This window comes from Pelmatolapia mariae, linkage group LG15 (genome assembly GCF_036321145.2).
Source record: "Pelmatolapia mariae isolate MD_Pm_ZW linkage group LG15, Pm_UMD_F_2, whole genome shotgun sequence".
NCBI classification, from domain to species: Eukaryota; Metazoa; Chordata; class Actinopteri; order Cichliformes; family Cichlidae; genus Pelmatolapia; species Pelmatolapia mariae.
Genome location: NC_086240.1, coordinates 27,561,659 through 27,683,554, shown reverse-complemented (window position 1 = coordinate 27,683,554; position 121,896 = coordinate 27,561,659). Strand labels below are relative to the sequence as shown.

At 44.4% G+C, this 121,896-nt stretch overlaps 7 protein-coding genes and 2 non-coding genes across 13 annotated transcripts; 4 read left to right on the top strand and 5 right to left on the bottom strand.

Annotated features, from left to right (window-relative positions):
• Positions 1-3,682: 3,682 nt before the first annotated feature.
• klf11a (Kruppel like factor 11a) lies at positions 3,683-10,469 on the top strand. The gene is made up of 4 exons (XM_063494690.2): positions 3,683-3,784; positions 7,266-7,487; positions 7,719-8,523; positions 8,618-10,469. The coding sequence occupies exons 2-4, from the start codon at positions 7,299-7,301 to the stop codon at positions 8,911-8,913; spliced, it is 1,290 nt and encodes a 429-aa protein (XP_063350760.2). The 5' UTR covers positions 3,683-3,784; positions 7,266-7,298; the 3' UTR covers positions 8,914-10,469.
• A 14,113-nt stretch (positions 10,470-24,582) lies between these two features.
• LOC134643800 (ribonucleoside-diphosphate reductase subunit M2) lies at positions 24,583-28,359 on the top strand. Of its 3 annotated transcripts, none has more exons than XM_063496369.1 (11): positions 24,607-24,688; positions 25,515-25,653; positions 25,770-25,838; positions 26,205-26,351; positions 26,425-26,541; positions 26,625-26,758; positions 26,852-26,946; positions 27,036-27,169; positions 27,260-27,364; positions 27,448-27,561; positions 27,957-28,359. In XM_063496369.1, exons 2-11 carry the CDS (start codon positions 25,564-25,566, stop codon positions 28,107-28,109), a joined length of 1,158 nt encoding a protein of 385 aa, XP_063352439.1. In that variant the 5' UTR covers positions 24,607-24,688; positions 25,515-25,563; the 3' UTR covers positions 28,110-28,359. The 3 variants fall into 3 exon arrangements, with proteins under 3 accessions (XP_063352441.1, XP_063352439.1, XP_063352440.1); XM_063496370.1 differs by having other exon boundaries at positions 24,632-24,688; positions 25,597-25,653; XM_063496371.1 differs by lacking the exon at positions 25,515-25,653 and having other exon boundaries at positions 24,583-24,688; positions 27,957-28,357.
• Positions 27,746-27,881, top strand: LOC134643939 (small nucleolar RNA SNORD94). The gene has a single exon (XR_010096448.1). It is a non-coding gene; the product is annotated as a small nucleolar RNA SNORD94 (small nucleolar RNA).
• A 296-nt stretch (positions 28,360-28,655) lies between the features above and the next one.
• LOC134643803 (galectin-8-like) lies at positions 28,656-35,700 on the bottom strand. Its single transcript, XM_063496373.1, has 9 exons — positions 35,590-35,700; positions 31,429-31,517; positions 31,113-31,320; positions 30,869-30,991; positions 30,728-30,793; positions 30,294-30,320; positions 29,807-29,895; positions 29,054-29,219; positions 28,656-28,969 (listed from the first exon to the last, which is right to left on the bottom strand). Exons 1-9 carry the CDS (start codon positions 35,626-35,628, stop codon positions 28,820-28,822), a joined length of 957 nt encoding a protein of 318 aa, XP_063352443.1. The 5' UTR covers positions 35,629-35,700; the 3' UTR covers positions 28,656-28,819.
• Positions 35,701-37,086: 1,386 nt separating this feature from the next.
• LOC134643799 (ribonucleoside-diphosphate reductase subunit M2-like) lies at positions 37,087-40,817 on the bottom strand. The gene is made up of 10 exons (XM_063496368.1): positions 39,713-40,817; positions 39,528-39,596; positions 39,014-39,160; positions 38,824-38,940; positions 38,607-38,740; positions 38,419-38,513; positions 38,196-38,329; positions 38,001-38,105; positions 37,804-37,917; positions 37,087-37,408 (listed from the first exon to the last, which is right to left on the bottom strand). The coding sequence occupies exons 1-10, from the start codon at positions 39,800-39,802 to the stop codon at positions 37,256-37,258; spliced, it is 1,158 nt and encodes a 385-aa protein (XP_063352438.1). The 5' UTR covers positions 39,803-40,817; the 3' UTR covers positions 37,087-37,255.
• Positions 37,484-37,619, bottom strand: LOC134643940 (small nucleolar RNA SNORD94). The gene has a single exon (XR_010096449.1). It is a non-coding gene; the product is annotated as a small nucleolar RNA SNORD94 (small nucleolar RNA).
• A 9,347-nt stretch (positions 40,818-50,164) lies between the features above and the next one.
• Positions 50,165-66,382, bottom strand: zdhhc14 (zinc finger DHHC-type palmitoyltransferase 14). 2 transcript variants are annotated; one of them, XM_063496350.1, is made up of 9 exons: positions 65,498-66,382; positions 61,862-62,022; positions 60,151-60,294; positions 59,890-60,027; positions 58,110-58,158; positions 57,051-57,153; positions 56,866-56,975; positions 53,785-53,893; positions 50,165-53,267 (listed from the first exon to the last, which is right to left on the bottom strand). In XM_063496350.1, exons 1-9 carry the CDS (start codon positions 65,767-65,769, stop codon positions 52,824-52,826), a joined length of 1,530 nt encoding a protein of 509 aa, XP_063352420.1. In that variant the 5' UTR covers positions 65,770-66,382; the 3' UTR covers positions 50,165-52,823. The 2 variants fall into 2 exon arrangements, with proteins under 2 accessions (XP_063352420.1, XP_063352421.1); XM_063496351.1 differs by lacking the exon at positions 59,890-60,027.
• A 357-nt stretch (positions 66,383-66,739) lies between these two features.
• Positions 66,740-72,961, top strand: tmem242 (transmembrane protein 242). The gene is made up of 4 exons (XM_063496382.1): positions 66,740-66,856; positions 67,977-68,077; positions 71,362-71,499; positions 72,048-72,961. The coding sequence occupies exons 1-4, from the start codon at positions 66,781-66,783 to the stop codon at positions 72,153-72,155; spliced, it is 423 nt and encodes a 140-aa protein (XP_063352452.1). The 5' UTR covers positions 66,740-66,780; the 3' UTR covers positions 72,156-72,961.
• Positions 72,962-73,761: 800 nt separating this feature from the next.
• arid1b (AT-rich interactive domain 1B) lies at positions 73,762-107,987 on the bottom strand. 2 transcript variants are annotated; one of them, XM_063496309.1, is made up of 23 exons: positions 106,610-107,987; positions 99,463-99,654; positions 94,511-94,660; positions 92,488-92,601; positions 86,580-86,826; positions 86,413-86,496; positions 86,068-86,223; positions 85,653-85,992; positions 85,148-85,330; positions 84,549-84,703; positions 84,361-84,467; positions 82,354-82,494; positions 81,449-81,658; positions 81,059-81,278; positions 79,419-79,554; positions 78,883-79,058; positions 78,430-78,577; positions 77,871-77,987; positions 77,586-77,667; positions 76,742-77,483; positions 76,478-76,608; positions 75,750-76,395; positions 73,762-75,160 (listed from the first exon to the last, which is right to left on the bottom strand). In XM_063496309.1, the coding sequence occupies exons 1-23, from the start codon at positions 107,645-107,647 to the stop codon at positions 74,130-74,132; spliced, it is 6,546 nt and encodes a 2,181-aa protein (XP_063352379.1). In that variant the 5' UTR covers positions 107,648-107,987; the 3' UTR covers positions 73,762-74,129. The 2 variants fall into 2 exon arrangements, with proteins under 2 accessions (XP_063352379.1, XP_063352380.1); XM_063496310.1 differs by lacking the exon at positions 85,148-85,330 and having other exon boundaries at positions 73,763-75,160; positions 106,610-107,986.
• Positions 107,988-121,896: the final 13,909 nt, after the last annotated feature.

Genomic DNA, 121,896 nt, shown 5'->3' with positions numbered 1-121,896 from the left:
TACGACTTTGCTAAGCTGCAAACCCGCACCACTTGATGGATTGTCAGAGCATTAAGGCTATCGTAGGAAGGAGCCTCGCGGAGTGATACGTACTGTGCTACAACATAATATTACCGTATTATGTGTGTGTATAACCTCTTTTTAAGTTTTGTGGATATTATATATGGTTATGCTGAGGATATGTCGGCCAATTTCCACTGGAAATGCCTTTTGGTTAAACTGTCAGCAAGGAATTTGCATTTGCACTGTTAAATTTTTATATAACTTTAATGCACATAAAAAGCAGCTAAAATCTGCTCATGTCGTGAGTGTTTTTCACTTTTTAAGATTATGTTCACATGCATTTGTCATTTCAGCCACTAAAGCTTCAACTTTTCCACAAAACCCAAATTTTAATTTTTTTTCTCCAGAAATACACATGTGCGTCTAATCCTTTCTGTATTGACAGCAACATGTCAGTGATGTCAAGCTGTTTCTATCATGTCACCAGTAAAAAAAAAAAAATTTTTATGCTGAGGATATGTCGGCCAATTTCCACTGGAAATGCCTTTTGGTTAAACTGTCAGCAAGGAATTTGTATTTGCACTGTTAAATTTTTATATAACTTTAATGCACATAAAAAAACAGCTGCTTGTTTAAGTGAAAATACATTGATTTTTTTTTTTGCACTAATAAAGTTGTGGAGTTGTAAAGTATTTTGTCTAGTGTCAATTATATCGTCAGTTATATCGTTATCGCAAATTTTCACTCCAGAAGGTTCACATGTTCAGAGTTGCTTCTAGAAAAGATTTTATATATTAAAAAAAAACTTTACTCTCTTCACAGGTATGTGAAAACAGAGTACTTTACATTTCTGTTGTAAGAACATTATACTTGTATTCATGTTACTCTTTATTGTTGCAGAAAAGTCTTGTGTTTACAGGACATCACTTTAGAGATGAAATCCTAGAATTTTACTGCTCAGACGGTTTGTTAGTACAGTAACCTCGCAGCAGCCAGGTCATTAAAAATGACCAATGACATGGAGCATTTTTAATGTCAGTAAAAATGCTTTAAAACACTCCAACAGCACAAACACGGTCCTGCTACATGCCACCTGTCAGTAAAAGAAGCCACTTCCCTAATAATGCAAACTGAAGCCGATTGTGATATTTGTCTCTGACTTCTGATATGAAGATAAACTGTTGGTCTCCTTTGTCTTCAGTATATAAAACTGTGTCATCTGTATATAGTGATACCCTTTTTTTGCTTATTCCTCTCTTTTGCTTTCTCTTTATTCTGTAACTAAAGTTTAACAGCAGTTTTATGAAGAAGGAAATTACTTACAGAGACTAAACAGTTGGTGTATCAGGCTGTAAACATGTTTATTTCTGCTGTAAAATTTTAACATAGGACTGACTCACTTTAGTGAACCATGGTCACTAAAAATGCAAAGATTTATTACACGTGTGTGATGTCATGATTCAGACTCTCAGTGTTTCTATGAATTATAATCAGTAAAGTGAAAAAGTGTCCTTGAATACTTGAAAATCTCTGCACCTCTACCTCTGTACCTCCTCTCTTGAGTTTGGAGAGTTTTTAAATGTGAGGAGGTTTGAGGGTGCCGTCACCCTGAAGACAGGTTCTCCTTTGTGTCTCTAGACTTGGGCGGGATGTTTGAGGCCCTGTAAAGCGCTTAGGTTCAGGTGAGGTCCAGGTGAGTTTCCTGCTGCAGAGCTGGGACGTGGCTCAGTGAGTGCGCGCTGTGGTTTCTGCACTCTGACTTCATGCTGCAAACAGCTGAGCTCAGCCTCCTACTGCACAAGCCTGCGACTGTTTTCTGCCTGGAAACCGTTTTTTATGGACGGATCGCCCGCCTGTGTTTTTCTCCCCCCTCCTTCCCCCTTTTTTCTCTTTTTTTAACTTCACAACCTCACTGAACTTGGAGTTGAAAATGAACTCACATCACCCCGGCCTGCTGCCTCTGTCCCACTTTCATCTCTGCAGCTTCTCTGACATCCAGGATGTGTTTGAGCCGCCACCGCCGACCTGAAGGTGCTGTGAGGCAGCAGGTGAAGCTGAAGGTGCATCTTTGTCTGACTTAGACAGGATGTCATCACTTCCACCGCACGTGTCAGAACGATGACGACTGTGGTGATGATAATGATGCGGCTGCTTAAAGGGTTAACCTGCAGCGACAACAAAGGAGGGAGGAAGAGGAGGCAGTGGGTGCTGCCTTTTAGCCCCGCCCTGAAATTCTTTATTGGAGAGGCTGTTTACAACCTCGCCGCATAGGAGTCCCCGGGTTCATCAGCCCTGCGGGGAGGGGGCGAGGAGGAGGAGGGCTCACGAGAGCGAGGAGAGAAATGTTACAGGAAGAAGACAATAAGAGACGATGGCGAGGCCTCCAGAGCCGCCGCTTTGTTTCTTTGTCTCGTTTCTGTGAATTTAACGTGCACATGTCTGAGGCTCCGCGCGCACGTGAGGAAGAGGAGGGAGAGGAAGAAGACGACGAGATTGTGTAGTTTCAGCTCTGCAGTGAAGAGAAAGTGTTTACATGTCCCTGCTGCAGCATGAAACAGTGAGCACATCACAGCCACACCACACCAGCTTCACTAAAGAAGGAAAGCAGCTAAAATCTGCTCACGTCGTCAGTGTTTTTCACTTTTTAAGATTATGTTCACATGCATTTGTCATTTCAGCCACTAAAGCTTCAACTTTTCCACAAAACCCAAATTTTATTTTTTTTTCTCCAGAAATACACGTGTGTCTAATCCTTTCAGTATTGACAGCAACATGTCAGTGATGTCAAGCTGTTTCTATCATGTCACCAGTAAAATTATTTTTTTGTCTTAGCAGTGTGTCTCATTTGTGACATTAAATCATAAGAAAGCATTTTTAAAATCTATTTCTGTTTTACATGATCACGATTCAAAGAATATGTATGTATATACACAAATTAACTCCTAATAGAAAACATGTGAAAGTAAATGTGCCTGTCTTTGACAGAAAAGACCTCATTAAAAACACTCCAAAATAAGATTCTGAGTTTTCAGTTAAATATAGAATAGTGTAAATGCACCATAACTGTTGTACTGTAGGTAAATGAGTGTGAATAAACAGGTATTTCTTAATGATACTCCACATTTAGAGAGGCTGAGACAGTCAACACGCTCCACACTCAGTGTATTTACTAACGTTTTACCATGATTTTAACCGTAAACGTTTAAAAACATGCCGGTGACGCGGCGTTTCTGGTGTGGCCGTGTGTCTGCGGTGTGTTTTTGGCCCGTTTTCCCGGGTTTTCTCGGTTTTACCTGCTTTCACCTGTCCCTTTTTGTTCCTTTTTCACTCCATCTGCAGTTTACATGCCTGTCGCGCGCGTCCCCGCGGTCCCGCCTCGCGCCTCCCAACCTTTCCCCCAGTTCGAGCGCGCCGCCGGGTTCACCGGGTTTACTCTGACACCGCTGACTCCGCGGCCACGCCCCCCGACAGCCACGCACCCCGCCGCGGGCCAATCGCGTGACGCTCACGTAGCGATCACGCACCGCCTCGCCCGTGATTGGCCGCGGCCCGCTACACCTTTGACTTTGATTGGCTGCGTGTTACCACCCGCCAGACCGCTCTGAATTTCGTTTCTGTGTTTTTTGTTTTTTTTCCGGTGCTCTCAGCTGAAGCCAGTCTGCTGGCAGCGGCTCAGCGCTCCGACCGAACCTCCAGTCGCTGTTCACGGAGTTGCCGCCGACCCTTTCTCCGCTCCTCCGTCCGCTCTTCCTCCTCGTCAACTCAGCCTCGCTGCTGTCAGGTCAGTCGGCTCGTACTGACGGCTCGTTTCCAGAAACTTGGAATGTTAGAACTGCGCGGTACCGCCCGGGGTTCCAGAACCTCCGGGTCCGGGGACGGAGCGGTTCTGCAGCCCCAGTCGGGTTGTTTCGGCTCGGTTGGGCTCGGCTCGGCTGGGCTGTGTTGGCGCTGTCTGCTGGTTTATCTGAGGTCACAGTGAACCCAGTCACTCCTGTGTGTGCGCGCGCGCGTGAGCAGTACCAACAGTTGCATCCCTGCAGTGCATCGCTCACCGCTGCAGAAACTTTACAGATGTTTTCTTTGTTTTGGTACAGTTGATGCTTTCGGTTCCGTGTCGTCGATTAATCAGCAGGACAGGATTGACTGATTTGATTGATTTTGATGTTTTCGAGCGGCTCTCAGCGTCGTTGTGTTTCAATTTGTTTCTTTGCTAAAGGTGACAGTGAAGCCAGTAGTTTGAGTTTCACCTGGCATGTTCTCACTGTTCTCTAACACAGATTAATTGATTAATCAGATTTTACATTTTTTTTGTCCAAGTTTGTTTTTGCAAGTGTGTTTCAGTCTCTCGTATGCCAGTTTGTTGGTTTTCTTTATTAAACATGACATTAATTTGATTATTTTGATGTTAATCATACAAATTTTTCACTTCCTTTAATATTTTGGCTAAACAGTTAAATTGATTTTCATCCTCTTAATGTGACAGTAAATTAATTATTTTGACAATGATCAGATGATATTTTCTTTGGTTTGACTAAACAATTAATCCGTTAATTGTAAACCTGTTGAGCAAAATAATCTATTATTAATTTGATGGCTCTCATGAATTTAGATTCTTTGATCTGAGCTCACTGTAGTAATTAAAGATCAGTTTCACTGTCACTGACTCAATAAAATGTTAAATTCATTTTGATTTGTATTTGGCTCTAATAGGAGACGCCTGCTTCACTACTGCTGATTTAAAATAATCACGTTTTCATGAGTGCATGTTTTACCTGTTTAAACAGTGTAAAGCAAATATTTGCACCTGAAGCTGACATGTAAAATTCTGGGTGTTTTTGTTCTAAAAACCAGTTAAAGTTATTTTCCATAAAATAAATCCTAATGTGGCGTCTCTGATTTTCCTGCGATTTGACTGTGTGAATCAGATTCAGCCTCAGTTTCATCCCAGAAATCTGCACTGAACACAAAGAAAATGCAGAGGAAGAGAAACCTGACAACACACCAGGAATCAATCCGAGTCACGCAGAAAAAAAGATCTCAGAATTAAAAACAGAAAGTGTGTCTGGATCAATAAATGCATCCCAAGCTTCTCAATCAGGTGTGAGTGTGTCGGGGAACAGGTGTTATTAATCGTGGAGCTGAGCTCAGTTGATTATTAGCACATTAAAGGCAGCGAGCGGTGTTCATTTATGAGTAAACCTTGTTGTTTCTCTGTCAATAGGTGTGGTGTGTTTTTGTGATCGTGGGAAATCAGAGCGCGGGGTCTGTGTGTGTGTGTGTGTTGAAACGGATTGTTTTGTCCAACTATACTTCCTGTCAGGAGCTTCCTCTCTCTATCTCTCTCTCTCTCACACAGGGAGAGTTGGTTCATGTCAGTGTGGGAGGAGGAGTGGGCGGGGCTTGTTCATGTTGGGTTTTTTTTGTTTTTTTTTTCTCCTATTTTGTTAGCACCTCCCGCAATCTATTCTGGGTGCAGTGAGGTTCCCCGTCAGGCAGGGTGAGAGGTTGGGTGTACCCACTATATCCCCCCCCCCCCCCCCCCCCGCCTGCTGTCTCTGTTTACATCGTTGTCTCTCACCCCTCGCTCGCCCTCCTCCCCCTCTTCCTCCCTTCCTGTACGTGCTGCTGAGCAGATGCCAGCCAAGCAGCCAGGAGCCCTTTGTCCCCGAGTCACCTCCCATCTACAGTTCTCGCCCCTTTAATTTATTTATTTATTTATTTCCTGACGTGGTGGATGCGGCTCAGCCGGAGGCGGGAAAACTGTGACATCATTGGTAATTAGATGGGTGGTGTTCAGCTTATCCGCGGAGTAAGAGGGAGAAAGAAAGAAAAAGAAGCTGGGCTGTTAGGCAGACGCTCAACAGTTTATAGGATAGTGAGCACTAACAGTGCGTTTAAGTCATATGGGAGAAAGAAGAAGGTCCACTGCCTGCTTGCTGTCGCCCTCAATTAGATTCCAGAAGTTGCCTGTGTAGCTAAAGCCCAACTGAAACTTCAATGAGACCAGAAGAAGCAGCTGGTTGTGGCTGAACTACCCTCTGCCCATGTGTCTACCCATGCCCCTCTTTAGGTTTCCAGAAGCTGTCCAGTCAGATGAAAGTGGGCTTTGATTGGAGCATGACTGATATACCTGTGAAGCTGATATTGGCTATTTCCCAATATATCGTTATCAGAATGTATAACAGCCGAAAAATAAATTAAAGTAAGGAAGACACGGGAGAAACGATTACTTGTCCACGAGAGGACACTCTGCAACTTCCCTGTTGGCAACATATGTTTGGAAACTCCCACCAAATTCAGTCTTTAAGTCTGATGTTATTAGCCATTTCCAGGTCCAAACTTTGCTTCAGGTCCCAAAGTCAAATGAACACTGTGGCATAAATGAGAGTTAAAAACTGTCTAAATTCTTTCATGTTCAATAAAATGGTCAGTGTGGTTGCTTTACCAGGTGTAACAATTACATTTAACATCCAGGCATCCATGAAAACAGAATTTATGAAGTTTAACGGAGTTCGAAGTTAGCAGGGAGTTAGCTCGCTAGTTTCCATCTTTAAAAGTTGCTACAGATGAATAGTGGTAATAAAAACCCAGAGAGGCCGACAGTGATTACTGACCATTTTTGGGCCTTGTTCATATTAAATCGAACAAGATACAAAGCGTTAAAATATGTTAAAAAGACAACAGCCTTAATAAACACACAGTAGTTTGAACCCGGAAACAGGGTTCATACGTCATCACTTAACAACCGAATAGCAACCAGCTATTGATCCGAGCGGAGGTGGGCGGAGTGTAATCAAGTGATCCTTGACTTGTGATAATAAAATAAGGTTACTTTTACTCCATCATCATAATATTGCTGCAGAGACTCATAAATAACAACATAACAAATGTCTGGGAAGTTTGTTCATGTTTCCAGTGTTTTAAATTGTTACTTTTATATTTTGAATCAGGTTTAAACACACATTTGGGTCAGGCTCTAGCTTTTAGGGTAGGGTGTAGCTGAATGTGCCAAAAACTGCAGTACCTCTAACATCCAGCAGCGGCTCCAGCAGCATTCAAAACAAAAAATGGGGGGCAGAGAGAGAGGGAAGACATGCGGCAAAGGGCCAGGGTTCGAACTCGAACCCGGGCCCCCCGCTTTCCGGGCCACCAGCGCTTCTGAGCTGATTTTTGCTTTAAAATCACAGAAAGTAATCCGATTAAAGTGACGAGAAACGCTAAAGTCTTTTAAAACTGACCTTTGACCTCTCGACTGTTCTCAGGTCAGCCGTGTGGACAGACAGACAGCAGCAGCCATGGAGCAGAAGTCGTACGTCGAGTACCACGACCTGGAGGCTGCCGAAGCGCTCGTCAGCATGAGCTTCTGGGGTCAAAGGTCGCACAAGCCCCGCCCACTGACGCCCACCTCTGACTCCTGTGACTCTATCCAACTCCACTCGGAGGGCACAGATACACCAAAAGACCTGATCGCCCTCTCCTCGCTGGTAAGAACCAATAAAGTCAGAACGTTAGAAAATGTTAAATGCACACACACATGACTAAATGACCTCATCAGACACATCGTTACCATATTTATAAAAATGTAACACAAAAAATTCTTTCTAGGTTTTTCATTATTTAGTTAACTACTTAATTTGTTTTAAGTAATTTTCTTCTGTGAATGAATTCAAAGCACATTTGGGATCTGTCTGTCTAACACCTGCTTTCTCTCTCAGTGTATAACTCCGCCTCAAAGTCCAAGCTTCGCCGAGGCCTCCGCTACCCCCATCCTCACCATCGCCTCCAAACCGCACTTACCCTCCCCCGCCCTTCACAGCGACCCCCATGCCATCACTTCAGAGACCTCAGCACTTGCACCTCACTCAGAGTCGGCCTGTGTGGCTCCGCCCAGCAGAGCGATGGCCACCAGTGTCATCCGCCACACCGCTGACAGCCTCAGCCTTCCTCTGCCCAACACCGAGCTGTCAGAAACTTCCACGCAGCCTCCGCCACCACTTCTGCAGACGCTTCCAGAGGAGAAGGACGACCCTCCCCCAACTCCCGACACCCCCCCATCGCCTCCCGCCTCAGCTTCTCCGCCTCACTCGCTGTCTTCCTCACCGCTGCTCTGCCAGGTTTTCCCGGTGAACGGCCGAACGGGGATGATCTCCGCCTTCGTCCAGGCCCCAGTTCAGGTGCAGGGGCCGGGCGGGCCCAAGCCCATCCTTCCCCAGTCTCCCACTTCCAGCTTCGCCCAGCCGCTGCTGCTGGGCTCCGCCATGCCGCAAGGGACCGTGATGTTTGTGGTGCCACAGCCACCCGTGCCCCAGCCGCAACCAGGCCCGCAGACCGTCATGACCTTGGGCAACACCAAGCTCCTCCCACTCGCCCCAGCTCCTGTTTACATGCCGTCAGGAGCGAACAGCGGCACCTCGCAGGCAGACTTCTCTCGCAGACGGGACTACGTGTGCACCTTCCCTGGGTGCAAAAAGACCTACTTCAAGAGTTCACACCTCAAGGCTCACCTGCGCACACACACAGGTATGAGTCACCTCAGGGGAAGGAAAACCACAGACAGACACTCACCTGTCCTACAGACATGAGCTAACCACTCACCTGTCCTCTTGCTCCACAGGCGAGAAGCCGTTTAGCTGTCACTGGGAGGGCTGTGACAAGCGGTTCGCCCGCTCCGATGAGCTTTCCCGCCATCGCCGCACGCACACTGGTGAGAAGAAGTTTGTCTGCAGCGTGTGCGAACGGCGGTTCATGCGCAGCGACCATCTGACCAAACACGCCCGACGGCACATGACTACCAAGAGGGCATCATCGTGGCCCGGCGAAACCCGAGACCTCAGCAAAGGCGCCTTGCCAAAGGGTCAGAACAGAGGACCGGCGCTTCCTGTTGGCATGCTGGTTCCTGCTGCCAACTAACTAACAGACTAGTGTCACTCACAGGGCCATCTCAGGAGCCCCGGGGGGAGGGGCCAAACACCGACCAGACTCTTAAAGAGTGACTGTGACTGGTTGTTTCAATCAGCTCCGCCCACCACATCAGGACGATGTTTTGTACTCGGCTACGTTTACACGACCTCAGAACAGGGTCAGACACACCTGGACTCGTTTTACAGGGACCTGTCCTGCTCACTTCCTGCTCTGAAGGGTAGCTTAGCATGAATGGCAGTTCAAAATAAGCCTCAGTTATCTGAAACCCGCCTTCCATTCATGATCTCTAAAAAAAGCCACCATGGCTCAGTTCTTACTGGCTTCTCATTGGCCAGGGTCTGGAAGCCTGCTGAGGGGAGAACAGTAGATTTAGCTATATTAGTATATGGAAGTTCAGGAAACAGGCGCCATTGAGCGAGGGCGTTCTGTCCTTAACCGACCAATCAGCATGTGTTAGCAGAATGCTAACAGCTTCACTGTGAGAAAAATTAAAGAACCTTTATTACCAGGAAGTGATTGCTCTTCTATATAAGGAGATCTGTCACTAGCTGATGTCAGCTTGTCACAGAAGTGACAGGAAAAAAAAACAAAAAGACCCAAAAACCCTGTTGGTCCCATGTTTGATGTTTCAGCACATGTATGACGCAGACAGGAGAGCAGAGCAGGTCCCTTCAGGAGTTTAAGGCCGTCCTTCGAGTGGAGGAGGCGCTCAGATGAATCCAGTTCTTTTCTATGTTCATGCTGCCGAGAGTCAAACGATCTGAGTGCCGCCGTTTTCCCGTTACTTTTGTTAACGTAGACATAGCCGTCGTCAGCAGAAGACGGCAAGCTTTCTCCACCATTCTCAGGACATTTTGTTCCCACGATCCACAAATACACCGCCGCAGGAGGAGGAGGACCTGAAGGCACCAGGCTGCTACTCACTCACAGACACCCACACAAAGCCGATGTTGCACTGGAATATTTTTGAATCTCACTTGTTTTTGTACTCTCTCTCTCTCTCTCTCCCCCGCCGTGTACCATCACGGCTGCGTCTTTTTAGCAACTCGTTAGCGACCTGTTAGCGACTCGTGTACACTCTTATTGTTTGCCAAAGCCTCAGTATCATGCTTCTTAGCCCACTTCTGTTCTGACTGTAAATACTGTAAATATCTTGATATCTATATGAGTGTTATGTGTAATCCGATCTACATTTATTCACAGTACGAGATATTAATATTTTAAGAGTCTGTGGACAGTATTCATTACTGTGATACTACCTACTATCTTTGCTTTACACATTATTATTATTATTATTATCATTGTTAATATTATTATTATTATTATTATTATTATTTAATAAACATTTGTTGAGGAAAGTGCTGTTTTTGATAGCTTGATTTGGCCCATAGTGTAGCCAGTAAAAATACCTCATGTTATTAAATGTTATTCTTAATAATAATAGCTTATATTAAAATAATCCTTTTCTTTTTCTTTTGAACATTTGCCTGTACGCCACGGTGATGGTGAAGAAAAAGGCTTTTATAATAAAATGTTACCACGAGGCTGGCACCAGCTGGTTTTTTGCATTTGTCTGCAGTCATTGTTTCACTGAGAATTTCAAGGGGTGGAAAAACTTTACTCGTCAATATTTTTTGTGATTTTTGACTAAAAGTCTAATTTTGTACTTGGCGTCTGTGTTTTAAGCAAAACTAAAACGCTGCAGTGAAGCACATTGCTCCAGCCTGGCTCATGTTACTGATCCAACTCCACAGTAAACATGCAGCACATTTTAAATCCACGTGGATGCCCCGGGGGTATTTGGGGTTCAGTAACTTGCTCAGGGACACTTCAGATGGATGCAGTAGCTGAGGAACATCAGAGTGATTAGCATCTCGCTCTAAATCTTGAGCCAGTCTAAGCACCGTGATGTTTTTTGGAGGGGAACCCTCAGGTCGGGTGTAGCTTTTCAGTAAAGTCCCATACTAGATCTTTCTTTGCATGCAGGCCAGTGAGTGAATTCAGTGAATAATCAGCATCGTTGACCTCAGTATAAACTGATGTCTGATTCGTTGGTGTGTAAACTCCACCACAAGCTGCACTGACCTGTCTGTATGTAATCACCATACTTCAATCTGTTTTTCACCATGTTTAACATAATTCAGCAGCTGCACATCCTGTACAGATCCAATATCTGATTTTAAAAAATGTATTTTATGTTCACATAAAACATTTACATTTCCAGTTTAACACGTCACTTGCTCTGCAGTGCTTACCTTTAAAAATAACCTCTCATCTTGCTCAACTGTCCTCCTTTTCCCCATCTCGGAGTGAGGTTCTCATTCTTCTTCCTGCCTGTTGCACAGCAGCTGGGCCTTTAGCTCTCAGACATGCTGTGTGACAAACTGCACACTAACAGTCTGTGTTTGCTTACATTTGATGAACTGATTTAAAAGTTGGATTTTAAATTTCCTGCCACTTAAAAAGCTTTCCTCCCTCGCAAACAAACAAATGACCTCTAAATTCGACTTCTACACACACAAACATGTGATTTTATGATCTGACGTTAAGATCAATTAAAAGGTAAGTCTAATTTACTTATTTAAAATTATTTTCTTTTGCCAGTCGACAGCCATCTTTAAAATGGCCACCATCTTGAGTTTTAAAATGGCTGGTGGGCTTTAAAAACAAAACTGTACAATAAAGGAGTTGATGTGGCCTCAGAGCAGGAAGATCCTGGCTTTGAATGCACCAGCCGGGGTTCTCCCTGTTCCTTTGTGGGTTCTCTAGCTTCCTCACACATAGGGCTGCCACGATTAGTCGACTATAGTCACGATTACGTCGACAATCAAAATCGTCGACAACCAATTTAATAGTCGACGCGTCGTTTAAAGCTTTGTAAGATCCCAAAAGACGCAGGAATAAGTAGTAGGATTTAAGAGTGTAATAACGGACTGAAACAGAAGATGGCAGCACTGCCTGAAGAAGGATGCCAGCTGCCGTTAAACCCCAAAGAAGAAGCTGTGTCCCAGAATTCATAGCGCGGCCCTGCACAGTTTCCAACAATGGCGGCCGCTAGTTAGTTTTAATGTTACTCTTATTATTCTTTCTGGGTCACAAAATAAACGTTTAACATATTTTTAGGTGAGAATGTAGCTGTGTAAACCTCAAATATCTGTTCAGTTTATCAAGACACCACATATTTTCAAAAGCGCTCCGACGTTTTCGGAGACGTCTGTTACCCACCAGCTCGATAGCGAGCCGGGGGCAAGCCTCACTAGAGACGGTGAGAACACCGGACTCCCGGCAAATCGTTTTCAAACCCACCGCCGTCTTTCGCTACTCAGGTTAAACATGATATATAAGTCACTTAGATAACCTAAAAATGTTATTGTTTGGCTTTTTTCAGTATTTTATTAGTTATAGTTTTTACACAGCTGAATAAACGTCAAGCAGACAACTGATTATCTTCTGTGTGAGATGCTCGAGAATATACTCCGGTGTCCTGTTATATTTTAGATAGCAAGGAGCAGACGGCTGAGTTTATTAAACTTCACCGAAATAATCTGCAAATTTCATTAAAATTTAATAAACTATCAACTTGTCTTTATTTTTAGTTAGAACATACCTTAAACACTTCAAGCTGTAAGCTAATGATAGTTATATAAGAGCAGATGCGTGCTGGTGCAATAAGCTGTACCTTTTACGTCCAATGGATGCATGATCTGATTAGTCGACTAATCGCAAAAATAATCGGTGACTAGTCGACTATCAAAATAATCGTTTGTGGCAGCCCTAATCACACATGTGGTTAAGGTTAACTGGTAACTCTTGGCCAAAGGTGTGAATGTGAATGTGAATCTCTTCACTCTCTGACAGCTGGATGGATAGTCTCCATGTTAGCTGGCACATATGAGAGAGATAAGTGTATGTATTTATATCCCCCCATGAATAGTCTTCCTGTAATGCTCAGTTATCTGCTGAACTATTAAACATTTTAAACCTCATTAATACATGAAAATTAGCACCTGTTCTAGGCTAACTCTCGCTCGTGTAATGTTTCTGTTAAAATGGTAAGAAAATAAACGACATCAGCATGTTTTCACAAATTAAAGGAATATTTAATGTTTTAATATTAGATTAACAGAATAGAACAGTAAAGATTACTTATAAAAAATATATATATTTTAGGCTTGCTATAGCAAATTAAAATGTTATGTTATGTTTAAAATACTTTTTAAAAATAGTTTGGGCTCAAAAAATTAAAGCATTAATTGGTATTAAGGACATAACCAGGTTAGCGTTGCATAAAGCTAGCTAGTACTGGCTTCATCCACAGGTCAGAAATATCCAACTGTTTAAAACTGACTGTAGGGTAATTCAGTCGGCGCCCTACTGTAAACACCACACAAAGAAAACCCTCAAAGCAGGACCGAAAGAGAAGATTTGGTTGACTGTTTTTTATTTTTTAGTCTAAATGTGAAAACAAGTCGACCACCACAAAGTCAATGCTTTTGTATTTTTCCGGTATAAAGTTTGGAGCTCAGGAGAAAAACAAAGGAAAGGGACGGAAAAAAAAAAGACCATTGGAACTGCTCATCCCAAAATGCACTGCAAACCCCACCGAATGACCTCTGATAATTTTTTTGATTTCAGTAAAAACAAAATACAGTGTGTAATTTGTGTTACTTACAGTGTGTGAATGTGTGTGTGTATGGGTGGATGACTGGTTGGGTAAAGCGCTTTGGGGTCCTTAGGGACTAGTAAAGCGCTATACAAATACAGGCCATTTTTTGTGTGTAAAAGAACTGTATCTGGGGCTGCGTTTTGTTCCTGACTGCAGTGCCCGCTTTTTGACTTTGCTGTTAAACGTTTCCATGGAAACAGCACCCTCTACCAATCAGAGACATCACTTTTTGAGTTTAGGATTGTGGGTAGAGTAGTTCTTTTTCTCGACATCGTTAATAAGAGTGTTATTCTTCAAACATCGTAGCTGTCAATAAGACGCCTGTGGATGGCACATAACCAGAGTCCCTGTGGACATTTATAAAGATTACTGCTAATAAATAATAAACTGTTTAAACTAATACAGGTTCTTCTGTGTGAAGGTTAGCTAATGCTCACAATCCAATATCACATTACAAATGAAACATTTCATTCACATGCAAACATTCACGCTCACTTTTCTGATTGTTGTTCTTATACATTCAGACGAATGCATAAAAAATGAGCCTCACACATATCAAGTGAAACTCGTATGTTTTGTTGTTATTTTGTGTCTTTTTGGATCATTTTAAACGCCCACCGTGTTCAGTCAGCGGCATTCATAAATAAATCACAGCCAGTCCTCTTTATTTTCCTGATTTTAAGTCCTTCACTGGGCAAAATGGCGGCTTCGTTGCGCTGTGTGGAGATAAATGAGGTTAATTCTCCGGCCTCACAGTTTCGTTTCCTCCGTGTGTGAAGTTTCTGCTCCACGACAGCAGAGTTACACAACCTGAGCTCCGCGCTCTCTGCCCACACCACCAGGTAACAACCGCCATCCAATCACCACGTGGGGCTGAGGGGGTGTGACCAATGGGAGCGCACGACGTCATGACTTGGCCCGTGAGAGGGGGCGTGTCATCGGTGTGGAATGGTTTCCGCCCCTTTGTCTTACTGACCGACATTCGGCTGGAGCCAAAGTAACATATAAAGCAAAAATAGAAGAAAAAACAGTGGAGTCTGGTGTAGGCCGTGGGCGGGGAAACAGTGACGCCATGTGGTCGTGTGAGGTATTAAACGCACTACAGGAGAATAAAACAATATACAAACGATTATGACATAATCACAAGTATTACCCCTGAGAGCAGATATGTATGAGCCTAATCTGGCTCAGTTATGGCAAATGTCCAGTGGGCGCTGGAGAAAAGTAAACATAACATTAAAAACCTGAACAAAAACCATGTAAACCTTAACACATGGGGGGAATATTATTCAGCAGTAAAATACTGTGATCCACATCCGCAGAAGTTATTCGTCATTTACAGTCTTGCACCTCTTTACGTGATCCCATCCCCACCAAACTGTTCAAGCTGTATTTCAGTTTTATAAATGATTTATTAAATATCATCAGCTGATCTCTGCAGTCTGGCATTTTCCCTGTTTCTCTCAAATGTGCTGTAATCACATCACTACCCAAGAAAAAAAACTGAAATCCAATTCATATTAGCCATTGCGGGGGGGGATAAAATAAAAAGAGGTATGAATAAAAAAAAAGAAGAAAAAAAAAAAGAACGCTTGAACACTGCTACATAATGGACAGGTTTTTGATGGGGCTCCCGCACAAATGTAAAACAGAAGACGAAGAATCGCCAAATATGTTTCCAAGCCTTTGGCTTCACCTGCACAAGTGCCAAGGTAGGTCTCCCCGACAGAATTCGTTTCCCCTGCATCGGGGAAATTTGGACAGCGCTCGGCTGTCTACACTTTAACTACTACTGACATTTTGGAGATGTTAGCTCTTTATACAGTAAAGTTACAGTGGGATAGAAATAATATCAGGGTGATCCTCTCCACAATTTGTTCCCCCGCTCCAAATCACGGACAAACAGTATCCCACAGTTGTTTATGTTTTTGAACCCATTTTGCACAGAGAGGCATTTTTTGAAAAATGTATTGATAGCAATGTAGAAACAACTACACGTAAAATAATTACACCATGACGCTGCCTTTCTAAATGGAGGGACAGTAACTGCGTGTGTATATGTAAGCCTGTAAAAACCGCAGATAGTAAGAGTAACAGTATTTTGTCCCTATCCGCCATTGTAGAAATTCATCTCATGAAAACAATAACGTGGCGCACAGCGCGACGTGAAAAAGGGCACATACCTTTGAAGTTTTGTGAGGAACTCGTAAACGCAAAAACTGAGTTTTCGAAAATCTCCAACCTGACAGGAGTTTTAAAAAAATCTCTGTTTTCGGTGATTCGAAACGCTGCCTCAGTTTGTTTAGCAGCAGGTTTCACAATGCTGGGTCCCTGGCTTCATTAGTAGTAAAGATGCTTTACAACAGATGGCAGTAAAAAGTGAGGCACAGTGAAGATATAGGCATATCAAAAAGTTTGACTGCAGAATGATTTCAAAAGGTGGGTTCAGATGATTTATTTTACCCCCAAACAGATTAAAATCTACCCCAAATTTTCAATAAATGACACATTTAATATTTCAATTTGCAAAACAAAATAAGGGTATGGAGGGAGGAGACACTGGAGGGAGAGGGGTGAAGCCAAACACCCCTCTCCAGATGGAAATCTGACAACAAACCTTTGGAGCAGAACATTTCTGATGTGGCTTCTTGTTTTCATGTCTAATGACAAATATAAAAATGACTCTCAAATGCCTCAACACTGGCGTTTTTCTGCATCAAGTACAGAAAAAGATTTAAAGAATGCTGACCAGTCAGTGGTAGATGCTCCTGGATTGGGAGCTTTGGCTACTGCACACATGGCTTTCCTTCGTGATGAGGGAACTGATGTTGAGCTCCCACTTTAGGTACTGGGAAATAATGGCTCCTCATTTGGCAGGCAAGCGGGAAAATGGGATCTGGAAGGGCTGTTTTCAATCTGAAGTCCAGCATCATCTCCACTGTTTGGCAGCAGCTCCAGGTTGTTGTATTTCCCTCCTATAGCCAAACTCATCTCCAACTGAGAAGTGCCCAATGAGTGTGGTGTCATCTGCAAACTTTAAATTTTCCTGACTCAGTTGGTCAGTTTTCCTGATCTTTCCATGAATGGTCTGATGGTGTACCGCTATAAATTATGGGATGTAATAGCCTCTTCTGCCTCCATAAAGGATCCTTCAGTGTCTCCTCTACTAAAGGAGGTAATAAAGGAAACACTGAAGCTCCTTTCCTCAGTATTTAGAGGATTCAATCAGCTCTAATTATGGCTGCACAGACTTCAGGATCAGTCTCTGCATTTGACTTTCAAAGTTTGTTTCTTCTCTGTAATGTTTGAGCAAAATGTTCAGCTCTCATTTCAGGACAAACTTTGGATCACTGTGTTGTGTTTTTATTTGCTGGGGAAAAAACACATCATCTCGCCATTAAATTTCCATTCTACTATACATATGAAGGAAATGTACTGCTATGTGCTGACAGGGTTTAATGGATTTATTTGTTGTTGATGATACTAAACTGAATATTTTCATATTGATGACACTGAATTCAGCTGCTGGAACCTCTAACTGATATTTGATGGAAAAACATTCAGTATAGAAGAAAACTGGCAGACTAATCAATAATGAAAGTAATGTTTGGTAGCAGGTTTGACTGAGCTCAGAGACAGGATGGAAGAAGCTTCTCATTAACAGTAAATCACTGTGTGTACAGTTCTCTGTAAACTAAGCTGGAATAATTGGTGTGAAGCTTTTAACACTGCTGATCCTTTTTGAATTGACTGAATATTAATGGACTGAAGCTTCCAGCCACAGTGATTCATTGTGTGCCAGTGAATGCATCGTGTGTGCTGGGCTGCAGCTTCATGGCTCCATCTAGTGGACTGATAGTAGAAGTAGAGCAGCTGATGGCAGCTTCCTCTGCCTCGCACTGATGTCTGACTGCATTCAGCTGACATTGAGAGGAAGCAGAAAAGAAGCGGCTGATATTTGGACAACACACATGATGGAAAGCAGGACTTCAGTTGATGTGCACATGAATGATTTGTGTTTCCTCTGCAGGTGAACTTAGAAAGTGAGTGTGAGCTGATGTGAATGTGAATTCAGCAGCATGGATCAGTGTGAGCACAGAGAGGAGGGAGTTCCTACCTCTGAATCCACCCTGTGTGGGGAATATGAGAGCCAGGCCAAAGCTCAGAGGTGAGAGGACCATCTCTGACTGTCAGGACTCTTCTCCAGGTCACAGCTCAGCACTCACATCACTGCTCTATCAATATTCACAGGAACCTACCTGGACCTGGACCCAGCTGTGTGTCCTTAAACGGTGAAAGCCAACAACCCTCTACTGCAGAAAGAGGAGCTGTTGTTCTGAACTCACTGATAGCTGTCAGTTTTGAACATCTGATGTTGTTTCTAGTCTCTAACCAGCATCTCAAAGGAAGCCACTGAGCAAGGAATTCCTTTATTCTATTAAAATGTCTAACATGAGGGTCTTCAAAAAAGTCAAAGATCCTGAATTTTTATATTATTCTGAAGAACAATGGATTTCCTTTTTAGAGAGGAACAATACACCAGCTTTATCTGCATATACAATATTGTAAAGGTGGTCTGGAGAGGTAAAATAATTTCATACTCTTCATATAAAAAACTAAGACACTGAAACATGCACTTCAGGAGGTGAAGAAACTGGAGACCCTTCCTTAGGGATTAATAAAGTATTCTGATTCTGATTCAGCCACATGCCAACAGAAATAATTTGTAAACTCATTAAAAACACAGAATCTAAATAGACTCTTTTTTTTTAAATAGCAATAAAATGGAAAACTGTTCTGTTCTCTAATTTAAAAAATTAAACAATCAGAAAAATCGTCAACAGAAGATGCATCTGGACACATCACACAAGATCACAGGGTAATAAAAGTTTTAGACAATATTACTCAAAATTAAACACTCAAAAGGGAGGAAACCTGCAGGGGGTATTTTACAAGCCTGAACATTCCAACTAACAGGCAGATTTTCCAGTGCCAGTGCAGCTAGCTAAACGATGAGGAACCACTTACTACTAAAGAGACAGACAGCGAAAGTGGACAGTCTGTTTGACTTTATATTCTTGGTATACTCTTTGTATTCTTCTGCTATCTGTACCTGAGCAGTGGTAATGCGCACTCTTCGGTTTTAACGTAAAAGTGACGAGGGGCAGCACAAAAGTGATCCCCTTAAACTGATTTTTAGTTTTAGCATCCTTATTTTTCCCAGAATTATTGGCTCTGTAACTCGTTAACAGACAGAGATACATCTATGTCCATTTTTGATGTAAATTAGCCTTTATACATTTAGTGTTTCATTTCAACAGCTGTTTAGCCTCTCTCACAACTTTAGTCAACCTGTATTTCGACTCTTTGAAACTGTCACTGCTCCTACTCCAAGAGTGTTAGTAAGTCTGGAGATGTGGGACCTGATTCACCTGAGTTGCTGACCAGAGGGAAGCAGGTCAAACAGGTAGTGGGCAAGGTGCGAGGTGCCACCTGTGATGGCCCTGGTTTACCTGAGACAGGAGGATCTGGTGATGGCCTCCAGGGTTGGTAGTTGGCAGCCAATTATTTTTGGGGCAGTGACCCTCAGTGCAGCCTTCCTGTTCTTACTCGTAGCCCCTGAGTACCAAACACCAGGCTGGAGGAGAGCACGCTCTCCAGTGAGGAGTGGTAGCAGGCCAGCAGCAAATTCTGGTCCAGGTTATTCTTCCTCAGGACACGGAGGAAGTGCGGCCGCTCCTGGGCCCTCTTTACTAGGGCAATGGTGTTGTGGGTCCAGTTGAGATCAGCAAATATGTGGATGCCCAGAAACCTGAAGGTGGAGACAGATTCCGCCCATTCTCCATTGAGAGGGGAGTGAACCTGTCTGTGCCTCCTGAAGTCAATGATGAGTTCTTTTGTTTTAAGGACGTTAAGCTTCAGGTTATTTTCTGAGCACAAGTTCTCTACCTCCACCCTGTATGCACTCTCATCTCCATCAGAGGTAAGCCCAACCACATTGGTGTCATTGGCATACTTGACGATGACGTTGGTTGGGTGGGTAGGTGCACAGAAGGGGGCTGATCCTGTGGGGATCTGGTGCTGAGTGACACTGGTGTTGAGAGGTTGGGCCCAAGTTGGACTGATTGAGGTTGGTTTGTGAGGAAATCTTTCATCCAGGAACAGGTGGCAGGGGGGATCTGAAGGTGAAGGATCAGCAGGAATGGTAAGTTATTAGATTATCAAAGTGTCCCACATGGATCAATTGTTTGGCTCTTTGATTTCAGTCTGACTGAGTCATTCATAAAGTATTCTGTTCCAGCTGCTGGAGGACAACATCATCACTTTTGTAAAGAATGAGCGGAAGAAGATCCAGAAGGTTCTGAGTCCAGATTATCCAAAATGCTCAAAGAGACAGAGGAAGGATGAGGAGGTGCTGAAGATTAAGGATGAGGAGCAGAGGAGGTGCACGGAGTCATTCATGACAATCGCATTGTACTTCTTGAGGAGAATGAAGCAGGAGGAGCTGGGCGATCAACTGCAGAGCAGTAAGCAGATTTCGATAAAGATTACAGCGACTAGATGAATGGAGAATTTAATAATGTCTTAAAAGAATCAACATGTATTCAACCAGTCTTTCTTTAGGGGAAAGAAATTGTCATGTAAACTTTATAAAGCATTAACTGATATCCTGATTTTTTTATTCAGAACATGTTGCTGCAGTTTGTCAGTGAAGCTGCTGTCTCTGGGACTTAAGAGTCCTCACTGTAAACTGGAAAGTCTCAGGTTAGATCACACTGTTGGATTTGAGATCTGTTTGCCAAATAGACATTACATTTACTTTAGTAAGTAAATTGGGGGGTTTTAGTGCTTCGTAAGAACACAAAACAGACAAAGTGCTTTACAGTAGTATCAATAAAACCAAAGCAATGCCCCCAAAACAAAAGGGAGACACATACATCAAATAAAATGAACACAAAGCTATTCCACGTTTTTGAAACTAAAGTTTGAAAATTTGGCCAATCGCCCTTATTTTTTAGATGGGTAAATGCAGGAACTAGGGTGTAAGCTCGGAGCCATTCAGTAAGTGGGTGCCTCAACCCATATGGCCATAAAAGTAAGAATTCATATTTTAAATTGAAATCTAAACCTAACAGGTAGCCAGTGCAAAAGCTTTAGAAGCAGGGTAATGTGTGATTAATAAAAAAGAGTGAATTGTAAACCTTTGATCAGCATTTAGGGCAGATTGAAAAAGGCATTTAATAGATGCTTCAATCAAATCAGAAAACACTTCATAACAATAATCCAAATGTGAAGAGATAAAAGCATCAGGAATCTTCTATTCAGTTTATAAGCCCTATCCCATTTATATATGTTTCCCTTGGGACATATTTTTGAAAGGTATAATTTTTTTGTTATCACTGCTTTGCCGATGACATTCAACACTATATTCCAGTCAAAGAAAATGACAAAGGGTCATTTTAACCACTGCTTAAGTGATCTAAAACCTTTATATGTCTAAATGAGAATAAGACTGTGGTGGTTGTTTTTGGTTGCCCCAAACAGCTCAACAACTCTGCTTGCACTCTTGGCACTTTAGCTTTTCACACTCAATATTTGTAAATGTAATTAAGTAGGGTCATCTGCTTAAATGTATCTATCAGTATTAGGCTAATGAATGTGTGTGTGTGTTTCATTCGCTTTGTTTTTATCTTTTTAATGGTAAACTTGCTTAAATCAGTACCCTGTGACACTGTCACCACTCATTTTCTTTCCCATTACCTATGTTGGGTAAAAAAAATCAATTCATTTTATTTGAACTTTTTTTCTTGGAGTATTCATATTTCTTTATTTAATTAGTAAATTATTGGAAGCTAAGGGATTTATTGTGATAAGGGCAAAGAGTTAAAAAAACGCACAAACTCAGAAGTTCTAACAAAATATTTTAACACATTGTTTTTTCTCTTGTCCACTATTTTACTTTTCAGGTTGAGGAGCTGCAATCTTTCAGAGAGAAGCTGTGAAGTGCTTTCTTTAGCGCTCAGCTCCCAGTTCTCTAGTAACAACACCTTGCAGGATTCAGGAGTGAAGCAACTGTCTACAGGACTCAAGAGTTCATACTGTAGACTGGAAACTCTCAGGTCAGATCAAGATATACATTTGTTTATTCCTTCAGAAATTTAAAAAATAAGAATTGTAGCTACCAAATACAGGTTAATTTATGCGTTATGTTTTACTTCTATCTACATTACTTTAAACTGTCAAATTTCTTAACTGCTTAACTAAGCAAACTTTGGGAAGGGAATTTTTTAACCGTCACCGAAACAAGATTAAATATTGCAGAATCTACTTCTTCCTGTACCATGATTACATGTTAAAACCAGTGTTGTCTTATTTTTTTCTTATTAATTCTTCCGGCTGAGAAATTGTAGCCTCTCAGAGAGAAGCTGTGAAGCTCTGTCCTCAGCTCTCAGCTCCTTGTCCTAGTCTTAGAGAGTTGGAGTTGAGTCACAACGAACTGTGCGGTTCAGGAGTGAAGCACCTGAGGAGTCCCAAGTGTACAATTGTCAGGTCAGATCAAGTGATATTTTTGATTCTTTGAGAAAATAACCAATGAGAAAAGATGTTGTAAACATTATACCTTTTAAACATAATTTTCACTGTTAGCATGTTAGTATTGCTAAGTGTTCTCTAACAAGACTGAAGCATTTTCCTCTGTGAAAACACAGAATTTCATAATCTAATAAAATTTTTGGCAGCTTTGCTTTGATCTCATATTTTCACAATACTTTAAAAGTAACTATCAGTCTGTTCAGGCACATTGTGGGATGATGAAGCAATCAGATTATAGTATACAACATCACTGAAAATGTTCACTATCATGCATTTTTGCAAAAGCTGCAGTAAAAACTATGAAAACTGTTTTACTGGTAAATGATACATAAATAAATAGGGCAGCACGGTGGCACAGTGGTTAGCACAGCAAGAAGGTCCTGAGTTCAATTCCACCATAAGGCCTGGGGTCTTTCTGTGTGGAGTTTGCATGTTCTCCCCGTGTTTGCGTGGGTTCCCTCTGGGTACTCTGGGTGTCGGTCCAAAGACATGCAGTTTCTAAATTGCCCATAGGTGTGAATGTGAGTCAAACAATTTGTGGTAACTTGCTATTTTTAATTGAACAACAACAAAAATAACATTATGTTTTATCATCCTTTAACACTGAGATTTCTACTACAACACTTAATAAAAACACTGTATGTAAGTATCATATCTGTAATGCAATTATGTAGCATTATTTAATAAAACTTAATTATTTAATTTCCTTCTAGAACCACCTAGGCTCAATGTTCCCTCTAAGCTGCGCACGTGCGCAATTGCGCACTGTTAGCACGGTCTCTGCGCACAGAAAATCTGGGTTGCGCACAAAAAAAAAATCTAACCTGAATTGAAATTAAAATTAAAACTTTAACAATTCTGTTTTGCAGTGTTAGTCAGTAAGTGACTGGCTGCTCCCATATGGGATTAGAACGATGCCACCTTATCCCACGCGATTCACATTCGTATATACGCAGCTAATCAACGTCGTTGACAGGCTATGACATCGTCCTAATGTGCCGACACCGGTGTTTTAGCTGGCAAAGCTGCGTGGCTGATGTGGAGTGAAGCCACGTTAATGACAACGTGTACAACCATTGGAGATGTGAGCAGGAGAGACGGAACAATTGACGGAAAAAGTGTGGACTTTATACCAGTTTTTAAATTGTGTTGATAGGCCACGTAAAACCAGAGTTATGATAAAAATATATGCAATGTTTGGTTTTCTTCCTGAATACTATCGTTGTTTACATTTACTGCGGGAAGAAACGCTCGAAAGCACTCTCCGCCTGTGAGCAAAAACAAAACCAAAAAACCCCGCCCTTTCCAATTGGTCGCAAAATTTACCATGTCGACCAATCAAAGAAGGATATGGCAACGTGGCATTAAGAAACGGGGGGAAGTTTTACGAGTGATGGCAGTGTTTGAGATGTGAAAGATTTGCGACGTTTAGCGCAAATCTTGTGTAGTTAGTGTGTAGTGTAGTCAATAGTTTTGTTGTGTGTGTCAATGAGGCGACTGCTGAAGGTGTTACAGGAGTGATACATCTCCTGTTGTCAGGCCTGCAGGTATCAGGCTGTTGTTCTCCTTTATCTCATAGTGGACAGAAATTATTTTTTGGAGTGGCACAAATAATTTGTGTGGCATCAAATTTGATGCAGAACAGCTGATCGTTCTGTAAATAGTTTTAATAGTTTTTAGGTAAACAGCTGCAAAAAACTTTGTTGTTTGCAAAACTCAGTTACTTTTTTGAAGAAGTAACTATATAATTAGTTGCCCAACATTGGTCATTATAAACTGTATTTTGCAGACAGAGAGTTACAGGACTCTCTCCCAGACCACAGACTCATACTCATAATACAAGTTGTGTTTTCAAAATTGGAGTTCAAGTTATTTTTACTTCCAACAGTGTTAACATACTACACAGGTCATGAACAAGATTTTTTTTAAATTTTCATTGTAAGTGGGCTAAAGCAGTTAATTAAAAGTAGTCTAACATAAATGTAAATTCTGTAATTTGATTCTTTTAATAAACCATGTAACTTGGATGGATTCGATGCTGGCGTGACCACAGTGCACACGTCTGCTGTTGCTCACAGTGGTCCAAGGGACCGCTCAGGGAGTTTGTGCGTTCGCTCAGACACATGAAAAATTAGAGGGAACATTGCCTAGGCTGTTCTAAAATATCTGTTCATTACATTATTTTTTGTGACCATATACGGTCACGTAAGGGTTTCTCACCAAACAGATTCAGTTATGATCAAATATGTTTACAGTTCGATTAAAATTGATCCAACTTATGACCATTATTGCTCAGTAGGAGACAGTAACTCCAAAACTGAGTCATTGTCCAACCCGGACACCAGGGGACGAAACTGAGCTACCCTTTCTCCTGCAGCCAATCAGATAACCCGGAAGCAGTAAAAGGAAGCTCTCCAGCTGGATATGGGTTTGATCAGGTCTGATTTATGAGGAAAATGAAGCTCAAAGTTTGTCTTCAGAGGCTGAAAGCTGCTCAGATCAAAGGTACAAAACATAAATCAGCCTTTAAATCAATTTTTTCTGCTCGAGTGACTCAAAGAAACCGACTAATTCCTGCAGATTCGTTTTTTGTTTACATATTGTATATATTTACAGATTTTTGTTGATGTCAGTGTTTTTTCTCTGATATGAAAACACACAGGGCGCATGTAAATGGAGTTATTGTAATGTTGGGTGTGTTACGTGAATTTTGGCGCTAAATCTCCATGGTGACAGCTCATTTAGATGCGAGGGAAGCGCAGAAAAGGCGCCGTTGACTGAGCTTTAATGTGAGTTTAAACGACAGCCCTGATGGCAGACACTTTAAAGCAGAAATCAGTTATTCAATGTCCATATGGGGATCCACATGATTTGGAACAATCCGCTGAACTCACCTGCACGAACACAGATGTAAATCTTGACTCTTTCGGCGTTAATGTCTCATTACAGAAGCTTTTTTTTTTTCTTTGAGAGACATTGTAACGTGTTTTTAGAATCACGGTTTAAAATGCTTAATATGAACAAATGCGAGTTTTGGTCTGAAAGTCTGAAAGTTTCGTAAGCGCTCGTTTTAATCATTTTGTAACAGCGGTTACCTAAAGTTTTGTAACCCGCACAAACGAAAAGTTTGAATTTCCCGCAATCGTTTAGGGGTTACGTGAGCACTTCTCGCGACCTGATTGGCTCGGTCCCTCCCGACTGTTTAAAGGGATTCCTCGTATAGGCCAGCAGTTCTGGCGCCAAGATTCCAATAAAAGGGCGAGCTGCAGCAGAAGCCTTTCATTGTCTTCGTCTGTCCGCTGCTACTAGCTTAGCTTTCTGCTCCTTTTAGCTTCTTAGGTTTTTTCTTTTCTTCGTCCTTTCGAACCCGCGAATTCACAATGCTGGCCGCGCGCTCCCCGCTCTCCGTGAAGAACGAGCAGACCCTCAGCGGGCAGCTGGACAAAATGTCTCTGGACAAAGAGAACACGGTGAGGCTGCTTCAGGTTCCCGCTCACAGAGGCCGCCGATTCTTTAACGTCACCGAACAATTACAGGTATCGATAAAGAGCCCTTGTGTGTGCTGACGGTCTGTGTCTCCTTTCAGCCTCCGGGCCTGAACAGCAGCCGCATCCTGGCGTCCAAAACTGCGCGGAGGATCTTCGACGCTGCTGCGGTAAGTGAGAGAAAAGCCGCAGGAAGCTTCGCGCTTTTAGCGGATTCCTCATATCAGCGGACCGAGTCGATGTTGAGCTCACTGACGGCAGCTTCGTGTGTGTTACTGCGCAGATGTGGCGCCTAAACTGTGGCTGTGGCGCCAACAGTGAGCGGCAGGGCTGAGGTCGGTTCAGGGTTCTAGTTTATTAGGAACAGCTGCTGTGGTGTTCAGGGTTCATGCTGTTTCTGTTATTTTGTCCACCACCTTCAGATCAGTGAACGATACAGGCAGCGAGACTGCACAAACTTTAACTTTTCACTGTTTTTGCTCCAGAATCGATGAATAAGATGATCAATAATCCTGAGCAATGGTCTTTGTCTTCAGCCCAAAGTGAAAAAGAGCAGCAGCTCGCAGGAGGAGGAGCCTCTGCTGAAGGAGAACCCTCGCCGCTTCGTCATCTTCCCCATTGAGTACCACGATATCTGGCAGATGTACAAGAAGGCAGAGGCGTCCTTCTGGACGGCAGAGGAGGTAGGTAGAGCTGCTGTAATGGGGCGGGGCCTGATGCTGGACGCCGTGATGCTGACGTGCTCTGTCTGTGCAGGTGGATCTGTCCAAGGACCTGCAGCACTGGGATGCCATGAAGGACGAAGAGCGCTACTTCATCTCCCACGTGTTGGCCTTCTTCGCCGCCAGCGACGGCATCGTCAACGAGAACCTGGTGAGCCGCTGCGCCCGCTCTTACAGATCTTTTTGAGGTCACGGACCGCTGTAACGTTCTTGTTGTCGCTCTTTGACCAACAGGTGGAGCGCTTCATGCAGGAAGTGCAGGTAACGGAGGCCCGGTGTTTCTACGGTTTCCAGATCGCCATGGAGAACATCCACTCGGAGATGTACAGCCTGCTGATCGACACGTACATCAAGGACCCCAAAGAGAGGTACGCGGAAGGCGGGGCCAAATACTGTTCTGTAGTGGCTTAACTGGCCTGTACTGATCTAACTGGTGAGTGACGATGTGTTCCCGCCCTCAGAGAGTACCTGTTTAATGCCATCGAGACGCTGCCGTGCGTGAAGAAGAAGGCCGACTGGGCGCTCAACTGGATCGGCAACAAGAACGCCACCTATGGTAAATAAGCTGCCGCCCATTAGGCCACCTGACACAATGGCTCCACCTCAAGCAGCTTCATTGATTATTGTCTGTTTATTGATCTGCAGGAGAGCGCGTGGTGGCCTTTGCCGCTGTGGAGGGGATCTTCTTCTCGGGCTCGTTCGCCGCCATCTTCTGGCTGAAGAAGAGAGGCCTGATGCCCGGCCTGACCTTCTCCAACGAGCTCATCAGCAGAGACGAGGTGAGGCGCCCTGTTGGTGTCGGATCGCAGGTATTGATCCAGTGATGATGTCACTCTTAACGTGTGTGTTTGTGCGCCTGCTGCGTTTAGGGTCTGCACTGTGACTTTGCCTGTCTGATGTTCAAACACCTGGTGAACAAACCGCCCAAGGAAACCGTCATCAACATCATCAAGAACGCCGTGGAGATCGAGCAGGTGAGTCCCAGCTTCACCTGCAGCTGCTCTGCTGGGCCCACTGGTTCAGGATGGCTTTAATGGGTTTATTGGTTTGTGTGCAGGAGTTCCTGACTGACGCTCTGCCCGTGAAGCTCATCGGGATGAACTGCGACATGATGAAACAGTACATCGAGTTCGTGGCCGACAGACTGCTGCTGGAGCTCGGCTTCTCCAAGGTAACGCCCCACACAGCTCATGTGATCATGTGACTGACTTAATGGCAGAAAAACAGCATCACGAAACATCCGCACTCATCTCAGTGACAAGCTAAACTTTTAAAAGAAAAATGATCAGTTCTCCACACAGACACATTTTAGGAACTCTTTGACCTCAGAGAGCGACATGATGAAGGTGATGGTGTGAGTGATGATGAAGTGCGCAGGGGTACGGACCTCAGCCAGTGATGGGGGCTGAGTGCTGCTGCAGAGTCTGATCAGAGGACGAGTGGTTCTCTGACGGGCAGCGGCAGTGCGACACAGACGCCTGTCTGAACTCGCCCATGGGTGGGGGCAGGTGACCTCAGGGTGGCGGCAGTGGGTGGCGCTGACTGACATGGTGTTTCTGTGTGCAGATCTACCGGGTGGAGAACCCTTTTGACTTCATGGAGAACATCTCCCTGGAGGGAAAGACCAACTTCTTTGAGAAGCGGGTGGGCGAGTACCAGAGGATGGGCGTGATGGCGACGCCCACGGACAACACCTTCCGGTTGGACGCTGACTTCTGATGGTGGAGCGTCCCTGCTGTCACACTACCTCCATCCCGGTGCATGCTGGGACAGACTCTTGGACTTTAAGGGTCAAATGATGAACTGAATCTTTATTTACAGACTTGTGAGTCTGTGAGCCGCAGCATTAGACCTGATCAAATCTAACTCTGCGGCTCAGCGCTGTGTAAATATGTCAGGGTTTTAAATGTGTACAGTTTACCCTTTTCTTTCTTTCTTTTTTTTTTTTTTTTTTTTTTTTTTTGTAGTGCATTTTTAATACTGAGATTTAATAAATGACTCGGTGAACAGGAACCAGCTCTGGTCTTTTTCTTCTGACATTAAGTATAATTAATTAATAAACATTTTCAAAATCTGGTTCCTCAGGTTTCATCTGATTTGACTGAGTAAACTTAGAAAGTCAGATGTTGAGTTCACAGAGAAAACTAATCTGAACTCAACATCTGACCCAGCATCACGGCTGGGCGGTGATCTGGTCCCCATGGTGTCGCCAGCACCACTTCTATCATCAGCAGCTGCTTTTGGAACAAAACAGCTGGACAGATGTGAGGAATGACAGACTTTTATTTTGAAAACACTGGACAAGACATGGTTTTTAGTAAAAGAGGAAATGAAGTTAGAATCTGTTAAATGATAGGTTACGGAGGAGGCGTCAGTGGTTATTTTTTTTTTTTTTTTATGGCTTCGTGTTCATGATGGTTAGCAGGCGCTCAGAGGACTCTGACGGCAAGCAGTGTCACATCTCCTTTCACCTCCACCTGGTTGATGGCACTCAGCTCCTTCATGCGGTGTTTGTAATCGAGCTGGTGCTGCCCATTCATGGCGACTCTGAAGTGCTGCGCATCGCAGCGGATGATCATCTGCGGGGAGATGACAGCAGGTTTAACAAACAAACAAAAAACCCATCACAACATGTAGATGTTAGGGCAGGGGTCAAAGGTCACCTCAAAGTACTGCCCCGCAGTAAAGGGGAAGGAAGCGAGCGCCATCTCCTCATGACCCCAGCAGTCAGAGAGAAAGGAGTTCCTGACAAAGACACGCTTCTTCAAGCGAGGGTTCAGGTGGAGAGCGATGTCGGACCCAGTCGCTGGCCGCAGGTTCACGCAGAAACTGCAACAGGAAGTGATGTCATTAATGAGCCATGAAAGGCTAAATCGAAACTCTGAACTGCTTCATGTTTACTTTCTCTGCAGGTTCATGCAAGGTGGTCTGTGATGATCAAGTGACGGTCACATAACTCAATTTAAATTTATATTTAAATAAAACCTGTAAACTCTGAAACTGTTTCAGTGACTTTAATCCAAACATTATTTATTTAAACTTGAACTTCGGTTTAAGCTAATCAGTTTCTACTGGCTCCAGACTTCAGGTTTACTACGAAGAAGTTATTCATCACAGTCAGGTTTTCATTGTGTTAGTCGGCTCAACAATACCTAAACACCACAAACATAATGTCTATTGTGACTCTGGCGCTCTGCTTCAGGCTCTGAGCAGCTTGTGGAGTCAGTTTGTAAATCAGAGCCTGGATTCACAAAGCTGTGATTAATTTATTATGAATTTAAGAATATAAAACTTATGTTGTCATTAACAAGAACAACATTTTTACTAAAGTTAATTTAAGTTCTGATCGATGCCTCACTGATTGTCGCTTTGATCAGTTTCTGTACTGGGCTCCCACAGCTGTTTATTATCCTTACCTCTCTGCGTTCTGATTGGTCTCTCCTTTGATGACGATGCTGCGTCCGACTGTCAGCCCATTAACCAGCTGACCTCTGAACGGGATACTCTGCAGGAAACAGGGAGTCAGACGCACTAAAACATTTCCCTTTTTTTTGGCTTTATAGTTTTAAATATAAATTTAGATCTGTGTTAAAAGTTAGAAGCTCATTTGGTATCAAATAAGATCAGTGATCTCACTGATTAATGTAAGATCAATCGGTGAAATATGATAAATCATTTTCTTTAACTCTGATTTCTTTACCAAATTATGATTTCAGGCCAACCATGTGGGCTGATATAATATGACTGATATAAAAAACAGAATTTAATTTATCATATTTATGTTAAGTAAAAGAAGCTAAAAGTTGCTTTAAAAATAATTTATTCAAATTTCTTTGTATTAAACTGTTGTTACTGTAAGAAATAAATGCATCATCAATCAATGATTTGATCAGGAAAACTCACCAAATCACCTGATGAGGAGAACACTGGCTGAAACGCATGGAAAAAAAATCTGATTAAAATCTGATCGACTGATGCATTACTCTAGCCAATCAGACCACAACCGACGCTGATCAAAAAACAGACACAGTTTTTCCAGAAAGGTCCACGTTTCCGTTGCCCTGTGATGACTCGTGTCCTGTGCTACGAAGATACCCACGTTATCTTTCTGTTAAGATCCACTTACGCTAACAGTGAGGGTCAGAGGTCACACCAAGCTGGTTATCAACTGGGTAAGTAACATGAAAGGGGCGGGGCTTTCATATTTGGAGGCAGATCATCAGAAAACGATCCCTACGAGTGCCAGCCATCCAGAGATGTTATCAGACAGCGATTTCAAATCTATAGCTAACATAAAACTATACGAGTGAAATGCAACACAGATATGAAAAGGACACCTGATCAATTATTGCTGATTCGTATGTGTCCTTATTGGGCGGACTGCCAGCGGGAGAGGTGGGGCTCTGAAACAAACAAACAAACAGGTTAACCCTCTGAAGGTAAAGCTGCAGGTTGCCACGGGTTACAGAGACACTCACTGAGCTCGGGGAAAGGATGCCCACAGCCTGAACTTTGACTTTTCCTGAGATGCTGATGGTGTCAACACGCTCCAGCTCCACTCTGTGTTTGTACTCCAGCAGGTGGGCGCCGTTCACCGCCACCTGAACACGCACGGAAAACAACACATCGCTGGACACCAGTTTGACTCGCATTGAACAGTTAAACTAAAGTTCTGCCGTGCTGACTCTTCTCTGACACCAGCTCTGTCAGCTCGTCTCTCACCTTGAACTGGTCTTGGAGGATGAGGATGATGAGCTCGAAGTCGACCTCGAGCCTGAAGGGCATCTCGTAGTGGATCTGTTCGCGGCCCCAGTACTCTTTTGTCAGCGTGTTGCACACGATGCACGACTTTTTGATCCTTGGGTTGAAATGGAACGCTATGTCGGCCCGTGGCTTCACGCTGCTGCCGCAGGTGAAGTCCACCTGGAACCTGTGAGACAGCGCGGAGAGAGAAGATCCCGCTTTAAGAATCTGCACCCCGACTCTGACGTTTGTTTTTTAAAAATATCTGATTGATGATGAAGATCGGCATCCTCACCTGTCAGCACCAGACGGCACAGAGCCCTTGATCAGAACCATCTCACCTGGCAAGAACCCACCCAGGATCGTCCCAGCAAAGGGAATCGACTGTGGACAGAACACCACAAACATGAGGAGGGTCAGATGACCACAGAGAACACCTAGAAACACCTGAGAGGAGGGACTAGATTGGTGTGAATGAACCAGAGCTCAAACCTCCGTCAGCAGCTGATCAGATTAGAATCTGAAATTAGAATGTAACAGGAGAATCACAGAAATCCTCCTGCTTTCACTTAGAGACGCTCAGAGAAAACCTCCACCTGTTTACACGTATCTACAAATTTCATATATTTAGAGGTTTTTCCAAAAGTTTGATTTGGCACAGATTTTATGCTGAATGTCCTCCCTGACACAACCCTCCTGTTTACCTGGGCTCTGACCCGGGGATAGGTGTGTCTCCCCTCCTGGGCTTGAATGTGTTACCCTGCATGCAAAACAGATCCACGTCTGTGCATTTGAAATAAAGTGAAATAAACGTGTCTAAACAGATTCAAGAAACGTTTGCTACATTCTTCCTGTCTCACAGTCAGGAAACATCTGTAACATCTGCCCTGACAGTACTGCACTACTGCACGTTTGACCAAGCTTTGTGTCTCAGTTTAATTTTTGATATTATTTCTGCCTGAGCTGGTCGTTGTTCACGTTTGCACAGCATCGTTCTGTCAGGAGAAACTCTTGGATGGGACTCTCCACCAGTTGCTCTTAGAAGTGAAGAAGCTTTTCCGTGAGACGAGGTGAAACGTCTTCAAGAAACTTAAAGATGTCCAGTCGCTTTTCTTTCCAAGCTCTTTAGACTACCATGACCTGGATCACTGAGAACCTTCACAGACATCTTTGATTTGATTATGAAAAAAAGAACTAAAATAAAAGCAGAGCAGTAAATAATCTGCTCTCAGGTCTGTGGACTGTCTGTCTGTATCAGGCCGTCAGTTCCGCTTTCAGGTCCAAAGTATTCTCATTAAGCTTGTTCCGCACTTGTAGTCAAACGATTCTGACTCCAGGTAAAGACACCTGCTAGCTCACTTGAGTCACCACAGTAAGACTGTGTGACGAGTCATGTGCAAAGGTGGCAAAAGTGCTCGCTCATCTTGGCTAACTAGATGCTGAAGTACTGCAAGCGCAGTTTACGGACACCTGCAGTGGTTCTGGTCTTCATGTGACATCCTCAGGGGACTAATAAACGAATAGGACTGCCTGTCATGTGTTTCTGTTCAGGCTCAGATAAGTTTGATGTTTGAGGCTCACAGTGATAAAATAATAACTCCCCCAAAGACATCAAACCTGAAGTCTGTTCTGAAAATGTGAGGAGCAGAAGGTTCAGGTGTTTGTTTCAAATGTAGGGAGTGAAAATAAAAAGTAGTCAGAAAAATAAAACTACTCAAGTACCAACAAAGTATTTGTACTTTGTTACGTCCCACCTCTGGTCATGTGATCATTATTAAACTTCAAACAGTGCTCCACCTGCAGGAAAATATATAAGTTTATAGGTGGACCTGAATCGGGTGACCTGTCCACCCAAAGACGACTGTAATTGTAAACTGGTGCTAACGAAATAAAGTTGAATTGAATTACAGTGACTTGTAGTCAAGTTACTTTACTTTTGCCCACAGCTCTGCTAATGTCCCAACAAAGAATCTCTGTTGTTTCTCACATGTTTGAGCTGATTTCAAACCTTTTTCTTTTTGACTGTTAATAATCATATCAGCGGTTTTATGAAGGGCAGGGATTTAAAGCTGGTTTTGTTCTCTCAGCAGGTCGAGACTTCCTGCAGGTTTTATTTGTCTAGATCTGAAGGCCTGTTTTTACCTCCTCTTGTTCACTCTGAACATTTTCTTCCTGCTTTCATTAGTAGATTTTATCCTGGGGGGGTGACTGAATTTTTTTGCACAAATCACATGTTTTATTCATATTGGAGTTTTTTGCTTTTAGTTTGAATCATTTACAAAAAATCTGCTCTGTTCTCGATCTTCATGCACAAATATCTCCTCTACATTTCAGAAGAAGTTGCAAAAAATGTAACAGAAAGACAGAGCAGATTTCTCCTATATTGGCTTCCCTTCATTGGCACTCTGTTAAATACAGAATTCAAAATCCTGCTCCTCACATACAAGGTCTTAAACAATAAGGCCCCATCTTATCTTAATGACCTTATAGTACCATATGTACCATATATCACACTGCAGCCTTACTTGTTGTTCCTAGAGTATTTAAAAGTTGAATGAGAGGCAGAGCCTTCAGTTTTCAGATCCCTCTTCTTCTAAACCAGTTTTCAGTTTGAATTCAGGAAACAGACTGTTAGAGTGAATTGTTACATGTTTGTCATTTTTATGCTTACCATCCATTTCTACATTGTAAAGCAATTCCACAGTCCCCCTCCCCAGATTCTTGAGTTTTTGGGTGAGGGGCTGTAGGTTTGATTACAGACACATCCTATCTGGAAGGTCTGTTTGATGTAAGCTTCCTGCCCACCAGGAGGTCTCACACACACACACACACACACACATATATACACACAGTGCCTCGTCTTTGTAACCAAGGGGGGTTAAGAGGGGAGGTACGTGTTGTAAACTATTGTGTGAACTGTAACAGTTTGTCAATAAATAGCTGTGAGGGAAGCTGCTCTTTGAAGGACTTTGGGCTGGAGACAGGTTAGGAGCGTGAGCTCCAAGAGCTGGTTCTTGACCAAAGGCCTCCCTTGCGCAAGTAATCGATCGAACGCTGTTGCCTTGTTTTTCTTTCATGGGAATAAGTCCTGGATACAGCGGGGTCTGAGTTTAGACCCAACACAGACACCATCTCTACTTTTAAGATTATGCTTCAAACTTTCCTTTTTGCTAAAGCATATAGTTACAGCTGGATCAGGTGACCCTGAATCCTCCCGTAGTTATGCTGCAATACGTGGAGGCTGCTGGGGGATTCCCACGATACACTGGGCATTTCTTCTTTGCTCACTATGTGTTAATAGACCTCTCTGCATTTAATTATTAGTTATTATTAATATCTGGCTCTCTTCCACAGCATGTCTTTGTCCTGTCTTCCTCCCCTCACCCCAAAAGGTCAGAGCAGATAGCCGCCCCTCCTTGATCCTGATTCTGCTGGAGGTTTCTTCCTGTTAAAAGGGAGTTTTTCCTTTCCGCTGTTGCCAAAGTTCTTGCTCATAGGGGGTCATATGATTGTTGGGTTTTTCTCTTTATGTATTATTGTAGGGTCTGCCTTGCAATATAAAGTGTGAATGCTGTTGTAATTTGGCACTGTATAGATAAAATTGAATTGAAATTAATTGAACTCACTCCTTAATCTAGACGAAAACCCACTAAAATTTTTGCATATTTTAAATTTTCTATATGTCCAACCCACCAGATCAGATCAAATCAAACTGTGCCGACCTGTTCTTTAATTCGGTCTAAAATAAAACACGAACAGGGTGACATGTGACTCTAAAAATGATGCTGGGCGGAGGCACTAATCTTTAACACAGTTTGTCCAAAAAGGTTGACGAAACAAAGTTTTCAGTGGATGACACTAAAGCCGGAATGCCAGGGGTCAGTTATTATATTTACATGATGTCACACGTGATGTAGAAGAACGATTCATGATAAATAATCAGTGTCAAACGAGCTAAAACACCGTCGCCAAACTGAATACAATTTTGAAGATATTTTACAAATTGTCTCAGATGTGTTCACATCTAAACCCAAACATACTTAAATCACACTTTAAATACCTGGTCTCTAATTCAGCCTGAAAAAACAAAACAAAAACACGCTTAACCCACACAGCATCTCATGTGACCGAAACTTATGTCAAGCCAGCCTCTCTGAACGTGTGTTCCGCAGTGCGGCAGTACCAAAGGTTTGCTTCAAAGCTTCTATAAATAAAGTTTTTAGCGGATGATATTGAAGCCGAACTCTTTCCGTTGTTTGTCAGTGTATTTAAAACACTTCGAATATTTTTTAAAAGAATGTTTAACATAAGATATTCATTGTTTAAGGCTGTTAGGTGAGCTAAAATGCTAACTGATCCCTTCACAGAAGCATCGTCGATCAACAATCGATTTATCCTTGAAAGTGAGAATGAAAAATGATGATACAGATCAATTCGAAACCATAGGATATCTTACCGGGTTGTAGAACACCTGCCTCGGGTTGGAAATCGACATTTTTGCACAGAATAGCGTCTCCGCAGCTCTTTCTGACTACTTCGTTTGTTTACTTCCGTTTATGACGTCACGCGGACCACGTGTTCAAGGATAAGACCAAAGACTACACACCCGAAGATAAAATCAGAGCTTGAAGTCACAATAATGTCAACTGAATTCTCGTAGAAATATAGTTAAACCCACTTTACCCTCTTTACACTAAAAAGCGTGTTTTTGGTCTAAACTGTTGTTATGTAAAACACGCTGTGGTCCTTGGTGATGACGTCACTGTCCTCTCCTTAGAGACTGCGGAGGTTTGGTGGAAAATGTCTCGTGGTTCCAATAAATGATTGATGGGAGACTGCGAGGCTTCCAATTGACCTCTGAGAAAAAAAACAAATTAAAAAAAATAAAAATAAAATAAAATAAAAAAAATCAGGAAATCATCTCAGTGAACATTATTGTCAAAGTGTGGTTTGCTGAGTGATTAACACTGAAAAACTTCTGGAAAATGTTTTTATTTTGGAATAAAATGTATAACTGCTCAATTATCTCCAAACCTGCTGTCAGCCACCAGGACAAAGAAGAGATGAATATTATCATCATCATGTCTGACTCACATGTTTATAACGTATGAACACTGAAGCACCAGCCTTTGAATTTTATCCAGAACACAGAGATAGGTTATATCCTTCCTTACATCCTCCTGTGAGTGACAGATTAAAGGAAAATCCTTAACCTTTGACCCTCAACATCACATGTTGCTGCCAACCTTGACATCAACTTGATGCAGCCTGTTAGTTTAACAGATGCAACACTGGACCTCAAAGTGTACACTGAGTACAAACTACATATCCCATGAGTACATCCAATTCTGTCTCCCAAAGAGATGCCATCCCACCACTGGACTGCAGGGTTTTTGTTAATTAAACTAGAAACACCAGTGCTGTCTTCATTATGAAAATAAAATATTGATCATTTTTGAGAATAAAATCTAAAATATTTAAATGTGCAGATTACCGTTGTTGTTTTAGGACAAACTGCCATGGCTGCTGTTCCCTCTACAAACTCCTTGTGTAGATAAGTCAGTGGAACAACTGATCATCCATTCTCTTCATTTCAGGAGGCTGCAACCATGATGGGTAAAAACTTTTGGGACACTGAAATTTTTGTAGATTCTCAGAAAACTTGTTTAAGACTAAACAAGCCCAACAGTTTATTTATACACGGCTGTGGTTGCTCAGCCTCAGAATGATCAAAAGTCTCAATTCAGATCAGATGAGTTGTACAGAAATGGAGATGATCTTCATTTCTGTACAACACACCTGCTGTCACCTAGCAACTGTGACAGCAGCAGCACGTCATTGGCTAGGCTGTCCAGTGCAAGTCGCTCACTTCCAGCCTTCTCTGGCCTGAAATGATGGACTACGGTGATTTAGAAAGATGTTACAGATGTGAAACTGAAGAGTCTATGCTTTTTACAAACAGTTACTTTATTACAAAAATGTACATATTTAAAACTATAATAAGACTTAATAAAAACTCTACAAAGTCTATGTACAAAAAGAAAAAAACAAACAAACATTTGAACCCGACTGCAGTCCTGCCTGCAATCCAACTGGCTGAAGTCCAAAGAGCAGCCGCCGCCTCAGAAGTCAGCGTCCAACCGGAAGGTGTTGTCCGTGGGCGTCGCCATCACGCCCATCCTCTGGTACTCGCCCACCCGCTTCTCAAAGAAGTTGGTCTTTCCCTCCAGGGAGATGTTCTCCATGAAGTCAAAAGGGTTCTCCACCCGGTAGATCTGCACACAGAAACACCATGTCAGTCAGCGCCACCCACTGCCGCCACCCTGAGGTCACCTGCCCCCACCCATGGGAGAGTTCAGACAGGCGTCTGTGTCGCACTGCCGCTGCCCGTCAGAGAACCACTCGTCCTCTGATCAGACTCTGCAGCAGCACTCAGCCCCCATCACCGGCTGAGGTCCGTACCCCTGCGCACTTCATCATCACTCACACCATCACCTTCATCATTTCGCTCTCTGAGGTCAAAGAATTCCTAAAATGTGTCTGTGTGGAGAACTGATCATTTTTCTTTTAAAAGTTTAGCTTGTCACTGAGATGAGTGCGGATGTTTCGTGATGCTGTTTTTCTGCCATTAAGTCAGTCACATGATCACATGAGCTGTGTGGGGCGTTACCTTGGAGAAGCCGAGCTCCAGCAGCAGTCTGTCGGCCACGAACTCGATGTACTGTTTCATCATGTCGCAGTTCATCCCGATGAGCTTCACGGGCAGAGCGTCAGTCAGGAACTCCTGCACACAAACCAATAAACCCATTAAAGCCATCCTGAACCAGTGGGCCCAGCAGAGCAGCTGCAGGTGAAGCTGGGACTCACCTGCTCGATCTCCACGGCGTTCTTGATGATGTTGATGACGGTTTCCTTGGGCGGTTTGTTCACCAGGTGTTTGAACATCAGACAGGCAAAGTCACAGTGCAGACCCTAAACGCAGCAGGCGCACAAACACACACGTTAAGAGCGACATCATCACTGGTTCAATACCTGCGATCCGACACCAACAGGGCGCCTCACCTCGTCTCTGCTGATGAGCTCGTTGGAGAAGGTCAGGCCGGGCATCAGGCCTCTCTTCTTCAGCCAGAAGATGGCGGCGAACGAGCCCGAGAAGAAGATCCCCTCCACAGCGGCAAAGGCCACCACGCGCTCTCCTGCAGATCAATAAACAGACAATAATCAATGAAGCTGCTTGAGGTGGAGCCATTGTGTCAGGTGGCCTAATGGGCGGCAGCTTATTTACCATAGGTGGCGTTCTTGTTGCCGATCCAGTTGAGCGCCCAGTCGGCCTTCTTCTTCACGCACGGCAGCGTCTCGATGGCATTAAACAGGTACTCTCTGAGGGCGGGAACACATCGTCACTCACCAGTTAGATCAGTACAGGCCAGTTAAGCCACTACAGAACAGTATTTGGCCCCGCCTCCCGCGTACCTCTCTTTGGGGTCCTTGATGTACGTGTCGATCAGCAGGCTGTACATCTCCGAGTGGATGTTCTCCATGGCGATCTGGAAACCGTAGAAACACCGGGCCTCCGTTACCTGCACTTCCTGCATGAAGCGCTCCACCTGTTGGTCAAAGAGCGACAACAAGAACGTTACAGCGGTCCGTGACCTCAAAAAGATCTGTAAGAGCGGGCGCAGCGGCTCACCAGGTTCTCGTTGACGATGCCGTCGCTGGCGGCGAAGAAGGCCAACACGTGGGAGATGAAGTAGCGCTCTTCGTCCTTCATGGCATCCCAGTGCGGCAGGTCCTTGGACAGATCCACCTGCACAGACAGAGCACGTCAGCATCACGGCGTCCAGCATCAGGCCCCGCCCCATTACAGCAGCTCTACCTACCTCCTCTGCCGTCCAGAAGGACGCCTCTGCCTTCTTGTACATCTGCCAGATATCGTGGTACTCAATGGGGAAGATGACGAAGCGGCGAGGGTTCTCCTTCAGCAGAGGCTCCTCCTCCTGCGAGCTGCTGCTCTTTTTCACTTTGGGCTGAAGACAAAGACCATTGCTCAGGATTATTGATCATCTTATTCATCGATTCTGGAGCAAAAACAGTGAAAAGTTAAAGTTTGTGCAGTCTCGCTGCCTGTATCGTTCACTGATCTGAAGGTGGTGGACAAAATAACAGAAACAGCATGAACCCTGAACACCACAGCAGCTGTTCCTAATAAACTAGAACCCTGAACAGACCTCAAGCTCAGCCGCTCACTGTTGGCGCCACAGCCACAGTTTAGGCGCCACATCTGCGCAGTAACACACACGAAGCTGCCGTCAGTGAGCTCAGCATCGACTCGGTCCGCTGATATGAGGAATCCGCTAAAAGTGCGAAGCTTCCTGCGGCTTTTCTCTCACTTACCGCAGCAGCGTCGAAGATCCTCCGCGCGGTTTTGGACGCCAGGATGCGGCTGCTGTTCAGGCCCGGAGGCTGAAAGGAGACACAGACCGTCAGCACACACAGCGACTCTTTATCGATACCTGTAATTGTTCGGTGACGTTTGAGAATCGGCGGCCTCTGTGAGCGGGAACCTGAAGCAGCCTCACCGTGTTCTCTTTGTCCAGAAACATTTTGTCCAGCTGCCCGCTGAGGGTCTGCTCGTTCTTCACTGAGAGCGGGGAGCGCGCGGCCAGCATCGTGACTTTTCGGGTTCAAACGGACACAAAGAAAAAAAACACTAAGAAGCTAAAAGGAGCAGAAAACTAAAGCTTGGTAGCTGCAGACAGACGGAGACAGTATAGGGCTTCTGCTGCAGCTCGCCCTTTTATTGGAATCTTGGCGCTAGAACTGCTGGCCAATGGGCACGCAGCTAAATGAGCCCCTTTAAACAGTCGGGAGGGACCAAGCCAATCAGGTCGCGAGAAGTGCTCTCGTGACCCCTAAACGATTGCGGGAAATTCAAACTCTTCGTTTGTGCGGGTTACAAAACCTTTCGTAACTGCTGTTTACAAAATGATTAAAACGAGTGCTTACGAAACCTTTCAGCCTTTGATAAAAATCTCGCATTTGTTCATATTAAACATTTTATACTGTGATTCTAAAACACGTTAGAATGTTTCTCGAAGAAAAAACGCTTCTGTAATAATGAGACATTAGCGCCTAAAGAATCAAGATTTACATATATTTTCGCGCAGGTTAAGTTCAGCGGGTTGTTCTAAATCATGTGGCTGGATCCACATATGAACGGATACTAACCGATTTCTGCTTTAAAGGGTCTACCAACAACTTGCTGTTATTTAAACTCAGTCTTTATTTCTGCTGCCGCCATTTCTGATTTCCTCTCATCTAAATTAGCAGTCACCATGGAGATTTAGCCCCAAAATTCACGTAACACGCCCAACATTACATTAACGCTTAATTTACAGGCGCCCTATGCGTTTTCATATCAGAGAACAAACAATTGCATCAACAAAAAATGTAAAAGTGCAAAGAAAGGGAATCTGCAGGAATATGTCGGTTTCTTTGCGTCACTTGAGCAGAAAAAAATGGATTTAAAGGCAGATTTATTGAGTCTTCCTGGCTCCCATCACCTGAATGTGTTGTAACTGCGGTCTGAGCAGCTGTCAGCCTCTGGAGACAAACTTTGAGCTTCATTTTCCTCATAAATCCGATCTTATTAAACCTACATCTCCTTCCAGCTTGAGAGCTTCATGTTACTGCTTCCGGGTTACAGCTGACGAGATCGGGTCGCTCAGTTTCGCCCCCTGTTGCGCGGGATGGACTCAGTGACTCAGTTTTCCAGTTGTTGTCGGCAACAGTCATGATCCTTTTGATGCATTTGTAATCAAACTGTAAACATATTTGGTTATAACTAAATCTGTCTGGATGAGAAACCCTTATCTGACCTTTTATCTCCAAATAACAAAAATATAATCTTCAGTAATAATAAACAACTATGAATGAATGAATCAATGAAAGCTTTAATAAAAGACTTAAGTCCATGATTACACAAAGCACAACTTATAAAACCAAAATGAAAATATAAAAATACATTTAAACATTAAACCATATTACAAATGTAATCTACAATGAGCACAGGTCTAATGCTACAAACAGTACAATTAAAAGAAATCAGTTTACACATAAAGTCTTAAACCAGTGCTTCCTCAGACTGGATAAATGATGGGAATAACTCACAGTAGGATTTGTGAGTGCTGAAATCATAGCGTTAGCCGAAGCATCCAAATACTCTACAAAAGTGAACATTAACTTCTTCAAAAGTACTTTAAAAGTACAAACACCCTAACCTAACATAAACATCTGACTGGCACTCCCTCGTCTAGGTAGATGCAATGAGGATTCTCATTGCATCATTGTAAGTGAAATGCAACTTCTGCATGCTATATTTAAGATGACCGCAGGGGCAGTATGGAGCGGTGTGCAGTATGCTTTAAACACACCCACTTTTAGTGGAACTGAACAGAAGCTAAACTTGCTTTCAAGATTGTCACATATCATCATCATCATCATCACTTATTTAATCAGTAATAAAATAACCAAGGTATTTCAGCTTTTTCCGAACTTCGAGAACATTGTCTTAACGGTTAAACACAGGAAAATGTAGTATTTATCCTGCTTGGTTCTACATATCAAGACTTTTACCAGCAAGAGAAATAAGAGCCAGCCTACTAAGATATTCCTCCTCATTTTCAGGAGTTTCATAAGGAGCATAAATATTACAGACAACAAAACTATTGTTATTCTTTGTATGTTGTATACCATTACACCAGTCTACATCGAGCCTTATTGGCTTTATCGCAGCCACCGCCCTGGTATTCTGTCTCTGACTATAACTGTGCTGAGATCAGTGGTTGATTTCCCCACTCCCGAACATTTTGGATGAAGGTAGTTGGATCAACCAAGTAAGGTTGGGATAACCTGCAGTCAGCTGAGACTGAAGAAGTCACTTGGATTAGGGATGAAATGTTTCTCCCACTGAAAACGCTACGTCCAGATGAACAGAATCAGCTTTTTGGGACTTCCTTATCTGGATGTTTCAGCATGCATCAAGACACTGTGCTGATTAAGAGTCTTTTTCTCCAATTGATCTTTCTGAGTTAATGTCAGTAATTTCTTTCTCCAAACCATCAGCGTGTCTTTCAGACCCCATTTCTACAAGACTGCAAGACTGCAAAGAAGCCATTAATTAATGCTTCAATCTTAAATATGATCAAAGTATCTCGCTCGTTCATTTGTTCGATCCCCGTCTGCCTCAGTGTCCATGCCAAATACCCTGGGCAAGATACTAACCCCAAGTTGCTCTCCGATGCATCCACCTGTGAATGAATGTGTGTGAATGTTAGATAGAAGCACTTGCACAGAAAAAAGGTGCTGGTGTGAGTGAGGCAGTTGTATAAAGCACTTTGAGTGCTCAGATAGAGTAAAAAAGTGCTGTATAGGAACCAGTCTATTTACCATCTCTCATTTACCATCAATTATTATCAGGATGTTCTAAAAACTCTCTGAAAAGCCTTCAGTTAATCCAAAATGCTTAGAGTACTGACAGGGAACAGAAAGAGAGAACAGATTTCTCCTATATTGGCTTCCCTTTGTTGGCTCCCTGTTAAATCCAGAATTCAAAATCCTGCTCCTCACATACAAGGTCTTAAATAATCAGGCCCCATCTTATCTTAATGACCTTATAGTACCATATGACCCCATTAGAGCACTTCGCTGTGGCACTGCAGGCTTAGTTGTTGTTCCTAGAGTATTCAAAAGTAGAATGGGAGGCATAGCCTTCAGTTTTCAGGCCCCTCTTCTTCTGAACCAGCTTCCAGTTTGGATTCAGGAAACAGACACTTATCTCGACTTTCAAGATTAGGATAAACTTTCCTTTTTGACAAAGTATATAGTTAGGGGGTGGATCAGGCGACCCTGAATCCTTCCTCCCTCCTAGTGGATGCCATACTTGCAGAAACTAAAAATACATTTTCAGTTTCTTTTCTTTTTCTGTCTTGGCCTTTCAGCTCCAGCTTTTTTGCCACTTCAACACTAAACTCTCTTCTACAAACTGCGTGAGCGCACAACGTAGGGGAAGGCTTGGGAGCAATACAGTGTCAGTAATTAATGTGAACAAATGGGCTGCTGTCAGTGCCTGTACAGCCTGTGTGGAGTGTTCTTTTAATTGACCCATCGATCCAAAATTGTTTCAGCTCGCCGGTAAAACGCCAGGTATGCCAGTCCAGCCCTGGTTTTAGCTCTATAGCCATAGGTTTTAAAAACTTGTAAAAGCAGTGCACTGTAAACCCAGATTTTATTTTCATTAAACTTTTATAGTGGTCATTAGTTATTTTTTATGTTTTATTAAAAAAGCAGATACTGCTAAAACTAAATTAGTTGTACAAGTTCAGTGCAAGATCAGTGCACTGATCATGTTACGTGGAGATAACTGGAATAGTCTAGTAAAGTACCAGGAAGGGGTGGGGCTTCCTGAAAACTCCAGATACTTTATATTTAAAAAAGTGGTCTGTTTTCTTTACTCTGCTAATGCATTTCTAAGTAATGTATAGTGTTTTTTTTTTCATGTGGATGACTGTCTTCTGGCTGGATTTATAAATGGGTATTAATAGAAATATCATGATTGTGCTGTTTCGTTTTTAAGACTCTAATGACTCTTTTCATCACACTGATATTCGGACATTCCTTCTTGTTAAGCATGAAGGTGCTCCGTTTACACTTCACTCTGTCCGAGCATAAATGTATTTTTTATTGTTAATTGATTTGTGTTCATTTTATATTCAGTGTTTCACATGATAAATGTAATTGGTGAATACTTTTAAACTGGTCAGATTTCATAACTCATTCATTTGAGCAATAGTCATATGCAAATTAGTTATAGTTTTTGGCACTTAAAGATGGGATAAATATTTAGCATGATTAATTTATGTGTTTTTAAGGGTATTGTTTGTTTTTTATATTATGTGTGTTTATTATTAGATGGTACTTCAATATGAAAACTATCACTGCCATGATGTTTGTAAATAGCTTGGTGTTGAAGTAAAGGGCCATAGTGAAGATTATCAAAGAATCTCCTGTGAATTGTTTGTTTGGAAAGGGGGATTCCTTTGAGAATGTCAAGCTAAGGCTTCATTCATCAGGATTTACAACATCTCTCCCTGGATTGCCCCAGAATCTCTGTCTGCTCACTCCCATCTTTGAATTGTGTAGTTTTCTCACTGTGACTCGAGTGTGTCTGAGTGGTCTGCTCCTTTTGTCCATTTCTCACTACTCATCTGGGACTCAACAGCCATCTGTGTGCGTGGGTGTTGGACTTCCTCACTGGCAGAACTCAGGTGGTGAGGGTGGGTAGGTGCATCTCCGACAGCATCACCATCAGCACGGGAGCACCACAGGGGTGTGTCCTCTCGCCACTGCTCTACTCCCTCTACACTTCAGACTGTGTGGCTACCCATGGCTCCAATACCATTGTGAAGTTCACTGACGACACAGTGGTGGTTGGCGCCATCTCCAACAACGATGAGGCGGCCTACATGGATGAAGTGAAGAATCTGGCATCGTGGTGCCAGGACAACCACCTCCAGCTGAACGTCGGCAAGACCAAGGAGCTGGTGGTGGACTTCAGAAGGGGTCAGCACAGGGACTACAAGCCCATTATCATTAATGGAGCTCCAGTGGAGAGAGTGCAGTCCTTCAAGTATCTCGGTGTCCACATCTCCTCAGACCTGACATGGTCTGCCCACATTCAGGTCCAGACCAAAAAGGCTAGGCAGCACCTGTACCACCTATGACAACTGAGGAAGTTCAGGGTCTCTCCAGTGATCCTCAGGACTTTCTATACAGGCGCTGTGGAGAGCATCCTCACACAGAACATCACATCCTGGTATGGAAACAGCTGTGTCAAGGATAAAAAAGCTCTTCAGAGAGTGATCTGTATGGCAGAACGCTGCTGCAGGACTGCTCTCCCTTCCCTACAGGACATTTACATCAGGAGATGCTGGACTAGAGCGACTCAGATTTTGAAGGACCCATCACATCGCAGTACCGAACTGTTCCAGCTTCTGAAATCAGGCAGAAGGTTCCGCATCATCTGAACAAAAACAGAGAGGCTCAAGAGGAGTTTTTATACTGAGGCCATTCGTGCGCTGAATCCCCAGGATATGGTGTCAGTGTGTATCGAGGGTAATTTAAGGAGAAGGCACTGCATTCCAGAACTGCAACATTAATATCAGTTAGGCAAGCAGAAATTTAGATTGGTTTATAGATTGGTTTACTTAAATTTTTATTTTGTTTCCAGATTTTTTCTTTTGGTACATAATGAAATAAAGATGTGGCTTAACATTTTAACTTCAGGAGGAGACAACACAGTGAATAGGTGGGGGTCTAGGAAGGACAAACAAACAGGTTTGTGCGTCTGTGTCATCAGGGTCATATAGTAGACCTTTTATTTTATGAGATGGTCATGCAAAGTTTGGAGCTTCAGAAAATCAACAGTTTGTTGTATGTATGTAAAATCCCTCGTATGTAATATGTGGGATTTTCAAACAGAGAGGCAATACTTTGAAAACCTTGGAAGTCATAAAACTGTATGAAACTGTTCATTGTGTTCTTCTGGCTACAGTATTAGTACATATATATACTTTTGGTTGACATGAAAGTCTGGGTGGAGTGGGTGGAGTGCCCAGAATGGGTGGAGTGCCCATTCTGGGCACTCCACCCATTCTGGGCACTCCAGAATGATTGTTAAAATAAAGAAAACCCATTTCGAAGACATTTTTTCCTGTGTCCTCTATGCCTTCGCTGCTTGGTCCCTCACACCCTGGGTTGAGGAATGGGTCCTGACTGTCGTTTGAGCTTATGGGCCAAACGAAAGTTTGGAGTCCCCAGCCTTCCAGTCATTCAGTACCATCAGGCCAACCCTTCTGGATGATAAGCTGACAGTGTTGCAGGTGGATGTGTCTCTCATGTCCCAGATTGTTGATTACCTGACAGGAAGACCACAATATGTGCATCTTCAACATTATGTGTCAACAAGGTGATCAGCAACACAGGGGAACCACAAGGGACCGTCCTCTCCCCCTTCCTCTTCACCCTCAGCACCACAGACTTCAGCTACTGCACAGAGAGCTGCCATCTTCAGAAATTTTCTGATGACTCTGCAGTGGGTGGATACATCAGTGAGGGTGTTGAGATGGAGTATTGGGCTGTGGCCAACTCCTTTGTCACATGGTGTGAGCAGTATCAGTGTGACAAATAACAAAGACTTGATTGTGGACTGTAGGAGGACCAGGAAACGTGTGACCCCTGTTTCAATTCAGGGGGTTGATGTGGACATTTTGGAGGACTATAAATACCTCGGGGTACACACAGATAATGAACTGAACTAGGTTAAAAACACCACCACAAAAACATCAGTCTGTTACTGTTATTATTGTCTTGGAGCAACTGTAACCATATAATTTCCTTAGGGGTTAATAAAATAATCTGATTCTGATTTCCTGAGTGATAGGTTGCTTTTCTCTTCTTTACACCACTACCACTTTTTCAAGCTGTCAATCTCAATAGTATCATTGTGACACTATTGTGACACAGACGGACACTTCTGCGTTTGTCAGTTCAGTAGTGCTTTATTTACAACTGTGATTTTTTTTGGAAGGTCACTTCTCTGGTGGGGAAGGAGCCTGAGTTAGTGCATGAGGCTGAGAGGTACTAGATATAGTCAGGCTCACCTCAACGCATAGCTTGGGCTCTGGAACTATTCTCCTGGAGAGGGGTTGGACTCTATCTTAGTCTGGAGTTGCTCTTGGTGATAGGCGGTGGGCTGGGGTGGGTATCCTAGTATCCCCTTGGCTTGCTGCCTGTACTTTAGGGTTTCTCCCAGTGGACAAGAGGGTTTGTTCCCTGCGCCTTCGGGTTGGGGAACGGGTCCTGACTGTGCTCCACCGGGGGACTCTGTTGTCCTACTGGGAGACTTTAACACTAATGTGGGCAACAAGAGTGAGACCTGGAAGAATGGCCAACCGGATCTGAACCTGAGCAGTGTTTTGTTCTGTCCAAACCACAATTTGTCCACACCATGTTCGAACATAAGAGTGTCCATAAGTGTGTGGCACCAGGACACCCTAGGCTGCAGGTCGATGATTGATTTTGTAATTGTATCACCAGACCTGCGGCCATATGTTCTGGACACTCAGGTAAAGAGAGGGGCTGAGGGGTCAACTGTTCACCACCTGGTGGTGAGATACATTGGGTGGTGGTGAGTTGGATCGGGTGGTGGGGGTGGATGCTGGACAGACCTGGTGCACCTAAACGTATAGTGTATACCTGGGAATGCCTGGCAGAGGCCCCAGTCCGCGAGATCTTCAACTCACACCTCCAGCAGAGCTTCAACAGCATTCTGAGGGAGAGGGGGGACATTGAGTGCACCATGTTCCACACCTTGTTTGCCGAAGCTGCTGACTTCGAATGAAAACATTGTTGGGCAGTGGGAGGAATACTTCAAGGACCTCCTTAATCCCACTGGAACGTCTTCCGTGGAGTTAGCAGAGTCTGGGGACGAGGGGGACGGCTCATCTATCTCTAGGGGTGAGGTGGCTGAGGCAGTTAAACAACTCCTTCGTGGCAGAGCACCACGGGTGGATTAGGTCTGCCCTGGGTTCCTGAAGGCTCTGGATGTTGTAGGGCTGTCTTGGTTGACACGCCTCTACAATACTGTGTGGAGATCAGGGATGGTACCTCTGGATTGGCAGGTTCCTATCTTTAAGCAGGGGGACCGAGGGTGTGTTCCAGCTATAGGGGGATTACACTCCTCAGCCTCCCTGTGAAAGTCTGTGCCAGGGTACTGGAAAGGAGAATCCATCCGTTAGTCCAACCTTGGACACAGGAGAAACAATGCGGCTTTTGTTCTGGTCGTGGAACACTGGACCAGCTCTTTATCCTCTCGAGGATACTTGAGGGTGCATGGGAGTTTGCCCAACCAGTCTACATGTGTTTTGTGGACTTGGAGAAGGCATTCGACTGTGTCCCTCGGAGTGTCCTGTGGGAGGTGCTTCAAGAGTATGGGGTGTCTTGCCCATTACTAGAGGCTATTCGATCCTTAAACAACTGCTGTAAGAGCTTGGGCCACATAGCCGGCAATAAGTTGGACTCATTCCCGGTGGGTGATGGACTCTACCAGGGCTGCAATTTGTCACCAATTATGTTCATAATTGTATGGACAGAATATCTAGGCATAGCCAAGTTACGGAAGGCTTTCATTTGGGTCTCAGAATCTCATCTCTGCTTTTCACGGATGATGTGATTCTGTTGGATTCATCAGGTGATGGCCTCCAGCTTGCACTGGAATGTTTACAGTAGAGTGTAAACATTCCAGTGCAAGCTGGAGGCCACCACCATTCCCACTTCCAAGTGGGAATGAGAATCAGCACTTCCAAATCTGAGGCCATTGTCCTCAGCCAGAAAAGGGTGGAGTGCCAACTCTGGGTCAGGGACAAGTTCCTGCCCCAAGTGGAGGAGTTCAAGTATCTCCGGGTCTTGTTCATGAGTGATGCAATAAGGGAGCGGGAGATCGACAGACGGATTGGTGCTGCGGCTGTAGTGATGCGGACACTGTATTGGTCCGTTGTGGTGAAGAGAGAGTTGAGTGTAAAAGCAAAGCTTGCGATTTACCGGTCAATCTATGTCCCTAACCTCACCTATGGTCACGAGCTTTGGGTAGTGACTGGAACGAGATTGCAGATACATACTGTAGAAATGAGCTTTCTCTGAAGGATGGCTGGCCTCTCCCTCAGAGTAGAGCCGTTACTCCTCCTGGTGTAGTGCGGATAAGCTGGAGGAGGTGGCCAGGGATAGGGAGGTGAATAAACTAAACCAGCTTAATGTCAGTGATGCAGAGGAACAGAAACAAGCACCAGTACGCTGGATGTTGAATCTGTATCTTATAATTCACTGGACTTCGAACTTCAAAAAGTGCGTTTTGGGCAAACTTTCAGGACTCATCTTGGCTTGCTGCTCAGAACAGGTTAGAACATATGAAGGAAATATTTTTTACCTACATTTTATACCAGGATCATCTTCTAGCTGTGATTCCGTCTGGGTAAAAACAATTTTTGTACATATTAAAATTTTAAACATGGATGAATTTGGAGTCTTCAGTGCTTGTTTCCAGTCTTCTCTGACAGTGTTTTGCTCTTTTCCTGTCATCCTGGCTTCTATCATTATTTTATTTATTTCAGCTGCTCTACTTCTACTATCAGTCCACCAGATGGAGCCATGAAACTGCAGCACACATGATGCATTCACGGACACACACTAAATCACTGTCACTGGAAACTTCAGTCCATTAATATTCAGTCAATTCAAAAGGATCAACAGTGTTAAAACTTCACACCAATTATTCTGGCTTAGTTTAAAGAAAACTGTACACACAGTGATTTACTGTTAATGAGTAGCTTCTTCCATCCAGTCTCTGAGTTCAGTCAAACCTGCTACCAAACATTACTTTCATTATTGATTAGTCTGCCAGTTTTCTTCTATACTGAATGTTTTTCCATCAAATATCAGTTAGAGGTTCCAGCAGCTGAATTCAGTGTCATCAATATGAAAATATTCAGTTTAGTATCATCAACAACAAATAAATCCATTAAACCCTGCCAGCACATAGCCTGTGTGAAGCACAAAATACAACCAGCGATCTGAATAATTAGGATTAATTTCCTGTCAATCAATTATCGAGTGACTCATCTGAAGGCTGTTGCTATACAGTCAGTCATCTATATTTCCTTCATATGTTTAGTAGGATGGAAAGCAGCCAGACAGTCACAGAAACACTGACAGAAACCTGGAACCATGTTAGCGAAACACTGTATATTAGGAAGAATGTAATAACCTGACAAGACACATTACAACTAACAACACAACTAACAAACATTGATGTCATCTTATTGTGTATAAATTTAATAGTGAGATGATGTTTTTCAAACAGTTTTCTTTCTAAAGAAATCAATAAAACATTAGCTATTCTTCAAACTGTTTGATTCCAGCCAATAAATAATCTACAGTTATCTGGATTTGTCTTCTAACACAACAGTGATATACATTTTGTCCTGAAATAAGCTCTGAACATGAAACAAAAAAAAACTTTCTCAAAGGAGAGGAGTGAGAACATCACAAAGTCTGTGAGGGCCACCCAACATGGTGATCATCAGTGAGTCCATTTCTCTTCCTGCTGATGAAGACTCTGAAGGTGTCCTCACCAACCAACTGTTCAATTACTTTTATGGAAAGTTCTGAAAATGGGGATCATGAATAAAAATGGCTAAAATTCCAAAATAGCTAATGTAATACTTTTGTTAAACCCCTTAATTTAAAGCTGTCTTCATTTTCATTGCATCGTTTTAGTTTTATTTAAAATTGACTATGGAGGTGAACAGAGGCAAAGTTTAAAAACTGTTTCTCATTGTCCAAAAACGTATCTTTAATCAGCTGTTTTGTAGAATAAAGAACACCCTCACCTGGCAGACTGAGATCAGTCAGAGAAGTTGTCACGCTTTTGTGATTGATATTTTTGCACAAGTCCTTTATCAGATCTCTTCTCTTGTTGCTTTTTAATTAGTGATTGGTGATTACGACTTAAGTGCAAGATTGTGCATAACTGATAAACAGTATCTGAAAGTCATGACCTTAAAAAATACTGAAACAGGGAAAAAAAAGAGACCTGAAACAGGACCCGAGAAATGATCTGAACCTTCAGCTGATCATCCACTGCTCACCGAAGCCTCATCAGAAATGGTCTCAGTGGAAGGACGCCTGTCAGGAAGCCGTTCTTAACGTAGGGGAACAGGAGGAAAGGCTGAGGTATGAAGATCAGAGGAACAGGTCTGATGGAGAGATGGCTCCACATCATGGTCAGCGTGTATGAGGAGGTCAGGAGGAGGTCCAACACTGAGAGTCTGGCTTTTTTTTTATGTGTATGTGATTTTAAATTCATTTGATGATTTTATTATAGGACCATTTGGTGATTATTTTGGTTCTACAGCTTTGGAAAAGTGTGAAAATGAACTGAGTGTAAACTTGTTTTATTGGGTGGTTTATGTTGTATGAATAAAAGACAGGTTTGGTTCATCATCACTCCACACCACAAGCAAAGTTTTCCCAATGATTTAAAGGTGCTTTTTGTCATTATCCCCAAAAACTTTCACCACCAGGGGGCAGCGTTTTACCAGCAGGTGTGTTTTTAGCTGTATCCCCATTTTCTCACAGACTTGACCTTTTACTTTGGTCGTCATTGTAAATAAAATTGTTCTTAACGACTTACTAGGTTAATTAAAGGTTTCCCTCAGGGACTGCACCACCATGTGGTAGGAGCTGGTATTACATTAACACCCGGCCCAGCTAGCGTTCAGCTTGAGTTTACATCTCTTCAACACAACATATAAAGTCATACTGGCCATTTCTTCGCCTAAAAACGAAGCAACTTTAAACGCAGGGATATCCAAAAAGCACCTTCAATCCTCGGCTGAACGTCTGGCAGTGTTGTTGCTTCCCTCCACTCAGATCTGCACAAGTTTTCCAGAAATTTCTTATCCTCAGAAATAAACATCTATATGGTAGGACAACATCTGCCTCAGCCAGTCAGTGTTCATGACAACACCACTTTTATAAAAAGCTGCTGACGATCGTCTTTGTGGCTTCTTAGCTTGTTCATTTGTACCATTTACCTGTCATGTGATAAACATCTGAGTATAACTTTTAATTGGAGGTTAATGTAATTTGTTAACTCATCCATGCAGCACACAGACACCTACATGAAGACTCCACGTTGCTGTGGTGCATCTGGGCATCCTAACGCATGAATGTGTACTCAGGAAAAACACGTATGATGGATTCGTCCATCATTTAAACCAAACACTAAACCTTCAGTTTTCCTCTGACTCACACAGAGAAACATGATGACATGAAGACATCTGAATATCATCATGCAGCTCAAACTGATCTTTGAATTGGCTTTTTGTTTTTTATTTGTTGGCATGGCATCACAAACATTGACTGGCTGAGGCAAATGCTGGTCTCAGAACACCAACCAGTTACCATCAGAACCAAAAAACAATCAAATATTATTTATTATATGTAATAAAATAAAAAGTCAGAGTCTGTAGTTTTGGTCCTGCTGCTGCTGCAGCTGAACGTTTGGCATTGAAGTAGCTTATTCTGGATTCAACGTTTTTAGCAGGAATTCAAAGAATGAAGGTTGGTCGAAGGATGAAACACGAACGGGAAGTGGACGAGGACCAAGTCCAGCTTTGGTCCTCAGACAGAAGTCCAAACAGAAAAGGTGCTTTTGTGCGAAAGTGTCTTCAGTTTACTAAAGTAATATTTAATACAGGACAAACGGGGCAGAACAGGTGGACTTTCTAAAAGCTGCCAAACAAAGTCACAAAAAATGTGAAGTCGAGAAGCTTCAAAGACAAAAAGTCTAAAAGGGAGAAAGTGTCAGCGTTTCTCTGGCGTCTGGAGACGAGTCTTTGCTCTGAGGACAATCTTCACCCGAGACGTCAGCCCATCAGTTGAGTTTGTGATCAGATGTTTTACTGAGGTGTGTTCGTTTTTATCATCACAATTTGGAAACAGTTTGTTTTATTTGTTTAGTTTTTTTGAACATAGACAGTAAAAATCTGTCCAACGGACGTCACATGGGTCCATTCAGACGGAGCTGAGCTTCACCAGCCCCCTGACCGAGTCCTCGTGTAGAGCGTCCTGACTGGCAGGGTCATACAGGGCAGCGGGGGAGGGGATGGCAGGGTGGGGTTGGTGGTGGAGGTGCAGGTGGGCGGGGCAGGGCAGGGCACCCTGTGGCGTGGCGCATGGCGTCTCCTCCGGACTCACAAAGTGGTGGTGGTGATGGTGGTGATGGAGGTGCAGGTGGTGGTGACAGCGGGAGTCGACAGCGGCGTCCCTCAGCGTCAGGACATCGCCTCCGCAGGACGGCAGGGACGGCTGGGCAGGGGCCAGGTAGGCGCAGGGGCCCCCCAGAGTGGCGGTCTTACCTGGCAGCGGGGCCAGCACGACGGGGTCGCTGTGCAACAGAGGCGTGGTGGCAGCCTGCAGCACAAACTTGGTGCTCTGGATGCACTGATCCTGATCACACTGAGAGACATTCAACACCATAAAACTTTATTTACAACACATTCACCTGAAAGGCCACAAAAGCTGCTCAAGTTTCCAGAATGAGTGAAAAGACCGAAACCAGCGCATCATCAGGGCTGAGCCCCCTGCTGGACCCAAGAAAGAATGCAGCTTTAAGCCATGCCCATCTTTAAATGAACAATCAGAGGTTTTTATTCTTTAGATGTTTACGTCAGAATGATCAGTTCATTCTGATCAATTTTGGAAGTTTAACATGTGCTGTATTAATAAACATTATTAAAATAAAGTCACATTTTACTGTTTTTTACTTATTTTTATCCCCTTTAACCTTTTATTATCAGTTTGTTTTATGTTACACCAGCCAAACAGCTTTAGCTTCTTTTCTACACCCAAGAAATGTAAAGAAAAACAAAAATCTACATTCAAACAGTTTTGAATACGTGCGTTTCAGATCCTTATGATGATTTTTCTCTGTGACGCATCAGTAACGGGCAGTATGACGGCGTCCTTCACCTACCATGTTGCTGTGGAGCTGAGTGGAGGCGTAGCTGCTGTTGCTGGTGCCATTGGACTGGGAGACGGTCTGCGGCGTGCCGGACTGGATCAGACCTCTCCTGTCAATCAGACTGATAGAGAAGAATCACAAACAATCACATTCTGAGGAAATCAAAACCAGTAATGAGACCAGGGGACCAGTTCAGCCTGGCCAGAACCGCACAGCCCCGCCCTCCTGGGGACCAAAACTGGCTTCAGGATCAAGCAATATCCTGTCTCTGGTGGGGTGGGGGGGTGGGGGAGCCTAGGCTAGAGCATGAAGTTGAGAGACGTTGGGTCAAACACCCGGTCAACATCATCCAGGCGTCCTCGATCTGGGAGATTCAGGTAAATAAATCAGCCTGTGGCTGCAGGAAAAGTGAGTTTGACCTGAAACGTGTGTTTGTGTGTTTGTGAGCGTGCAGATGGACGCCGCCACCTGTCACCCTGTAAGCAGGTGGAGTCGACATGTTAAAACGCTGCAAGCAGCCAGCCGTGAGTAAACAAGCAGACTGTATAATGAGGCTCCATATGCTCATCATCCTTTTACTTTGAAAATCCTCCTTGCATATCCTCCCAGAGGCAGCTCGCTGTTACACATCATCATCATTATTAATATTAATATTAAAGCTGGTGCCTCGTCAGAGAGCTCCTGCTGACCCGCCTGGACGCATCATCAGAGCCTCGTCTCCTCCGTCTGTGACCTCAGAGGACGAAACAACACGGACACAGAGGAAAACCCTTCATCACTGTTTTCTTTTCACGGTTTTCTCTTTAACGGGATCTCCACAGAGGCACCGGGCTGCAGACACCAACACTTCTCTACACAACATTCTTCACTGACTGTTTAAAACACTCGAGACACATTTCAGTCGGATTCATTCAATAAACCAATGTTTAGTAAATAAGAGGCTGTAAATAAGAGGCGTCCTTCAGTGAGCCGGATCAACGATCAAACCTCCAAAAATGTGAAAATATTACAAAAAAAATTTCCTGGAGATAATTTCAAAAACATTCAGAAAGATTAACGACAACAAAAAGAGAAATTTCATTTGCAAAAACAAACAGTCATTTTTTTAAAAGCAGCCGGATCACAGAGCGACTGAGAGACAAGAAAAGCTTCCGGCCGGCCGATCGACGTTTCCTTTGAGAGCTCCTGAAGAATGAAATGTACTGTCCGTGCACATCGCAGGGATCTGATCACTCAAGCTGCACACAGATACTTTCTGCTGCTCAATTTTTTATATTTTTGTCCTTTTTTCTTTTATCTAATTCTGTGTTGGACTAACTATTTGCTGCTCGCTGTATGGATTAGTCCTGAATTAGGATCTTAATGTAATCCTGTTCAAAGGATGAGTGATTTTAGTGCTAACCGTCGTGTCTTTTGGGGCTTACTGCAAAAATTCCCTGAAGAGTGCTCTGCAGGCCTGACTTAGTCCTGATTTCACCGGTTCATTTATTTCATTTAGACCACAAATCAGATCTTAGTCCTGCTAAGTGCTGAAGTCAGGTTCTAGCATTCCTGACTGTAATCCTGATTAGTTTATTCTGTTTGGCTTTAACTTCAGTGATGAATGCAGTCCTGAGCTAATGTTAAATGATTTCTACTTTTAGTTCCAACTTTAGTCCGGAACCTGTTTAATTCTGTTCAGATTATTTAATCTCTTAATCCTGTTTTTGATTGTTTAGCTTTAAATTCACAGCAGACAGACCTGATGTTAGCCCTGAAGTCAGTGTTTGGATCTTTAATATCTGCAGTGCTTATGAGTCAATAGAAGCTCATTGACCAGAGGTGAAATGATCAACAGCACAGAGAATAAAAGAAGGCGAGTATGCAGTATATATATCTGATAATTAAAAAGCACAGGGATGCGGTCTGTGTCTGTTCCTGCGCTTAGTTAGAAACCAAAGCTCCGCCCATAAAAGCTTAACTTTGTGCTGAGCAAGACGTCATCGATCAGCTGCTTTGACAAACCGATAAAAAGTATCGGCAGCGTGTCGCAGAGTCCCTGCCCAGGTCTCCCGCTGTAATGATGATATACGGCAGGTGGGATGGAAACATAGAAGCTCGTGGAAGCGGCGAGGAGGCGGTGACGATGAAGGAGAGCCATCGCTCGGCCGCTCTGATCGTTCTTTTGATTAATTCTGTGCAGAAGACGAGCCGACAGTCAGCTGAGAGACGGGAAGCCGTGAGGGCTGTAATTACTCTGTGCAAGGTCTCAGCTGAGGACTGTCCTCGTTAAACACAGAAACTTGGCGTCTGCTGAGAGCAGGGGGGAAGAAGAGAGACCGCCTGAAGCACCTTTATGTTCAGAGACCGGCAGAGCGAAACATCAGCAGCTTCAGCAGGAGCAGCAAGGCAAAGTTTTCAGGCATAAACCAAGAAAGAAAAGCTTGTTTGTTTCTTGGAGCTCCGACTTCCAGGAACAAACAACTGAGGCTGCAAAGCTCCAGCCATCGAATCCAACAACACGGCTGTTTGTTTATTACTGAAGTCATTTCAATCCTGTTCAGTTCAGCTTTAAGCACCGATTACAGTGATTACAGGTCATTTCTAAATACAATGCAAAGTACTCCAGATTTTTTATTCCCAATTTTAGCTCAAAGTAAAGTCCTGAAGAACTCTCTTTAGTCCTGACTTTAGTTCTAAGCTTGGTGCTTAATTTAGTCATGGTTTCAGTGCTGATTTTAGTTCAAATGTTAGTCCTGTTTTTAGTCCTAACTGTAGTCTAAATTTGAGCCCTGTTTTAGGACTGATGTCAGTGCACTTAAGTCTTTTATAATCCTGATCTATTTAATCCTTCTTAGACCGGGATTCATTTCATTTATTCCTGAAAACAATATCAGTCGGTCCTGATTTTAGTAACACCTTCAGTGATCAGTGCAGAGCTCATGCTGGATTTCAGACTTTGATCAGTTTCACCTCAGAGCAGCCCAGAGTCTACTCCTGCTCTCAATTCTTCATTTAATCTCCTTTAGCCCTGCACATAACTCTCCGTATTCCTGGTTTTAGTCCTGATTATAAGCACAGAGTTTAGTCCTGTTTTTAGAGCTGGTTACTGACCTGGGAGGTAGAGGTCCACAGAGGGCAGCACAGCAGTTGGTCAGGATGTTCCCGTAGCTGTACGGGTTGTAGTTATCCTTCCCTCGTTTGGTGGACCAGGACCCTTTAATCTGGACCAGACAAGAGTATCAGAAACATCGGAGGCCTTTTTCACGTTTAAGTCCTGGAACCTCAGGTATACTCACGTCCTCGTTGGTGGTCTGGTTGGAGCTGATCAGGTAGGTGTGGAAGCCCGACAGGCCGACAATGGACCAGACGGAGAAGAAACACACCACCACCTCCAGGACGGTGCAGAGCAGGGTCAAGGACTGACTCGGGTCTTTGGATGGGGGGTAAAGTGGAGCTACGGGAGGATTTCTGTGCATCTGCATTAACGAACTGAAGTGATTTTATTTGCATTAAAAACTGAAAATGGCAGAAACAGAAGATTTACTGTTTCTGGTGTGACAGGGGCAGCGAATTTGACCTTGGCAATGCATTGTGGGACATATTGACCTGTGGTCACAGCTGATGGTGACAGCAACAGACGGATTGATTTTGGAAGGAAGCCGTATGAGGGGTAATTAACGCCCGGGTTTGATTTTCTGTGGCGGCTGCAGGCAGACTCTACTCTTTATTTCTCCAACAAAACTGGAAAAATCACAACTGAGAAGCCGGAAGAACAATTACTGTAAGAAACACAAACTAACCTGATGTTAAATGTGATGCACGTCAGTGATGGAGGACAGGCTGGTGTCTTTATGGCTGCGCACCAAATGAATCAGACTGTAGATGCTTGAGGAGGTGAACGTGGCCATGACTGTGCTGATATTACAGAACCAAAACTAAATGCTTGCAATCATTTATGGAAAATGTAAAATGAGTTTATGTGGTGAAAGCCTAAAAAGTACGAGTGCGTCCAAACCTTCCTGTAATACGAGGCATGTTTAAGTTCACAGTCTTCAAATGGAACCTGTTTTTATTTTTCTATGAAAATATCTGAATGTATCCTCCATCAGCTCCTTACACACTTATAATGTAAAAGCACCGAGTGCTGCCCCTCAACAGGCTTCCAGAGGCTAGTAAATCAGTAGAGAGTGGGCTGTCAGGGGGGAGGAGCTACAACAGCTTGTTTCAGACAGAGGATGGTCTGAAGGGCTGCACCAAGGTGGAGTAAAAGAAGAAGGAGGAATATTTTGCATATGAAATATTGAAAGTTGTTTTCAAAATAAAAAGTAGCTGAAACTGTCCATGGGGAAGGATATCTGGCTGGGCTGTCTTTGACCGCGCTCAGGAAACCCGTCTGGTTCGATCCTGCAGAACACAGAGAGAGAAAACCATCAACTGGGCTGAAGTGTTCAGTTCTCACTGCCCACAGTCTTGTTCTCATTATAAAGAACATTACAGCATCCAATCATTAAAGAGCCCTGAAACAGAGCCCAACTGAATGCTCTATTTCAATCTGACCAGGTAGAAACATCTACGCGTCTTTATTTTCTACGTCCACATGAATAAATTTCTGGGCTCAATCGCTGCTGCGGCTCTTCCTCTGCCTTGGTGTCAACCAACCCTCTGTTTTCCTGTGTATAGTGCATGTGTGTTTGGGTGCGTCAGCGAGGATAGGGAACAACTACTTATTCGGTCGTCATCTTAAAGATGTAAACTGCTGAAAACAGATGGCTGATGTCACAGCTCCCTGCATTTATATCAAAGTCACAACAGCCAAAAACAGAAAACCAGCGGCGCAGCCCTCAGAGGAAGCTGCGTCTTCATCTCAGCCAGTCTGTCAGTCATTAGTTTCAGACGGCGGCAGCTCGAGGCTTCGGGTTCCTGACGGTTTGGACCTGCAGGGCAGGAAAACAACATCCGCAGCCTAAGTGCAGAATTAGGTCAGAGACAGAGAGAAATCGGCAGGCGCTTTTAGATCCAGAAACACAAAGTCAATGATCTGTGCTACAGTTCCTCCCAGGCAGCAGCCAGTTTATGTGGATTTCCACAAAAACAGGAAAGAAGAGAATTCCACAAACATGGTTTCACAATCAAACATCTTTGTCGTCAAACAGGGATGAAGCTTAGCCTGAGAAACACCCACAGCAAAAAGACCACCAGGCAAGATTCAAACAAGGCAAATCACAATTAAGATCTGGACTAATCTTAATTTAAAGACTCACAAAACCAACACGAGACCCACAAGACTGAAACAAGTCCGAGAACTCCTGCAAGGCCAGAGTCAAAGTCATGACCAAACAAAGACTGGCACTAACCTGAGGACCCGGAGTGAGACAAGAGGGACCAACGAGACCAGAATGAATCTATGATGAGACTATGAGACGACTGAACCTATTCAGACTGTTTGAGTCTATATAAGACAGAAACAGAGACGGCAAAGAGAAGAACGACCTTTGGGTCAAAGTGAGGAAACGTTTAAATCAGCTGGTGAGTTTCTTCCAACAGGACTTTGATCTGCAGCTTTCTGAGCATAAAAAACTGGCCCAGTCTGTCTGACTCGCATTGATCAGCCTGTCAATCACAGGACAGTGGGTAGGGCCGAAGGTCACTGATGGGTGAGTTACATTACACAGATTAGAAACCGCTGCAGAGACACAGCGCTCGCTGGTCAACTGACCTCTTCCTGAACACTTCCTGATAGCTCTGCATATCCTGTCATCGTCAGCACAACAACAAAACCGCGTGCCCAGATATTTTATTTTATTTACTGTGGAGAATGATGATTACTTTCCTGTCTGATGGTTTTCTTCGGTTTCACTTGGTCACCAGGATTGTCTCTAAAAAGAACTTTGCTTTGGTTTGATCAGAGTCTTTATTTCGTCCACGTTTCTGCTTCTTCTCTTTTTTCTCTGAAACATTTTCTCAGTTTTTACTTCCTGCCAAAAAGTATCAGAGGAGCTTCTATAAATAAAGTTTTTATGTCGTCTGAGCGCAAACATGCACGAATCTCTGCAGAACATTAACCTAACTAACAGAACTATGTTCGATGTAGAGACCACAGAGGAAAAGGTGTGCGGGGGTGGTGGCGTTACTCACTGAGGATGACGTGTGTGATGACGAAGGCGAAGATGAAGACAGTGAGGAGGGACAGGGAGAGGATAAACAGGTAGAAAAAGCGATAATTCCTCCGCCCGACGCAGTTCCCCACCCACGGACAGTGATGGTCGAAGCGCTCTGCGGGAGGAAAATCATCAGAAAGTCTGATTTCATGTTTAATTTAAAGCTGGAATCAAGCAGCACAGCCAGCAGCTTTAGCACTGAGCTAAGGCTGTGACACACAGGGAGACACGCACTGACCCACACAGTTGTCGCACAGGCTGCAGTGCGACGCTCGGGGCGGCCTGAAGATCTTGCAGGTGAAGCAGTATTTCAGCTTGACCGTCTGCCCGTTGATGAGAACCTCTCGGGTCCGAGGAGGCGGCCTGGAGCATCCCGCAGAGTCTGAAAGCGCACAGCAGATGGGTAATGTGACGACCCCGTACAGAGAGGCAGCCCGTGACATTTTGCCCTGACCTGTTTTTTTTAAAGGATTTTCTGTGATGTTCCTGTAAATGTGCCAGAAAACCAAAAACCAGGAGCTAAAAGTGTCTAAAAGGGTTTAAAGATCAACGCCGTCCCTGTAAACGGTTGTTAAATTCACCGTTTTATTTTTCATATTGTAAAATTTTAAAGACTTCACCTTTGGTTTTATTCCTGAAACAGGATGTTAGGATGTTGTTTTAAGTTGTGCGTCACAGAAAACACTCCTGACCTCTCTTTCTATTTCCATCCTTCCCTCATATTTCTCACACACTGAGCTGAGCGAGTTTTGCAGGCGATGCCTAAGTTTGGTCGTTCTGTGAGCACAGCGGCGGCATGCTGACCGGCAGCAGATTCTGGATCCAGCATGAAGGAAAAAAAGTAAATAAATCAACCCAGAAAATTTAATAAAAGGCTTCTAAAAATATACAAGAGCTTCAGTTTCTGTGGAAACGCCTGAGACAGAGACGAGAGTGGAGACATGTGACTGAACGCACACACACACACACACACAGACAGACAGACACACACAGGCACACACACACACAGACCTGCAGTGACTCAGATAATTAGTGAGTCTGATTTCTTCTTCTTTCCTCTGACAGACGCTGAACCTGTGAAGTGCTCATTATAATCACGAGAACTGTGATGAAGTGACTCGGCACATTCACCTTTATCTAATCCAAGCATTTTACTTTGAAAGGGTGCAGACTTTTATTTTGTTTTCAGCTCATCTACCAGCTTTTTTATGGATGAACCAAACTAAAAATGTCCTCAAACACCAGCTCATTACATCATCCAGGAGCCGTCTGGTGATAGTCTGAGAATCAGCCAAAGACATCACTGAGAGGAGATCATCAAATCAGCAGTTTGGATTCACAGCCAGTAAAATGCCCAGATTTTAATCCCATTGAGAGTCTGTGATCAGTCCTTTTAATGATGAGTCGGGATCTCCATCAATCAGGATTTGGCCCAGAGGCTGCACACCACAGAGGACTGCACAAGTAACAAAGACGAGGACTGAAAATACAGACTGTTCACTTATGCCTCATTAATTTACCATAAACTGTGAAACTTATCAAATGTTTCTGATTGATCTTCACAGAAACATGTAAGAAAGCGAGCGAGCAGCAACTAAACCTCTGCATGAAGGTCACTTTCTAAAAATATTTTAATACAAAAACTTTTTTGTGTCTTTTACAGAAAATTTCTTTCAGATTTTCATCCATTAATTTGTCTTCTTATAATCTTTAACATTTTTTCTTTCCTGTAATTTTATGCTGGGAAAAGTTCAGGAAAAACTCGGGAAACTTGTTAGCAAACTTTAAAAAAATCTACAGTTTTTGTATGAATTCTGTTTTTTTCTGTCAGAAACTGTTAAATGTTAATTTAATTTAATTAACATTCGACTTGTGAGTGTTGCAGAGGAACATGAACATATAACGACCATGTTTCTAACGTCTCGTAACGCCCGTCGCTCTTTGCTCACCAATCTGTCGCTCAAGGTCGGCGGCCTCGTCTGGTGTCGCTCGGGGTAAAATGCCGGGGTCGCTGAAACTTGCCCTGAACAGCATCCCCATCACGAAGATGAAGAGAACGCCGCCGACCGCCGGGATGGCCGGGGTCAGGTTGGACGCCAGGAAAGGACAGCTGAGGAAACACGCAGAGAAACATGAAAACAAATGTGAGTTCTTCGGGACACTTCGGGAGGCTTTTCTGTCTCTTCTTCGTTTTTCGAGGACAGAAACGGTTTTAAATCACATTTCTGGTGTTTTTTTAAATTGAGTGAAAATGGTCGTGCCATTAGTATTTCACAGACTCTGTGGAATTGGGGCTTCTGGGTCACTCAGGAAGGTAAATGTGGGTATCAGCTGGATTTTGTTTTGGCCACAGTCTGGTGACATGGATCATGACATGAATCGGTACACTGTGATACTGAAAGGAAGGAAAGATACTCTAATTTTGTCCAATAAAGTGTTTAATAAATGTTTCAAATATATACATAAAAACAACATATGCTGCTCTGCTGAAGCTTCTCACAGCTACTACAGAGACTCAGTGCTTTTGTAGTCTGTTAGCAGTTTAAGCTAACTAACTGAGGCTAGCTGGTGAGGAGATAGAAGAAATGGGCTGTAGCCCAAAAATGGATCCCATGAGACAGTTTTCCTCTAAACTGATGTAAGAGTTTCTACAGCTGGGGACGAAGCTTCTTCTTGGTGGAGAAGAATAAAGTTCTGAAGGATGAACTGGAGGAAAAACTAATTTTCCTTTTTTAAACAAACAGTCCCTGTACTCTGCAACACCACGGCACAACAGGAAACTTTGCAACTATTAGAATCAGTCATGGATGGAATCTGCATTATTCTGATGATTGATTTATTCTTAAATAGGTGAAAAATGTAAATATTAAAAAGCAGAGGATCAATTTTCTGTTTGAAATGACTACAGGTGTCAGTAAGTTGTGTTCCCGGTACTTCAGCATCTAGCTAGTGCTGCAGAAGAGGAGCGAGCATAAAGGGAGTAACGTTTTTTAGGTGTCGGGTAATTTGAAATGCAGCGTTTCTATCAGCTCAACAAACATCAGCAAACACACAAACTGTTTGTGTGCAGTTTATCTCACAGTGTGTTGCTAGGTAAAGATCCAGCTGCTGTATTTTACAGGGAGAGAAAAGAAAGAGAGCTAACTTCACTCAGAGATGGAGAAAGATAAGAAAGACAGGACAGGAGAGGAAGAAGAGCGCTTAGATTTAAAGGGAAGGACTGCTCATTAACAGCACACATGTAAGTCCTCATGTTTTTAAATCTGTACATGTGACATTGTTTTTTCATATTGTGAAACCTGCTGCTAAACAAACTGAGGCAGACTAGCTGTGTTATTTAAAGGCTGCATGAAAATCCTCTGCAGGTTAGTGCAGGAAAAACAGGTTAGTTTGATGCACTGTGGTGGATTTACAATAAAGAACAGTGTGTGACTGGTGCACAGTGGCTGTGATTTCATGGTCACAGTTAGCTTACATCAAGTGTAGCAGAGATTCATATGAATTTCAGTTGATGATGGTTGTATAGTGTCTAATATAAAGACAGCATAAACAGTGTACTGTCAGTGTAGAGGATGAAATCAGCCAGGACAACTCAGGAAACATCTGCTCACATCTGTTTGAATTCTGGTGTGTACATCCACAAAGACCAGCAAGTCAGCTGATCACAGCCTGTACACTACAAAAATACACACACACACGCACACACACACCACCACCACCACCACCCCCACCTGCTGAATCCACTTTAACCCATGAATGTACACATTTTCCTGTTCAGAGGTAAAGTCCCCCTCTACAATGGAGGCACTAGAAAACAAAAATATCTCTATTTTACGTTTCTTTTCTGCAGATTTAAGCTGAGTGTAATTAGCATTACAAGTTAAAGTAAAGTTTGTATTCCCATCTACTGATACTGTTTTATTAGTACATTATTATAACACAAAGCTCTGTTAGCTTTTTCCAAAAATAGAAACGCCCTCCAAAGAGCTGCTTTTTTTTCTTACTCTAAGTACATTTCAGAGCCAGTACTTTTTACTTTTACTTGAGTAAAGAAGTTGAATCAGTACTTCAACTTTTACTGCAGTATTTTTAACACTAGTATATGTACTTCAGTACTGAACCAAACACAGTGAACAAAAGTGACATGAATGATTTATTACATATATTTTACTCATTGGGTTACAGACTGGGGGCTGAGGGTTCATGTTTAAAATAAAGAATTATAAAGAGAATCTAGTCTAGAAGAGCCCCAAAAATAAGTATATTGAGCTGGAAATGAGCTTAAACATATTTTAGTTTGTTTTTTTCTTCACTTTTTACATTTCAGATCATTTAGGAAATTTAGCCTCGGTGTACTTTATATGGTAATGTATCAGTGCATGCGTATCTATACTGCCTATCAGCCTTGAATCTGGTTTGCAGAATTCTTTAGGTTTCTATATTTTTAAATTCATGTTACTCTCACCAGGGCCTCAAACAAGCTTTTTCTTTCTTCGCTGGTACTTTGAGTCTTTGGCGGAGGCGTCAGAGACGTCTCAGGTTTACAACCCCCCACCTCCCACCCCCATTCCATCTCCTGCTGTTACCGTAGTGACATGAGCTGCAGGAGACAGTTACCGTGGAAACGGGAAGCATGGGGATGCTGTTAAAGGGAAGTCACCAAGAGGAATGTGGGAGGAAGAAAAATAAAATAAAATTAACCCTCCAGACGTCCCTGAGGGCTTCTTTCTTTTCTTTTTTATTCACACTGTTATTAAATCAGGTCGGAGGTAAAACCCGGGATAATTACCTCTGCATGAACCAAAGAACCACAGATACCAGGAGATCCAACCTGAAGGAGGATTTATTACAGCACCGCTTCATTTAGTTTGACTCCCATTTTCTACTAAAAAATAAATTATTCAGATTTAGAGCTGAACCTGAAACTGTTCACTGTTTTTACACAAAACCCAACAAACATCAGACACACAGGGCAAAGACCCAAAGCACCAAAGACCCAAAGCCCCAAAGAGTCAAAGAGTGAAAGACTCAAAGCCCTTTTCAGTGTTTTCAGATTAACAGTCAGGAGAATTCGGTGTCTCCTTTTAGCTTTCATGAGTTCTAACACGAGGAAGAAACTGAAGATGACTTCAGCCTCGATCTAGGTAAACACACCTGAGCTCAGAGACAAAACTGCTGCTCTTCTTCACCAAGCTGGACAAAAACTCCAAAATAAAAGCACCAGAATGATGGCTTCAAAATAAAAGAACATTCCTCCCACAACGATACATTAGACTTTAATCTTTCCGAACTACTTTGGTGAAATTATCAAAAACAGAACATTAAATTATTAAAATTATTAGGAAGTGGTGAAATTAACTCAGAAAATGTGAATTTAATCCCAGATTGATGACTCTGATCTGTTTATTTTAGTTTTTTTTAGTCATTCAGGAACATAAAAATAATCCCCCCTGAAACTCTTAACCGGATATTTGAAGTTTGATTTTAAGGCCTTTTTATTTTTGTGACCTCACAGGGGCCTTCAGCTGGGGTCAAAGGTCACCTTCAAACCTTTACACGTTTGACTATAAGCTGCTGTTACTCACTCAAAGGTAAAGAAGAGGCCGCAGGTGAGCAGGATGAGGACCAGGGTCAGGTAGAAGACCCCGGTCTGCCGGGCCATCATGATCCTGCCGTCGCAGTAGAACCTGTTCCTGCCCGGGAACACCTGCCACTTCCTGCGGGGACTCCGGCTCCTGTGGCCGGGGCAGGGGGCCGGCTCGGAACCGTCTGCGGGGGGCGGGCAGCTGCCGCCACGGGTGCAGATCTGGTTGTACCGGCCCTGCTGGTCCAGAGCCGCGTGCTGGATCTGAGACATGCGTCCACACAGGTGAGCGCAGGTACAAAAGACTGAAACATAAACCGGAGGTGTACGCGCGCTGCCGGTGCCGCGTTCAGGGTCTCCGCGTGAATCCTCTAATAAGGAGTCGGAAAAAAGACAACGGATCCGTCATCTTAAAAGGAGAAACCCGCTTTTTGTTTCGCGTTATTTTATAAACAAACACGAACTCGTGGTCAGACGCACGCGCGCTGGATCCACGTCCAAGAAGCTCCCCCAGCTCCCCCGCCTCGCACCCTGATCTGCCCCTCACAGGCTGCAGTCCAGGTTTAAATCCCGGGTTAAGGACGCGGGTCCGGGTCTGAGGACGGGAGAGGGTCCAGAGTGCTGGATGGTCTGAGTCTGCGAGGAGGAGGAGGAGGAAGAGGAGCAGCAGCAGGAGGAGGAGGACATGGAGAGCATCCCGATCCTCTGCAGAGCTGCACAGATCCTCCACTGAGGTGGTGATCCACTCTGAGAGGAGAATAAACACGGAGGAGGAGGTTCACCTCACAGACAAAGCAGAGGATTTAGCGAGCCCTCAATAATTAATAATAATTAATCATTGTTCTACTGTACTCCCTGGGCTTTGTCTTTCGTGCTACTTAAACGCTGACTGGTGAGTTTCTATGAGTATTATTCGTATTTCCGGGTTCGCGCCTTCTGAAAGTAACTGAAAGTGGTCGCTTAATTTGTGGTCGCTGGATCAGAATCATATCCGGGCTACAGATTCCTTTTTGTGCATGTATCCTTTAAAATGTTTGGGAGTGAGACTTCCTGTTTGAGCCCGACATCGAATCTTTTTTTAAAAATAGACGATCTTTGGTTCGGGATTCCGTCTCTGCGGCTCTTTGCTCTGTGAAAAAAAATAAACAAACTAAAAAATCATAAAATAAAGCTGTTGCACTATTTGTACATTTAAGTTTATTCTGTGTTCTCATTTAACATAAACACACTTGTGTTCCTAGCTGCTTTGTTTCTGCTCGGACGTTTTACGGAAACGGAAGCAACATGACAGCTGAGGAAGACCTGGCTGTGACCGCGGGAGCAGAACGAGATGAAGAGGCCAAACTGCAGGTGTTAAAAGGTACCTGAGGGGGTCACCTGACCGGACTGCTGTCCACGCTGGCAGGAGGTGTTCGTGGGTTTCTGCTGTTTGTTTTTCTGTTCGAGGTCACGACAATGTCGAGCTGCTGCGCCAGACTCCGCTCAAAAATCGGACATTTTCAGATTTGATTCGCTGTTAAAGCATTCCGCCGCATAGAAACACAAGATAAAGCATTTTTTCCTGAAACTTAAATGTTTTCTGCTCAGTTCCGCTAAACAAAAAAGTCGAGTTGACTGGTTATTTCTGATTTAGTTACTAAATTATTTTCGTCTTCAGTCCCTTTCAGCAGGTCAGACACTTATTCTCAAATTCAAATCAAATTATTTTAATGTCTAATCAAAAAGTAACTTCGGGTATCACGAGTTTTGGTGTTTTAGTACTTGTAATTAAAAAATTGTAGAAATAAAGAACTTGCTTTGGGAGTTCTGCACAGAACAAATGTGATAGGGATTTTTGTTGTTGTTTTGAATTCACAGCAAGCTACCAGACCCCATTCAAAAAACATCAGTTTTCAGGAACGCCAGCATCGAGGAGAGAGACTTGTGTGTTCCTGCAAATAATATCTTTTTCTAGACGACGCCAGACTCCGTTCAGAACGATTGCATTTTAAGGGTTGTCTTTATGAAGATGATTTGAGAAATGTTATAAAGTTATTTTACTCAGGCTGTTTAATGAATTTTCTTTGGAACAAACGGTTATTTTAAATTTTTCATTTATTTAAGTAAACCTGCCAAAGCTCCTTTTTACAGTTCAGAACACTGACACTGAAATGAAACCTCGGTCATCTCAGATCTCAGGATCTCACATCTCAGGTCTACACAGTAAACCTCTGTGTTTCCACCAGACTCCATTCAAACTCTGTTCGATTTAAGGTTCTTGTGGTTTCAGAAATACATCAGCAGCTGTGCAAATAGATTCAGACTGTAAGGTGAAACTTCAGAGTGGCACCTGTTAGCCACTCTAACTCTTTCTCCTAAAGGTTTTTTGCTGTTTACATTTGAGAAGCTAGATGTAGAAGCATCGCCTGTGTCTGCTTTAATGGAGTGGTTGTGAACTTGTGGCGATTTCTCACCTGAGTGAGATCACTTCCTGTGTGCAGGTGCAGCATTTCTGACTACGGTGGCGTCCGCAGGGATGATCGCAGGATTCGGCTCCACATTGGCGCTCGCCAAGAAGAAAAGCCCGGAGTGGTTCAACAAGGTAAACTTAACCTGAGCTCACAGTGCAGGTGTTTGTTTCTCTCTCAGAATCATAACTCAGTCAGAAACTCATTCATGAAGCACACATTTGTAGATTGTCATCACTAATAAACATCTATAAATCCTCTGAGAAACAGCGAGAAAACGTTCTAACTGCAGAACCTCACAGAGAATCTCCATATTTTTCACTTGTTAAAAGGTTGACGGAGTAACGTTGTTACCGGGCGGGTGGGCGGCGTGGACACCAAAGTTTGTGAAAAATGAGGCGACGTAGATGCTTCAAATTGATACCTACTAAATTTCAAATCTCAGTGACCTCGACCTAGAGCTGGGCGATATATCGAGTTTTTTTTAAAAAATATCGATATATTTTTATACGAGATATAAGATGTGACAATATCCTTTATATCGATATAGTCTATGTTACGTTATAATTATAGTTGCGGAGCCGCAAGTTTGCCTCTCTTTCGTCCACTTTTGTCTTTACGCAACGTTACTCGACCTCGCCTCTCCTTCACTGAACACAACTCCCCCTCCTCCCCCATCGCTTCACCTGCAGGCAGCAAAAGGTGGACACGGCAAATCTCCGTTAACGAGTTACTGCGCATCGCCCGTGCGTGGGGCTGGACGGCGTCAACGTGTTAACGAGCTAGCCACGCTAACGCCGTGCACGGCCTGAAATTCTTTCGTTTTCTCAAAAGTTGACTGCGCGCCTTTTGTATGAATTCTGGTTGTGCTTGATGACCGCGAACCGATTTTATGTGGTACACAGCGCTCAGCAATCTGTCAAAAAATGTTTTAGTTCGACTTTGGTTAGCTACGGAGCTGCACCGCTTGATGGATTGTGGGAGCATTACGGCTACCGAGGAGCCTCGCGGAGTAATACGTACTGTGCTTCAACGTAATATTACCGTATTGTGTGTGTATAAGGACCATAAATGGCACCTGTTCAGAGACATGGTTACGAAGCGGATTTCAAACTCCAGGCTGTCAGTCACGCAGTAGAAGTTGGGAATAGAGCAGCTGTGAAATCTGTCTATGTTATTATGCTCAGCGTCTGTTAGTTTACATTTTGACTGCACAATTGTGAGCTCTTTGTTATGCATAAAACAACATAGTTTTCTTTTATTTATAGCGCATCATTATTTAATAAATGCTCATTTATTTTTGAGTAGTTTTTTTCATGTACATCTATGCTGTATGTTAATAAAAGTGCCTGTGTGACATCTGGGACACAGCTTTGACTAAGAACTCTCTTTTTGTTCTTACTTTATGGCTTTAAAAAAATATCGAGATATATATCTTATATCGCCATCCAGCTAAAAAATATCGAGATATGAATTTTGGGTCATATCGCCCAGCTCTACCTCGACCTCGACGTCAGACATCAAGTTTTCCTAAAATGTTGTGAATGCGTTACGATGACGCAGGATTTTGAAATTGATGCCGTAGGTGTGTCTACTTGGAGGCAGCGCCGGCAGTATTTATACTTTTATTGAGCTGAGGCTTATCATCAGTCTTTGCAAACTTCTGTATTCATTAAGCTGATAAAATAAAAATTGTGGATATTTTAACTTGAAAATGTAGCTGGACTGAGGATCTGATGGATGGCACACAATACTTCCGGTCCTTTTCCCACCCATTCGGAGGTTTCAGCGGTGCTTGCGTGAGAAGCTAACGATGCTAACAGCAGTTTGTTTACGGCCTCAGCCTCCTGAAGACAATCGATGGCTGTCCGCACATCTGCGATGACGTCCGCCTTCCCTCCTGACTCGTCTCGACCTGAAAATAGACTTTCCGTGAAGTCCTGGCGCGTGGCGGCCACAGCTGTTTGAGCTATTGGCGGCTGGCGAGATCCGATTAATGCTGACGCACATGTGAGATAAACTTGGCGTGGAAGCACAGACGGATCTATTTCAGTCACAGACTCGTCTTTGTGGTCGTCTCTGAATCGAAGCCTCAGGCTGAGCTTCAGTTAGGAAATGTAAAATCTGATTAGAGGGTCGAGGTCATTAAAGTGCAGCTTTTACTCCGTTTCAGCTGAAAAGGAAAGACGTCAGCTGTGCTTCCTGTCCTCAAACATGGAGGTTGTAAATCCTTCAGGGAGGTGATGGAGGTGTGTAGAGAACATCTTGCACAGATGAGCTTTTACTTTTTCCTCAGATTTCCTTCTGAGGAAATAATGGCCACCAGCACCAAACTTCATTCAAAGATCAGCACCTTCTTCTACAGGCTGCGTCCATGTACTTGTTGAAGAATTGGAGAACCCGAGCACTGGAGCATCCATTAAAACGAGATAATGGCGTAACACTATTGCAGTTCATGCCGATTCTATGGGTCATTTTCACACTGAAGGAGTTAACCTGACGTCACTCAGAGCTTCAAGCACCTGTTAACCATGAGTCACCAAAACACCCGAGTGAAGAGCTGAAGTTAGTTTTCAAGAACCCTTTCGGGGGTTCAGGTTTGTCTGAGTGGTGACCTTCAGCAGCAGCTCTTGGATTTTTTTTTGCTCACTCTGAGGGTGAAAGAGTTACTTATTTTTCTATAAAGACAGGTTTTACAGATCTACTATAGTTTTTTTTTGCTTCACATTGCACTCTTGGCCCCAGAGAAGCTTAACGAGGAGATCGTGCTGCCACTCCTACTGCTAGGCCAGTTAGCCTCGAGGAGCTACAGAGATGTTTTTCTTTTAGAGCTGGAGCCGTCCAAGCGATCATCATGAGGTGTGAAAGCGGATGAGCTCGGCGAGAGGGAGCACCGGGAGCTGATGCGTTAAAACGAGAGAGATTGCCACGCTCGGACCACATGTGATCGAACCGGGCTTCAGGATGCAGCAGGAAGTGATGTGGAGGGACGGCACAGACCGAGAGCTGACGTAGTCCAGGACATGCTGCAAAAACATTTCTGTGATGGGAATATTTATCTGTGAGCTGCTGGAAGGCGTTCATGTTTGTTGGAATTGTTCCAGTTTGATTCAGCACAGTTCAGATTCCTCCATCACGTGACGGAGAGGATGACCTCACTCTGCTCCACCAACCGGACGTGCAGCTGACACTTTAACGTCCGTTTCAGTTATTTGTTGAATTCCCTCACGTTTTTGGCTGTAAAATTAATTTCACAGCTTCTGGGAGAAATAATTCCCGTAAGAAACGGGGAAACGTTTCTCCCACTGAAAACGCTATGTCCAGATGAACAGAATCAACTTTTGGAGAATTCCCGTAAGACCAAATGCAGCTGTAAAACCTGATGTCACATTTTTTTCCCTGCTTGTTTCCTGTGCAGGGCGTCACAGCGACGGCGGCAGTCCCGGAGAGCGGCGCATCTCTGGCCCTCAGAGCTCTGGGGTGGGGCTCGCTGTTCGCCTGGTGTGGAGTAGGCCTGCTCGGCTTCACCGTGTGGAAAGTCCTCGGCGTTCACAGCGTATGTACCTGCAAACTGAACGGGCTCAGTGCTGACCTTTGTTTATTTCATAAATAATGACCTTTATTCAGTCAGGATTTTATCACCTCTTTACCTGAAGTTTTCTTTAAGGATTATAGTCTCTGAGAGGAAGAAAAATAAATTTTGTGAAATAAAGGCAATTTATTTATGAATAATTTCTACAATCCTACCAATAAAATTACAATTTGGACATAATGTTTGAAACATTTTCAGAAGAAAGTGTTGAACTAAAATTCTGAGAACGAATTTTAGTTGTTAAAGTAAAAAAAATGTCTTAAGTCATTTCATTCCAGGAAGAAAGTGTATAAGGAAAGAGAGAGTAGTTGATATAGATGAGAAAGTTAGACTTCGTAAAACTAAACTAATTAAAACTTTCTTAATAAAGAAAAATCAAGTTGTAAAATTAAATTATTTAGAAAAAATGATTGCACATTTTGTTATTAAATATTCAATTTACTGAAAGAATATGAAAAGTTCTCATTCTTGTCTTTATCTGTTTTTTCTTTTTTGTTGGTATAATTTTTCAGCTCCCAGAGTTCAGACAGAAGATGCAGTCCTTCTTCCCATCCATCCCAAAGAGCGACATAGCTGGATCTGAACCTCTGGACTGGGATGCAGTCTTCAAGTCGAAGTGACTCAAATCATCAGTGGGGTGAAATCGAACGTGTACGCCGGCGTTTCTCAGACACTTGGCAGCTTTTTGTTGTTTCTGGAAGCAGTCGAGGAGCCGAATGAACCTCCGAACCACTTTGATCCCAGTTTGGTTCCAGCTTGTCGAAAATGGATCAGCTGTAAGACGAACAGACTGAGTTCTGATTCGTTTTCCCCACAGAAGGCGATGGAAGCAGTTATAGTAAAGACCATGGAAATGATATTTTTCTCTGAATGTGATTCTATAATTTCATTCTGAGTTGCTGCTTTCTTTGTGTTTTCTGCTGCTGGCAGTGTTCAAAGCTGTGAGATGAATGTAAAGAAGGTAGAACATTTCTGAAAATACTGTGTGAAAGGATCAAAATCAGAAATAAGAGGTTGAGAAAATGTTCAGTGGAGTTGAAATATTTAAGGAAAAAGGTAAATGCAGTTAATATTGAGCAGCTGCAGTCAGTTATTCTTTTACAACAGAAATCACTAATGAAATGTGCTCTTTGCACCTTTTTCTTTATGTATCGCTCTGATGCCTCAACTAATTTCTATTCAAAGTACTCAGGATGTTGACAGCGTCAATCAGCACGCTAAGGTTAGCTTAGCATACACAGCATGTATCTGACAGCAGCAGCTTCATCACATCCAAGTCATCTGTTTCTTCGTCAGTATACAGTTTGTACATGCTGCATTCTCAGCTGCTGTATGAATTTATAACGTCTGCGTAGCCATGGATATCTGTGTTTCTAATAAAAGTAGAGGTCCCAGCACAGAGTCAAGAGGAACTCCACAGCTAACTTTTGTGGCTCCTTGTTCAACAAACTAAAATCTATCAGATGTACTGGTGTAGTGTGGTTCTTTTAGGTCCTACATGAAAGTCAGCACCAAATTAAGGCCAAAGTAAACAAGCTCAGAGCTGCGCTCACAGTGCTCAACCAGAGTTCATGTACATTTATTCTTTAACATGTCGTGGAACATATAAAGATCTCATACTGAAGAAACAGCATCTGTCAAATCAAACAGGAGACGTTCTGGATGTAGAGATTTTCTTTTTTTCCCTCTCTCTTTACATTTCTTATAACTGTTTTGATGTCAGCAACATGATATAAGTACAGTTCTGCCTGCCCTTCCCCAACTGACCCCCGTACCTCCTGTACATACAGTCTCTCAAATCAAACACACCCTGTCAGATCAGACCCCATGAAACATCCTGAAGATGAGTTTTTTGTCCTTAAATACAGAAACTCGAATGTTCAGAGTTGTGATTATAAATTCATAGAGAGTCGGGACGCCATCTTCTGGAGCTCAATGTACATCAACTATTTACAGGAGGAGGATGACGGTGGAGGGATCTGATTGGTGGACAAGACATAAAAAGTTCTTAAAAACCCATTGGCTGATACTGCTGTGGTTCGGCAAAAATACTGATGGTCAAACGGCAGATGGTCAAATAATTCACATTAAAAAAAAAAAAACGCCCAAGCAAACATATTGCACCAGAACAAAGTACGTGACTGAACATCAGTGTTTCCTCTGTCATACCACGTGAGAAAAAACAAAAAAGACCTATCTACAACACTATTTAAATAACCCCGCCCCCAAATCTAACTAACCCCCCCCCAAACAGCCTTGCAAACAGAAAGGAACAACCACGAATGTTTAAAAAAAACATTGAAGAGAGCCGGAACCCGAGCCACCGTCACACTTTGGTTCAAACGAAACAACAAACCGACGAAACAATTAGAAAATTAAAAATACAAGTATTAAATATTTTGTATTAAAATTACTTAAAAATTCCAAACAAACATTTGCAGATGGAGTCGGAGCTTTATAGATTCTATATATATTCATTTGTACGTAAAAACATTTCTTTTCTGTTCTTAAATAAAAATATAATAGGAGCCAGTTTGTCACACGGGCGGAGCTGCTTACAGTGCCACTGAGCACGCTCCGTGGTGGTGTTTGTGTCACGAGTGGCCGATTTTAAACAGTACTTCACACATGATGGCCGCCACAGAGGAGTTGAGTGCGGACGACAGTGAGATGTCGAGCAGCCGGCTCTCATATAGAACAAACTCCGTCCGGTTCTCCTCCACCCGTGCCATGGCCAGCAATGCTTTGGCGGCGCGGCACATCATGTTGATGCTGGGCGGCTCTGGTGGCACAGCAGTGTGCAGCAGGCTGTGCGGGTTCTGCTGGTACTGGGCCATGGCCACACAGTCCTCCAGGAAGCCAATGAGTGTGCCCACACTGCCTTTTTGTTGGGCAACCGCTCTTGCCGCCGTGGGGTCGCCCTGCGCGAGGTTGGACAGCACAGCCACTGCCATCTCCCGGCACACCTGACTCTTCCTTTCACCCACCAAGCGCACCAGTGTGGAGAAGAGCTTCTGCTGGCGACTAAAGGACGGCGTGGCAAGCAGCAGGTCCACGTTGCAGTCCTTGATGCTCAGCTTGCACAAACACTCCAACACGAGTCTCTGTGGTGTGAGCGACGAGAAGCCACCCATCGTGGAGAACGGGTCCTGCGCCTCGGCAGATGGGCACACCATCCAGTGCAGTAGCCCGTCCAGGATAGGCAGGCAGATGCTCTCTGGGTACAGCGACAGGTCCAGCTGACCCGAGATGTTGGCCAGCGTCACCAGTGTGTTCTCCCTGAGCGCCGCCAGGCAGTCCCACCACCACTCGTCCCGGCTGCACGCCATACCTTGCTCCTCCTCCCGCTGGTAGGTGGGTGGAGTCCGTTTCCTGCGGGGGTGGCGGTGGTGCAGCAGCACAAGCCGGCCCAGGATCAGCACCAGCCCAGGATGCCGTGATAGCATGGCGTCGTTCCCGGGCACAAAGGAGAGGCCGCGCACAATGTTGGAGATGCAGACGCAGCGTTTGGCCAGCGCGTCCTGCCACGGCTCAGCGGTGGACAGCGGGGCCTCATCCCAGCAGCGAGGCTCATCCTCCAGCTGGCTGATGGGACTCTGAGCCTGTGAATCCTGACCTCTGACCTCTGAGCGGACAAAGAGAGCAGAGTGAGATTAAAGGGGCAACAGAGACGCCTGGTGGTGGAACAGCAGCACTGCCAAGAAATCTGCAGCACGTTCAAAAACATGTTTTCAAAAAATGTTAATACATTTTCATGCAAAATAATTTGGAATAAAATGTAATACCAATTTTAAATTTTTTAAAATTAATTGAATTTTTTTTTTAATTGCAAAAAATGTAAATTTATAGATGTCAAAACATAATGTTCCATGAAATTAAAATTGAGAAACAAGTCATAACTTTATGATGTTAAGTACTAAAATTTTGCAATTAAAGAAAAATTAAAAATTTTTAAAATACTGACATAAAATTTTTTAAAAATGTAAAATTTGTATTTAATGCAACTTTATTCCTCCGTCACTAAATTATGTAATTTTATGTATTTTTTATTTATTGTAGATGTAAAATTGCAAAATGTAATAAAGTTAGAGGATGCACAGTTTCAGGATTAAGGTGATAAAAAGTTTCCTTTAAAGTCTGACGATCAATAATCGCTTGAATCATTTTATTGGTTATATTGATAAATATCCACATCTCCTCCCTTCAGGTCTTACCTTCTCCTCCGTCTGGCTGGTTTCTCTCTTCTCCTCCGCCCAGCTCTTCCTTGCCTGTTTCACCCTCCTGTCCCTCTGCCTTCTCTTCCCACTCGGGTGGGTGCAGAGGGGCAAAGTCTCCTGTGCGGGACTCGAAGTGTGTCAAGATGTGAGTGGTGGAGTCCCCTCCTCCGGCCTTCCAGTGGAGGAGGCCGCTGATGAAGCCATTGGGTCGGTTCAACTTGGCCCAGCGCTCCTCCACCTCCTCCCACCCATCGCCGGTCTCAACCCTGATTGGCAGCTTGTCGTACTTGCTGGCCTGCTGGGGGCGGGCCTCTGCTTCCTCCATGTGCTCCTCCTCCTTCACCTGTGCTTCTTCTTTGACCACAGGTTCTTTCACCTCCTCCTCAGAAGGCGTGAGCAGCGGTGGCGGCATGTCCTCCGCGTGCTCAGCTGACCACCTCTGAATCTTCTGCTCCAACGCTGTCTGGCCGTCGGATTCGGACGCAACGGCTGGCAGCTCCTCTGTCACCTCCTCCTCCTCAGGGAGGGGCCCCAGCAGGGAACCCTGCCTCCCAGTTCCCACTTCATATTCCTTGAGGATGCCGAAGATCTGGATCAGGCAGCGGCGGTAAAACTCCACAATGAGCTCCAGGAAGCCCGGCAGCTGCAGGAGGAAGAGGAGAAAGGTCAGACTGACAGACATCAGACACACGGACGATGAGCAGTGAGGAAGATGAGGGTCTGACCTGCGGGAGGCTGAAGGAGCCGACGGTGCTGTCATCGTACAGCAGGATGTTGATGGTGTCCAATGCCCATGTGCTCTCTGCTAACAAGCCAGACTTCAGTGACATCATTACCCGCCACGCCTCTGGGGTTCCTGACCAATAACAGCACAGAGTGAGTGTCAGCTGACCCTGGCTGCCTGCCGGCTGAATGAAAAGCCGGCTGAATGAAAACCTGAAGAAGAAACAACTCCCTCTGATGTGTGTGTCTCTGTGTGTGTGCCGCACCTGTGTCCTTAGCGGTCAGCCGTCGCCGTGGTTTCAGTTTTGGGGGCGTGGCCTCCACAGAGCCATGGGGGAAACTGACCTCCCTGTTGATGAGTGGGACGGTCTGAGAGGTCGGCGGTCCCGGCACTGGTGGTTTCTTCATGGAGGGAAGGTAGGGGGCGCTGTTGGGTGACAGCGAGCTCCCCATGGGCCGGGGAAATGTGGAGGGGCTATGAGAGCGGGTCACGTGGTTGGGGATGGTGGGTGTGGCCTGGAAAGAGGCGGGAGGCTGTCTGGAGGGCAGGGGAGGAATGGAGGTGGCGGTGGCGGCTGAAGAGTGGGGGGGGTATGGAGGCTGGCGCTGGCTCGGGTGACCGGGGGCCCACTGGTCGTCCTGTGGGGCCCTGCTCTCCTGGTCATCCCCTCGATAGGCGGGCCCCTGACCCTGCCGGCTGTACGTATAGCCCATATCTGTCCTGGGGTGCCACATGTTGGCCTGCGGCACTTCCCCGGACCCCCCAGACACCGCCGCCGGCCCTGAGCTCATCATGCTGTGCTGCGGGGGGCCTTGGCGGTCTCGGCTGTAAGGATACGGGTACTGGCCCTGGATGGGCCGGCGCTCGGGGCCCATGTAGCCCCCACCTCCTCCCCCATAGACGGGGAACATGTCGGGCTGCTGAGAGCCATACTGCTGCACGCCGAATGCCTCGCCCTCGTGACGCTTCGCTGGCGGGTACATCCCCTCCATTGGACGCTTGTAACCCTGCAGACAAACACCAGAAATGAATCCAGACCTGAAGTACCCCCAGACCCCTCAGTGACGTGATTTATCACACCAATTGGGACTCGTTTAGGAGGCGCTCACCTGCTGCTGAGGGTACAGGGGCTGATGGGAACTGTAGGCCATGCCGTGAGGATACTGCTGCCCATAACCGTCATGGCCGTGCCTGAAGAGCCAACACAGGAAACTTAAATGATCACATAATCATGTTAAACTGTTTAAACTTGGCCGGGTTCAGACTATGATCTGATATTTGGATCAAATCTCCCGTGAACAGACAGTGTCACACAAACAATTGCAAGCCCCTCCTCTCTGATGACATCACATGAAAGCTCTATAATTGAGGGCTGGTTACATCAACGCTCTCACCTCTGGTGGGGGAATCTGTTGGTGGGAAACATGCTGGCCTCGTTTGCAGACGGACCCATGCTGTTCTGGCCTCCGGGGGGCGCCATGCCTCCCTCAGGACCCATCACATGTTCCGGCCTACGGGAAACAAACAGGTGAATTCCTGCAGTAGAGACACTTCAGCTGGTTTCCCGTGTTTAAAGTTGTCACCTAAGACTTTTTTAAGCCTTGTTTGCACTTTGAGATTCTTTCTTCTTCTAAAACATTTTTAATAATTGGTTCATAGAGTTGACAGTGCCATGATGATAAACAGTTACACGGCTAAACTTTTTAATATAAACAAAAAGAAACCAAACTCTGTGTGTACAAACAGCAGACGTGCTGCAGGGCAAAACTGAATCACTCACAGTTATGTGCACTCTTTCATTTATAGATTTTAAATACATTCAGAAAAACTGGACTCCTATGAAACACGAAAGACATTTTTTCAGTCTAACTGGTGGGAATACAGTGGCTGAGTTCAGACAGACTCACATCTGTGTGGGGCTAACGCTTCTTTAAATACTGAGCAGAATCTCACCTGCGCTCATAGCCGGGGCTGTAGGGGTACTGGGGTCTGGGGCCCATCCCTGCCAGCGGTCCAGAGGGTGGCCCACGTGGGTACATGTCCTGCATGGCTCCACCGCTGGGCATCTGACCGGGACCGAAGCCCTCGCCGGGACCCGGACCTGACGGCAGAACCGAAAACCTGCTATGAACCCCAGAAAGACACACTGATCCTGAGCTATGTGTTAAACTATGAACTCTGATGTGAAACGGGCTCGGCCGTGATGTATGATAATGTGATGTAATCTGCAGCAGCTCCTGCAGTCAGACTGAAGTCAGACTGAAAGTTTAAGCTTCAACCACCAGGGGGAAGCAGTGGACTAAATACAGTAGAACTGCACGGATTACTGGTTCTTGAAAACACAAAGTATTATCAGTGTTCCTGGTTCTCAAACAAACACGTCCTCCTCAGTTCTTCCCTCCTCACCCTTCCTCAATCCTCCATAAGGGTCTTTGTTGGCATCATACTGCATCCTCATGGGGTCTCCTGGACCACCTCCCTGCTGGTAGGGAGCACCGCCGGGTCCCAGGCCTCGTTTGCTGTGGAAGGCTGGATCGCTGCCCTCAGAGAATGGGTCCTGCACACTGACTCCTCCCACACTCCTAAACATAAAACACAGACATGAGAGTCACATGAAAGTGTTCGGGTTCACATCATTACCTCCACCCGCAGCATAAAACCTGCAGGTGGATGGCAACAGAGGCAGCTGTAACTGCTAGCGGTCTGCTAGCTTCACCTGAACTGGACCTTCTGGAGCCTTTTTAGTGACATCATGTGACCAATAACATGGCTCCTGTGAGGTTACTGCACTAACAGACTGAGCCTAATTCTGAGGCATCACAGTTTCAGCTGTGCAATCGTGATGTGAACGAAAACCTTTAAATTCCACTCTGTTGTGGCTTCTTCATGTTCTTCATGTGCAGTTTGCTCAGGTGTGTTTAACACTGAAGCTCTGCCCCTACCTGTTTCCAGGCTGGGGGGCCATGTGGCTGTGCGGGGTGGAGGCGGGGGTCGGGGGCTTCAGGTCTCCGGGGGCCTCGGTCAGGGAGCTGCTGCTGGACTGAGGGGTGTTTGGACCCTGCAGGGAGCCCGAGTTCGCTGCAGAGACACAGACCAGAGTGTTACATCATCATGTGACATCACACCGCACACCAGAGCTCAGACACGCCTTCTTCATCAGCTGCTGTCTAATCAACTGGCTGACCTACAAATCACTGAATTTTACATTTTCAAACAGTTTATGGGAACATTTTAGGTTTGTTGGCGTCTTGTAAGACAAAATAAATAAAGTCGACTCAAACCTCATTTTACAAACCAAACATTTGATCGATTTGATAACTGCAGCTTCATATTCCAACCATATCAGATGGTACAGCAGATGCTTCAAAGCTAATTTTTTTTTTTTCCTGGTTGGAAACTGAAGATTTAGACATTTTATTTCCTGTGACATTTCTGAACTTTTGTCCAGCATGAACTCAAATTTTATTCACCTTAGACCACAAAAGATATATCTTGAAAAAAAAAAATAGCTGGAACAACACTCAGCAGCTGATCAGGTTATTTGGCATCGGGTCCGTCACATGACCGGGTATAAAAAAGAGCATCTTAGAGAGGCAGAACTTCACCAACATGCAAAAAGTGCATCCACAGACTGAATGTTGTTCTTCACTGTGAACATCACTTCATCTAAAGAACATGACATCATCATCATACTCAGAGAGTCTGGAGGAATCTCTGTGCGCAGTGATGCGGCCGATAGCTGTGACCTTCACCACTCAGTGATAAATCAGTGCACGGGCTCAGAAACACGCCCAGAAACAGCGTCTGCTAGCAGCTCGGCGTGCTGTCCACACGTCATGTTACAGCTCCATCATGCAGAGAAGAAGCCACATGTGGCCACGATGGAGAAACAGTGCCGTCTCCTCTGCACCACAGCTCATTAAAATGGACCGAGGCAAAGGGGAAATGGATCTGAGGTCAGACTAATGGAGAACATCTGGAGCATCATGAAACCGACAACAGGACGAAGCAGAGCCAGGACTGCTGACATTCCTCTGTGAAAGTCCAGCAGCTGTTCTCCTTAGAACACGGAGCGGTCCTACTTTTACTGCCATCAAATTCAAAATGAATCAGATTTTAACTGCAAAATATTCACTTACTCTAATATCATTTATTTATCATTCTGTGATTTGACAGTTAAATTTAAGATGTTTGAAATGTTTTCAGAGTGCTCTCATCAGTCTACGGTGTTTCTTTGGTGTTGGTGTGTCTGTGAAACCAAATATAAAGAAGGAAACTGAGAGGACAAAAACAAAGAGATAACTCTGCAGTGAAGAGAGAGCGAGACCGGCATCGTGGGAAATTAGGTCAGTATGAGGTCACTGATGTTTACATTCACACTCTCCTCCAGCCTGCCTGACAGCTCGCAGTGTGTGTTACATAATCAGCTGTGTGTGTGTGTGTGTGTGTGTGATCCCTACAGCAGCATCAGTAACACCTCCTTTCTCACAGTCTCACTCTCGTTTCTGATTTTTACACTTTCAGCTGGAAACAGACACAAAGCTGAGTGTGAACCTCTCCGGTGTCAGAAGATCTGTCTTACCCGGGGAGGGCGGCTGGATCTTGGCCTGGAGTGACGGAGGTTTCTTGGCGTCTCCGGCGGGCCCCGCGGCATCAGGCGGTGGCTCCTCACCACGCTCCATCTTGCACTCATAGGCGAACAGGTACTGGATGTACTGCTTCTTCAGCGAGCTGGCTGAGCTGCTGGACGTCCCCACGTTTAGCAGGGATGACAGCTCCCGCCACTTCTTATTCTTATTCACCTGAGAGCCAGAACGGGAACACGGATTCAGAGACAAGCAGATGGCAGGAACGCACCACCAAATTTATTTACCGATCAATCTCCACGACCTAATGAATGAGGCATTAGCTGAACCCTGAAGGAGGAAGAAGAGGAAACAGAGACAGAGACAGAGGATCAGTGCTGCCTCACCATGGCCAGTCCTCCAATGTCGCGGACAGCCAGGTACAGCCTGCAGAGGTCCAGTGGCTTCTTCCCGACGGCGGGCAGGTTTGGGACGGGCGTGCCCCTCTCGTCCATGAAAGAAAGGTATCGGTCCACCCACAGCTTCCTCTCTGGCTCAGAGCCCATCTCGTACAGCCGGGTGATCTTCTCGTTGGTCATGGTGGCCACGCTGGGCTTCTGCAGAGACACAGACAGCACCTTCAGCTTTACATATCACAGAGGTGGAGCCAACATGTCAGAGCTGCAAAGGAACCTCTAAATAAGACCGACACACCCACACCTGTCTACAGGTGACAGTTTCCAGCACGTCAGTCATGAGCGGCACTTTAAAACCACTGAGACAGATCTGTCCACGTTACTAATAAACATCCAGCAGAAACTCTGAATCAGAGTCCAAGAGGTCAACATGGCAGCAGTCGCTGGAGTGGAGGGAGAAGCACCTCAATCCTCAGCTTGTTGCTACGAAAACCTCAGATCTCCAGAAACAGGTCAAAAAACAGGAAGTCCAGATGAGGTGGACGCCTGCATGACTGTGACATCACCTGCAGCCCGTTCAGACGTGAACATTAACCACAGAACGATCTTCTGTGACTTTTAATATAACTACCAACTGCCCCACCCCTCAGGCCTGTTTCTTTTGTTGCTCACATGCTACATTTCATGAAATTAAGCAAATGAACTCAATGAATGATAAAGAAACGGACACAAAATAACATCTGAACCACGCGGATTCACGTCACGCAGTTTGTGTCTGAAAAAAACCGTCTGCAGGTGACGGGATCCGGAGTCAGAGGTTTTTCATCCACGAGCAGCAGGAAGTGTCGATGTAATTAGTGCAAACTGTTGTTGTGTTTGTGCGTTGCGCTGCTTACCGGGCTGCTCGGCGTCCTGAGCCAGGCGGGGCTGCTGATGCCATCGCTGTCCTCGCCGTGACAGGACGACAGGCTGGCCGAGCTGGGGGACATGGGGCAGGGGGTGGGGGGCTGGGACACACACTGTGAGCTGTAGTTGTCCTGTGATACAACACAAACACACACACACACACATATCAGAAGGAGTTGTTTCTTCTTCAGGTTTTCATTCTCACAGCCGGCAGCAGTCTAGGTTGGAGCACCTGCAGTTAGCTGACAGCAGAAACAACATGTCTGCCAACAGCTGGTTAACTGCAGAGAACCAGCCGCTGCTCTCTGGTTAATTACAGCGAACACTGAAGTGTGTGTGTGTGTGTGTGTGTGTGTGTGTCTTTGTTAGAGACGACAGGAAAGGAGTGAAGACACACACTTGTGTGGTTGGTTCTCCTTGGTTTTCGGTGTGTGCTGCTCTGGATGTGAAGCCTTTGCTAAAATAACCACATAGCCTGGTACGGTGGCCCCCGAGGACAAATCAGGGAAACGCGCAAAAAAAGCAGCACGTTTGTAAGCAGAGTTGTTCCGGCGTCTCTTGTCATCATCCTGTACGTTCTCATTTCAGTGAAACGTGACTTTTAGCAGCTCTCTCCACCTGTCAGTGCTCATCAAGCATAAAACCCTTCCTGTATAAAATGTCACTCAACACAGATTCAATAAATGCTCACGCTGATGAAGCCGTCTCCTGTAGGTGGTGACGGTTTACGCCGATCGGGTTTCCTCTCGTTATCGAGGAAACAAGAGCAGACGACTCGCTTCACTTTCCTCGTTTTCTCACATCTATTTTGAGGTTTCTCTGACAGTTGACATAAAAAAACATCACCTAACTTGTGGAGTGTCAAACCGCTTCCGCATGAAGCGCAAACTGGGAAAAATTAGCGGCAGCGGCGTCTAATGAGGAAGCCAAGCTGTTGAGACTCTCCTGCAAACAAAGCAGCCTCCGCTCGTCACCTGAACCTCCTCGCGTAACCCCGACTGCCACAAACAGCTCGGCGGCGGCTGTGATCAAGGCCGACACTTCGCTGTTAGATAACGAGGTGAGGAGAGTCGGAGAGAGCAGTGAGGAGGAGGAGAAACTTTGCAGCTGCTAAGCCGAGTGAGGAAAACAAGAAGAAACAGACAAGAGAAGAGAGAGCGCCGCTCTCCGCCTCGTGTTGGTTATTTTGGGTTTCTGTTACTCTTCCAAACCAGCTGATGAAGCAAAGATGGGTTCAGGTGTAATGAGTGGCATGCTGCTAGGAGTAAACTGATCAGTGCTGTCAGCCATGATGAAGAGAACCGCCCGAGAGGAAGGGTGAAACTTGGGGGAATTGCTCTCCTACCCCCAGCTTCATTCTCACAAACATAAATAGATCCCGTTTGCACGTTAGCGTCAGCTCAGCATCTGCTGCCACACAGCCTTCACCTTCACGGCAGTAAGCCTTAAAGGCCGTCCACACATACAGACCGACAGAGAGGCTCAGAGATGCAGTGAAATAACCATTCTCAAGGTAAACTCTTTAAAGGATACCGCTGACTGTCACGTGACAGGTTGGTAAGTATGTTAGAGTCCACAAGGAGCCAACCATCAGCACTGGGCGGGGCTTAAGGCACTGATGGTTCAGCAGTTCATTGGATCACTTCCTACAGGAACCGCCCACAGACCTGCCGTCCCCGACACGCTCAGACGGGCTCATCACTTTTTACAAATTCTCTGCGGATTATTTCCGTTTTCATCACATCAGTGTAAAAAACAGCAGTTAACTTGCTAGCATCGGACCTGCGACAGGTGCAATTTAATGACATCATCAAATAAACTCACTTTTCCGACTTAAACTGTAGTAAAATCAGAAGAACTTCAGTTACGAAGAGGCTAAGCTGCTCTCACGTTAGACTGGGCACTCGTGCGTCTGTCTGAGCGTGCTCAGAGAAGAAAGCCAGCACCATGGCCAAGCAGCTGCTGTAACTGGTTAGTAAAAAGCCAAAGAGAGAAACCTTGGGTTTGGGCTCTCCTGCAGGACCAACACCCTCTTTGCTCAGCTCCACCCTTTGCTTGGCATCTGCGTGAGGACCCATCCCTTCAGCTGGCATCATCACGGGGCCTGAAAGACCAAGACATCAGAATTCATAACCTCCGCAACGTCCAACCAGTCTCTGACAGGTGCTCAGGTCTGCGTTCCTACCTGATGGTGGGGCACTGTAGGGGGGTCCCTGTGGCGTCATCCTCCCAGAGTTACTCCCTGGCTGTTGACTGTAAGGACCTCCAGGACCTGCGTGGCCTCCTGGACCTCCAGGGCCCATTGCACCCAGCGGTGTCATGCCCGGGTAGCTGCCCTGCCTGGAGAGGAAAAAGGATAAATGACCATTACAAATGCGTGGAACAGGCTGGGACTGTGTTGTTAGAGGAGCCAAAGAAGCAGAGAAGCAGAGCTGAGGGCTTAGCAGGTCAGAGCACTGACCCCAAGCAGGTTTCCATCCAGCACAAATATTAATCCAGTGTCCAGTTTAAAACTGCTGTTTTTATATTAGAAATTTGCTTGGTGGGATAAATAGCAGGTGGCGCTGGTACCATTTAAGCATTGTAGAAGAAGAACACGATGATGTTTTTAAGAGAGCTTGAAACAAAGTTGAAACACGTTGTGACTGTTAGCTTCAGCTGTGGGTATAAAACAGCAACAGCAGCAGCAGCCAGCAGAACCACAGAAGAAGTAGTTAGTAAAACGTGCCATTAACCCTCTGTGAGCTATAGCAGACCCTCACAGCTGTCTGCTAACAAACCTACCCATAATGCTCAGAGGGGGCCTGCACAGCAGGCTGCTGGGGCTGAGCACTGGCACTGAGCTGCTGGGAGTGGTGCTGATGAGGGTGGGTAAGAGGGTGGGAGGGGTGGAGGGTGGGAGAGAGGGCAGGTCGACCGGTGTGCCAGGATGGGCTGTGGTAGATGGGTGAGCGAGCGAAGGGAGGTCTGGAAAAATGGAAGGAGGATGGAGGGAGAGAAGGAACAAACTTTCATCAGTCTGAGCCCAAAAATCAAAAACAAGCTTCATCACAGTTCAGTCGGCTCCACAGGAGCGACGGCTTCGTCCTCTGGGAGTTTTCCACGGACACACTGGGAGGTTTGAGCAGATTTAAACTGACTCCTAGTTTTTAACCCCTCAATAAGAAAAGTTAGGATGAATTAAGAACTAACAGCATCATTTCACAGATTTATATTTAAAAGCTGCTGATGATTGTGAGGACCAGGCCACCTCACCGACCTGTAGCTAAAGCTCGGTGGGTCGACTCACCTGCTCTGATTGGCTGCTGTAGACGGTGCTGATGATGAGTTGGCACCGGGTCCGGTGGTGGGGACAACCTCAGGTGGCTTACAGCTGGTGTTGGGTCCCGGGGGCCCCATGCCCTGCCCGGTGGCCTGCGGCATGCTAGGTGAGGTGGGGGCCAATGTGCCTCCTCCTGCAGGGTAAGGCCGCCCACCCACACCGGGCCCGGGGCCAGGACCACGGCCCGCTGGGGTGGACGGGCCCTGGCCGTGCATGGGACTGCTGGCGTTCAAGCCCAGGCTGTTGGCCAGGCTGGAGCCCGTGCCCGGGCCCGGCCCGCCATAATGCGGGGGCCGCGGGTAGTTACCTGAGTAGGACCAGACAAGTTATCAGAGATGCAGTGAGAGGTTAGAAAACAAAGTGTTTTTGTGATTTAACCTACCTGGAGGGCCGTACTGCCCATAGGAGTGGCCGGCCTGCTGGTAGGAGCTGTGGTGCATCGGCCCCCCCGGCCCTGGGTGAGGGGTCATGGACGAAGAGGACTGCTGGGGCCCAAACTGAGACCCAGAGGTGCTGCGCTGCATGGTGGATGGGAAACCTGGAGATGAAGATAAAGGTGGTGGGGGGAAGTGACAGGGTTAGCCTAGCAGTAGTTTAGTTAACATGACAGACTGTAAAAACTCAGAAACCATGAACCTTAAACCTCGTTTAACCTCAGACGCTCACATACAAAGATTTAAAATGATTGGTTAATCTACAATAACTCAGTTGTACTGGTGACTTGTACCTCTGTCCTGAGTCATGGCAGACTGGGAGGAATGGGGACCAACATCTGGACCAGGACCTGAGACCTGAGGGGGCATCTGAGAGCCTGAAACAAACAGAGTTGTTACTCCACAGGAACATCAAACGCATCACAGGACCTTGTGATAACACTCATAACTGTGCTCCCACCTGGTCCGCTGGTGGCGGGGGAAAGAGGTCCGGATCGCGATTGGCTGCCAGAGGCAGCGGGGGACGGGGAGGGGGAGGGAGAGGGTCCGGTGCGAGGTGGCGGAGGGAGGCGAGGGGAGACGTGCGGGGAGAATGGAGAACGGGCTGGAGTCCCTTGGTCGCCCTGAGCGCTGCCGGAGCCCGATCCCCCCGAACTCACCACCGCCTCTGTGCCAGTGGGCAAATCATCGATGGAGCCGGAGAGGTCCTGAAAGACAGCACGGAGCAGCAGATGATAAAACACGTGTTGGACATTTTTCACACTTGTTCACCTGTTTGCATCAACGCGAGTGACGTCTAAGGACAGAAAACGGCCGAGTGCTTTAAACTGAAGACACGACCTCAGCTGACTTCTGTGATTTATGATCATAGTTTAGTCTTTTCCGACAAAACCTGCCACACAGTAAACTGACAGAAACTCATAAGTACCTGCACTGAGTGAACCAACCACGACTAGCAGCTGTTCTGATGCACGTTGGACTTTAGGTTTCTGTTTTATTTCTTACTCATCTTCTGGTAAATCATTACAGCTGCTGCTGCTCGGTAAATTACATCAGTAACACCCTCACAGGAGGATCATTGACCGCTCTTTGGCACCGGCTCGTAAACGCCTCCTTCAGCAGACGCCATAATAAGGCAAGGAGGTGGAAATGTCCCAGCTGTAGCACATTAACCCCAAAGCAGCACAGCTGAGTGGAAACTGCTCTGAGTCTGCAGCTTCTGAAGGAGCGAACGTCACGGCAAACCTCGAACAGAGAGGTCACCATGGACCTTGGTGCAGAGAAAATGGATTTCTAGCTGCACTTCATCTGTTTTTGATTAACAAGAGCTGACTGTAAGTCATGTACAGAGGTGGAAAAAACCTGAATATTCACTCGTTAGTGTACAAAATTGCAAAAACTACAAGGAGGAGCTACTCGCCAAGAATTCAAGTTTTCCTGTTTGGCTGACTAAAAAGAGGAAAAATCAAAAAGGCTGAACATGAACCTACAGCCAAACACAGCCCTGAGGAAAGATTCAAATGGCTGCATCTGTGAGTCTGATTGGTTCAGAGCGATGTAACGGCTGTCATCTGTAAAAACCAGGGTTCATGTGCACACCAACGAAGGAACGTTACACCCCAGTTGTTCACATCTGTTTCCACATCAGAGTACGATCCAGGCTGAGCCCACAATTGGTTTGCTGCAGACCTGGTGGATGCTAGGTGGTTAGCATTCACGCTCACTATTGTGCAAAAACTTGATTTCCAAAACTGGAAAGGAAAACCCTCCACCAGGGCCAATTCCTCTGTTTTAGTTTGTTTTAGTTTTTTACTCGTTAGTGAAGTAGTTGAGGTCAGGAAACCTGCCGAGTCTCCTCATTTCAGTCCACCGAAAGAGTCACTTGGGGCTCAGCGGACAGGCGCAGAGTGGTGAGCGTGGTTAAACTTAAATGTTGGAGGTCGAGATGTCACACTCAAATTTACGGGGAAGTTGGGACCACAGGGATACCGCCGTCAGGCCACAGTTTAGTCTTTTTATACAGATTTCAGTGCTGAGGTGAAGCACATCCAGTAACCATTTCTCAGTAAACGACTCAAATCCTCCATCGTGTAGTTTTCACGTAGTTACAGCCTTTTATGTGAAACAGACGCACAATAAAAACCATCAAACCACAATCTTTTTAAGGTATTCGCCGGCAGGCCAGAAGCAAACAGAGAGCTTTAAGATTCACACAAATAACACAACAGTGAGATTCATTTGGAGTAGTGGATGTGTGTGTGTTTGGGTCATTAACACTGGACACCCTCACCTGAGAAAGCCCCTTTGGATGTGTCCCAAAGCCAGCTGGGCTCTCTGGATAGTCATAGCACAGCTATTTTAAGGTTTTTCCTCTTATAAGGATTTATTATCAGTCCCAGTCTTTTATTACAAACTTTTGCTGCCATCAGCACGAATCATGCCAGCTAAAAGCAGGTGAACTGTGTTGTCTTAAATGCAATCTGGCCTCACAGCTCTGCTGTTTTCAGACTTTCATTAAGTTTTTCTTAAAACGTGAAGGCTACGCCAACTCCTCCACTGTCTGTGCTCCACATCTCCACAGTTTCAAATTCAGCCTGGCTGTTTTTGTTTGTTCTTGGAGGAAAAATGTCAGTTCTTTGTGGAAAATGTAATTTATCAGGAGAGGCCGAGTCCGTAGAGTAAACAGAGGACTGGACTTTAAAGCAGAAACACATCAGTAACAGAAATAAAAGCAGAGCACCGAGCGGCTGAGAGAAAGAACAGGGAGGAGCAGGCGGAGGTGAAGGAGCCGCCGCGGAGCGACGTGCTGCAGGTCGGTGATTTATGGCCGTAATTACCGTTTCATTAAAGCCTCGCAGGCTCTGATTGGATGAAGAGAATTTTCCGACCTCATCGCTCATTCGGAGTTTTCCTGCAGAGAGAACAACACGCTTCTCCTTTGTTTCTCCAACAGGACCGAGCCTTCTTCCTCCTCCTCCTCTAACAGACAGCACCTCCCTGAAACAGGTTCTCCATTAAACAGCGATGAACACCGCCGGCGTCATGTGATCACACACCAGAACAGAAAGAGTCAAACATGGAAACGTGCAGAGGTGCGCTCCAATCATCTGATTGATCTACAGTGATCAATTTTAGAGCAGCTCAGGTTTCATTTTTAAATCTAAGTACTTATTGATGATTATAAGTTATGTTTTTATTGTTGATAATAAATCGGATTAAGACCCAGTCCTACTCAAAAGTTTAAACATTTTAAAACAGAAAGGGACCAGTTCATGAGTCTGAACGGCAAAAAAGATTAAAAACTGTGAAGCTATATGGCAGAAACAAATCTGTAGACGTGGACCCGTCTCTTCTTCTCTGTCAGTGTTTCTGTCACGTATGCCTTTCCGAGAATTAGGGCGGCGTGTCCTTGTTCGCTGCTAGGTCAAACCCATTTACAGGCGTCAAGCGTTCTTTTCTTCATTTCAGACTGAGCAGACACGGAAAAATGAGCAACCGTCAGCAAAAAACAAACACATTTTGGATTTCTGTCTCTGAAACATTGGGACTGAACATCGCCGACTCTGAACTGAAGTCAACTTATTAAAGAGTCTGCGAGGCCTTCGGGTGCAGCTGATTTCTGCTGATTTTCTCCTCCTGCAACAGAGCCCTCATCTTTCCACCAGCAGTCGCCATGGCAACTGCATCAGCACCACGACTTCAAAAGGAGGAAAACAGAGAGAGAGGGGTGATGAGGCACAGCAACAGAGACAGAGAGGAGAAGGAGAGAGAAGGAAGGGGAGGAAGACAAGCGAACGTGAAGGAAAGAGGCGAAGGCAGAGATGAAGATGATGGAGATGGGTGGAGAGGTTGAAGCAGAGCTGCAACTGAAGGTGGTGAAATTAACAGACTGAAATCATCGAGTGGGATGAAGGTGTGACGTGAACTGAAAGTCACACATTGGTGTTCCTCAAGGCTCCATTCTGGCCTCACTGATGTTTCATAATGAGTTTAATTAAAGACGATGAGCCGTGCCGTTGTTCTAGATTCTCTCATGGTGACGTCTGTGCGAGAGAAATTTGAGCGCCAACTTTTTATTATTATAATATGATTCGATGGATTTATAATCTGGGTTTTAAGTTCCCATGACCACTGAGATCTCTCTGTTTATACTGCAGACAGAGGTGGTGATGATGGTTAAATTGAAAACCTTTAATACACCTGGGCACTGTGAGAAGGTGACAACCCTAAACCCTCACAAACAGGTGAAATCGTTTCTTTCATTTGGGTAAAGTTTGTCCAACGGTGAGATCACACGTCTCTGTACAAACAGGAGAAACACGCAGAGCCAACAACTACAGCGACCAAAAAGTTTAGAAATATAAATGAAAATGAGCCCTGGCTGTCACGCCATCCTCTTCAAACGCTTAGATATGTGTTTCTGCTTCATACACTTTTATTATTTTATGGTCTCTGCTGTTTTTTTAATCATCATCTTCCTGATTTTCTATGGTGTGTATTCTTGATTCTAATCTTCTTGCTTCTGCGTCCACTGGTTTTGCAGTTAACCTCTGTAGTAACTCAGGATTCAGCCTGAAGTGAAATGTGGTGAATAAAATCAGTCTGAACTGACTCGTGCTCATCCAGCAGCAGACGTGCTGGCTTGCTAATGGGCCGAGTCTTTTCGGGGTTAAACCTATTTTAAATGTAAATGGTGGTTCCCTGCGAGAGCCGTCGCAGGTCGCCATCATTATTTCAGTCGTGTGTCTCTGAGTGGTGCAGCGACACAGGCCGAGGCGGCGGGGGGGCTCAGGCGCTCAGAGCGTGAAACCTGCGAGCTTCAACTCGGAGAAAAGAGGACGGCGTCATTATCGACAACAAGGCCGGCCTGCGGACAGTGGGGGGGCATGAAACGCGTTCAATATGTCACGCAGGCTGAATCACGAGCTATGAGCCTGACAACAAACAGCTCTTATTCTGCTAAAACCGAGCCTGCGGGATCAGAACAGGACAGGAAGTCAGGACTGAAGAAAGCCGACCCACCAGGAGGAAAACTGTCTGACCTCGGCCTCCAAACCTCATGAATAGAACTTTAATTTTCCACAGATCAACAGAACACAGCCTTAGAACTGCATTCAAACTAAACATTTATTATTATCATTAATATTTATTTTATTACAATAATAATATTTTATATATAAAACCCAAATCTGAAAAATCTGACACGCTGTACACTACACTACATTACACTACACACAACATTTTGGAATCAGGGTTGTTTAGTCTGATGTAGGGCTGTCACCATATCCGATCATCACTACTCGATTATTATAGCCAAAATCATTAACATTAGTTAATTATTAGTTAACTGAACACAGAGTCTGTGTGTAGTGAGGCACAGATGGTTCATCAGTTTTTTAAGAAGTGGTGCAGACAGATTGAGAAACTGCCCGTCCATACAGGAACGTGCCTTTTTGATAGAAAACTCCTCAGGTTGGGTTTGGTTTATTCTGCAGCAGGAGTTCGAGGAAGCTTTAACATAAAAACTAAACGGCTTTTTAGGCTGAATCCTGCTGTCCTTCAGATCCGCCATCAGTCAAAGACCAGGACAAGAACTCTGTGGTGTAGATGTGGTACTGACTGAGGATCAGTGTGTCAGCCCCACAGGATAAATTTCAGGTGTGTTGGGCCATAAAAAAAAATGGCTGTAACCCACATCAGGCCCACCTCATTACTCCTGGACCAAATCTTGCCCACTCAGTATTCAGCGGTGCTGTGAGTGAGTCATAAACAGCTCACATAGACCTGGATGAGTCTGATTTATGACCCAGGGTGACCACGACTATCACTCTACTCTTTGAACTCTGGCATGGTTTGACCAAACAGTGATGGGAACTATTCAGAGCATCCGTAATAATACTGGTATTAATTTTTACTGCTATTATTAAAGTATCATATTATGATATTAATGACATAGTGACATCATATTGTTATGTTGCCTATTGCAGCAAGAAGTAGGAGATGCTAGCAGCTAGTAATGAGTGACCCACCGAGCACCGCTGGAGCGCTGGACTATTACAGTTACTGATCCACTCTTTGACCCAGAGACAGCTGCTCACTGGGACAGAAGGATGGAAAATGTCCTTGTTTCATTCGACTGTGAGCTGCACTCACCAACATTCTGCTTTTTCCAATATTATCTGAAATATTATCACAACCCTCTGTGGAATATTGTGATAATATTCTGAGGTTATATCGTCCATTGCTAATGGAAACTCTGGCTTGTTGTTGGTTTGTGTGATGAACTTTGTGCATGTGTGTGTGTGTGTGTGTAGGGTTGGGGGTCTTTGTGCCTGACCAGCAGAGAGCAGCTGTGTGTTCGGACTCACTGGCAGACTGGACGGCCTCTCCTGTTGACTCAGACTCATCTCCTCATGGTTTGGTTTCCCAGGAGTCATAGCGGCAGACTGGCCCCGGCCCCCGTAAGCCTCCTGCGGCACCTCCTGCAGGGTGACAGACAGACAAAGCATTTAAATCTTTCAGGAACAAACAGCAAACCCCCCCCCCCCCCCAAAAAAAAAACAAAGGCGCTGAAAGTTAGCTGTGTTTCTGGCAGCTGAATTTTAGTTTTGTCTTCTTTGTACAGCTCAGGTCTTTCTGTGTGGAGCCTGCAGGTTTCCTCTGTGTGCTCTGTTGGGTTGAGGGTGACTTTAGATTTGGCCTCAGGTGTGAGGCAGATGAAGTACATGGAATACTGTTTTCTATCTAAATCCTGTCTGAAGCCCCATCGGTGGCATTTTTGTGTTGATCGTGCGGTTGAAGTATCGTATTGGCCGGGACATTACGTCTTCCTCAGTGCATAAAAGTGGTTGTTCTTCACATTTGCTGATTTTGTTTAGTTGGATTTTTCATTATAGATTTGTTGCATAGGCCTAGTTAAGTGGTAAACATGGACACTGGCCACAGTAATATGTTGGTTTCCTAAAAGACCCAATCGCACCAATTTGTCTCAGTTTACAATTGCTCATTTGGTTTGATTGAGCTGTAGTCGTCTCTACGTGAAGTCTGGATAAAGGTTAGCACCCAGTTTTCTTCTGTTCTCCTTTTTTAACTTATAATTAATAAATGGACTTGGTGAAAACCCGAGCTGAGCGGGTCTCCCTTCTCTGACGTGTCCTGAATGAGCCAGACACAAAAATCCATTCAGAAAAAATGAAAGACATCCCACAATGCACTCGTAGCAGACCTCAGAGAAGTCCTGGACATCTCTCGGCTGCAGGTGGAGCTGTGGTAGCTGCTGGGAGTCTCAAAGCGCGGCTCCTGCTGCCTGCTGCAGGTCAGAGTCTCAGCTGCCGTCTTGAGGAAGATGAAGATGATAAAACAGCAGCTGGAGGTTGGGGTTTCCCCATTGCCTGCAGCCAACTCCTTTTAAACACCATGAACGTCTGACATTGTTGAAGTGATCAGATAAAAAACAGACTCAAGGAGATGCTCTCTCTCTCTCTGTTTCATGTCTTTACAAAAACTTGTGTAACACGATCCTCTGAAGACAAAGACAGCCGTGTTTGTGAAGAAAGACCAAATGAAGTAACACTTTAGGACAGAAACAGGACAGAAAGGATCGTCATTATCAGCAAATACAAACTAAATACTAAAGTTAATCTGGTCTTTTCAGTGAACTGAAGCTCAGCTCGATGCTTCCTTCATGGGAAAATTTCACAATAGAATCTGATGAGGATTTACCTCGTCGCTGTTTAATCCCACCCAGCTATGGGCAGACCCCAGTGGACAGATCAGGTCTCTGGAATGGCGTGCTAAAGTCTCACTAACGTGCTATCCCGTGGCCTGGAGAATGGCAGGAAACGGATGGATGGAATTTCTTTCTATTAAATTTATCTATTACTTCTAATGTCTGTGCTCTTTTTGTTTTTTTCCTGTTTAATTCTAGTTTGGATACTGTTTTTTGACTTCTGTAGAACACTTCATGTCTTTTTTAAGTGCTACAGAGACAAAAGTAAGTGGAGCTTGCTAGCTGAAGGCGTTTCAGGAGCCATTCTGAGATGTTTTGAACTTGGAGAGTCTGGCAGCTTAAAGCTCTCTGGAGGCCTCGAGCCATTTCCCCTCAGAAACATCCACACAGAAGACAGCCACACATCCACAGCAGCATCACAACTTCTTTTATATTTGACAGCATTATCATACAACTTTTCGTTTTCTTATCTTCTGATTTCTGGTTATATGTTGAAGCCTCTTCTTTCTTATTTTTCACAATAAGAACCATCAAGAGGTTCATTCCCTTCCCTTTACTCCTGTAAAAGGCTCTTATTGTGAAAAGATGTGCAGGAATTTGAGTGAATTAACAGTGAAATCAGAAAGACAAAACAAAGTTTAGGTTTGTAATCCCAGTCCTACCTGCTGTGGCAGTGGGCGGGGCTGCATGTATGGTGGCTGACTGGGGGCGGCAGGTTGCTGCTGTGGCGGGCTGAAGTACGGCGGCTGGCCCGGCTGGCAGTAACCGCTCATGTTCTGCTGTTGCTGCTGCTGGCTGTACTGAGAGCCCATCTGAGAACAGACCGCAGACATCAGAGACACAAGGCCAATCGATACTACCTTGTTAACACCACAAACACGAGGTTAAAGCTTTGAAACGGCCGATAGATTTCCACAGACTAAACAGACAGAAAGACTCCAGGTCAGAAACATGAAGAGTGCAAAGAAATAAAACAAACTCAAATTTACAATTTGTATTCTTTAGCAACAAATCACGCCTTTCCTTTGTACTGTTACAGTAAGCATCAGCACTGCTTTAAATTTGAATGACTCTTTATTTTGTGAAAAATCATCACCTGCATTAAAGCATGAAACAGTGACGCAGTGTGCAGTATGGATGTCGACATTTTCCTTCTATTTTATTGAACAAAAGGACCAGAGCGGACAGTAAAGTGGGAACTGCATCCAGGACAGAAACATCAGCATTATGCTACGCAGTGTATGCAGAACACAGTCCAGCAGCCAGAGCCCAAACTCATCGGGTAACACGCCAATGAGCAGTCAGGCTGCGTTTCTACCTGGTCATGTTTCTAAAGTAGAATCACCGTGGTGACTGCTTCGATCACACAGTGATTTTACTAACTCTGGAAAAATAAAAAATCTGCAACCGGTTGGTGACTGATTGGTAAATATTGCAGAACTGCTGCTAGTTGACATTAGCTGCTAACAGGTATACAGCACTGCACTTGTGACTGCTGCAGTTACCTACAGTTTATATGGAAAAGGCCGATTTGTTGTGTTTCTAGTTTGCGTTTCAGTGTTTCGTCGTGTTTAGTGAGTGTTTGCAGACAAGCCAGTGTCTTCTTACAAGCTCTGAGCGACCAAAGCAATCATCAGGACGTTTTTAGCACAGCACCGTCTGTGTGAGCAGCTTAACCCGGCAACAGCCAGCAACCACCTGGGGAGTACACATTTTTCCCTAGCAACCGGAGGTTGCCAAGAGGTTGCTGAACAGTCTTAGTTACTTCATATGAAGTTAAAATACAAAATTTAAAACACATGACGCTGTGTTACTATAGATGCAGCTGCTCAGCTGTACAGAAGTTATGAAACGCATATACATATTAATTAATCATAATTATAATAATAATATAAAATATGTTTCTGCATAATCAGTACTTATATTATAGAAGCAGGACTGAGACTCAGACTTCAGCACAGAGTCTGAACACTTCCTTCAGCGGCTCTTCCTCACAGACGCTCTCAGTTTAACTCTTGTGCAGCCTCCTCAAGACGCCCCCAGCCTTCAATGCTTTAGCTAAAGAGTCAATTAAAAGCCAAACAAAAGCAGCTCTGTTCCTCTGATGATAATAATAATCTGTCCTGCTCTACAGTGAAGCCGCTCAGGAATCACACACCGCCCTTTTCCTGGAAAGCGACCTCTAAATTTAATTTCCTGAATATCTCAGACTTCCTCTGTGGATCAGATCTGTTCTCATACTGGAGGAAGCTTCCTCCAGTCAGACTTCTGACCCCTGACCTCGTGTTTTGCAGCGTCACAGGAGAACCACATGATGACCGTCAGTATGAGCCACATTTCCGATCTTTAACACATTCCTCCTCTTAGACCCGATCTGTCTGCTTCCAGATACGCAGAGTGAAGAAGAGGAGGAGGCAGATGAAAAGACATAAATTCACTGATTCAAACTGATCATCTTAATGCCAAACCAACTTCGTACTCCTCCTCATTAACATTCATACCACCTTAAAAACCTGCTTTAAAATCAGATGTGTTGAAACTCATCCACACAGCTTCTCTCTCAGATCGTTATCTGGCTCAACGCAGATGCCGCAAAATGCAATACGATGCAACCTCGGTGCAACCCGAGAGAGCTGCAGCTGCGGGATTAACCGCCCTGCTCGAGAGCACTAAAGTGGGACAGAAAGCCGGCAATGTCTGCATAAATATCAGGAAGACTCAGACAGATTTCAGGCTGCACGTGGACTCTGAAAGCCTGGACGGGACTTTAAGCGACCTCACCTCCAGCACATTGCTTGATCGAGAGCATTTCCTCACCAGCATGTCCGTCAATACTGCAGCTTCACTGAAACAGAGATTACAGTCGGAAGTCTGAGTTCATGCTCTAACAGTAACTCGGTAACCTCCTGAAACCAGGTTGAGTCTGCGGCGCTCAGACAGGGGAGCCAAGGGTCGAATTTCGTGTGGAATCAGAGAGTTAATAAAGAATAGTCCCAGGGCATTTGGGCATTGCGCTCCCATGAAACTCATTACTCTCTCTCTCTGCGTCGGTGGCGTCCTTAATCAGACACGACAGCGGCGACACAAACTCCCTCAGGCTTAAACCATCTGCAACGATGCAATAATGACGCCGTCCAGCCTGAGAGTCGGCGGGAGAAACACCTGCAGGTGGTTCACCTACAGCCTGAAAGGACCGCCCTCCTCACAGCTCTGAAATCAATCAGGTTCTTAGAGCTTCTAACAGAAAGGTGAGACGAAGCCTGAACAGAAAAAAAAAATTCACTGACTGAAGCTGAACATCTATCTTATAAGGAAGAGAAACCCAACTCGAGAACACAACAGCCTGACGACAGCGCAGAGGCCGAACCACAAGATGTTTCAACCTTCTCCACCTGCTGGAAGACTCAAACCAGCACAAACAGGTGCAGACTTCCAACAGCTGAACCACGGAGGACAATTTCAGACTCTTACTGTCCTCAGAATTAGATTCAGGCCCAACAGTGATGAAATCTGAAGAAAAGTGCTGTGGCTCACAGCAGCAGGTCCAGCCAGGCTACACTCCTCCTTGTCCTGCTCACAGCCACAGTTTCAAATTTTCAACTTTAATGTCAGAAAAAATAAAGTTCACACATGACTACACAGCAGCTCCAACCTTCATCAAAGACTGAAACTGTACTTCCTGTTGCAACTTCAAATTAAAAGTTCCTTGTCTTCTGGGTGAAGACTGAATCACTGTCAGTCTAACAACGCTACTTTTCTAAAAACTCTTCTGTCGACTGGGACTTTTTATCTCCTTATCAAATACCAGAAAACTACAGAGCTTACATGGACTCACTGCCTGTGTTAGGACCTGACATGTACAGATAAACACTTGCTGAGTGTTTTAGTTCTTTATTCTTCTCTGAAAGCTTTAAAATCCACAGTATGTGTGGATGAATTCAGCCATGGCTGATTATTATTAACCCATCATCACTGGGACAGACAGATTTATTCTACCTCCTGATTCATTCGCTGAGAAGAAGCTTCGCCGTCTGTTGCTCTCTGTAGCATTCGGTGGTGTTTACCCACCAAAGGATCCAGTCTGCTCTGAGATGCAGCGTCAGACCCAAACTGGAGTCTAAAAATAGCCTGAGCCCAGGGTGTACCAGAAATAGCCTGGCCCGGGCTGGCCCGGCAGAAGCCGTGCGGTCTGACTGCATCAACAGAGGCCTTGTCCACAGTGACAAAACGGTGACGCTGCAGATGAATCAGCACCAGGGGAACGAAGGCCTTAGTTTCCATAAACCAGCTGCTGAAGACCAGCAGAGCAGGAGCAGGGACGGCAAACTCACAGCAGATGTTCTCATTAGTCATCCTGGGAGGACACTAAAGAGCCAACAGTCTGCATGCTAATGAGTATCTGGTTAATGCTTCACACGTGTAGCCTAATGTGGAGAGTTACAGGAAGCTCTCGGGTCCTCTGCGCCTGTAGTAAAGCAACCTGATCTCTACAGAAATCAGAGTTTTACATATCAGTCTGACGCTGCTCTGCAAACACGTCTCACCGCTCTGCAGCCACAATGAAAGCACTGATTTGGGCACTGATCAGGTCTCTTTTATCACCTACAGTAACCACACCCCGGATGAACACCACCACCCACCACACTGGGCTGCCTCACACTTAGATTTAACAGTTTTCCAACATCACATAAAGTCATGAGAGTTATAATGACTGAAAGAGTGAGGTCACAAACACGAGCTCCTCCACAGAGGCAGGCTTAGGAGCTCAGAGGAGAGCTCCTGCTCCTCCATGTCGTAAAAAAGCTGCTGAGGTGGGTGTGTGTGTAGTCAGGCTGCCTCCTTAACACCACCATTTGGAGGTTTTGGAAGAGATTTGGGAATCACCCCGAAGTAGATAAACAACCTGCTGTTAAGATTATATACACCTCATCTGACCTGGAACACTTTGAGATGCTGCAGAGACAGACGTCTGCATTACCCGCTTAACTTCAGACAGGTGGGAGATCAGGAAGGAGGGTGGAGTCAGATAACCTGGCAAGTTTCACCCCAACATGAAGGTTTTTAATTGGGAACTTTTGTCTATACAAATTCTCCCACAGTGTGCAGCTCAGGATCCTTTCAGCGCCGTAGGTCAACCAAGCATCCTGGGTGGATATAAGGGACCAGTTAAACTCTGCATGAACTCATCAAATCATTTAAATTTTAAATCCCGTCTTAAATGTATTTTTATCACCTTTCCAGTAATTTCAGGGAAATTGTAGATTTCTATTTTTCATCTTTCATCTGTTTTTTCATTATCTGAAGATGGTCTTGATGCTGTTATACAACTAAATTGCTTCTAACTGGCCAGTGCAGCCACAGAAAGAAATGAAAGCCTGTAAATTACTGATAAGCATCACTTCTTTACTGTGACAATATAAAAAAGTAAAGCTGAAGACTTTCAGGTGTTTGATTTATGATCAGATTTATGGATGTTCAGTTTTTATTGACGTCAGATCCTGTAACTGCAGAGTTTGAAATCCCACCCAGAACTACAAGTTAAATGAAACTAAAGAATTATTTTACATTAATTCGTCCAAATGGAGCCTTAAAGACACATCTGAGCGCCTCCTACCTGCTGCTGGGGGTACTGCATCCCTCCCATTCCCACCTGCCCCCTGCTGGACATCCCCATCGGGTATCTGTGGGGGGTAGGGGAGCCGTAGGGCTGTCCAGGGTACGGCGCCCCCTGTTGCTGGGAGTACGGGTTGTTGCTCATCCCGTATAGTTGAGAACGCTTCATCGCCATCGGGTCCATGGGTGGCACCTGAGGAGGAGAACACGGTGGATAATTAGTGACGCCATGAACTTAACACCATGTTTAAAGACACAACACGTGACTCTGATTCATTAGTGTGACAAAACCTCTGATGACTACAGAGCAATGACATCATCAACATTCATATTAGTAAGACCTGAGGAGGTACTGCATCTTTCTGTTTGTTACCACTATGAGAAATCCAAACTGTCCGTTCATCAGTTTTCTTCCACCATTAGCTCACTCTTCTATATCCATCAACACCAAGTCTAACTGAGCATGCTCACACTGATGGACGGATGGAAAGTTAAATAGCTTTATATGTAAGCTCCACTCTGTGTGACTGCTTGGGGGCTTGGCCTACTGCCACCTGCTGCAGATAACACACCACACATTATCCTAGTAACTTACCCACTGATATGGTTTGTCTGTTTTCACTGAGGCTCATGGCATGTGCTCAGGTGTGAGGGGGTCAGGTGTGTCTCTGAGAGTGAACCCTCATCTGCGGCACGCTGAAGGCCTGCGAGGCCACTTTAAGCCGGAGTCAACAGTCACGCCTAGGTACACTTTAATATTCACACTCACTCTGTATTTGACACACTGACATAATAATAGTAGGTGAGAGGAGTGACTCAGAGAGAACAGATGTTTCACCGCCGCTCCGGCAGCTAAAAATAGAAACCGCTGACGGATTTTACGCTTAAAAAAAACTGATGCAGACTTTTAATCCTGTCCTTTAATCTCCTCTCACTACACAGCAGTCAGCTGAGCAGAGTAAATAAAGAGAAACCTCAGGCTGGAGCGCTGCCAAGCCCACACAGCTGCTTCAAGTCAGGCAGAGGATCCACAGACCGGATGAAAACAGGAGGACAGGAAGCTGCTGTGACGAGGCCACGTCAGAAGCAGCTGATCCATTTTCCTGAGTACTGCTATCATCACGACCCTGGCCCAAACTGCAGAACGTGTGTTTTATTTGGACAAACCTTTGGTCAACGCAACATTTCTAATATTTAGTGTTTTACTGGCAGATTTCTTGTAATGGAGGCTGATGGGAATTGTTGGAAAAAGCAGGAAAAAGAGTGAAACTCAGCGGGGTGCTTCATCCTCCTCTGTTGCATTTGGTCCAATATGGTGGCGGTTAGCCATTATATATTTTCATCATCAAAAACCAGCAAATAAAATCACTGGACACAAGTTTCATTTCATATATCGTCGATTGGGATTGGCTAACAAACAGGTGGGTGTGGCCAAATCAAGTCGAACAGAGACTGCGAAAATGAAACGGCTGATAGGGTGTTTTACCACAAGGTGGCGCTCAAGTAAGATAACATTGCTCCGTACAAATCACATTTACTCAAATACCCTGCAGACCACAGGCATGTTTAATATAATGAATAATATGACCCTGAGATAGGCCACAGTAGTGCCACCATGTGGTGTGGTACAGAACAGCTTTAATCTCAGGTTTGTCAGGAATCGCTATTTTCTACTGTTTTTTCTATTAAACATACAAAACTGCAGCACATCGATCCTGCACCTTTTTCCAGTCAAACAGCCCAATTTTACTCCCAGAACATCAAATTCTGCCGTTTCATCGGAGCCATCAGCATCTCACAGAAACACGCAGTCAGTGTGATTTATCGGGTTTATGTCGATAAATGTCGAGTCCCTCACTTCCACTTCATCATGTACCCACTGACGTCACATTTAAACACTATAGATCAGCATCATTAACACGCAGGGTTAATACTGCAGAGGCGCGTTTTAACCCAAACCACGTTTCCTAAAGCTAAGCAAACAGTTTTTGGACTCTACGACGCCGAGAACAAAGCAAACATAATAAGGCACAAACTGCAGCCTTCTCACTCACAAGCTTATAACCTACAACACCATCAACCCTCCATCCTTCTGTCAGGTAAGGTTGCTAGAATTTCCAAAAAACATCTTGTTAAACATAAGACTTGTGGTGGCCTTGGTCTCCCAAATTTTAGATTATATTATATGGCTGCACACTTAAATATTTTTTCATTTTGGCGAAGGTGCACTCCAGGTGCTGATTTGGAAGGACAGCCTTCATGGTTGATGATGGAACACCTGTCTTGTAGACAAACTTGTCTTCCAGCCCTGCTTAATAGCCCGATAAAAGCGAAGAATACACTATATGGCAGAAATCCTGTAATTCAAAATTCAATTAAGGTCTGGAACCAACTATTGGGCACAGTAAAGGCTCCTAAAATGTATCTGGATGCTCCAGTATGTAACAATCATGCCTTCAGACCTGGGCTGGAAGACATCACGTTTGTGACATGGCAAGGAAGAGGGATTTGTTCTCTCAAAGATATTTACATTGATGGACATTTTCCATCTTTTCAGCAATTGAGGGTGAAATTTAATCTTCCAAATTCACATTTTTTCAGATTTTTACAGTTGAGACATTTCATCAAAGCATCTATTCCACAATATGATTTGATTCCCCGAAACTCAGTGCTTGACAGCTTCATGTCAGTTGAGCCCTACACTAGAGGTGCTGTGTCTCGCTTTTACAGGGCCTTGCTAGATATATACAGTCCTTCATCTGATACTTTTAGGAAGCAGTGGCAGGAAGAACTGGGGGTGGATGTTACTGATGATGTTTGGCAAGAGTGCATTAAGAATATATATTGTAGTTCTATAAATGCTAGACATAATCTGATTCAATTCAAAGTTATGTATAGGTTGCATTTTTCTCCCACTAAAGTGGAAAAAATATATAAGAACGTTTCAGCCCTCTGTGTTAAGTGTACAAGTGATCGAGGAACTTTATCTCACCTTTTCTTTCAATGCCAAAAACTACAGCTTTTTTGGAATCATCTGTTTGATTTTCTGACCAAAGTCATTGGCAGGGAGGTCCCATGTGCCCCCTTTGCAGCATTGTTCGGGGTGTCTGAACCGGGATGGGCAAGGGACAAGACAGAGACGCAGGTTGTGTCAATGACTACACTTGTGGCTAGAAAGCTGATACTTCTCTGTTGAGAAGTCTGATAAACCTCCTACCTTCGAAATGTGGTTGAGAGAGTGTTTTATAAGATTTGGCAACCAGTCATTAGCCTGATGGATAAACTTAAGTGAAATGTACTCTGTTTTAACATTTATGTATGCTGTATTACCACCTTGTTGACTTGCCGTCCACCTTCTATTGTGTTCTCTTGAAGGTGATTGTTGTATACTGTTCAATTATAAAATCAATAAAAATATATTGGAAAAAAAAAAAAACCCCTTCCATCCTTCTTACTGAGCCTGGGCCATATCATACCGTTCATGGTAATACCAGTATAATGTTAGGTAATAATAAGAAAATGAAAAATCGCGATAGAATATAGGTAAAACGCGCATGCGCAGTGCCTTTGTTTTCATACGCACATGGCGGAAAAAGCATGGCGGCAACGGAGAATGAGAAGGGCGAAAGCGGATCGTTGAATGAAACGGATGAACCAGAAATGGTTTGTAAAAATGCTGCAACTTCAGTGGTGTGGAACTGGTTTGACTTTCATCCATCAGATACACACCAAAGCACATTTTTTGGTACAGCATACAAGTGGGCCGTTGTTATTACCGGTATTACCGAACCAATTTTATTGGTACATGGCGCTCAAAAATCTGTCAAAAAATGTTTTAGTACGACTTTGCTAAGCTACGAAGCCGCCAACCGCTCCAACCGCTTGATGGATTGTCGGAGCATTATGGCTACCGTAGTCAGGAGCCTCGCGGAGTAATACGTACTGTGCTTCAACATAATATTACTGTATTGTGTGTGTATAACCTCAAAAACATAAAGTATTTTTTCTCGCGTAAATTATATCGTCAGTTATATCATTATCGCAAATTTTCAAATATATATTGTGATAAATAATTTTGGCCATATTGCCCTGCCCTACTTCATACCAGCAGTGAGGATAAGACACATAAAGTTTTTTATCTTAAAGTTTGCAGACTGTTGCTCTGGCTGCTGCGTAATGCCACGGCTGATGTTCTGGTCACTGCTCGTGCAAACTGTGACACCAACAGCCTCATAACCAATAAGACTCAAGCTCGAATCTCTGTATATCCAACACATTGAAAACATCACTGCCTTTAAACGAGTAAAAGAAGTGAGAACAGGAAACAAATCCATCTGGGTTTTTGCGCCCCCCCCCTACGCCACCAAATTATACCAAACAAACCACACACCAGGATCTGTGATGTCATATTTGGAGAGCACCACTGTTTCCGAGCAACAGGGAGCATTAGCATTAAAGCGTCTGTAACGCTGCAGCATCGATGGTTAAAGTCAATCAATCAGCCAAACATTAACATTAAACAGTATTCATCATGCTGAATTCACCACATTAAATCTGATCTCAGACCTTTAGAAGAATCAGCCGCTTCAAGCACTGATGATATTTGGTGTTCTCGGTTACTAACAGAAGACCCAACAATTAAACTATTTTAAACTTTAATATCTGAAAACACAGCTAACGTGTGTGTCACTCCTGCGTGTCGGTCATCCGATCACCAGCTCCATAAACCAACACATTAGCTCGACTACAGGAATAAACTCGTGTATGAAACGTTCAGGCTCTGACGCGCTGCCCTAAAAGTCTTTATTTCAACTAGAAAACAAAATCATAAAATCCTGCTCCACAAGGAGCGTCCACGCAGGCCGAGGCCGGCATCGAGGAGGCGGATAGAAACGACGAAGCAGAGCTGGCCGATCCACAGCAGAGATATTACGGTTTCTATTTTCCTTAGTATTTATTCTGATTTCAGTTTTTATATAAGTTTCAGGAGGTTTACAGAGCGAAAATGTTTAGAGTTTGTCCTCAGCTGAGGACAGACACACAACATCTGCATTCATTTCATATTTCACCTCCTTTTATTTGGGTTTATTGAGTTGCTGTAACAGTAATTTCACAACTTTTGGAGTTAATCAAGTTTTTCTTGATTAACCATATCAACCAGAGCCTCGTTAGCCTGTCTGAGCTGGCAAATGTGACCAAATGGACAAAAACTGAAGACTTCTATCTCAGTTAGTCTTCTGTATCATTTCAGTTTTCATGTTTTACAGAAGTGTAATTTTTTTAATTTATATTCTGCTAATCAAAATGCTGACTGCCACCTAGTACTAGTTTTAAGTTTAGTTATAATAAGATATATGAACCTCGGCCCTTTTGAGATAACAAATGAGAGGAGAGGATGGTGCTGACTGCCATATGAAAGTCCAGTACACCAACTGAGAAGCAAAAAACCCAGATAGATTTATTCCGGTTCACTAAATAACCTGGCCCTCTTTGTTCAGTCTTTGTGTGTGAAACTAATAATTCTTTCTTTTTTTGTGTAACTGCACAGTGCGATTACACAAATCCTCATTTCTGTTCAGGGCATCAACACGTGGGATTAAAAGGAAACTGAAACAAATTTAAAGAGGAATCGGTCTTGTTGCCTCATGTCATCCTGTACACCGAGCTGTGCTCTCCCACCTGCCTGCAAGTTAGAGTTTCTTCATGTAAGCACGTATTGCATCATATTTTCCAATAAGCCAACACACAAGTTCAGCTAATTGAACCTGATCTCAGACACATGAGCAGACAGTTTGCTGACAAAGATTTCTACCTGTGCAAAAAAACTTGTGCATGGTTTATCGTTTCTAACAAATAACTGTGTTCTTGTCCCATTCAGAGGAGGTAACGGATGGTTAGTGAATGATAATTATTCACTAAAAACACATTTTATTAAAACAGAAGTTGATCTATTGAGTAGCTGAAAAATTCCTTGTTTGCACCCACTCAAATGATCCCGAAAATAAATTAAGGGATCATAATTCCATTATTGAATGGTGACTTAATCACTTGCAGACCGGCATTGTTCTCTGCTATTTTAAAGACCTGCTAATAATTCGAAATAATAACCTGTCGATTATTCCATAAAGAAATCATTAAAAAAAAGATCTTGTGAGTCTATTAATTGCAGTTAAACCGTGACTCTGACGAGCTTCTACAGTGCACCGTGACACTGACACGGAGTAGGGATGACCGGGGCTGAGGCCTCCTGCAGGCCGGGCTGCAGCGGCTGCTGCTGCGGGGTCAGCCAGTGTGTTAGCCCCAGTGTTGTGCCGGTGGTGATGGGCACATGGCTAATCTGCATGAGTGAAGGTCAGGGCTCCCGAGCGGAGATGGGGCTATTAATAGGCTTCCTGCCAAGAAAGTTGTGGCCGGAATCAGAAGCTGAAGCGGCCGCTGTTGCAGGAGGAAGCGTCACCTGATTAGACCCGAGTCCCCGCCACACTGTGTTCTCCCGGCGGAGTAGAGAAACAGATAAAATCTGAGGAAAGAGCTTTATTTACCGGTGACCCCTCAAACCACATCATTAACTGTCAGATTTGAGCGGAGCTGTCAACCGTCAACCCCTGTCACCATTTAAACCGCGATCTTTTCAAATGTAACAATAAAACTGATTACAGCCGCCCAGTTTACATTTTTATATATATTTATAACAAATTCGACCTCTTATAAAATCAGCAAGCTGCCTACTTTCACACACGAAGGCCTTTGCCGTTAACGACAGCTATATGCTAATGATAGCTTAGCCTAGCGGGCTAAAAGCGAAGTCACCTTGGACACAAACGAAAACTTCCCCAGCTCCTGTCATCACGAACAGTCGCTAATGCTTGTCATTTATAAAAGCAAGTAATCACACAATACAATTTGTTTGCTTTAGAGTCCTAAACGACTACATGTGGGTGCGGTGCTTAATTAATGAATCTGTCTGCAGTGAAAATTTAAAAAAAAGAAAAAAAAAACCCACACACACACACACCTAGCTTAGCAGCTAGCTGCCGTTAGCTATTTGGGTTAGCATCGCGGCTGTTAGCAGCTAGCAGGTTAACGGTGGTGCGATGTCCACCTGTCATTAGTCAGGTTATAAGTGGTGTTAATAAGCTGTTATTCACCTGAGCCCTGCCGCCACCCTGCCCGGTATTCCCTGGGGTCATGGTCGGATGATTTCTCTGCTGTCCTCCCCAGCCGTGAGCCCCGGAGCCGTACTGGGAGCCCATGTCTTTAGCCAGCCCCATGCTCGGCTGTTGCTGTGCGGGATTATTATAATCTGGATATCCACCTCCATAACCCCGCATCATCGGACTCGGAGAAGTTAATAACTGGTTCAAAGTCGGTGTAGCCCCCGACGGGTGCTGCTGTTGTGGCTGCTGCTGCTGACCCTGTCCGGGAAACCGCTGAAACCCGCCGCTGCCTCCTCCAGCCGGGGAGCTGCTAGCAGTCATCGCCGCCTTGCTGTGGTTAGCAGCGGCCGAGCCTGCACCGCCACTGCCGGGGCCCAGCAGGTTGTTCCCCTGGCGTGACGGGCTCATCATGCCGCCGTATCCACTGTTCCCGTACCCGGGCCGGTAGTTCGGGTAGTGGTTGTAGGGGCTGTTGTTGCTGTAGCCTTCGTGGGAGTTGTGGACCTGATCCATGGTGCTGAGTACGGAGCGCGCCGCTCTTACCCCAGTCCCTGGGCTTTGTTGTCCGCCATGTTGATCGAAGCTAGGCCCTCCTCTTCCATTCCCATAATAATGATTAAACTCGGAGCTGGTCCCAGTCGGAGGAGGGTTGTTGTCGGTGCTGCTGGTGGGTGATCCCAGCCTGGCATCCATCCGCTCCTCCTCCTCCTCCTCCTCCTCCTCGCTTTGATTCAGCTCCTGTGCTCGGCTGCTCCCCTCCTGCAGGATGTTTGCTGTGCATCCATGCTGCTGGATGCTGCTGCTGATGGTCCTGATGGTGTTGTTGTTTGTGTTGTGGTGTGTTTGCAGTTGGAAGTGGAGCTGCTGGACAAGCTGGCTGAACGACGGAGGTGTTTGGTGGGATGATGAGGATGATGATGACGATGATGAAGATGAAGGAGGAGGAGGCTGGGGAGGTCCAGCACCACCAGTGGCAGCACCGGCTCCACCACAGATACCTAACGTTTTCACTGGATGCCCACTGAGCATCCCCGTCTCCCTGCTCGCCGCAGCAGAGGCACGGCCCGGACTGGCCTTTTGTCCCCCCTCTCTCCGGTCTCGTATCCCCCTCCAGGTTCTCCACTGACATCACTCATCCCAGTCCTCCACTTCTCCTCATCTCAGGGGGCTGATGCCACCTGCGAGGCCACAGGTGAAAAGAGGGCGGTCAGTGGCAGAAATATATCATAATAACAATAGAACGCCCAAAAACCCACTCTTCAGTTCTCACACCTCCCATGACCTCTCTAATAACCCCGGTCAGATAAGCCTGCTACACTGATTGGTGTTTTTACCTTTTCACCCCCAAAATACCTGAGCCATCCATCAGCAGCTGCAGCAGTTCTTCTTCTCTGTGAGAAGGAGGTGGAGGGCTGATGCCAGGACATTTTTTCCTTTAAAAAAGTCTGATAACCAGATGAGTTGGAGTCACTTTTTCATGTTTTGTGACTAATCTTATGACCGTGCTCCTCATCCTTCCTGTTTGCAGCCACAGAAACAGCGGAGATGTTCCCGAGTGCTTAAAATTATTTAGAAACGTATCTCTGTGCAAAGCTTGAAACATGAGCACAAATGATGTTTTTTGCAGTCTGAGGGTTGGTCAGTAGAAATAAGCAGTTTATTTCCCCAAATAGAAAAAAAAATAGCACATAATCATCCTGAATCTTCGAAAGCTGAGAATAATTATCTGAAAGCCGTGTACACAGAAACTGCTTACATGTGAGTTTACTTTCTATTATTTAGAATCAAATAAAACACAAACAGCAGTTCATTAACACGAGGGCTGTTTCAAACACACACCGCTACCCTCCACACGTTACCCACATGTGTGTTTCAATGAGATCAAAGTTTTATTATATCATGGAGTCGAGGACTTCATCTGAACTTCATAAATATTATTGCATACATCCTGAAAAAGCCTGAAACTGTTTGTTAAAATCAGAACATGTTTGATGTCATTTCATTTATGATACGCATCATCCCAGCACCTGGAGAAATCCATCTGACCAGAGGTCTGCAGCTGCTGGAGCTCCAGGCATCTGATCACTTCACTGATCTTCAAACATCACCTCACCTTCTGACTAACGACAAACAAAATGGGTCCGATTTTTCAGTTTACATACTGAAACTAAAGATTTAAGGTTCTTCTTCTTGCTGGACATTAAATACGAACAAGGCAGCAGAACACCAACATTTGACAATTTAAAGGAAAAACCTCTGACTCCAGTAAATGCAGTCCATCCACGTCCCCCACTGCTGCAGTATAAAATAATCCAAGTTTAATTTTGGTGAATTGAAGGCCAACACAACTGAATCAGATTACTTATTTTCCCCACAAATATCAGATCTTATCAAGTTCTCTCCATATTTTTATCCTCGTCGTCCACCTGCTGTAGGTCTGTGTCCCATCAGTGAGACCTGCTTCACAGTTTGAGAACCATTGCCCTGTAAGGTTGGGGGTGTGGGGGGTCTGTGGGGTCAAGTTGCTGCCGTGTTTTGGGTCTATTTGTCCTCTTAGAGCAACGAGTCACTGAGGGTCACCAGATCAGAGCGGCCTCTCCATCCATGAGTCCTCACTGAGGCTGATGAAGATGAGGATGAAGCGAATAAGATGCTTAGGCTTTCACAATCAGCCGATCTCACCCAGTCTGAGACTTTAACCCATCTCAAAACCATCAAAACACCAAGTGAGATAAGCTTGGTGTTCATCCCTCCAGGAAAGAGTCTGACTGATGGCTCAGAACCTTATTAGGATCCTTTTTGCAGGGTTTTTCTCTCATTTTAGTTTTTTCAGCTGTATTAAAATAATGTGAAGGCTGGGACTGAGAGAAGACGCTATGGTGACCCTTTTACTGTCAAAACTAAAAATACTTTCACATCATGCTCAGCGTCCTGCTCTCTCCATGCTCTTAAATTTCACCGCCTGATAAATAGGGACCATTTCAACCTCCTGAAATCCCAGTTGAACTCAGACCTGTGTGCACATTTCCTCACTGCACTGCACTCTTCAGACGAGCAGCAGAGTTAAACCTTCTTTATTTTAATGACCAGAGGATATTAGTAAAAAGAGCACCAATGACACAGAAGCATCGTTTACATGTTTAAATATTTAAAAGGAGTAAATATATTTATGTATTATATTCATTTATTTATTACAATAAAAAGTCTGTGTATATGAGTCCAGCTCTGGATTATTCTGTTTGGAGATGAAGTTTTCATCAGAGACTGCAGCGTGTTGTGCGCTCTGCTGAGAAGGTGATTGGCTGCAGACTCCCATCTCTGCAGGACCTGTACACCTCCAGGACACTGGGGCGTGCAGCTCGGATCACAGCTGACTCTTCTCACCCTGAACACAGTCTGTTTGACCTGCTCCCCTCAGGCAGGAGGCTCCGGTCCATTCGCACCAGAACCTCTCGCCACAAGAACAGTTTCTTCCCCTCTGCTGTTGGACTCATGAACAATAACCATATGACTGTTCCCACCACTAACGCATGACCCTACACTGTGTTCACTGCATCATTCCATGTTTGGCACTGATCACCACCTGCACTCATGTATATATCTATCTACTTAGCACTTTTAATTCTTTAATTCTTATTTTTATGTCTATTTAAGCATTATATTACAGTATGTTTGCACTAAGTACCGCAGCAATTTCCTAATGTTGTAAACCTACTCAACATTTGGCAATAAAATCCTTTCTGATTCACCTTCAGGGCCAAACCTCTGGTGTCCAACAGGGGCAGCAGTGACTCAGTCCCCATGGTAAAGCTTACAGCAGAAACAAACATGCAGTGTTGGGGAGTAACGGAATACATGTACCGCCGTTACGTATTTAAAATACAAAATATGAGTAACTGTATTCCGTTACTGTTACCGTTTAAAAAGGTGGTATTCAGAATACAGTTACTTTGTTGAAATAAAGGAATTCACACTGCGGTCTTTCCCTGTTTCATATGTTAGGCCAGACCTTCCCAAAGTGTGGGGCCCGCCCCCTGGGGGGGGGCGCAGAGCCATTGCAGGGGGGGGCGCGGCATGAAAGAGGGGGGGAAACAAAACGCTTGGACACTGCTAGCACGGGGCGGCCACAGAAACGCAAAGCAGGAGATGAAGCATCGCTGAATATGTTTCCAAACCAACTTCATTCTAAGCCAAAGACTAGAAAATATGGTGAAGCATATCTTCCCTTTGGCTTCACCTGCACAAGTGCTGAGGCAGGTCTCCCCTGCAGAATTGGTTTTCCCTGTGTCGGGAGCAGCGCTGGGCTCTCCAAATCATGGACAAACAGTATCCCACAGCTGTTTATGTTTTTGAACCCATTTTGCACAGAGAGACATTTTTTGAAAAATGTATTGATAGCAATGTTGAATATTATTACACAGGAAAAAAACAACTACATGTAAAATAATTACACCGTGATGCCTCTGCCTTTCTAAATGGTGGGACAGTAACAGCGTGTGTATATGTAAAACCTGCAGACAGTCAGATAAACAGTATTTTGTCTCTATCTGCCATTCTGCAATTCATCTCATGTAAACAATAACGTGGCGCACAGCGTGACGTGAAAAAAGGCACATACCTTTGACCTTGCGTGATGAGCTCTGTATTCCTCCCAAGGGCGTAGATTTGGTTCTGGCATTGGTGGGGACGGATGATTCAACCACGGAACCCTGCCCTGTTTCTTTTTTCTTTTTTTTCCTTTTTGTTTTTGCTTCTTAATAAAAAAGAGGAGAAATATACTTGCCTACATATGCAATTCTACAGGCTTTTAAACCATTTAAAAATCACAATTCATAGTTTTATATGTTAATTATATAATGTTAAATTACTATTAAACAAATGACTAAGTATTTTAGGCTTTAGTTTACTTCAGCTATATTCCATATAAATCAGGTATCATACAAAAATAAAAATAGCTTCAAATACAGTCATGACAATAAAAGAATATGACTTTAAGGACTTAACAACATTACTTCAGTTATAGTACACCAACATCTCTTATACATTAGCACTAAGGGAACACTGAATGACCTGGTGGTTTTTGTCCATAAAACTACTCATCTAAGATTACCACAAAGTAAGTAGGCACACTGTTGCCCCGATTAAATCAGTGAGCTGGGATTTTTTATTCTAAACATGAACTACTGTTACAGCAACAGACATGGACTACTGGTGCCCCACACAACAACTCAATGTCCAGTATGTGAAGGAGCCAAACGCATGCCTTCTCCTCTTGTTAACTGAGATAAACTGCTGGCATATTTGTTTTACATCTATACTGTCCAGTCTCTCCTGGTGAACATGGCATACAGCAGCATTGTTTAATCTCATTTGAGTCATTGTTAACCTTAGCCATGTTTTTAGTCTTCTGAGACACTGAAGGTTCTTTCAGCCTCAGTACATGTGTTTTGTCCTCAGATTAAAATGATTATTATGTACTTGATGTGATCACCTTTGGCCCAGGCTCCTCCCCTCTGACTGCACTAGAACATATTGCCACCTGATAAAATAACACATTGATTCGTGCCATATAAAAAGTGAGACATGTCAATTCAGATTCTTTGTCAAATATACACAAATGAATCAATTTACATCAGCAGCCTAACAACTGTCATGATAATAAATACTAGTTAATCTATAGCACCAAAACATCAGTCAGTCACCTGTGACCTCGCCTCTCCACCTCTGTCTGAGCTACAACATGGCAGAGCTGCCTCTGTCACCTGATAAATAACAGTGAGACAATCCAAATACATGCAGTCACACATGTGCTTCAAATACAGTCATGAACCAACAAGTCATCATCCAATTCCACCTGTGATCTTGTATCACCATTACTCTCTGAGCTTTGTGTTGGTTCTTCTGTCACCTGACAAATAGGACATACATGACAATAAGAATAAAATGTGTAGCTGCTTCAGTGTTTCTGTCACTTTGTGCAGATCTTGACTCATCAGTAAGGTTTGTAGGGTGAGTGCATTTTTAAAACAATTTGTGCAAACTGCACTACAAGTTGAAATATTTGCAAAATCACGACTACCTCATGATATTTTGTCTCAAAAATGAACCCTATGAATATGTCAACACTATTAGGATGAAATTATTGTGTCACCAACATTTTAACGTTAAACATATAATTTTAACAGCCTCTGTAAACTAATATCCTGGCTTGCTCGAGGCTGCCGTTTTCTCTGACAGTTTCAATCAAAATTAGAAATGCTGCTCTGAGACTGAGATAACTAATAGTGCTGCCTGTTGTGCAGTTAGTTTCCAAAACACGTTATTCATGTTGCATACAATTTTAGACTGATGTGGGCCAAAGCCTAGCATAGCCTGTAACGTTATTATGACGGACACATTTTATGAGTGAACTTGACTTTAAGTGACTTACAGGTTTCTTTGAAAAATACTTTCGTATATCGAGGTTCTTCCTTTTTGCTGCCATCCTCCTCTCCTCCTTGCAGGTCCAGCGCAGGCTTGCCGCTGCTAAAACTAAACAGAGCTCCCTGAAAGGCACAGCCAATCACATTGGCCATATTTGTCACATGAGGTAGAGAACGTAATTTAACTCTTTCTGCACCGCTGGGTGAATGAGACGTTGACAGATCGGGGTTTTTTTTCTTCTTTCTATCGGGTTTGTTTTTCTTTACTCGAAGAGATCAAATTATTGGTGGGGACAATTCAGTAATCGCTGGATATTGGTGGGGACGTGTCCCTTCCGTCCATGCCAAATCGACGCCCTTGATTCCTCCACACGTAAACACAAAAAAGGAGTTTTAAAAAATCTCCGTTTTCGGTAAGTCGAAACGCCGTTCACGTGTGGACGAAACAGCTGCGTTTCCAAAAATCCCCTTGTATGTGTGGACGTAGCGTGAAAGAGTTAGTAGTTTATTTTATTACTACCTGTAATTTATTGCAGATTACTTGTATTTGCTTATTTTTTTTACTAAATGTTTGAGGTGTGAAATAAACCGCATTGGAGCAAAATATGGGTGTGTGTGGTTGGAGGTTGTTTACAAGAACATTTTTCTTGTAAACAAAGGGGGGCCCAGCAAAAAAAGTTTGGGAACTATGCCCTCTCTATCTCTGGTAATTCCACGCCGGTGGAAACCCAAACAAAACACGCATTAAGAGGCTCAAATGCCTGTGTCTCAATCTCGCGTCTCATAATGACGTGAAGAAATATTTTTTAAAATTATTTAATATGAATGCAGAGTGTTACAGGCATCGCCCTAAAGAATGTAGCCTCATGGGCAGTGTAGTCCCTGCTGCAGGGAGAATGGACTACCATACCCGTTATGTGTCTGTGAGCGAGGGAGGGAGAAAAAGGAGAGTGGAAAAGTACGAGGTCACCGAGCAGAAACGGGAGCTGGAAGCATGTAAATATAATAATAACCACTGCAGCCAAAAAGAGTGCCTGACGAGCCCAGTTGTAAGTAAGCTATTAAGACTCGACTGTACACTTTTTTTCGTGTTTTCCTCCGAAACAATAAGTTCCGTTGGAGCAGCCTTTCAACGCTTCTCTCTGTCTCTCGCTAGCAAAGTTGACCCAGACAACAAAGTAAAGCTAGTTTTTGGCTACGGAGCCCGACACAACCCGACGTATTAGCCAGAGGTCCTTTTACTACGGTTCGGAGCCGCGGACCTGTTTTATATACAAGATCGCTGCAAAAAGTGCAGCCTTACCTAATGTCCACCCTACTGTTACTCATTTTATATTAAGATTTAAAAATCTAGTTGGTATTGGTATGGCGAATAACCTTCAGTAATAGTAATAAATCACACAGCAATAGTACATTCATGTAGTTTTAAAAAAGCATGATAATATATTAAGTATTCAGAATACGTTACTCTCATTGAGTAACGTAACGAAATACGTTGCAAAATACATTTGGGGGCATGTATTCTGTAATCTGTAGTGGAATACATTTTAATAGTAACCTTCCCAACACTGCAAACATGTTTACATCCTGATACATTTTTACTGATTTTTTGGTCTCTGTAGACCATTTCCACCTTTACCTGTACGGGGAGGATGTTTTTATAAGTCACCCATTTAAACTGAATTAAGGCTTAAACTTTAAGCCTTAATTCAGTTTAAATGGGTACTAGTTTAAGCCTTAAAGTTTGTGTTAATAGGGGGCGTGGCCTCCTTAACCTGGATGGTGACGCATGCGCCGGTAGTAGCTAGCTGTCTGCTAACCTTCACCAAGCTGAACTGGAGCTCTGGACCGTGTTTGTGCTGTTGCAGCTTCCTTTTAGTGAAACTATCTGAAGTCTGCGCCTCAGAGAAGAGAAGAAATCATCCACATGAAGGTTTCTCATGCACAGCTGCTGCTCTGCCCTCAATGAAATATCTGCATCAGAGGACATCTCCACCTCAGCGTGCAGAGATGTGAGCATGAAGGAGGTCCATCAGGGACCTTCCACCACAGCACTGGGAGCAGCCAAGTCAAGTAAAGCAGAGAAACTGGGTCAGAAAGCAGCAGCAGCTCTCAGGAACGCTGTGATGGAAACCAGCGCTCTGCTCTGCTGCTGGAAACACAACAGACACCCAGAATCAAACTGACAACAACCTGAAAACACAACCATCACACACTCAGGTTAGAGATACAACAACCAACACACACACAGGCTAGACATACATTAACCAACACATGCACAGGTTAGAGATACAACACAGCACACATCAATAAAGAGATTATTAATCTGCATTTCCACTGGTTGATTGATTAGGTTACTTTTAAAGACAGCAAATATTTAAGTGATGATTTTCATTCTTTCACTTTATAAAAAACATCAGGAGACATTTGATGATGTCACCTCAAGCTCAACCCGAGAGCGAGTGAAGCCGGTTCAGTTTAATGTTTCACATTTGATGAATATTAAAGGTTTTGTGGACATAAACAGGTTATGCTCACATGCTTCAGTTACTGACCTTAGCTCTGCATAAAGACTTTGTCTTGTGATGGTGATTCACTGTAACAGGCTGGAAACACATCTAATAACACACAGCTGTCATAAACCAGATTTCAGTTTATTGGTCGTAGCTTTATGTTCATGTTAAATATGCCAACGTTGATCCTGTAATGTAAGATTATATTCAATTATGTTAATGTAAATTGAATTATTTTTGCAAAAATCAAATTCAAAAGGACCAATTTTTGAATGTAGACCTAAATCTGTTTTTGCAGTCCAGTCTCTGCAGACACGAGCCAGTCTTCAGGTTTCTTGTTTGACCTTAATGCTCAAACACATTGGCTGAAGGCGTTCTGTTCTTTATTCTTTTTCCCCTGAGAATCAGAACTACTCTAAAGATTTCGGAAGGCTCAGACTTTATGTTTGTCTGTTATTCTTGAATTAAGCTCCTCAGGGTCTGGAGCGGGTTTTGGTCCATCATGGACGAATCTTTTGGGGTGAAATCCTGAAATCCAGCAGCACCAAAAGGAAAGAGCAGAAAGTAAAAGCATGCTGCCCTCTGCTGGAGCTCTTTAGCAGCACACTAAGATCAAACTCAGGACCTGCTGCTGATTATTCAAAGTTCTTGTGAAACATTGCCTACATCGGTTGATGGCACAGTTGGCGTGGGGCACCCACAGTTTTGTTGTACCTGTACAATGACAATAAAGAGCTATTCTATTCAAGAGAAAATTATTCTGGAAGCTTTTAGGTGATTTTCAATTTTTTCAGACCCTGCCTCTGAACATGAGCACCAACTAACAGGAACTGTGGTACAGCATGAGCAAATATGTGAGGGTGGTGAAGGACATGCATGAGAACAGTCAGAGAGGCTGATATGGTTTGGACATGTGCAGAGGAGGGAGAGTGGATAGGAGGAAAGGAGGAAGACGTCAGAGGAGATCTATGGATGTGGTGAAGGAGGATGTGCGGAGGCTTGATGCTGGTATAGGACGAGACGTAGGCAGATGATTCACTGAGGAAAAAATATTATGAATGACAACAAAGAAATGAATCACATAGAGTGACTTCACATAAAAGTGAGACCATAAATGTGTGAAGTGGAGAAGTGATCTGAGGGAGGTTACAGGCGACTCTGAAGATTTTCTCTGAGAGGTCCTGAAGACAAAAGCACAAAAAAATCACTTTTAGGTTTAAGGCTCAGCTGCTGTGAGGCTGCAGACCCAGATGAGCTTTAAAGGCAAACCTAATCATTTCTAACACATGCGTGAGACAGTTTGTCTTTGAACAGGGAAGTACAGAAAGCTGAAGCTGTGTAACCACAGGGTGTGTACTCTTTCCTGTTTCCTGTGTTCTTGGTTTCGTTTTTGTGAGCTGGTAACAGTTCAGCAAGAAAAAAGATAAAACCAGCTCAGCAGACACAGCTTCATGTCAGCAGCTTTCATTCCTGAAACACAGATGTGGTGTTTGAGTTCACAACAGCAAACAGCTCGACAGCTTCACATGTTCACTTACACATGACTGGACCCCTCCACAGGCACATATATATACACAGAGGTGCTGCACAGGTCACTGCTGGAGTGCATTGTTGACACAACAGTGACTGTGAGAGTTTCTAATGTCTAAATTGTGAAGCTTCTCTCAGTGATGAGTGAAAAATGTAAACCTGCCTGCTTCCAACTTCCTGTGCTGTTAAAGTCTGACTGAGCTGAGAACTGCAGACGAGTCATTCAGTCTCTGTCCTCCATCAGTGTCTGTAACTTCATCAGAACATCTCTGTTCAGAACTTCTCAGAGTTGCAGTTTTTGTGAGGCCCATTTAAAAAAAAAAATTACTTCTTGTTCCTCTTATTTGTTCCTCCAAATTAAGGTCGTAATACATTTCTCGCTCTATTTTCACTTTCCAATGAAGACATGAAATTAACTCAGAAATGACCTTTACGAAAACGAGTCGTTGTTTATCAGCTCGTTGCAGCTTTATTAATGGATCAATAATGGTTAAACATACAAACATTTTTCTATCAAATTTAACACTAAGGTGTTCATTTTATTAAGTTGTGTTTACTCATCAGAGCAGAGGAAACATGTTTTAGACACCACACATACACTGAATACTAATGTCATATATAACTGATTATAAAATCTGGGATCAAAAAGTTCAATATAAAAAAAGAATAAAAAATGATTTGAGTTTGGCTCTCAGCTCTGTCAGAGTCATCATTTCATGCAGAACTGTGACTGCTCCTGGCATGTTTGAAATGCTCCCTGGAAGACCGCTCCGACCATGTGCAGGCATGCATTTGTAAAACACTAACAGCAGCCCTCTTATTCATCTTCATTACTGACACCGGATTGACCAATCAAATCTCTTAGCTTAACTGGCCCCTGCCCTATCTTTCCTGTGTGCTCATGCACCTTGTTGAAAGAGGTTAGTGTGGAAGAGGTGGTTGATAAAGATGGACAAACAAAGAGAAAAAGTGGGGCTAAAAAGCTGAGAAAGAAAAAGAAACTAGAAATAAACTCAGTAAACTGAGAACATCTGGATTTAGGGTTTGTTGAGAAAGTCATCTCCTCTTTCGATGATGTGTCTGAGGGCGTGCAGAATTAGAACATCAGCGCCGTCCTTCAGGTCAGATTCTGAGTGGATGTTCTTCACTGGATAGATGTAGTCAGTGTTGATCCCCGTGTCTGCGCTGAACTTATTAATCTACATATGAAAATCACAACACCTCAGTTCAGAAGTGAGCGATTGGATCAAACCAAAGCTTGCACTGAAATACTTAAACTAATCCACCTTTTCCTTTAGAGATACGCTTTTGTAGACGTTCCTGATATCTCTGCTGATCTTCGGACAGGCCTCATCAACTTTGGTGAAAAGGACTATTTGTGGGACCTCTGAGGAAACACAAAACATAAATATGGGTCGAGAAAAAAACGTGTGTTTAAATGATGTTTTTACAACAGCGAGTGCAGGAGCTGCCTGACGTGCAGTGGAGACTGTGAAAGCCCTGTGACCTCTGAGTGAAAGAGTAAAAGCATCTGGTCTGCTGATCTGAGAGAGCGAGGCGGGACGTACGGGTGCAGTAGGTGAAATGGGCCACAACCGTTAAAGATAAATAAAAGGATCTTAAAATGGATTTGGAAACAAACTGGAAGCCAGTGAAATGAAGCTGAAACTGGACTGAGGTGCTCAGCTGTAGGTGAGCAGTGGAGGCCTGGCTGAACCCGATAAAATGCTCATTGCAGTAATCAAGATGGTTATAAAAGCATGTATTAATGTTTCGGGGTCACATTTGGATGGAAGAGGATTTTTCACAGCTGCCTCAACTGAAAAAAGCAGAATATTACTGCTGTGCTTTCACGAACGTCGAGTGTCAGAGCAGAATCCATTTTCACCCTGAAATTTGTGACAATGGATTTCTCATGTAGGGCCAGAGAGGAAAGCTCAGCTCATGACCCAGGACATAGGAATACTTGTTATTAATTTCTGGCTCTCTTCCACAGCATGATTTTATCCTGTCTTCCTTCTCTCACAATAACCGGTCACAGCAGATGTCCGCCCCTTCCTGAGCCTTGTTCTGCTGGAGGTTTTTTCCTGCTAAAAGGGAGTTTTTCCTTCCCACTGTTGCCAAAGTCCTTGCTCATAGGAGGTCATATGATTGTTGGGTTTTTTCTCAGTATGTATTATTGTGAGGTCTACCTTACAATATAAAGTGCCTTGAGGTGACTGTTGTTGTGAATTGGCATTGTATAAATAAAATTGAATTGAATGTTTTATAAATTTACTTCTAATCTCTGTCTCTGACATGCAGTACATAGGATTAGATCAGTGTTAGTGCAGCATGACATTCAAACAGTGATGAGCTCTCCTGGAGGTCTCGTCACTGTTTTACCTGATGTTTCACTCTGAGAGTGAGCGTGAGCTGAGAGCAAACACAGGGTTGCTCAATGACTGCAGATCAGAGGCGGAGGCAGACATTTGATACACCCGGGGCTTAGCCCTAAAGGGTAGTATGCATGTGGGATTGGGGGGGGGGGGGGGGGGGGGGTTAGAAATGACTGAAAGATTAATTGGCTCTGTTTTGAGTTTTGTTCAAAAAAGAATGACTTCATATAGGGAAAAATATATATCACATATGCAGGACACCTTAACCTACTTTTTTAATTAAGCAGCAAGGCAGAACAAAATCAGGGCTGTATCAAGACACAGGGACTAAACCCCAATTCAACCAGACCCAGAACTGATCCGGAATTAAAACAGGACTACAACAGTTCAAAATCAGGGCTACTTAGGATTTAACCACGACAGAACCAGAACTAGATGATAGTAGCACTAAAAATCATCATACAGGTCATCGGATGTTCAAGATGGGCTTTACGTCTACCAACAACTGCTCACACTGCCAAACCAATTCACTGGACAATTATATCCACGCTCTTTGGTTCTGTCCACCAGTTCAGAAGTTTTGGCGTGAGATATGTGAAGACTTATCAAAGTGTCTGAAATGTAACATTCCAACTTCTCCTTTAGTGTGTTTGTTGGGCAGCTTAGATAATGTCACTTCAGAAAAGAATATAGCCCACATGGTTTTCACTGCCCTATGCATAGCCAAGAAAACAGTCCTCATGAACTGGAAAAATAAAAATAATCTTAATTCTAACCAATATAGAAATTATCTATTAGATTACATTAGTCTTGATACAGCCTCTGCCACCACATCAGATCAATTGCTCTGGGCTCCTTTGATCAGCTCCATCACCTAGTGGGGGTGGGGGGTCATAGTTTGGTCCCACCTTTACTGTTGTGATTGGTGTGGGGGTAGGGACAGGCTTAGGGCGTCGGGGGGTTCCCCAGGAGCATCTTCCTTGGGGGGCTCAACCCGGGGTAGCGGTCATGGCCAATTAAGGGCTCTGTTGGCTCTTAGGTGACGGTTTCCTCGTGGCTGCGTGCAGCGGGGCTAGGGGAGGGTCTGTGCTGACGGACGAGGGTTACTGACCTGGTAGCCTGGCTGCCCCTGGGTGGGTCCGGGACGGGCGTGAGGTTCTGGGGGCACTCCGTCTCTGGGCTGGGGCCCTGGCCGGGCCTCGGGGGCTCGGGTCCTGGTTGGTGTGTTGCTGGGGTTGTGGGCGGGTGGGTATATGGGGGCCCAGTCCTGGCGCAGGGCGCCGCCAGTGCATCGAGCCACCTGGGGGACTCTTCAACTGGTGGGGGAGGTTGTCACATCTTGCAGGAGCTTTCCTCTCCTCAGGAATTCTCTCTGCAGGAGGGGGAGATATAGGAGAGGTGGAGGAAGATCTCAGCCTGGGCGTCTATTGTCTTGTGTAGTCTGGAAGATGAGTGGATGATGGGGTGGGTGCAGTTTTCTCTGTAGTGGGGTCGGGTGGGCTGTCCCGGGCTCTGTGGGGCCGGGCGGCGCTGCTGCACTGGGCCCTGGTCCGGATGGGCCTGGGCCCCCTTTCCCTGGCGGGTTGCAGAGCATGGGGGTGCCTACTGGGGTCAGCGGGGGAGCTGGCCCCAGGGAGGGGTCACTTGCCCCTCCCTTTCTTCCCTCCCCATCTCCAGCTGCCTCCCTCTTCCCGCTCCACCACAATCACCCACACATGCAGGGCCTTGGGGTAGGGGTGTGTCACCAGGGTGCAGAGGAGGCATCCCCCCCCTCTGTCCCCTTCTGGCTGCCTCTGCCTCAATTTTATCTCACAACTTAGACATTCACATTACTCACACTCTCATAACACATACATATAGGATCTTGGGGGTGGGCTCACAACACGGACTCCAAATTACCATCAGGGTGTACACCTCACCCCTGGCGTCGTTGCCCACCTCTCAATTTTAAATACACGTAGACATTGAGGGCTATCAGGAGGGGCTATGCGCTTACCTGCTGCTCTCTGGCAGGTAGCTCCATGCCCTCCTGGGTTTTAATTGCACCTTAGAACACATATACATCAACACTACATATGAGCGGGTAGAGGGAGGTTTGGAGTCTTCTCACACCCCCGGTCTCTGCGGCCTGCTGGAGCGGGGGGACTAGGAGGAGGAGTTGGCTGTCCGACTGGGGTCTGGTGTGTGGGGCCTCCCTGCTGCTGCGGAGTCGGGGCAGTCTGCTTCTCCCCACTGCAGGGAAAAGGGTAACACCACCTGGATCTGGGTGCAGTTTCCCCCTCCAGCGGCAAGGGTACCTAGACCCGGTTCTTAGAGTACGCTTGGGGAGTGTGATTGTGTGTACAGCGTCTCTTTATGTCTGTCTCCACGTTGGTTGAGTGTGGAGCTATATGATGCTAGCTGCTACTTCTATCGAGACAGGAATAAAAAGGACC

Excerpts from the sequence above, each read along its gene's own strand:
- klf11a (XM_063494690.2), top strand. The coding sequence starts at position 7,299 with ATGGAGCAGAAGTCGTACGTCGAGTACCACGACCTGGAGGCTGCCGAA. Across the intron at positions 7,488-7,718 it reads TGATCGCCCTCTCCTCGCTG|TGTATAACTCCGCCTCAAAG; the intron begins GTAAGAACCAAT and ends TTTCTCTCTCAG. Across the intron at positions 8,524-8,617 it reads TCACCTGCGCACACACACAG|GCGAGAAGCCGTTTAGCTGT; the intron begins GTATGAGTCACC and ends CTTGCTCCACAG.
- LOC134643800 (XM_063496369.1), top strand. The coding sequence starts at position 25,564 with ATGCTGGCCGCGCGCTCCCCGCTCTCCGTGAAGAACGAGCAGACCCTC. Across the intron at positions 25,839-26,204 it reads GGATCTTCGACGCTGCTGCG|CCCAAAGTGAAAAAGAGCAG; the intron begins GTAAGTGAGAGA and ends CTTTGTCTTCAG. Across the intron at positions 26,759-26,851 it reads ATCAAGGACCCCAAAGAGAG|AGAGTACCTGTTTAATGCCA; the intron begins GTACGCGGAAGG and ends TCCCGCCCTCAG.
- LOC134643803 (XM_063496373.1), bottom strand. The coding sequence starts at position 35,628 with ATGTCGATTTCCAACCCGAGGCAGGTGTTCTACAACCCG. Across the intron at positions 31,321-31,428 it reads GTGCCGTCTGGTGCTGACAG|GTTCCAGGTGGACTTCACCT; the intron begins GTGAGGATGCCG and ends GCTGTCTCACAG. Across the intron at positions 30,992-31,112 it reads TCCTCCAAGACCAGTTCAAG|GTGGCGGTGAACGGCGCCCA; the intron begins GTGAGAGACGAG and ends GTGCGTGTTCAG.
- LOC134643799 (XM_063496368.1), bottom strand. The coding sequence starts at position 39,802 with ATGCTGGCCGCGCGCTCCCCGCTCTCAGTGAAGAACGAGCAGACCCTC. Across the intron at positions 39,597-39,712 it reads TTCTGGACAAAGAGAACACG|CCTCCGGGCCTGAACAGCAG; the intron begins GTGAGGCTGCTT and ends GTCTCCTTTCAG. Across the intron at positions 38,941-39,013 it reads CCTTCTGGACGGCAGAGGAG|GTGGATCTGTCCAAGGACCT; the intron begins GTAGGTAGAGCT and ends CTGTCTGTGCAG.
- zdhhc14 (XM_063496350.1), bottom strand. The coding sequence starts at position 65,769 with ATGTCTCAGATCCAGCACGCGGCTCTGGACCAGCAGGGCCGGTACAAC. Across the intron at positions 58,159-59,889 it reads CATCACACACGTCATCCTCA|GATCGAACCAGACGGGTTTC; the intron begins GTGAGTAACGCC and ends TGTGTTCTGCAG. Across the intron at positions 56,976-57,050 it reads ACCAGACCACCAACGAGGAC|ATTAAAGGGTCCTGGTCCAC; the intron begins GTGAGTATACCT and ends TGTCTGGTCCAG.
- tmem242 (XM_063496382.1), top strand. The coding sequence starts at position 66,781 with ATGACAGCTGAGGAAGACCTGGCTGTGACCGCGGGAGCAGAACGAGAT. Across the intron at positions 66,857-67,976 it reads CAAACTGCAGGTGTTAAAAG|GTGCAGCATTTCTGACTACG; the intron begins GTACCTGAGGGG and ends TCCTGTGTGCAG. Across the intron at positions 71,500-72,047 it reads AAGTCCTCGGCGTTCACAGC|CTCCCAGAGTTCAGACAGAA; the intron begins GTATGTACCTGC and ends ATAATTTTTCAG.
- arid1b (XM_063496309.1), bottom strand. The coding sequence starts at position 107,647 with ATGCTCAGTGGGCATCCAGTGAAAACGTTAGGTATCTGTGGTGGAGCC. Across the intron at positions 94,661-99,462 it reads TGCAGTACCCCCAGCAGCAG|ATGGGCTCTCAGTACAGCCA; the intron begins GTAGGAGGCGCT and ends GTCTGTTCTCAG. Across the intron at positions 85,331-85,652 it reads ACAGCAGCCAATCAGAGCAG|ACCTCCCTTCGCTCGCTCAC; the intron begins GTGAGTCGACCC and ends CCATTTTTCCAG.